This window comes from Hesperophylax consimilis, chromosome 23, assembly GCF_061612785.1.
Source record: "Hesperophylax consimilis isolate HC1 chromosome 23, BYU_Hcon_1.0, whole genome shotgun sequence".
NCBI classification, from domain to species: Eukaryota; Metazoa; Arthropoda; class Insecta; order Trichoptera; family Limnephilidae; genus Hesperophylax; species Hesperophylax consimilis.
The window spans coordinates 23576256-23720434 of NC_142858.1; the positions used below are offsets into that span (position 1 = coordinate 23576256).

The 144179-nt window shown below is 33.6% G+C and overlaps 1 protein-coding gene across 1 annotated transcript; it reads left to right on the forward strand.

The window, feature by feature from the left end:
- The first annotated feature begins 40220 nt into the window (after positions 1–40220).
- scrt (scratch) lies at positions 40221–87743 on the forward strand. Its single transcript, XM_089645706.1, has 2 exons — positions 40221–40524; positions 77090–87743. Exons 1-2 carry the CDS (start codon positions 40347–40349, stop codon positions 78181–78183), a joined length of 1272 nt encoding a protein of 423 aa, XP_089501832.1. The 5' UTR covers positions 40221–40346; the 3' UTR covers positions 78184–87743.
- The last annotated feature ends 56436 nt before the right edge of the window (positions 87744–144179 follow it).

Consider the following 144179-nt stretch of genomic DNA (forward strand, 5'->3'; position numbering starts at 1 on the left):
GGTGTGGGGTCAGAGGGGGAAATCTAGGTCTGCGAGCCATTCTAGGGCCTCAGACTTCGACATGTGAACCTCATCAATTCCGCCGGGGAATGGATGGAGCGGGCATTCGTTGACCACACGTTCGGTGGTCTGCACCGCACCACATTCACACATTGCCGACTTTTTAAGCCCCCATCTGAGCATTATGTGGGCACAACGGCTATGGGAGCACCTTAACGTATTGATGACGGAACATGTTTTGCGAGGCAATCAGAACCCAGGCTGTCTCACAGTGGGGTCCTGTATAAGGTGGGCATTTCCAACGTTAGCCGTTTGACGCTCAAGTTTTCACCTACATGGAAAAACGTTGAGCAGGATACATTGAAAGAATTACAGATGAATAAATGACACCAAAATTCAACACCCACAAGTGGGTGATCCAGTGGAAGCGACCCAAAGCCAGCTCAAGAAAGAGGTGGAAGAGGTTTGGATCCAATATAACGGCTGAGTAATTAAAGCCCTGCTGACCGCCTTATCTTTTTGCCAGCCACCTTATGCTTCACCACTTTAAATTAGGTTATGTATTATCGAAGTGAAACTATAATAACAACAAAGGGTGGATTCTTATTAGCAACATCTAAGGCTGTAAATAGTGCATCGGTCGCATGCGGTAATATGAAGGTGTATTAAATGAAGAGTTGTAGTGCCACGCGATTCGTTCGAGGACCATCGGTCCAGTTTGTCACCGCCACTTCGTCGGTCGACCGACAGTACGCGTGTCACACAAAAGACATACAAAAGAGTCCATAGAAGCAACCAACGTTGAGTGATTTCATTCATATTATTTGGAAAATCCTACTGCCCTACTGGTTGCTTTTGCAATTGCAAAAATTTTACAAGTTCATGTGACACATTATGGATGTGAATAAAATGGACTGTGTTGAAATTATTTTAAATTTATCGAATTTAAATTAAATATTAAGAGATTAAATAAAATAAAGTATAGCATGATTTTTGAACTAGTTGCTCTCGTATGTATATGAATTTCAATGTTAATCTGGGCTATGTAAACAACCATTTACAATTGTGATCATAAAATATTCTTGTTACACAGGTCTAGGTGTTGATTGCATGGAATTGCAACATTAAATAGACTTCAGCCAGAGGAGACCACTTGAAAAATGGGCCCAATATCTACCTGGGATAAAGTCCCTTATCAATGTCGAGAAGCCTTCCATACAGGTCTTTTATATATTTTTTTAATTTTGGTATAGATCACACTTCTAGAGATTGTGTGTCCAGTTCAGCCAGTCTAGTTCCTTCCCGCTGCTGCGAGGCTTTGTGGGGTCATGCAAGGCTCAAGATGATACAACCCCTGGCAAAAAAACTGCCTACGTCACACGGACTTCCTTGCACGGTGGTAGGGGATGACTTTACACTTTTCTCTGTGTTGTATTTATTAACTATGAAGACCCTCGGAGTTTATTTTTATGCGATATTACACGAGTACCTATCAACTGCCCAGTGTCAGTGGAACTGCGGTATCCAGAATGAAAGATACCCTCAGTATTACTTTGAAGAATTGAAACGTCGCTTGAAATGGCTTTGACCGTGTTTGTTGACCCGGTGTGAACAGCCATGTACTTCCTTCCCTTCCTCTTCCCCATGTTCTTACCCTCCCCACTACCTTCTGTCTCAAATAATATACTAATTGAAGTATCCCTAGTCTCAATGTCTTCAGTTAGACAGTCGGAAGCAGTTGGGGTTTTTGTGCGATATTGACATCGACAAAAGCATTTTGTAATTTGTTGTTTTTAGATAATTTCTATGCAGTTCCTTTCAATTTTTATGGTTTTATAAGAATGTTGCGGTTCTTTTAAAATAATAATGACATCGTTTTTTAAATAGATAATCGATAAAATAATAAAATAGATTTATTTATATTTATTTTTAAAAAAGAAAGACAAACATTCCCTGGTTACAAATAACCTGACAATATTTGAAAATCTCCTACTATCGCCAAAGTAAGCGGAACATGTTGCTTGTGTTGTGATGGACGACTTCAAGCCAGTCGAGGAATTGAACACATTACGCTTGGGTGGGACATAATCCCAATGTCAACTCAACCACCAACCGATCTGCTATATATATATATAGATATAGATAAACGTGTCGATTTGTAAGCCTGACTCAAAAGGCCTCTTAAGTACCTCCTTTTTCAACGGATCAGCCTCAAAATTTAAATGTTTTTTTTGTTTAAATTATATAGGAATTATTTAATTTCGTACGGAAAATTGTATTAAAACAGGTACAAACACTACCTATTTATTTTTTCAAGTTATGTACGTGTATGACCTCATAATATATTCGTGATAGTGGGTATCATCAGGTATGAATATTTAATATTTATTTCTGTGTAAGAGGCTAAATAAATATAAATTAATCATTATATCAAAACGAGTAGTTTTAAAATTTGGTTTAAAATCAATAAACTTCTATTTCAGGCATTACCATAACTGTCCGCAGTAAAGTGGTACGCAAACTTTAAACTGTCATTATTTTCATGGCTTTGGGATTTTAAAAGTATTTTATAATATATGTTTGTTTGTTTGTAAATTTGTTTGTTTAACCAATCATAGTTCTGGAAAGGCCACTCATGTAGCTTATGACCTAGTTAATGTGTTTACAAATCCTCGACAGTTCGATAAGGCGGTTTGTTTGCTGGTAGTAATGTTCGTAGTTGGGAAATCGACGTTCTCCATTTATCACCGAATTTCAGGCGGAAATCTATACGTCACCCGCTATCCGTTATCTACGTGGCTGCCATACGTCTGCCAGTCAGCCAATTAACATGCAAACAAATCGTGCACATAACGCACACTTGAGAGATGTTTAATTCATGATCCGGCGGAATAATTCCGTGAGTAATGTAGATTCCGAGATAACGCTCCGGCCCGAACACCGTGTGGCTTATTTTATTCTCGGGCAGAGCAACACGTGGCGTTTGTTTAGTGCGATTCAATAAAAAGGGTCGGCATTCGCACCTGGACCGGGCACGTACCGCCCCAATGTCCCCCAAACTCGGGCGTATATTCCGTATTATTAAAATCTCACGTGCTTGCCGGAATTTCCCCGCGCGCAAAGTGAAAAGAAAATAATCCGGCAAAAGGCGGCGCACAGTGTAATATTTTCAGAATTTAGTGGAACTTTATTAATAACTGATACAGTAAATATTTTTTTCAAAATCATCTGAGATATTACAAATTGACCAGATTCGCATGACAAAATTAATATGTTTCTAAGAAAACTACTGTAGCTGTTAACAAACTGGCGTTGAAGTCGCGCTACTTGCGTTGGCAAGAGGGATTCTAAAATTTTACGGTAAATATCCACTAGAGTTGTTCAGTGTAATCGTTGTATATTTTCTAGCACTAGTTGTGTAGTGGTATTAAAATCTTTAGTATTGCAATTTAAAAATAAATACTAAGCACACTGAAATATACAACATCAAAAATATCCTTGATTTTTTTTTGTTTACCTTCCATTTAATATTTGAAAAATGAATTAATTTTTTCTTACTGTTTTTGGCATTATATTTTATATCATATGCAAAATATAATACAAACTTAATTAATATTAATTAAAGATGCCGTTTTGTGTGCCTGTTTGCTATTAATTCCAAATTAGACTTTTACTTATTTTGGTAGGTATCAAAATATTGAGGTGAGCTGCATCGCGTCTTATTTTCGTAATTATTATTATATTTTCAAATTTATTATCTATGCGTGTTACCGAAATTGTACTTGGTGTGAGCTTAGAAAAATGATACAAAATAAAATAAAAATAAGATGAAAAGACAAATATAAAACAGGCTTATTTAATTTGTTTTACTGTTTTGTGAAATTAAAGGAACCACTTCAACATGTAAAAAAATAATTTAAATTAACCTAACCCAAAGAAACAAAATAAAAGTGGCGTTTGTTTGATGTAATAATAAAGTTCCGCTAAATTCCCAAAATATCACACAGTGCGGCGGCCGGGCAACCTCCGGGCGGAACCCACCCTACACACCGATAGTAGCGGCCGTTGGACGTGTTCGCCGCTTATTTATGAAAAGTTTCTCTTGTCAGCTGCATTATTAACGAATTACCGGCTGAAAAGTTTCCAAAGATGTTTTATTCTGACTTTAGTTTTGAACTATCTTTTTTAGAGAATACTTTTTCGCTGTTAATACTCGTGTCGGGCAGGAACGTGGAGATTGGAATGTAAATGTCCGTGCGATCTTGAACTGCACGTCCGTGGTTATTAGATTATGCTAATTTCATTTTCAAGATAATGTTAGCTGGAACTGCTATTAGAATAACGTACCTACCTGCCTGCGCCATTGCATTGTAGTACCAGGGAGGTGGTCAAATCTAATGCATGTTAATTTAGGGAAGGTGCAACCAACGCTGTCGCGAACCTTTGAACGAAACGGGATTTAAAATCTCAACCGAAACAAACATTATCAGAGGAATTCAAAATATTTTAATTCCTTAATTCATCTATAGATTGATAATAATTATTCCCTCGTCGTGTTACGACACATCGATTACCATCAAGCAGTAGAATGAAATAATTTCATAACATATCACAAACATTTTCATAAATAAAATACAGGAATTCCACGGATAAACCCCCAGAGAACACGCTCACTAATAAATATTATATAAATATTTGCTGATTTGTGACAGTAATTAAACTCGGCTGATTAATGTATATTTATTTTTATATGGTACCACTTCATACACGTTATAAGGAGAATACCGCCCAACACCCCTCCTCCACCCCCTTACCGAATTCCACCCCCCGTCCGCTCGGCAGGTAGCCCAGCGCTAACAGGGGTAATAAATTATTTAATTAAAAATCAACATTTTTACATTCTGTTAAAAGTGTTATTATAATAATTGTTACTGATAATTAAAAACCTGTTGCATTAATTAGAGTGTTATAATTACCCACCTGGGACTAAACATACTTTTCTAGTTAAAATAATAGGTAATGTTTTTTTCATAAATCCGTATTTTCGCTTTACGGTAAATACGGGAAAGAATTGGTACTGTACATAAATATACTAATACATTAGTTCTATAATTGCAAAATCACTTTATGGCGTCATTTTAATTTAAATAAAATTAATAACTTTGTAAACACCACTTTTTAATCAAAAAGGAATTGAAATTTTTCAACACCAGTGATTTTTTCGTCAGGATAAAAAAGTGGTGCTTACAAAATTATTTATTTTTTTCATATTAGTACAGCATTTTTAAAATTTAGATTCAATTAATTGCAAGTTTAGATACATAAATAGCGGAAAATGCACTGCTCTAATACGTGATAAGTAGTTAAATATTTTTTTCTATATGATGTATCGAACAAACATTTTAAAATAGGTCTAATTTGATGAATAATGGCTTCGAGAGCCGGTGAAACTACGGTAGTAGATGAAGATGTAGAAAAATTGGAAAGCATCTGGCTTTTCAGATGTGATCACCAAATATAACTTTTGCAACATTTAACAAGTATTGTGGTTCACATTAGTTTATGGCAACATCTATACAAGTAGGCGCTACAAACTAGCGCAATACCTTTGCACAATGATGTGATCTCTTTAACTACACGCTGCCGTACGTAAACCCTTCCAGGTGATAGGAGAGAGGCTGCTCCAGATAGCTCTCACTTCAGAAAATAGTTGCAAACTTGGATGACAATTGGCTGACGAAATGCCCATCTCATATTGGTAATGTGACCCCCGTGAAAGACAGTCTTGTTTTCACATAATTCTTTTTTTTTATTTGTGTAAGCGCGAGCCAGTGAAATTACGGCATCCCCAATTGGGGTATGTTGAGAGGCTGAAGGTGGAGGGAAGAGGAAGGAGACGGAGAAAAAGAAGGTGGGGAAGTACCTGGCTATTCAGATCTGGTAACAAAACACGGCCAAATCCATTTCAAGCAACGTTTCAATTCTGAATGTTGGTTTTACACCAAGGAGATACTCAGAGTATCTTCCACTACCTCGCAAACAAAGGTCCTCCATTAATAATAAAAAGTTGCTCCTACAGCTGTTGTGCCCACATGAATCTTAAGCTATATAATCACGCTCGTTCAAGCTCGATTGTTTTAAGCTCATCATAAACATGTTTCGACGTCTGTACCTTCTAAACTTTTTTGTTCGATATCGAGCAAATGGATCGATGCGACAAAGATTCAAGGGCCGTATTTCTTGCTCGATTTTCGACAGAAATTACAAAACCTACGCCTAAATGAATTATATATATTTTTTTAAATTTACGAGTAAGAAAATAAAGTTTATTTTACAATAATACTTCTCTTTTTATTAATGGTAGGATTTGAAAAAAAAACACACACAAACAAAAAAGTTTGTCATTAACGTTGAGCCTATCTGCTGGGTTTCAACTCGATCGGATGTCGGAAAGTGGGTTAATTTCCACTTTCAAATTCCACTTCATTCATTCATTCAATCAAGAAAACAAAAGTTAAATTCATATTTGTAGACTAACTTCACCGGGCAATATTTTTACAATAACTTACCTTCTAATTTGTAAGACTAACTTGGATAGTGGATTATGATTTAAGATTTTCCCGGCCAAAAGTATTTTTGTTATTTGTTTTTGGGGTGTTATGCCGTGTTGCGCTAACTCCTTCTTTATGAAACGTTTTGGACAGCATTGCAGTGTCCATCATCAGGGCAGATGTGTTATTTTCTTGGTATCCGGTAATTGACGGATACACCAGAGCTAAACGAAGAAAACAACTATAAAAATAAAAAAATATACTTTAATGTCAGCTCAGAGGGTTGGAGCTGGCCACACGGTATCACATCCTCATACATAAGCTCATATTTCACAAAAACCTCAAATAACACATTTGCCCTGATGATGGACACTGCAATGCTGTCCGAAACGTTGGCTAAAGAAGGAGTTAGCGCAACACGTCATAACACCCCAAAAACAAATAACTTAAATGGATAGTGGATGTATCGTTCTCACGTTGAGTGATTTTCGAGACTCCCTTCCAGTTACGAATGTGAATAGGTACCGTCGGCCGTGCAACATATGAAATTTATTGCTATAATTTTGAAATTGGGTCTGTTACTAACGTTGCTAACTTCATGTCCAGTTTAAGCATTTGCCTGTAATTAGTCGTTATCCACTAAAAGTGTAAATTTAATCATTAGATTGGTTTGTTGTTACATTTTCCATATTTATTCGCACCGCTTGGAATATCTCCAATATTTGGTCACATAAATTTATTGATAAATATAAGATTACCAAAAGGACAATTCAGAGCAAGGTTAATGGAAGATTTGGAAGAAGAAGACATACTTCATGGCTTTGTAATCTATCTAACTATCTTCTTTAACGGACTATTTACCGATTTATTTTCATGCCGTTTTCCATATGGAAAGTATATTTCATTAATTGAAATTGTCTTAATGTGGCCTAATCATAGTTTGAAAATGGCCTTGAATGCCAAAACAGCTGTCAAAATAATACAAAAAATAATAAGACTATTAAATTTTATTTATTTTGAATTTAAAAAATATGTATACATTCTTACAATTTTAGATAGATAGTTGCCATTAGAGAAGAGATGATATTTCGGGAAGCTACAAACTATTCAAAAATTTTAAACATAACCATAGATCACATGAAAGCATCTGCAATTTGCTTTTGCCATTGCCGTCAGCAAATCAACAAACAGGAAATTTACGAAACCGAACAGAAATATTGTACACTTATTGTGATTATTTTTGGGCGTGTTATGCTGTGTTGTCTTCATCATATAGCCAACGTTTCGGAAAGCGTATCATTGGGATAGATATACTGAAACGTTGTTTATTATTGTTCTATCTGTATTTACCCCTTTACATACGGAGGAAGTGTACTTAGTACACAACTGCATCAAGGCAAAATAAATCAAAATAATTCTTTTTGTCATGATATTCTCAAATCATATCAGTTATATTATACACGTTTACAATCAGTAATAAATACGTGTTTTAGTTTTTATTTATTTATTTATATATAATTTGTACATTTATTTATAACAATTACAGGTAATAAAGCCTAAGACGTTATAATTGTACCATTTATGCAGTGTATATGCAATGCCAAAAATCTCGCAAATGCGCTATAGGACACAAAAAATAAATCTAATTTTTTATCTACCGCATTCAAAAAGCAGGTAGCTCTCCCCACAGGTGAGTTCATTAATAAATTAGTGCGGCTTGCTCTACTATATATAAGATTGTGATGACGTCCTCCTCCTCCTCCTGTCCTCCTATCATTATTTAACGTATAAAACAAAGAAAACCTACCACATTTCCACATAATATGGTCATTTAAAACAATGACATACGACATGTATGTCAAATAATGTCCGCCATCTTAAAATGTTTGAAAATCGGCAATTAAATAGAACATGTTCTTTTTTCATCCCGATTCTATATAAAATGAAACTGGAATAAAAAGCGTCGTGTAAAACGCCCATAAATGACTGGTACGTATACATTTAAGTAGAGTTGTAAAGGTTGCTAATGAAAGTCAACCTCCGATAAGACGAGGCACCAGAATAATTAAATTTATATTAGGTGATTAATATATTCATTGAATGGAAACATTTACCAGCTATTTTTATAATTATTTCGAGAAAAATGTCTAAAAGCATATAATTTGCCTTTATAAAGGTTCATTGGTACAGTGGTTCCACACTGGGTCTCTGAAACGGTAGGCAATTTCTTATCTTCAACACTAAACTCAGCTAGAATCCCTCCCAACGTTACGATGCGACACAGTGTGTGCAAAAACATCTCAAGCCAGGCCAGGTCACCTAGTCAAGTTGACCTATTAACTTATAAACGATATCCTGAAGTTGGCACAAGCGGGAAACCGAAATTTTCGAGTAAATTGGAATTTATTTTACTTTAAAAAAAAAAAGGGGGTTGATATCAGCTGTTCATGTCTTTTAAAATGCAGATCATTTCTCCGCCACCACAAAGAAAGCTTATGGCGCAGACTACGGCAATCAAATAATACATCCATCTATGGTTGCCTGGATTAAGTCCCCTCTGATGGCCTTCTGGAGACGGGAGATGGTCAAATATCTTCCATAAAAGGCTGCTTGAATACTTTTTGTGTTTAACATTTTTCACTTCTTTTGCGCATTTAAAAAATATATATTATTTTTCCTTTGGTTTCCTATTTTTTTGTTTAATTTTGTGTCTATTAATTTATTTTTATTATTATTATTTTTTTATTTTTTTATTTATATATATATTTTTTTTGATATACATATATATATTTCACTAGTTATAAGATAAAATATATCATGATATGATTAATATTTATTATTTTTCAATGTTCTCCCATAATAAGCAATTACTTGTGTGTATGGGATGAATAATGTATTTTTATTATGTCTAATTTATTTTTCTCGTTATTTGTCTGAATTTGTTATTTTAAATTTCAAATGTATTGCATTGCACTACCCCTGCATACATTCTGACATACACTCGTATTATTACTATTTTAAAATACATCGAAGCCTGTGAACAAAAGTAATGAAAAAATATAAGAAATCGAAATTTTTAAAAACGAAAAACTCGGTTATTTATGTGTTTAGATTTACAAATTTCCTGCTGGTACCACTAGTTTCCGGACACCGTTTATATGATCCCCATGTAAGTATATGTATTTTTATTTATACAAATAATTATACATTTTTGGTACCTTTTTTCAGTAAATTATATTGGAGAATGTTAAAGAAGTGAAAATGCCGATTTGAATCAGCGTCCTGGCCTGGCTGGAGGCGGTGTACTGGACCGTATCAGCCCTAACTCTGGCCGCCCGCTTTTCCCACCGGGAACGTGAAAACCTTTCGTTGGACCATTCTTCACATGGATCGGCCAGTTTGGCAACTTGTGGGGAATGTGTGCATGGGCATTTTGGAAATGTAGAGGCAATTACATTAATTTTTAACTCTGTTTTAGTTGGGCAGCGATGCATCAACGCATTTCGTTATTATTATTATAAGTTTCATTTTAGTTGTAGATAAATGAAGCTATTTTGTTATTTCTGGAACGATTTGCTTTTGATGCCCAAGCCACGAAAGGTTCGTATTCCTAGTAACATATACCTACAGGAGAAGATTATTATACTGATAGTCAACTTTCAACAAAGAATTGCAGGAGAAGAATAATAATTCAAACTTCTCATTAAACTTTTTATAGTTGACATTTTGTTTGTATCTGACAGTTGATTATTTTTACGAAACGTAAAGTGAAGTTAGAACCACGCATAACTAAAGTTTTTTTTAATTTTTTTAATTTAATTAAATGAATAGTTGAAATTGATAAGAAAACATATTGCAAGGAAAAGTTTGCTACCTAGAAAATACCACGAAAGGATTATTGATATATTTTCTAGGTTATCTTTATTCCATTTCCCCAAATGCACACACTGGAATGATCGGTGAATAAAAGCATTTCGTAACGACCAAAATCCGATAATAATAATTATTATTGGAATATATTTGTTAAAAGTGTATTTTCTACGGTTTACTGACTTGGTATTTCTATATAAAATTCTAACTGATTTAGTTGATAGTCAGGTATTGCTAGAATTGATAATCTTCCGGATTCCACAACGTAATACGTTCCCCTAACTTAAATCCTGACTTCTGTCAGGATTTATTTCAGTGCATAAATTCTGGGACTAACTACCATATGTAATCCTCTTTGCCCAGAATACTAATGGAGGCAAACAGTTATACCAAGTCAGTATCTTTAAACAAACATAAAATGTTGTTAATGAAGCAATTCAGTTATGTACAATAAATAATGTATATTTTTTAATTAATAAATAAATGAACATATTTGTTAAAAGTGTATTTTCCACGGATAACTGAACATTATCCTAATATTGTTTTGTGGACTTGGGTTATTTTACATTCAATGTTTAATTTGTGCGGATTATTTGCCAAATGATTTGCAAACACTGTTCAAACATTATTATTTATTTAACCAAAACAATGATTGATCACGAACATCCAACATTTTGCACACGAGCCGTAAAGAGATATATAACTTATGCAAATATAAAGCAACAAATTTCGACGAAGCGTTCAATAAAATATTAGAATACGAAGAGTTACATTGTAAAGACTTCCCTTTTCGTAAAACAATTTTAAACACTGCTCTAAGCGGAAAGTAAATTGGATAGGTTACCTAACATGGAATTTATTTATTAAACAGTTAAATTAATTACTTTTTAATGTAAATATTTCATTGATTGTCTATAATACAAACAACATAGTACAAAGTAAGAATGATGTGTACCTACCTACAGAAAATGTTTTATGTAATAACAATATTTTCGAATTTCGTGGACACCTCATCAGGAAAACATGTGCTGAGGTGGTCACGTGTTTTTGGTATGGTAGGTATTGTTGATTGGATCATATTATTTTGAAAAGGTGTTATTGAAAGCAATTCTCTACCTTTTGTTTTTATTCAGACCGAAGCATTTTGTTAAATATTACGTCATGATGGTTTGGAGGTGTATTATATTTACGAAAACAATGTTTGTCAATGTTGGACATATATTATTGTCTGGATTGCTTATTGCAAACTTTTCCAATTTTTTTTTGTAGTCCGTAAACCTGTAGTTACCCGGCAAGAATTTAGCATAACATTAATATAAATATTAATTAAAATTATATTTTGATATTATAAAATGAAGGCCTCAGCACGGGCAAGCCACCCAGTGAGGCCTACATTCCTGGAAAACTTGAATTGTAAAAAATATTGAACCTAATAAATAAATAAAATAATAATATTTAACATATGGGTAATGTATATTAAAATGAATTTGAATTAAATATACATTAGAATACACGAGCTGTCAATTTTCGACCAGATAAAAACTACGTCATTAATAAAAATGAAACGATACACACTTCAATAACGCATTGAAATTATTAAAATTCACTTGAGTGAATCATCTTGAGTGATGAGGCCCATTTCCACCACGGTGGCTTCGTCAAAAAGCAAAATTATCGCATCTGGGGCTCGGAAAACCCAAGAGTCATTGTTGAAAAGCCTCTTTATCCTCAACGTGTGACTGTTTGGTGCGGTTTCGTACATAGTATCAATATTGCTATTTGCATAAATATTTACACGAGTAGTTAAACCTACTGTTCATATCAAGATATTTAGTTTATTCAAAAGATCATAATTCCAAACCAAACATAACCAAAATATAATAAGCAAAATTAAATATTTTAAACGTTCTTCAAGAATTATCCAAAAATACATACACTTACATATAAATGTGTGTTTTCATGTTTTAATATATGTCTGTGAAAAAAAAAATTAATTTCTACTACAACACATAAATACTTGTCACACTTAATCACAAACACGTTAACACCTCAGCACAGGTTCTCCTAGTGAGGTGTTCACGTAACATACAATATCACCCACACACAGTTTTACCTATATCAACCTATGTTCTTTATTTTTTATACATTTTTTCTGTACTTTTTTCTCTGTACTACAATATAAACAACTGTAATCATTTATAAAATGTGTATTCGAGAATAGACATAAATAAATAAATATTTAAAAAAAATCAAAATGGATCATTTTTAAATGTACGACAAAATGAGACAGTTTGTCCATCGCACGCGATGTGTTTGTATTCCCGTTGAATGTATTACTTCAGTTTCAAAATGCGTACCAAATACCTACATAAAATGTGCACCGGTCGGCCGGCTATCCGGTTTCGCTCCGCGGCGTGTTCGGAAATAATTTATTATTTTTAATGTCGAAATCTGGTGGCAGCAACACCCATACAGTGCGCCCCCGGCCAGGTGCGACTCGCGATCACACAAGTGGTGTATCACAAACAAAGGGGAAGCACTTTTAGTTGCTTACATACACACTCAAAAATACACCCTACAGTTCGCACACACTAATATGCGTGAATATTATACTCACGCGCGGCATATTTTATACATTGTGTCGGTATACGTACGTGTATGCACGTTCTTTTTTACATTCATGGTTAAGTTCGTAACTACGTTCGTAGTGACATGCCACCTTGTGCGTAAGTACCTACTTACCTACGCGTACCAATTTGAGGACGGTATTTCGAAGGTTGCTTTTGAATATATTTTTTAAATATTTTTACCCTGTTACTAATAAATGCCATTTAAATTTTACACAACTACTGACGAGCAACCATTATAATTAGATTAATGGTTGTTTATCAGTTTCAGACCAATAAATGTCCACAGATTGTCGACACAGTGTATAAAAACAATATTTAGGGATTAAAAATAGTTATTTTTGATATACATCACTGTACATCTATATTTATTTACGCCCTAATGGGCTTTTACAAAAGTACTTAACAAGTAATACAGTTGTGTTACATAGTTTACAATAAATTATGATTTTTGATTAAATTAAGGTAAATTCAAATTAATTATGTGGATTACGGAAAGCTAAACATGTATTAAGGAACATATAAATATAAAAACTAAAGTGTATTCAGAACGGAGTTGTGAATTCATACATCTCAGTAAAATGATTAAAAAGATTTCGTTTTATAACTAATACGGAATCTTTAAACATGTCTACAATATTGCCAAATGTATTGTCAAAATGATGTAAACATTTATATGTGATATATTACGTAACTGCTAATAGTATGATAGGTCGGCTAACACAAACACGCAAACATGATAAACAAGTAAAGTTTTTATCATCATTAATATCGATGATTAGTCAATATCTTAGTCTGAAATAAATTAGTGGAACATAGTTATTTGTATGTTTTAAATTTAAAAACAAATTGCTCTTAATTATTTTGTTGAGTTGCCATTTAAAAAAAATAGATACTAGATGAGTCTACCAAACTGACATTTAAAAAAGGGCGCCGGTAATACAACCGTATATCAAATTAAGCAGGGTCCGGAACACGCGCCATGGTAACCCCACTTTAAAGCATGGGTAAGTTGGAGGGGTATATTTTTTAATGCACATTATTCAATCTTTTGTCCCGGAGAAATTACAATGTGTGGAAGCGTTTCGGAATTTTCTGATTTTAAATTATCACTCGATTCTGGCAAAATGTGGGCATTTTTATTACGGCCCGCCACATTTTTATCTAACGGCTCTTTAATGAATGTGACTTACAGCGACCCTCTACTTTTGTTTCAAAGTCGGTCCGCGCGCTCATTGGACCTATTAATTTTAACTCTCTGCAAAGTCGCATTAAAACCCTTGGACACAAATACACTTTTTTTTAACGTACCTCTAATTACCAATATGTGGTGCTTTTTTAAAACACACATCATAAGAGACAAAGTGTTTAGATTTCTGGAAATAATGATGTAGATACAACTGAATAGTGCTTAACGTATTTAAAAATGCTTAGTACTTGCTTGAATTATTTAAAAAAATGCTTTTTGTGTTGTGCTTTTTTTTAACTAATTTCGTTTCTTTGATTTTTTTTTAATTTTTAGGGCTCAAAAGGTTCTATTAGGTTTTTATTAGCAAGGAAAAAAATCATCACTGAAACAATTGTCTCATTTTAAAATATATTGATTTACAGTGTAACAAGCATAATATAAAGATAACATAAAAATAATAATGTCTTCCAGTCCAAGCAAAACCGCCGAAACGTGATCTGTCATTGTATCTACGGTATTTGTCGGTGAAATAAGGATTGCAAACTAGCAGAAAAAATAGACGCCTAATAGGGGAGAATCCTTTAGAAGCGATACGAGTTATTTGTCTCACAAAATTATTATATAATAATTTTTTCTTCATGTTCCTGAGGAAGAATGTTCGTATTGAAAGGGTTAACTCTATCGATAGCCCATTCCTCTTGCTTTGAAGATTTAAAGAGAGGTTCTAGCACAGCACAGTAAGATGATTGTTACTATTGAGTGAATTTTTCTAAAAATTAGATATATTGAATCACTTTTTGAATAATATTAAAACCTTTTTTGTATTCCTGACTTCCTAAAATCAAGAATTTTTTTCTGTAAATGGATGATTAATCTGTCGTACAAAATAAAACTAAATACAAAAACGCTAATAAGGAAAAATATATTGGTAAGCCATATAAAAACCCCAACACCCTCACAACAAACTTTCAGCAAAGTCACAAAAATTTTACACAATCAAGGAATTTCAATATTTTCTCCCGATAATAATGCTTAGAAAAAAAATGTAAGTAAATAAATTAAAGTAAACAGTTGGGCAAAAAACAAAATTACTAAGGGACATCTTGTACAGTCTGTAAATAACATAAAATAACCTAAATGATATTCAGTAAATTTATTGAACAAATAATTTACTTTGTTGCTTGTATAAACATGTAATATAAATTCATTCATTTTCTTGAAACCACTTGTTTTAATGATTATTGCTCTGCCGGTATCGGAAGGGACCTCCCTTCATCAAGAGAATATTAAAACTATCGAATTTTAAATCAGTTATATCGTTTTTTTTATTTTTTATTGGGGTGTTATGCCGTGTTTCGCTAACTCAAACGTTGGCTAAAGAAGGAGCATCAAGTAACAAAAATACTTTTAGCAGTGTATATCCTTAATCATTTTCAGTTATATCGTGCATATCATTATGCACAAACCTCCATAACTTTCCCAAACCTTTCCATATATAAATATATATTTTTTACATTGACCCTTAAATTAATTATTGAGGAAAATAGTTTTAGTCAGGGCTAATTTCTATGTCATCTTTGGGGATGCTGTGAGGACTTTTTTTTTTTTTGAGAAAATACTATAGTCGAGGACTAGAAAGCTGGAGGTGTATTTGCGGTACGCTTCAGAGTGGAAGATACTTTCAGTATCGCCCTGGTGTGAGACCACCATTCAGTATCGAAACGTTGCTTGAAATGGCTTTAGCTGTATTTGGTGACGAGATCTGAATATCCAGGTACTTCCCCACAACTTTCAGCCTAACAACATACCCCGATTGGGGATGCCATAGTTTCACTGATTTTTGTCGGTTGGGAGTAGTTGGGACTCTTGTGCGGGTTTCACATTTAAAACAAAATCAGATTTGAGAGCTGCCCACGAAAAGGGAAACTCATCAGTACACTTATTGATTTTCATCGGTGTGGAAGTAATTGAGGTGTTTTTTACAAACAATATATATAAATATACTATTTATAAACTAAACTACTAATAGTACAAATCATCCATGTATTTATATTTTTTATTTTTTTTATTTTGTACAATATTTTTTACATTATAAGTTTTCCAGTAATGTAGGCCTCACTGGGTGGCTTGCCCGTGCTGAGGCCTTCATTTTATAACATGAAAATATAATCTACATAATACATTTAAAGAGAAAATAATACATTTAAAATTAAAAATACATAATATTATATTTAAAATTAAAAAATAATAACATTGAAAATAATCTTGTGTGTTTGTGAGTGACGTGTGTTTATATTGGTTTTGTGTGTTACGTGTAGGTTTTATTTTTATTTTAAATTATGACATTTTAGTAATATTGTCTTTTTTGATTTTAATCCATTTTGTAATTTTGTGTGTGAATTTATTTTTATTTTCCTCAATTTTAATTTCAAGTTTTACACTGTTGAAAGCTTTTATAGCATGGTATTGGTAGTGTCTTTGTCCAAAGCTTGAATTTATTGTCGGAGTTTTTAAGTTTTTTTTGTACGCTTGTCTAACTGGTCTGCTAGTGTTATTTTGTGTGTGTTGAAAATTATTATTGTTATTGTTACATTATGCATTCTACCCTTATTTAACTCCCAAAAAAACCGATAGCACGATTGATTTAAACAATTTGATGCGCTTTTCCAGTAAAGAAACATGGCAGCAAAAGTTTGGCGTAGCCTTCCTTGTTACTCGCTCCGGCTACAAGTTGCGAAGTTCGCTCTTGTTCGCAACAAAGTATTGACACAAGTCATGTTCCGCAGTGGCACGCCAGTAACAGCAGTGGCACGAGAGAAACAAAGCTCTGGCGCTCGATGAAAACGTCAGTTATGGGCGTTCTGCAAGATAATTTTTTTCATACCTGTCTTCGAATAAACTTACTGACGTAAACATCTAAATAACTCCAACATACATTATTCAAGTTACCTTAATATTAAATCAAGTCCTGCCATAGGTAACCCCAAGATTGGTGACATAGCAGGGGTACCCGGGTTCACGAGGTGAGGTTTGTCTAGGTCTTTGCGGCGGATACGTTTGTCCACCTACTGCGTGGCGGGCCGGATCGGGAGAAACTGGTTAAGGGAGATCATTTGAATTATCCTGAAGGAATCTCTCGACCCATCATCTTATCGTTTTGCACGGCAACAGGAGGAATGGATCTGTATGTTCGTCACTCCTGGACACATTTTCCCCAAAATCCTACCTTTCAAAAACTTCATCTCCCAAAAAAGACCCTCCATACAGCATCCTCAAAGATGACACAGGCCCAAAATAACTTCCTTTGTGGAGCTAATTTACAAATATATGTGTTTAGATTCTTTCAACTTTCCGAAATCGGATAATTTTGCTGATTTAAGAATAGACTACCCCATAATTTGTCATATTCTTATTATAACCATGTTCTGAAGGTTCCATCAGAACTGTTAGTACCGCGCAAAGTTTCGAAAGTCCAAACATGATCCCCCCCCTCCTTCTCCCCTACCGCAGGCGCATTATTATTTAATATCAGCAACAGGATAAAATCACGGAACAAGGGGCCACTGCGGCGGATTGCTAGACCTTCCGTCCGTCAAGTTACCTAGGGATAAATGGACAGATGTACTCCTAACAAAGGGACATTTGTTGCACCCAGATGGATTTAATAACCCACCCCATGTATTTGAATTAAATATAACGCTCCTGCTGAATCGAAGCTATAAAAAATATTGTATTTCAGCTATGATTTATTATCATCCGCCAACAAAGTGCCAATGTTATTTTTTTATTGTTTGGGATTCATCGTGTTTATTACATAGAACAATAAAAGTGACGCGCGTTTGAAAATGGCGTTAACAGTTGTTTGGGATTCATCGTGTTTATTCCATAGAACAATAAAAGTTACGCGCGTTTAAAGATGGCGTTTAGAGTTATTTGGGATTCATCGTTTTAATTCTATAGAACAACAAAAATGGCGCTCGTTTAAGGATGGCGTTTATAGTTCTATTTTATATGGATGCTTGATTAAAATAGGTCGATAAAATTTATATTATTTTAAAATAATAATAAATTATAATTTTTATAATAAGTAATAATAAATATAAAAAAATTAAAAATTTATTTATAAAAATGCAAAAATCAATCATTTTAAATACAAGTAGGATAACGAAAGATTTTTTAAATATTTATGTAGAAGGATCAGTAGGATTTATAGGCCCTGTTAGAAGTTCTACCGAGTCGAACCCTCTGATATGAAAATATCTGGAGTCGGTGAATTATTTTCCCATTTGATCTCTGGTGAGTTGACGTGTTGTTCTTGTATTGTTTTGTATTTATTTTGCTTATTTAATGCAATTGCATAATGTGGATTGACTAGATGATCATTTGTGGAAAAGTGTGTTTAAGGGTTTAGTTTTTCCTATGGGCAAGATTTAACCCGGACATAAAATCGGAAAATAAGTGAATATTTCATAGGTGTATATTTGAGAATTGATTTTATTTTTTTAGAATGTTTCATCAAATGTCCAACGTTAAGTGCTATAAGTACCATATTCCTGTCAAATCTACTAGACTCTAGACCAACACTATTCATACCTACTCGTAGGTCTTTGAACAGTAGATTTAACAGCTCGCAACCGTCGCAACGCTCATGCGCTCTGACGGAATAAAAATGAACTATCAAACACGGCTACCATCTTAACAAAATTGACCTTGCTTACTTTTCTATTTCTTCATAAACCTTCTGGCATCTACAAGAACCCAAAATACTTCTCTTAATATTGTCTCAAATTTGACACATTTGAACGCAGAAAAGAAGTTAGAAAATAACAAATGCTGGAACGGTTAAATCATGGATATGATGCTAAGTGTCTGTGTATGTGCCCTTAAATAAAATATTTAATAAATATATTATTTTAAGAAGTTTAATAGCTGATGTAAGCGTAATGAGTAAGATTAAGAAAGGGACGCTTAGATGGTTCAGGCGAGAAGAGCAAATAAACGGAGAAACGAGTGTAGGAAGAATATATAATGCAAATTCGAATATATGAAGAAATCAGGGGTGCTCGAGCAAGAAATGGCATGATCAAGTGAAACAGATACTCAAGTCAGACCATGGCAAGAGTCAGAATAAGAGAAGAGTATGCATGAATGTGAACGAGGTAAAGAGTGTGTGCCAAGACAGAGTTGTTTGACGGTCCGTCCTCTCTGCCTACCCCTTCGAGGAAACGGCGTGATGTTAGTAATTTCTTATAGAACTTAATTTGTAAAACTCCACTTTAACTGTAAGGTTTTCTTTTACGTATTTAATAATATAACTGCGGAATTAAAAAAAAAAACAGTTTAGTGGAAACATTTTAAAACTGTGATAATGTCTTAACTTTCTAATGATAAACCACATTCGGAAATGCCTTCAGAAGGCGAAACAGCTATCACGCGTAGTAATAATTACACATCAGAACTTGTTTACAAAAAAAAATACACTGAATAATAATACAGATATTATAAAAAAAATAAAAATAAGAATTTTTCATTTTCTTTATTTAGAGTCTAATCTGATTTACGTTATTCTGGTTATTTAATCTGGTTACTTGTGACTTTAAATAATATATTCGCTTGGAACCAACAAGTTGATGTCTTTCCGTATATCTACAAGGGTTATTAAAATACTCGGGTCTATCACACAAAATATATTTGAAAAATTCACTGCGTCAGATGTAAGCAATAAATAACTGTATAAGGATTCATATAGAGGCATGCGTCGAGCCAGACGGTTAAAAAACACTGCAATCACCGATAAAATAGCAATTCGATAGAGCGTTTTTATTTTTGCACGCGGATTTTTTAATGGACTGCGGTTCAAAGAGCAAGGTATGACGAATGGAGGATGTTGTTTTTTGAAAATGAATGTTATGCGATTGGTGCACGGCTTTAGGTTGAATCCGCTATTCATACAACCAGTTCTGTCAAAATATTATTTGATACATGATATTACGTACAAGCACCCAATTAACCCTTCATCTCACTGGCATATTGACCGCTTTATTTCTTTAAGACGAAGAAATTTATTTCAAATAAATTAGTTATTTCTGAACGTATCATATAGCTAAAAACTGTTTTTAAAAAGGGTTAAAATAAGCTTACAATTTTTATTATTGGCAAAAAATAATTATTTAAAAAAAAATAATTACATTTAGGTAATTTTCAAGTTTTGTTATTACTTCAGTTCTGTCAAGTAACTGGTCTATAGTGATATAATAACAAAAGTTGAATAGGACTTTCACGGAACCCGAAAATGAACGTTGAAATTTTATGAATTGTTCAAATTCTATGAAACAACTAATCCTTATGTTTTGGTTTTCTAACACTGTTTATTTCATAACAAATTATTATAAGCAATAATTAGTCGCTTGGAATATCCATACAAATTGAAAATATCTCCCGAGTAAAAATAAATTGAACCCGCGCTTTCTGATGTACGGTCAGGTGCTCTGAGACCACTGAACTACGTCGGCTTGTTTCCAACACGCCAAATAATTCAATATGTACTAGTATTTCAATCAACAATTACTGCTTACTATATATTTTCACCTGTAAACAACCAACCTTATTTTTACGTGCACACAACAAATTTCATATTTTTATCTTTGACCATAACAATTTCTAGGAGACGATATGAGGTGTTATACACCCGTTTGTTCCAAAAATCGTCAAATTATCTAATATGTTAATGAGTTTTTCACAATGTATGGTGTGAGCGAGAAAATAGAATAATAAAAATAGGTTAACATAGGTAAGGTGAGTATGAAATATGAATTTCTTTGTCGAGATGAAAATAAAACAAATTCACAAAATAATAAAAATGGTACCTACTGTGTGGCTACCACGTAATTCAAACCCGAATAAATAAAAAAATATCTGCTAATAAAAAACAAACTTTGCATGATAAATGAGAAATCAACCCGTAAAAGATATGTCTTTTAAATTTAAAAAGTTTAAAAAATGGTTTTGGCTGAGTATTGAACCGTTCTATCCAGAAACTAGCGTCGACAACAGTACGAACCTCGCCATATGCCGATCGGGTAGGAATGACATTTATTTCGTTAATTAACTGCTGTAATGTCATTCGATTTTAGATAAATGAGAGTCCGCGTATTGTGTAAGTGATTGCCACTAAATGTTGTTAGAATGCTTTTCAATGACTACGAGTCTATTTGCCGAATTTCAGCTCGATCGGATGTCGAGAAATGGGTTAATTTCTGCTTCCAAGATTTGAATTCATTCACACATTCCCGAAAACAGAGCGAAATTCAAATAGGTACGTATATTAAAATAAAATATGAATGAGGTTGTCTCCTACAATTAAATTTCGGTTCCATGATAACTCAACACAGTGACAATTCAACACACATTTTATCATTTCATTTCTTTTTTTTTAACCTTCCCTAACCTAACACACATAATCCAGTTAATAAAGTTTTTGTTTCATCGCTTTCCATGACTGTATATAACTTTTTAAAGATGTGATGAATTATCATTGTGATGATTTATCAGGTTACCGAAATTTCATGTTTTTTACAAATGCGTTATATTAATTGGAGCACGCAGAGGGTAAAACCTTTTTGATTTTTTAAATAAGTAATCGTAGATTTACATAAGCCGTCAACGTATTGACATTTGCAGCTGGCCGAAACGCTTGTGTTATTACGGTACATACGGCGGCATGCAGAACCAACATACGAATTATGAATAGCTCTGATCAATCGTGTTCAGTGTGATGTCACGAGACACAAATACATACAGGATTTTCCAATAAGAGGTGTTATTTTGATATTCAATCGTAAAAGATCAATGATTTCGTTGCTTGTGTGGCACGTAACGCCGTTTTGTTGAAAGTAAACGTTTTCCAGATCAATACCATCCAATTCCGGCCATAAAAAATCATTAATCATCTCTCGGCAATCTATTCAACGTAACTGTTGCTCCAGCCTCGTTTTCGAAAAAGTAAGGTCAAATGACACCGCCGGACCATAAACTGAACCAAACAGTCACACGTTGAGGATAAAGAGGCTTTTCAACAATAATTTTTGGGTTTTTTGAGCCCTAGATGCGACAATTTTGCTTGTTGACGAAGCCACCGAAGTGGAAATGGGCCTCATCACTCAAGATGATTTGCATTTGATTCACTCAAGTGAATTTTAATAATTTAAATGCGTTGTAGAAGCATGTATCGTTCTATTTTTATTAAAAACGTAGTTTTTACTTGTCAAATGTCAAAAAATGACAGTTTCAAAAGTAACATCTACCGAAATAGCAGGCTATTCAAAATAACACCTCTTATTGGAAAACCCTGTACATTTTACACCCATGGGTTTTTAAATACTCTTCAAAACCCATACCGTTATTTTTGGAGATATCGTAAAATAAATTACTCATTAAATATAATAATCTTTTCTTTGGGAGGCGGGTTTGGTTACCGCCGCTCGGGGAATTATTTATTTGGATAACCAACATCTCTGCCATAGGTCAACCCAAGTGGTTCGCTATGTTTAATGATTTAGCAGGGGTGCCCGGGTTCATTGTAAAAATTATGTTCAGGATGCGCCAGATCGGGAGAGGCTGGTTTGAGGAGACCCTTTGAACCCTCCAACTGATTTCTTAACCCATCGCCTTGCTCCACAGTGGGAGGGATATATTCATATGTACCTCGCTCCTGGACACACTGATACCTATATTTCTACCCACTCTACCTTATAGATTCCTAGAACTGATTTTCCTTGCTTTCTTTAAGAAGGATCCTCCACACAGTATCCCAGAAAATGACATAGACCCTGAGAGATATAATTTTTTCAGGGCCTCCTGTGATGAGTTAATGACATATAAAAAAATAAAATAAAATAAAAAAATTGGAAGTTGTCTTCATTATTTATTTTTATTTATTTATTTAATACATGTTACATTATTTTGAAATTTACATTAAGTAGATATAATGAATCACCATACTAGGCGGCTGCCTGTGTCATGGTGACCAATTGAGTGTAATTACTTTGTATGAAATATGAAATCTAGTGTAAACATATGAAATTAGTAACTATAGATGAAGCTAAAATTTTGCAAAAATTGTAATAAAAAGTAGAAGATAGAAATTAGAAAGGAGAAAGAAGTAAATTAGCATTAGATTGTAAAAATGTACATAATTATATATATATTACTATGCCCATTCTGAAAAGAGGAGACAGGACGATGTTCGAAACCCATATAGGAATAACAATTTCTAATACAACAATTTGTTTTTGTGCAAAATCGCTTCAAGGGCGCTGTACAAATATATGTTACATTTCTACAATTACCTATTTTATTACTAACTATAGGCTAGTCAAATTATTATCAATTTATTGTATTGCATCCACCGGTTCGTCGATAACCAGTACAAAGCCATATGTACAATGCATTTGATTGATTAACGTGATGCTAGAATGTACCTTATTTATTATTCTTATTTATTTATATTTTATACAGGCAGATAATATACAGTACCATATTTAACTGGTAGTTCACTTGAGAATAAAACTGTTTATTGTTTGTCAGAGAAATCTAGATAAGTTCGAACGCACAGGACATAATTAGAAAATTTGACATAATTGGACAAACACTTGAAAAGGCCAATGAATATTGTATTATTAAAATTAATTTTGTGATTATTCCAGATTCCAGTTCCTACTCAAATTGATTTCCCCTTTTTTCTTCTTTTCCTAAAAGTCTTACCTTAGAAGGACACGATTTTAAAAAATTAGTAGCCAATTTTCGCCGTAATTGAAAGTGCATGTTATTTTGCATCTCGTATTTATAATCTAGTGAAAAGTCCAGTAAAATAGTCCATATATCAATTGTTGTGTATTGAATGTAAACAGAATTTGTTTTGTGAAAAACCAACATTGATGGTGCTTATAAGGTGTTCACCTATTAACTATTAGTTACCCACGGAATCTTCAACCAGCCTCATCACCAGGTAAAGGTTTCCTGCCCTTTTTGTACATTCCTCTGATAATAACACGATCGATAGATATTTTCTTTTTTTCTAATACACTCCATTTAAAATATCAATCTTCGGTACTAAACAAACATAATATGACTGTCCACCACCAGCTCATTGCTTTCGAAAATAGATATAAAAAAATGCTCCACAGTTTAGATTCAAACTGATTTTACCTAGTGTTGTCCTTGATTTTACCGAAAGAAAATCTGTGCAAATTTCACCGTGCTGTCAAAGTTTACAGTTCAAGAGTTTTTTTTTTACTTCAAAAGCAAACATAGATATCCTGCTTTATCTTAAAGATTATACCATACGACCGTACTGACGGCGTCGCCGTTGAGCGCAGTGATCATTGATCAAAAGTGCCGTATAAGTTCTTACACCAATATGAATGTATGCAATCTATCAGCACAAGCAGCGCGGCGTGGGTACTAATAACAATCTTCGACTCAACAAACACCGACGTAAGCGGAGACTTTCCCTACTGACTCAACTAAACCCGCTCTATGTTACCACACTCGGGGTAGCGGGGCGGAGAGGCGTGCGGATGGCAGAGGAGTAAGGGGGTGGGGGATCTAGTCTGGAATGGCAATCAACTTAAGTATAATAATATAATACGATGTTTGATTACACATGCAGTAATAACTGCCGAAGCCAGCGAGGAGTGGTGCCGAAGCTGCGGCTCGTATTAGATCCAGGGATTTAATATTAACTGAGAGAAGTTCCCATTCATGTTTATTTCATGAATTCCCCGTTCGTATTATGTAGCAATTTAAACTACATTTCGCTGTAATGTTTCAAATTGTTTTGTAATAATTTATTCACGGTTATAGAATTCAACCAAAAGCAGTGGAGGCTGGCGACAAATGTTCATGTTTCATAAATGAAACACTTATTTAAAAAAAAGCTTTCTATTACGTAGCTCCAAATAATTCAATTTATGCGTTAATTTAAAAAAAGGCTTATACAAAAGTTATTTTTTTTAACTATATACTCTACAGCACAAACAAATCACCAGCTATCACAGCATTTACAATCTACATGCACAGTTTTAAAATTTAATTTAATTTTTAATGTTTATTGTAAACTGAGTATGACTAAGTTTGTAACTCACGTAGGTTTATGTTTACGATATAGTTATAATAAATATGAACGCCAGAAGAAAAATATACCGTAAGCATAATTTTGGACCTTACTGTGCCTGTGTTCTAAGCGCTGGCTTAAAACCAACAATTTCGACGACTCCCATGGTAAAGCTAAAAAAAACCCAAAACGAACACCAGAACTTTTTTTTAAATATCCAAATAGTTTCTCACCTCATTTTGTCTCCGAAATTCGTGTCAACAAAATAATTCCAAAGAACAACAAATTCTTCAAATACCAAAAAAAAATTGTAATAATCCCATGAAAGATTTATCCGTCAAACATTCAAAAAGCATTCTGGCTTCATGACATCGCACTGTCAAAATGACAATTTTAAATTTGACTGGGGAGATCGAGACAAGAACCGAATACTCGGAAATGCTTTTCGCAACCAGATGCCAGTCGTTGTTGCATCGATCTGAATATTGTATTTCTGCTCATGCACAGTGCACACACCACTGTTAGTTTGTAATAATTAATAGTTTGATACCTAGTAACGTACCATATACCAAAACAATTGTAACAATGCTTTATTTAAACAAAAAAAAGATGAATACCGCTCCTAAGTCCGTACTGCTCCCTTCCGTCTAGAGGCAGAGAAACGACGGCATCCCCAACTGGGGTATATTGTGATGCTGAAGGTAGAGGGTAAGGGAAGGTGTTGGGGAAGTAGAAGGTGGAGAAGAAACTGGCTATTAAAAAAAAAAATATATATATATTATATTTCATGTATATGTATATATATATGAAAGGGATTTACCCTTCGACCAAAGAGGCCAATAAGTATTTATTTTGTGAAAGATAGTAAAAGATGTGTGGTAATATTAATTTTCGTATGCTTTGTCGTTTGCTTGAATTATAATAGGCGGATAGGAAAGTGATTGGAACGGGAAGCAGGAAGCAGAGCGTTTTAAATGGAACAAATAATATGTATTTTCAACAACCTAATTTTATAACTCCAATCCTTTTGATTATTTATATTTTTAAATATATCCATTTGGATTTCAATTTCATTTTCGTGAATGAGCGGCAAATCTTGGAAGAGAAAATTAATTCACTTTCCGTCATGAAACTAGGCAGATAGGCTTGTTGCCGATGAAAATTAATTTGGTGGCATTAACCCACATTCCGACATCCGAGCAGAAACTGTACAGATAGGCTTGTTGTCGATGACAATGCATTTGGTAACATTAACCCACATTCCGACATCTGAGAAGAAACTGGGCAGATAGGCTTGTTGTCGATGACAATGCATTTGGTGGCATTAACACACATTCCGACATCCGAGCAGAAACTGGGCAGATAGGCTTGTTGTCGATGACAATGCATTTGGTGGCATTAACCCACATTCCGACATCCGAGCAGAAACTGGGTAGATAGGCTTGTTGTCGATGACAATGCATTTGGTGGCATTAACCCAGATTCCGACATCCGAGCAGAAACTGGGTAGATAGTAGATAGGCTTGTTGTCGATGACAATGCATTTGGTAGCATTAACCCACATTCCGACATCCGAGCAGAAACTGGGCAGATAGGCTTGTTGTCGATGAGAATTCATTTAGTGGTATTAATCCACTTTGCGACATCCGAACAAAAACTGGGCAGATAGGCTTGTTGTCGGTGAAATGATTGCGTATCTAGCGCGTGCCGTTCGACGCACTTTTTCACTATAGTAAAAATAGTTTTTTACGGATTGGTGTTTTCATTTTGATTTCTGTTGGTTGTTAGTACATAACATCATATCTGTCCTTAATTTTTATTTTTTTATGTTTTTAATCCAGCAGATCTCGGGGGATGGTGCGTAACCAATCTACCATATTACATGAGCTATATATACACAACTATTGCATATAAAATAAAAATAATAAAAAAATACATAAAATGTAGATACCTAATGAAATAATAAAATAAAATAAAATACCTAATAAAATAACTTATATCATTGATGTCGCTATTCCAAATTCCTGTAATATTCAAGAATCTGTTAGTGAAAAAATAAGAAAATACACAGATTTAGGAAATGAAATAAAAAGAATTTGGCATTCTCAGACTATAAAAATATTACCATTCGTTATTTCGGCTACTGGCATTATACCTAGCTCTCTAATTAAAAATTTAGGTGTATTAGATCTATCAAAAAAATTATATATAAAGATGCAAAAGTCGGTCATTTTGAATACATGTAGGATAACAAAAGATTTTTTTAAATATTTATGTTGAGGGATCAGTAGGATTTATAGGCCCTGTTAGAAGTTCTACCGAGCCGAACCCTCTGATATGAAAATATCTGGAGACGGTGAATTATTTTCCCATTTGATCTCTGGTGATTTGACGTGTTGTTCTTGTATTGTTTTGTATTTATTTTGCTTATATAATGCACTTACATAATGTTGATTGACTAGATGATCATTTGTGGAAAAGTGAGTGGAAGGGTTAAGTTTTTCCTTTGGGGAAGATTTAACCCGGACAACTAAATCGGAATTTAAAAAAAAAAAAAAAAAAAAAAACATATAATAAAACATCATATAAATAAGTAAATTTTAAAATAAAATTAAAGCTTAAGCATTGTTTGTCAGGGAGGTCGCCGCATCATCTGCATCCATCGCTCATTTAGTGGAGATTTGAACCACTCGGATGCAGCCACGACAATGACGTTGGTTAACTTCTGTATCCTGCCCCAGAAGCTGGCTAGTCGGTGGCGAAGTAAAGCAGGGAATGAGTGATCCCTCCTTCTGTGAACATCGTGGAGGCACTTCAGATCCTGGTAATTGCATATGTTGCCCGTATTAACTGTTATAGCACACAATCAGCTTGTCCCATTGCGCCGCTGGGTATTGTGTCCACAGCTCATAAGTGTAGAGAGCAGAGTAGTATGTCTTAAAGAGTAATTTTCTAACATTGTCGCTACAGTGGTAAAACCGCCTTGTAAGCATTCCGACCCACAAACGTTCAACGTCTTATATATATTCTGCAAGGATATGTCCCAGGTATTCAACCGGTGAGACCACAAGCTGTCTCCGAAATCTCCTACTATTGGGTATGAAAATGACTATTACTGACTTTTTAGAATTGTACACATTGCATAGTTTGTGTAACTACATTTTTAATGCATAAAACTTTTCGTGCTTACCTATTAAAAATGCATTATTAGGGACACCCACAAATTTTAAGTTAGTTATTAACTGAAGGAAATATGGTTTATTTTATAGATAAAATATTATTAAGAGTTATCCTATTTATTGCAGATGCCGACTAAGAGCAGGAAGCGTTACAGTTACGAGTAGAAACCACATGTCTAATTCGTTGATCGGGTTTATGAATAATTAATAAAATATTCATTTTTAAAGCTCAGGAATTTTTTCCGTTAATTCTTTGTTTTTAAATAAATTAATGTATTTTTACTTGTGCATGTTTTTAAAGCATCTGTAATTTGATATTGACATTTATTAAGTTGGTTTTTATTTATTATTGCACAATTGCCTAATATAGATGCATCTTACTTACTTTTCGCTTCCATTGTATTAATTTATAAAAAGCTGCTTATATGAATATCTTTTGTTATACATATTTTATTTATTTCATGTAATTTTTTTTTTAAATAATAATAACTAATAATCATCGCTCATTGTAATATTGTTGTCTATGTCCATACCGTCTATGTTGTCTATGCCGGTGCCCTCACCCAAATTCTAAACTATTGATGCAACAAAAATATGAAGTGTTTATATTATAATATGAGTGTAGGTATACACATACCTAAGTATTTAAATTAACTATTGAAATGACTGCCTTAACACGGGCCGCCGCTAGCCTAGTGAGGCAGATTATGAGAATCCTTAACTTTGTTTATTGTTATATTTAATAACAATATTGCATATTTCAATCCACTGTCTCGAATGTGTCGTCTGTACAATACAGTTGAATGCGACCTTATAGATATATTCGCAAACAGTCTCTCATATTTAAAAAAAAAAAAAAAACAAATTAACAATCTGCTACCATGATATGTTATGGAGAACAGTTAAAAGATATAATTGCTTTATTATTTTCTTTACTTTTTTTCCTTATCCTTTCTCTGTACATTTACTCTATTTTATATTTCATATTCATGTTTTATATTTCTTTTTAATTTTTATTATTTATGTTCTTTTTTCTTTCACTACTAGCATCTCTGCCTAATATCAACTAAACCTTGTTTACGTATGCTGTGAACATTTTTAATTGGAGTGTTAATATCTGTGCACATTCCCACGCAAATAATATAAATGTAATAATTGTTAACACTCTGTAAATGTTTCAAACAATAAATAAATAAATAATGTATTCAATCTATTTACATGTTTATAGTTGCCGATTTATTAAATAACGGTATTATTATTATTAATATACGTACTTTATTTTATATGTGAAAGCGCACAAGAGTCTCAACTACTCCCAAGAGTGAGACTATGGCATCCAGAGTTGGGGTATTTTGTGAGGCTGAAGGTAGTGGGGAGGGGAGTAGATGGGGTAAAAGGAGAATGAGAAATATCTTGCTATTCTTATTTGGTCACCAAACATGGCTAGAGTCATTTCAAGCAACGTTTCAATCCTGAATGGTGATCTTTAACCAGGTCGATACTAAGAGTATCTTCCAATCTGGAACGTGACATAAATATGCTGTATATTATTTCAAATGATTTAATCTTGGAATAACATTTTTTTCTGTATCCTTTGTAAAGAGTTGAGTGTTTTTTCAAAACGGGTAAAATTGATTTAGTATGTATTTGCAACAGTTATTTATTTGATAGATTTTTTTCTCTTTTACTATTATTTTTGGTTTTTCCTAAATTTATCGGTTCCTTCATTAGATGCACCATAAAATTCAATGAAGTATACCAATTTAATGTAGTATGATATTTAGACTAGTCGTATGTGAAAAGCCTCCCGCCAAAGCGAAAAGGCCCGATGCGGAATTCCGGTTGAAATATCTCCCTTGCTTATTTTGAATTCCCCAAAAAACTGAATTTCTCGATAACTTTCTGCTCTTTTCATTTCCCGAGATTTCTTAAAAAATGTTATTGAAATGCTAAGGAAGATGTTTTATTTTCATTTGCTAGGAAATCTTACAAGTTCGCTCATCCATAAACACAAAATTTATTTCATAAAAGCCTCGACAAGCGTATTTTTTATTTGATAAAAAGCTTATTAATTTAAAACATATTGATAGAACAAACCACTAACGTAAAGCGTAATTGACAAGAAAATTCATAAATACTACATTATTGGTTGTTTAATTTTTTCCTAATAGTCGGAGTAGTCCACTCCAGCTTGTACAACATAAGCTATTTTGAGTACATATTAGGTATGTAAAATGTTATCACTCAAGTGGAGTGGGTAGTGTAATTACCTACCTAGCGGAGGCACTTGCTTACTTTTTACGTTGTACCCAGTATCTCAAAACTAGTGGTACAAGCATGAATCTGGTCTATACATATAGATGAGTGTCTGTTGCAGGCGGGCGGTATGGATTTGATTTTTAGACTATTCTAAGCTTTATTCCAAGATTGATGAAATTTTTGCACACTTGAACTTTTACACAAATGAATTCTGCGAATGATTTATAAAACAATATGTGTAATAATAATAATAATATTTGACAATTTGTATAGCGCCGCTTTTGTGAGATATCACCTCAGGGGTGCTTTACAGTTAATGCAGGTATTACAAAAAATATAAATATTCACAAAATAAAGTGAAGTTAAGTTAATTAAAATGAAGAACAAGAACAAGTGACATGAAGATAGAAGATGGAGACTCTGCAGCAAGAACCCTAGGTGGTGAAGAAACTGGACTAGCTGCTGCAGCGAGAGAGTGCACCAACAGTGCCATCACGAGGTTTGTCATACGTCCAGATATGTGCCTGCTGCTAATAAAGCGCCGACATAATATCTTCACACAGATAACAGACCTTGGCAGCACCGCTGTGACGTTCGGCGAGTCCATCATATCTAGTCTCCATTAATAATAATATTTGGACGATTTATACAGCGCTTCTCTTGTGCAAAATCAGCTCATCTCTCCTATTACAGTCTATTTTAGTCTCTTCTAGTCATTTCTTAGCTATTCAAGCCACTTACTGCATCTTCTCACCCCTTTCCTGGCTCTAATACCTAAATAAAATTAAAATCCAACAAAGAAATTAAAAATTACAATTTCTTCTATTGTGTCGTGGTCCAACGATTTCATAACTCTGTCTCAGACTTAACGCAGGCCGTAAACAAAATCTTGAACCAAAATCAAAGTGAAGTGTATGTGTGTCATCTGAAACAAAAAACAAAAACAGCTAGTGTTTCATAAAATAATAAATGTGAAACATGTCGATTATATTAATTAAATAGTGGTGGGGATATACATAGTAATTTATTTTCTTAAAACTTTTGAAGAAGTTATAATATATTATTTGTCTGCGTATAATCATTAAGTTAATAATCTTTAGCTGTTGGTATGTAAAAGGTGCAGATTTTCAAATTCGGGTGTGAATATTTGTGCATTGAATATAGCCATTTTATTACCAATTGAATAAATGAGCTTACCAAATTCTTGGAAACAATGGTTTATTTTTAGCGTTTCACAGCGTTTCAGCCATTATGGATTACACAGTGCCAGTGACTGCTAATAAGCTTATAACACTATTATGCGAATATATTTTACTTACTTCACACAGCTCGATCCGTTTATTAGTCCAGATAAATTCAATTATTAATATCGCTTCGTTAAATTGCATCGTATCGACAACATCAATCTTGTTTGCATTACACCGTGGATATTGAACTGCCGAAGTTCCGAAACCGATGAGAGCGCAGTCCGGGGGCAGGGGATATGACAAACAGCCGTCCCGTGAAGCGGCCAACAATATTATGGAATTAAACTTGTCGCCTAGGCCGCGACGCACAGTGGTACAACAAGTAAGAACAACTGTACTTTTGCTACACAATTTCGCGTCTTATAAATGACAATTTTTGTCTGATGTGTTGTAGAGTAGCTGCTTACCTACTTGCATTGCACTTTTACGGTACACCCTCAATGGACCCCGCTAGAACTCCTTCTTCCTCACTCCATTCCCTTAAGACTTATAATATACTCCAATAAAAGGGGATTCCATGGTTCCATTAGCACCTGATAGCAGAAAGCAGTTGAATCTCTTAAAAACACGAAAGAAAACCACTGCTCCCGGTGTACTTAACAAAAGCGGAAAACAGTGTTTCTAACCACTGCAGTGATTTTTTGGCACATTTTGCCGTTTCGCAAATAACGCCTGTCTTAATGTGCTACATTAAAAGCCACTATACACACATAAGTTTTTTTTTTTTTTTTAAAGAAAGAAACATTCGCTGTTTACAAATAACCTGACAATATTTGAAAACCTCCTACTACCACCATATTAAGCTGAAAATGTTGCTTGTGTTGTGATGGAGGACTTAGCCAGCCGAGGAATTGAACACACTACGCCACCGACCGGTCAAAAATGTTTCAATATTTTGAGGAATGGTAATTTACATACTTATGACACCAATCACTACAAAATAAGTTCTCATATTAATTTCTAAGGCCAAGGAGTCGCATAAATGTCTTACTTTCTTGATTATGTAGTTTTCAGATACACAATGGCGAATACAAGTATACAATGCATTAATAATCTACCACCAGTAAATAAATTACTTATTACTGCTAGTTTATTTTGTTTCGTGAATACGTCTTCGTAAATAAATTAAAACATCTAGTTGAAAATGAAAACAAACCAGTAACCCAGTAAAATATTACATGTTAATAAATTAAAATTGTTACAAGGGACTTATAAATAAGTCATAAACTATACTGTAAGAATGATTTGTATACAAGTCTTAAACTACACTATAGGACCTGTTCATATATAAGTCACATATTCAAAGCATAGGACCAATTTATAAATAAATCCTAAGCTATACTGTTGTAACCATTTTTACGACTTGTTTATAAATCCCTTATGCTGATACAGCCTAAAGTACAGTAAAAATACCCATTTATTCCCACACCACCGTTAATATTTTAGGATTTTTTAGTCCGTCTTGTCACTTCATACTTGTGCCTAAACATGTAATACGTCAATAATAAAACTTTTCACAAAGTAAACGATATTTTTATAATAATTCGGACCACTGTGCACCGGCCGTGGCGCATGCCGTATGGTGTTGCTCCCATCCCCTTTGCCCGATCTTGCAGCGCGCCGCCCGCTCTGTGATTGCATAACTTCGGCTTTACTAACTGACATACATTTCCCAACAATATTAATAACATTGTTCCCGCGAAACTGGACCGCGCTTCACTAGATAAATAATCATTGGATAAAATCAAATAAAGGCATGCAAAAATGTTAAAATACAATTTACTTTCCTTAAAAGTAAAACCTATGCCTTAATGGACGTCAATTACTACTGTCCTATGAGACTACCTGAGGGTTCGTTAGGGTGGGTCTGGAAGATGCTGAAGTGAATTTAAAAAATTTTCGGAGGAAACGTCCTTCGTTTTTTCAAAAATTCATATATCCTATCGTTAACCCATAATTTACATAAAGGTAGTACGAATTTGATTCGTTAACTAAAATTATCCCAGCTCAAAGAGGTTCGAAATGATCTAAAATGTAGAATATCATACGGTAAAACACCAGAATTTTTTTTTTGAATGAACTACACATACTTCTACATCTACTGCTCAGATTTGAGAGTAAAAAGTAAAATTTCGAAGCTAATCATTTTCGTCTTCTTCTAGTGTCCTCATTGCAGTAGAAAACTGCATGTTTCGAAATGTGAAAACTGCAAAAAAATCCCGTTTGCCCAGATTAAGACGTTCCCAATTGGGATAGAAAACGTGTTGTGAGACTAAAGCGAGGTGAAGGAAAAAGAAGAGAAACGTTGAAAACTGTATTGCTATTCGTGTCTGGTGAAATGTACGTTGCTAAATAGTTATTAAATAATAACATTAGTAAGATTTTTCAGAATTGTTAACGAGCACCACAATGTCCCTAGAATAAGTCAATCTCCCAGTGTGCGCCGGGTTTTGAACCGGCTACCTCCAGATCTGGTGCCGAGGATCTTAACTACTCTGCAACCGAGGTCCAGATTATAAATTAACATAAAAATTTTGAATCAACACGGGGAATAGTATATATATATTGATAAGCGAACGCTAGAAAGACAACAGATGCAATGTACAGATATGAATAATTCCAACAAGTTGGCGTAGTTCAATTCGGAGCAGTCGAAATTATGTTTCCGGTCGGTAGTTGAATGTATCTACCGCACAGTCGCTTTGTGTTTCCCACCCTATTATATCAATAAGTTATAAGTAGATGGTTGAACCAGCCTTGAAGTGGTTGTACGGGTTAAACCTTTTACCTAGTTACAGTGTTACACCCCAATGTAAAAATGGATTTTAATTTTTTTTACGTGTGATATTTGATCAATAGAAGAATAATAACTATTATAGTGATTGATTTTTGCTGTTGCCGTGTTGCGCTTCCTCCTTCTTTAACCTGCGTTTTGGACATAGTAACAGTTTTCCATCATCAGGGCAGACATGTAGATCTTTTTTTTTAATATCTTGTGTTCTGAGTAGTCACGAAGTGACCAATCATTTTTTATTTTTATTTATTTATTTTTTTATTTATTTATTTGGAAAACCAACAGTTATAATTATTACAAGGTATGGTGTAGTAAGTGTAAATTATTTAACCAATAATAGGTTTTTACTTAGGTATTTTAATTATTTAGTGAATATATATATAATATTTACGTAAGAAAAAAAGTTACATTAGCCTATAGGGATGGGATGGCGGAAGGGAGGGGTATAGGATGGATCTAGTCTGTGTAATGTGTAGCATGTACGTAAGTGTGTTAATAAAAAATAATAATGATAATATAATTATTTATTGATTTTAGGTTTGAAATTGTGGGGTGCTGAGTTAAATAAGTCTAATTCACTGTATGAAGTATTAAAATTGTATGAAGCACGGTGAATAAAAGCATTTTGTTTTGAGTTCGTGTTACATTGAGGGATGTTTGATGTGTGATTTTGTCTTGTTTGTCTGATGGGTACTCTTAATTGAATTCTTTCTAGTAATTCCGGGCAATCTACCACAGAGGTGGCAATTTTTTGTAAAAATTGTACGTCTGCGGAGTTTCTACGACTTTTCAGTGACGAAATCCTGAAAAACGCTGCTGACGAGGATGATCAGATGAGGACGATAGGCCCGAAAATCAAGGTATCGTAGAAAATTTAAATATACTGTTTTTTAACAGATATAACGGCATCATTTGCGCCTTACAATTTCCGTCATTTGGGTTTTTTAAATATTGCCTGGTTATTATAGACTTGGAGGTCTTATATTTATGTGTAGAGAGAAATTTGTTTTTTAAAAGACTAAAATGGTATTTTATTTTTATTTTATTTTGAAAATGGCACGTTAAATATATACAATATAATCGTGTTGCAAGCGTTAATCTTCTTAGACTTAATTATTATGAAATTAATGTGGTGTTCCGATAAACCAAGAGATAAAATGATGGTTAAAGAAGGAAGAAGTGTTAACCGTAGTAGAAGTAGTAATAAATAATGCTAAAGCCATTTCGAGAAACGTTTCTGTTCTGAATGTTGGCATTACACCGGTGCGATACTGAAAGTATTTACCAACTCCTGTTCTAATAGAAAACCGTTTTACAGGCGAACCCCAACATAGTCCAAATAATTTTTCAACTGAAAAAACTCTTTATTTAAAATAGTACTCAAATGAAATATCATTTTTTATAGTTGGTTGGATAAAACTATTAAAAAAAATCTTTAAAATCCATCGGATTAAAAAAAGATTAAATCTTTTCTCTTCCAACGATTCAAATCTCTGCTGGGATTGTTATGCTATTTGCTGGCCGTTCAATTTGCAATTCCTATGCTAAATTTCCACTCTGCGGTACAAATTTGTAATGGGACTTTATACTGAAGAGTGTTTTCATCTATACTGCGGTATTCAGAATAGGCTGGTAAAGTTTTTATTGTTCCAATAATTGCTCTTGCCATTCCCCGGTTATCCCATACAGTCTCGAGTGTTCGTGGACAATAATACTATTCGCTGCTTAATAAAGGCATTGAATAGAAATAATGTTTGAGGTTTATGATTAAATAAGTGATTTTTCACAAACGAAAATGATATTAAAGCATCTAATTTTGTAATTTTTTCGATGATTTTTGTATCAATTCCCAAAGAAAATTTTTTATTAGATGTAATTAAAACTGTGAAAAGGCAGATATTCGTAATCTTGGGATAACCCCTGACCGTAAACTACATGTACAACAAATCACGAATTAAGCTGCTAAAATGTTAGGTTTCATCAATAGAAACAAAACTTTTTAAAGGCATCAATACTATTGCAACATTATTTTGCCTACGTACGTTTTCACCTGGAGTTTGCATCAATTGTTAGGTCTTCATTTTATAAATAAAACGTTGAAAAAATTAACAAGAAAAAAAAACAAATTGTTTGAATTTTTATGTGAAATACCACACAAGCGTCCCCAGGCAACCCCAGTTGGGGGTATGTTGTGAGGCTTAAGGTATTGGGGAGGGGAAGGAGATAAGGAAAAGGAAGGTAGAATAGATTTTCAAAAATAATTAAAATGTTGAAGAAACTACATTGGCTGAATAGTGAAATAGAAGCTGACCTTGGACGCAATGAAATCAAACGTACTAATTTCGGTTCCATGTTCATGATTGTGACTCTGGTTCAATGAAAGTGTAATTTTAAAAATCGATTGGAACTAATTTTGTCAAGGATTTAGACAACCGACAAAGTACTTGCCTATAGTATATTTTTTGACAGAAAAAAATTATTGTCATTTTAAATTGGAACTTACATATCAAGATTACAGACCATTCTGTGATTTTTCTTGGGTTTACGCTAGTTTATAGATAAAATAATAAATAACATGTAACAAAAATACCATTCTAACAAAATTATATGCAACAAGATATGAAAGAAGGACGTGCATTGAAATTAAATGACAAAATCAAATTTAAACATAAAAGACAAGGCATAAACAAACATAAAGGACAAGGCATAATCAAACATAAGGGACAAGGCATGAACAAATATAAATGACAAGGCATAAACAAACATTAAGGACAAGGCATAATCAAACATAAAGGACAAGGCATAAACTAACATCAAGGACAAACTTGTAAAGTAACTTGAAGAAGCAATTTACCTGAATATGTATGTTAATAAAAGTTTCTTCAAATTTACAGAAGTATTTTTAGTTAATCGTTAGATTGCGTTAAAACAATAAAGCTTAATGTGAAACGCGTTAAGGCCCGTCTGTATTCAACAGTTCTACGCGTTGAAGATAAATTATAGAAGTTAATATTCAAGTCTGGAACTCCTATACCGACGTGTACTTTCAAACACCTTTGTTCCAGTTTGGGACCTGCGTAGAGTGCCTAGTACCCAGTACCTAGTAGTACCTATCTATTGTATCCACAATGAAAGCAATAGTATAATTAATGTTCTCCATAGCTTGGGGCAATGTACGACGCGACGGCTTACTATCTGAGCTTTTATAATTAAAATCAAAGTGATATAATAAGTATTCGTTCACCTTTAGACAAATTTCAAGTATTTATGCCATCCAGCTTTACTGTAATTTTTTTTTAAAATATTTATATTTTATTATTGAAGAATAAGATAATCAACAAGACACAGAAAATTTTAATAAAAGGTAACGATGTCAACTGGGAATCGAAAAACATATTTAACCACTCGATCTTGCAAATAACTTTTAATTGAGAATAACTCGTGATTAGGGAGGGATTCATTTTGGGAATAATACCATACATATAAACTTTTAAATTATGAACATATGTGTATAGAATAACAGATGTTTATACGCTAGATATCGCTAAAATAAATAAAATATTTATCATTTTTGTTATTTGTTTTTGGGGTGTTATGCCGTGTTGCGCTAACTCCTTCTTCAGCCAACGTTTCGGACAGCATTGCAGTGTCCATCAACAGGGCAGATGTGTTATTTGACACACCTGCTCTGATGATGTACACTGCAATGCTGTCCGAAACGTTGGCTAAAGAAGGAGTTAGCACAACACGGCATAACACCCCAAAAACAACATACTTTTGGCCGTGAAAATCTAAAATCATATTTAAAATATTTATCAGTTTTTTTTTTTATTTCCTTGTATACAGATATTTTTACATTGATTTTTTTATACGATAGTATATCAAACAACCAAATTAGTCTAAGGTAAAGTATACTTTAAGTTTATTCTTAAAATTTTCATAGTTTTTTTCATCTGGTATTTCTTTAGGGAATTTGTTAAAACAGTTAGTTTGTGTATGATGTTGTGCCGTAGTTATATTGAATTTAGGAATTATTATTTATCCCGGTGTCCCTCAGTCTGGTGATCAAATCTATTGAAGTAATACATATTTTTGATAGATTCTGTTAAATCTTAAAACTTAAAATTCTTGGAAAAATTCACGAGTCGAGTAATCTAAGGTTTTTTTTAGTCTTCTTGAGTCTTCTTTGGAATACTTCCAGTGGGGCTAAGTTAGTTCTATATGCCGTGATCTTTTAATTTGTTTGTAACTTGTTCTGCTTAGATTTATTAGTATTATCTTCTTCTTTAATGATACATTACACTGGTGTGTATAATCATGGGTATAGTCATTAAAAGAGTTACAAAAAAAATATTTTTAATTTTATTTAAATTTTATTTTATTTAACCAACAGTTACAATATTTTATAAGGTGTGGTAAAACAAGTACATATATTGAACCAATATTTGGAAGAAAATTCTAATCAAATCCTTGTGCTGTTCAAATTAGCTCTTCCTTTCCTAAACATAAAAGAAAAAATGTATATTATCAAAACAAATACAACAATTAATAAGGGCACTTCCAATTTTGTCTTTAAATTTGTGTTTAAATTTCTCTAAAAAAATATATACAGTGTTTATATCTAGTTATTCCAAGTATTATCGTCCTCTATATTATGTGCGGGTACATAAAATGTGGGGTGATTTTTCTTAAAAAAATGGCGCTCTACAAATCTTTTAATAAAATAATTCTAAGTTTCAATTAAAAGGTTTTACTGATGTTTCTTACGTGTTAGTGAATCTAAAATAGATGAGAGTTACAATAGGGAATTGAAGTCAGTTTAGAGTTAAGTAAATCGAATTTAAAAATATACGTTATTTATATATTGATGTTCACAAAAACGTACGTACTTTAGTCAATTGAATGGATAGTTCCCGCTTAGTAAGAATTGCCTCGGTATGATAATATGAAAGTTTCCAAAGGGTTATAATATTTGAAAAGTTCAATCTATATTATCATATTAGAATTGTAGAAAGTTTATAAAGTAAAAGAATATTGTCAAAGTTTCGGGCATGATTGGAAGCGAGTTGGTGTGGGTTTGTGTGGTTGGTGAGTTGATAGTAGCTGATGAGCGTTGACGTCACGTGGAACGCGCTATATACGCGAGTAGCTACTCGCGAGGTGTAATTTCATTAAGGGAATCAAAGTAAAGCACGGCAAGGGAAAACAATTTGTATAAGGAATGCAACAATTTAAGTAGAATCAATCGATGTGTGTGGTGCCACTGTGTGTGCGAGCGGGTGGGGGAGGGGGCGTGCTCGGGGCGGGGCGAGCTGCGCGCGCCGCTCCCCTCCACTCACGCGGGTATATAAAGCTCGACCGGGGGGAAGTAGGCTCAAAGCCGCATAGGGGTTGCGCCGGTAACGTTTAATTTTCCGACCGTATCACTCTCGGGGGGGCCGCTCTCTTAATCTCTCGCTCTATTTTCTCTCTACGGTGTGTTTAGTTTCCCGATGCGTTGAGTCCACCCGCCGCGCCATGCCGCGCTGCCTGATGGCCAAGAAGTGGAAGGCCTATCCGTGGCCGGAGAGGGTCGAGGACGAAGAGGAGATCGACGTGGTGGGGGTGGAGGTGGCCGTGGGGGGCGCGGGGCGCGCGCGCTGGGGGCCCGCCAGCCCCGCGGCTGCCGACCCGCCCCCTTCCATCCTCTACAACGGTGAGTACTGACTCTGACAAACTCTTCATACATCCATCAGGTGCTACAAACAAACCGCCACGCTGCTCTTGCTTCCCATCTTCTGTCAACATGCCTCAATCAACACCTCGCCATGCGGCCTCACTTACTCACTCACTCACCTTACATAAAACCTAATTTATTTTGCTACTTCTGATAAGCATACACTTTAGTGGCAATCGTCATTTAATCAAAAATCGTATTACTGCCCATACCTGTTCATGTCACAAGATATAAATAATAATCAATGCCAAAAGTGACATAAAATAATCAGTGCTAAATAATCACGTTATTAAAATTTTTGTGATATTTTTGATCATTAAAACTGACCGAAAATCAATATAAAAGTTTAAATAAGATTGATCGCACATCATTAGTGTCCGAATCAATTTCAAATAAAATTTGCCTAGTTACCTAGAATAATGTGATTTCTGCTTTCCAGCTTTCTAATATTGAGTCAGTGTCACGAATTATGTACATATTATTGAATATTAACTTTGACTCCTGGCTGCCGAAAATACTTAAATCTGTTGCGAGTTGGCAACAGTTGCTCCTCAACTAGTTGATCATAAAGCCACTGGTTGATGATGTTTCATGGACAAATATACCAAATCACCCAACCCCCCTCATTAATCAAGCTTTACTTATTTATTTTCACTATCAGTGTTCTCATATTCTGCTTAAAAATACGATCGTTTTATATATAATTTAAAAAATCTCACAAATATTCAAATTCAAATACACAATAGTGTTTTTTTTTTAATTTCAGAATACAAACTTTATTCTATTTCGTAATATATTTTTTATTCAAATTTAAAAAAATGTATTTATTACGAAATACCTAATTGCTAATTTAAGTAAGATTTCATAAACTAAAAAAATAATATTATAACCTTATCGGAGTTCGAAAATAAACTCAACCAATTTATCTCATTTTTCGAAAAAAATATTTGTTTTTTTTTTTAACTTGTTACATAACTACCAACAATTTTAGTAATCAAACTATTTGTGTAAACGCAAACTATATAACATTTTAAAATTAAACTTTAATAAAGTTCCAGTATATTTTTAATTGTTACTGGTTTTCGTAATTATATAATATTTCTATAACAAACTCAAATACACGTATTCTGTGTCTGTTTATTTATTCCCATATTTAAAATGAAAGACTGAAATCAAACAGAAGACGATATATTGCATTCGAAATTCCTCATCTAGTCCGATACTGGCGAGATAAAGCCGGATTTCGCATTCCGAAAGATGAACGATTAGATACAATTTCTGAATAGGTACCGAAACTGGGTTTCCGACACGAAATACAGAAATTGGTAAAGTGCCAAAAATGTGCGGGAAATACGGCTGAAATATCGGGGGATGCTATCTGCGACGCATGGGCTGGTTACTGGCGGCGGCCAGGGGAAGCCAGCAGCTGCAATGCGGCGGTGCAACCAACCTACATGATGTACAACCTAATGATACCAAGCCACTAAGTAAATTATACGTGGGGGATATGTATGGATCGCTTTTATCGTGTCCATAAACGCGCACCAAATAATCTTTATTTCCCTCGCTCGAAAACTATTAGCGCGATCGGCCGCTGAATAATAAAGCGTCCATCGCGAATTTAAAATTTAAATCCTGTCAATAATTGATAGGCTTACAGAGCTTTTGTTCCGGTGCAGCAGATTACGCAATAAAATTATTTCCATACGGTTACCAATTAAATCGCGATTAACGGGATAATCGTGTGCCGCATTGATTAAATTTTGAAATGGAGTTGGCAAAATTTTGCATTGTCAGCTCTTATTGGAGTGCTAAAACGATCAGAAAATTAGGACTTCATTTTAAAGCACAATAAACCGAGTACATTCTTATATATTCTATCTACGTACAACCAATTCAACTTTTAAATCTAAAAACTAACTTAAAAATGTTCGAATTTTTATAAATATATACATATACGAGTAGATTCTACTTGTCCAATGTCCATGAATAAGTAATAATGTTGAATAGCTTACCGTTTAATGGCTTGTGATAACTCAATAACTGTTTTAACGCATAACACTGATAATTGAGACCTACACATAGTAATACAGTTTTGCAGTCATTTCCTGACATAGCAAACGATTTAGTCCTGTTTTTAACAAAAACGAACTTAACAATACCATAATGTCAATAACTTTACATGGTACCTACTGATATCAATACATGAACTTTTGAGAACTTAAGAAAAATTTTCAATACAAAATGATGATATCCAAAATCACTGCAAACTTAAGGAATCTCGTAAGAAATGCGATGTGTGCGTTTTTCGTGATCCAAAAGTACAAATATGGTTGGACAAAAATTTCTAAGCCGAATTTTTTTTCATTATAATTATGAAATTATCATTTAGATCAATGGCGAGACAGAGCGCCTGATAAATGGGCTAGACTCAAAAAATATTAAGGGGCGGCAACATTGGTTTTCATTCAAATCGACATGGAAGGCATTCCTGGTGAGAGTATTATCTATCCAGTGATAAATTGATTCCCGAGGACCCAACAAGCAACAGTTTACTTGTTGTTGGACGCTATTTCAAAAAGGCAACATCAACATTGACTGCTTCCGAATCATCGGATAATATTGAAGGCACCCAGATTATAATCAAATTTATTAAAAGTCCTGATGTATATTTTGTAACGACGTGCTTCAAAATAAGGCCGAGCATCATCAGGCGGGCTGGAGCGACCCATTCACGGCGAACAGTGATCATATCATCCAATCCGATAACTCTAGTACGGATACAAAAGCCATTTGTAAGTTAACAAGGTTTATCCAGCGCTTAGGCAGGGTAGAGCTCGTTTTAGCACAGAATTATCATCCCGACCCACGGCCCATTACTCCCTCGTTATAATCATGGATTTATACAAACACTGGCGCTGCTTTGCGTTAGAATGTACCTGCGAATTAAAACATTTCCACCAACTGTGGCACTAACCGGCGAAGTGGGTGCTCCTTGGATATTCCGATTGAGAAAACAAAACAAAAACAATTTGTTTCGATAATTTCTAATCAGCTTTATCTTTCGCTGAAATATGATTGCTTTCCAAAAATACAACAATGTTTTAATAAAAAGTTAACTATCGTATTTTATTGATACATCCGATAAAAAGCAACTCATACGTTACTCCAACGTCTATTTTGTGTTTGTATTTTGGTTTGATCTACCCAGTAACTGGAATTAACAACTTTACCAACCTCCACCGAAATTTAGTTTGTAGATGAATGTCATTTGATTTCAGAGAAATGCGTATATGTCTGCGTGTGTGCTAAAGTTAATCTGCCGAAAGTACGATCGGATGTTGACAAATGAATTAAATTCAATTTTTTCATCCCCGCAAACAAAGGTGAAATTAAAATAGATGCATTTTAAAAATGTATCCACCAAGCATCTAAGTATTCAACTTGGACACAGTTTGACAATGGCCTTAAACGCCAAAACAGCTGTCACAGTATTAAAAACGAAAATACTTACACAACTTAATAATGACGTTATTTTAATAATATTAAATTAATTAAGTGGATTTCTACGAATTAAAAAAGTTTACTAGTTGCCAATAATTGGATAAACTTCACTGCAGGCAACAAACACAAATATTTACGTGTGTCTATGTATTTTAGTAATTTTACTTTAACCTTTAAATTGACTTGTTGTTTTACTATGCGGCTTTTTCCGACTATCATCACACTTTTATTGAAGAATTGAAAAATATTTAATAAAAAATATTGCTATCATACATAAAAATAGCAGCCAATAAAAATATGCGTCAAGAAAATGAAGATAACGTTGGTAGTTTTTAGTCGAAGTATGATACAGTTTAATGCGACCGAAGGGAATAGGATCTAATTTGCTCAGTAGTTAAAGTACAGCCCCTGCAAAGGGCTTGGGTTCAATTCGTAGATGCGACCGTATCATTTTCTGTTTCAAATTTTCGTTTAATCAATGATTAAAAATTATCGCGATTATGCTTTATAGCTCATTATAGCTTGATGGAAAATTCTTAATTTAATCGGAAGCCTTTGAATCTTAATTGACCACATTTCACTTTTAGTACAAACTAGTCAAATATTCCGATTAAATAATATTCCCTTCTCTCTTTTCGGTCCGGAAAACGGCAAAAGCCATTCTTTATTATTTTTTTTCTTTTTTGCCATCAAACGGGAATACTAACTTGATATTCATCAGATTGAAATAGAAGCATGATGGCTCCGTGGCTTCGTCTGGCGGACGGAGTTTGGTCGAGAAGCGGATATTTTTTTATTACATTTTGGATGCATTTCCATCTGGAGTGAACGAAAAACCGTAAAAAATTATCATGTTTTTAAATTGGAAACCTTTTTTACAGATAAATTAATAAATTACATAAACGTCTCTTAAAACCGAGTAGTTAATTTTGGTAAGGTTTAAAAAAATGTTTGCGTTCTCTCCTTAATTGAACTAAAAACTAAATTTGATAATTTTAGAATCCTTTATTCAGTCTGCAGAATTGAAGAAACAGTGTTAAAACCCTGCATTTCTGAATTCTACCGACATAATATTTATGAAGGTTTTTACATGTATACAATTTTTAAGGAAAACTGATCAGAAGTTCAATAATGAGTGTATACTACAGAGTATACTAGGCCGAGTACGTACAATATAAACAGGTACAATACAAGTTATCGTTGAGTTACTTAAGGTACTATGAAAGTAGTAGCGGAACAATATTTAGTAACATTGTTGATGTTAGTAAAATATACATAAAATGTTTATTGTTAAGTATGTTAGTATTTAGCAAACATACTTTCCTTGTACATGTTAAGTACTTAAGCTATTAAAAAAACAAATATGTTATTTTTTTAGATAATTTTTAATGAAATGCAAATTTTAATAAAAGTTTTACATGAAATGTTTTCTTCATAAAAATTGGACAGTATGCTCGACAAATATTATTTTTTTTCTGTTATTTAATATGGCATGTGGTACGAAAAATTCAGATTGCTTCTTTGAATTCAACTTAACTCAGATGTCAAGAGATTTTTGCCCTATTGCGCACAATAATTATAATTGTTTTCTTAATTTTTTTATTAATGCAGTCCCTCTATCATTTGTATTTACATATGTACTTTTCAAATTTTAAATTCCATCTTCAGTAATCGTGTTCTTTTTCTGTTTGAACGCTTGTAACGGAGCCTTGGCAATTGGTTCAGAGATATTTGCACTTCGATTGAGAACTGTTCTAACTGTCTAAAATTGCTTGAAATGACTTTGGCTTTGTTCAGCATTTAGACCTAATGAGCCAAATATCTCTTCCCGTCTCACCGTTATTAATCGTCCTGCCAAACAACTCGATTTCGGTTCCAATTTCTCTTTTTCCAACTCTGTTAAAATTTTGCTCAAACAATAAAGTTACGTCTAGAATCAGCTTTAAAAGTAATTGATATTCTTAATCAAATACTTAATACATAATAAAAGTAATATCTCTTTCATATTCAGGGCCGATAAAACGGCATCTATTAATATACTATTTTTACAGTTTCATACAAAAGAATAACAAAATTACTATTTTTATGCAAAGCACAAAGGATAGCAAAATTATTATAAGCAACATTTATTAGCTTGAAACACAATTATACATTTTTTTAATATCATAAATGCCGCCGACGGAAATTGAATATATATTTGTGTTTTAGGCTTAGCAAAATTGCTTAAAATAATTTGTTAACAATATTAGTTATTACAAGTAATTTAATTATATGCTTAACATTACCTGCCTCACTTGTTGTAAACCTGTCTTGAGTGAGGTGACAGGAATTTTGAATAAAAAAAATATTTCAGTGCAAATGTTGTTGACAACAATTGTTGTTGTGTTAACATTAAATGTGTGAAGGAGAATAAGAATTAATAAAGAAGTACGTGTATATGAAAAGCAATAATCCTGGCACCGAGGACTTGTCAACAAATTGCATTCTTACGGACTTCCCGCATCCCTGTGTACGTGGATTGCTGACTTTTTAAGGGATAGGTCGATTCAGGCGGTTGCTGACGGTTTCACCTCTTCCTCGCACTCCATAAATGCTGGCGTCACACAGGGATCGGTTCTGTCTCCGACTTTGTTTTTGTTGCACATCAATGACCTTTTGACATGTGCACCGATTCATTGTTACGCGGATGACAGTACAGTTCATGATAGCTTTTTGTTTGAAAAGCCCCCAAAGGGCACACAAACTCCAACGGCTCGGAGGGCTTTGAAGCAGAGAATGGACGGTTATCTCGAGAGTATTTCCTCCTGGGGTAAAAATAATCTCGTCGAATTTAATGTTTCAAAGACCCAATCCTGTCTGATTACGTCTAAAAGGGATCCAAATGATAATCTAGTCTCCTTCAACGGAAGCAATCTTCCGAACAGGCCTTCCATTGATATGCTTGGTGTAACTATAAGTGACCAGCTCAGGTACGGGGGCTCCATCGAAGCCAGAGTAAAGTTGGCCTCTTAGAAGCTGGGCGTACTGTACAGGGCCCGCAGATACTTTAATAGTACACAACTGCTCACCCTGTACAAATCGCAAGTGCGCCCTACTGTCGAATTTGGCAGCCATCTCTGGTCTGGAGCCCCAAAATACCTGAAAAAAACCCTTGACTCTGTGCAGAAACGGGCGGTCCGTTTGATAGATTCCCCAATCTTAACAAACGGACTGCAATCTTTAGAGCACAGGCGTCAGGTAGGTATGCTGTCCTTGTTCTATCGGTATTACAATGGAAGATGCTCTGAGGAACTAGCGTCATTGATCCCTTCGGCACCGGTGCGTAGTCGGGATACACGCCAAACGCGCGCCCAACATTTGTACACAGTTGACACTTGTCACATGAGAACGGGTCGCTTCTACGATTCGTTCTTAAGTTCAACAGCTCGGCTGTGGAACGAACTGCCGGCCTCTGTGTTTCCTCCCTCCTACAATATGGGACTCTTCAAGACCCATGTTTACTCCTTCCTCTCCACAAAAAGACCCTCCACACAGCATCCCCAAAGATGACATAGGCCCTGAGGGAAATTATTTTCTTCAGGGCCTCCTGTGTGGAGTAAATATAAAAAAAAAAAATAACATTATGGTTAAAGGGACTATTCGATATAAATAAATAAAATGAAATAAAGTGAAAATGCAAGACAATATTTCAACGAGTTCTTTTTAATTTTAATTTCTCTCTTAAGGGTGTCCGTTAATTTTTTAAATAATAATAATAATAATAATATTTGGCTAATTTATATAGCGCCGTTTTCGTGAGAAATCACCTCAAGGGCGCTGTACAAATATATTTCTTAAATAGTTAATACTAGAACTACTGACTTAGGTATCTCTAAGACTTATATCTAGTGACTTACGACTAAGGCCTATAACTACTATCTTAACGACATATATACGAGTATTTACATATTTAGCAATTTACAACTAAAATTAATATTAACAATCTAATCTTACTAACGCCAGAAGATGTATATGTTAAATGAATGAAATTAATGAATAAAATCAATCGTCAATCTTAAACGCATTTAGATGATTCATCTGCCAACAATTAAACCGATTGACTTGTTATGTTCCCGCTGATATTGTCCATTGTCCATTGGTAGGCAAGTCAATAGAAAAATTGAATGAACGGAATCGCTAGATAATGTAACAATTGCAATATAAAAAAAATGAAAAAAAAGAATAGAAAGACAGATTTATGGAAATGAGTATCTGAAAAAGTGAGTTTTTAGTTTGGATATATTATAATGAATATATTATACTAAGGAACACATCACACAACAATAACAAAAGATCAAACAGCACGGAACCCAACCTAAAACAAATGAATGTATTAATTGTTGGCAGAACGTGCAATAGTAGATATCTACATAAATACGTACACATCGTGGAACTTCCATGGTATACATACATGAACCCCGGCCTAGCCAGACAGTGTATGGGTAACCCCCGACGCTAGGGAACGCGACTCACACAATAGGGGGGGAGATAGAAGAGGGGTGAGCGCGATGAGAAACCTGGGATTCAAATCTATTCATTGAATGTGAAAAGATAACGCTGCGATACTTGGCTATTACAACGAAACTAGACTGCGTGGGTCTCCCCACATAACCTTCTGCCAACAGGCGCAGTCGATGTACTGACCCACGGTCCACAGTCCACAGCCTACTCACTATGCATTGATTTGGATCGGGTATGAATGACATCGCATCTGATTCGATTGTTTTTGTTCATTTCGTCGGAATGAGTTTTCAAACCACATTATTTCCGTTAGGTGGCTTCAATATTGATCGTTTTTCTGTGTCCACAATCCGGATGAAACTATCGGCAGGGTTTGAATGCAAATGCAAATAAATTTGCTTCCTCTCTAACCCTTTACAAACTCAATCTTCTTGTGTTCCTTCCCGTTCCAAACGTACTTCCCAAACAGTTTTTAAGCTAAAAAGATATTATTTTTTAGATGATCCCTATGCATCTGCGGAGTTGAAAAAGTAAGTATATAAAATTCCAGCGATTAAAAAAAATCTTTAAGGCTGGCCGCATACATACGTTTTCCGTATTCGATTTCCGAATTCGTTTTCCGTATTCGGACATCCGAATGCACGGAATCAGTAGAAAATACATTAACTGCCGCACACGTTCGTTTTAGTTCCGAACGGAACAAATTCCTTACGCACGTTCCGAATGCGAGCCGGCGCGTTCGGAGAAACCGAATGAAAAAAACCTAATGACGTCATGGGGAACGCAGCTCTTGCATACATTTTGTGTGTGCCGACGCAAACGTTCGGAGATTTTCGTTCAGTAATTCAGTGTTTCCAACGGATCTTGACCTAATATCGCCGTTTCTCATACATAAGGTAGCGTAAAGTAGCCGAATTGCTATTAGGTGGGACATGTTTAAAATTGATGTTTTTGAAGTAGCTTAATTGGCGACCAGTCGCCTTTTAGATTCGCAACACTGGTTCTGACGTTTATACATTCCGAATGAAGAAAAACAAACGTTTGCGCTAGTCTCACGGAATTCCGAATACGGAAAACGAATTCGGAAATCGAATACGGAAAACGTATGTATGCGGCCAGCTTAAGTGTGCTACGAAAATCATAAAAAAGACACACGGTTTTGTTACTTAACGTGTTATAATTATGAAAAATTCACTGTTGTTAATTAAATGCTACTTAAAAAAATAAAAATACCTTTACTATTATTTGAATAAGTCTTAAAACTAGGCAATTATTCTTTCTAAATTCGTTGTTATTATGTTATTGGTAACATTTAACCTGATTATGGCCAGCCACAAATGAACTATTTTTTACGACTGTGCAGATAAAAACACATAAGTAATGTATGGTACCTGCTTGTAGCAGATTCCAACAAAAAATATCATTAAACGGAGACTGGTTTGGACTTAGTTTGTACATACATTATACACCCCACCATGAAAATGAATCAGCTCAATGACTTTCTATCATAGACGTAACATAATCGTAAGTAAAATAAGCCCCTCTCTATCTTGCATAGACATTTGGTAGATATTTTTTTCCACGAACCTAAATTACTCAATAACAATATTAAAAGTGTCATCAATGTGATTATTTTCCTCTCAACTTCCACTTTCTTTTTCCCCTAAAATCTTTTTCAGATCAGTTTCAGATGAACTCGTAGTTGCAACAAGTCTGTGACGAATCGACCGCATTGTTTAGGTTGATACGTGGGTACTATATCGATACCACGGGTATTGAAGTCCACCTAGTCTTTGGTATTATGTTACCTCACTCCATAATTTTGTATCTTGGTTCTTTACTAATATTATGTGCATTTTGTAGTGTAACTTATGGAACGCTAATAAATTAGGATTTCTAACTGCCAAAAAACGAATAACGTCAAGCGATTCAAGTGTTCTTCCTCACAGCCTACCAATTATTAGTATTAAAATCAAAAAGTATTATGCATTAAAACAAACAACAACGTAGTTTTTGTTAACAAAACCTTCTTTTAAAGCTATATTTTACATAACATAACAGAGTTTAACGAAAACTTAAATGTGTCAAACAACTTTTGAAGTAATAAATCAAACCACGAAATTCTACGAAACGTCTCCAATTATTGTTACCTCCAGCCCCGAGTGCTGCACACAATGCAACGCTGACAAAAGGTCATTGTTGAACTCAACAGGATTACCTGAATCTGCTCATCCCCGTGAAGTGATGGTCAAAATTGTGTAAACCCTTCTGCAGGTCGCTTTATTCCAAATACGTCTCTCAAAAGCCCTGCTCTTTGTTTTTGAATTGTAATTCTATTGAAATATCATACAATATCAAAGTTTTTTGTTTGTTATATAATTGTAAAATTTGTCTGATTCTTTAGGATTATTGGAAATTTTCCAGAGTTCTTATACCTACTCGTAGACAGTAGCTGTAGGTATCATATATTTAGAATGGAAGGTTGCGTTACAGGAAATTCAATTACGACTGTATGTAAATTTAATGTCGTAAAATAAAGGAAAGCACTTTTCTTGAAACAGTCAATCAGAAGAATGAATAAATTCGTTTAAAAAGTCGGGAAATCCAAATGTGAAGAACGAAGGTCGCGCTATTAAACACATCCACTTTATCTGAGTTAGCTTTTGTATTATGGCGTATAATAATAATATAAGGCCTTCGCTTTCCTCGAAATCCTTCTCAAATGGAGCGGGGCTGATTTGGGGACATCCAATTGCTTCTTTTTATAGGCCAGGCTGTAACTCCGCCGGATACGTTCGCCTAGAAATAAAAACTCGGGGTAATGATTAAACCACTTGATTCTCCCTTCTCCAATCTCTTAATTGTATGGAATAAAGACGTTGCTTTCATTCAGTGAAATTAGAAAACACACTTTCTCCATAATTGGATCTAAGTCATCTTCTACGCTTTATATTGGCAATTATTAAAAGATTGCCAGCAACAGACCAGAATACTAAAATCTAATATTGCCGAGGAAAGAATCGACAAATCATTATGCTAAAAGCCTAATACGGCTTACAACTGAAGTGGCCCGCTAGCCCAGTAGCGCTTACCCTTACCCTTAGCCTTAGCCTTAGATCGCAGCGCTGTATTTATATAGTATCGTTAAGTTTATCAAGATTATTATGGCGCACCTTCACTCCGCTGGCAGATAAGTAATAACATTTGACTGAGCCCGCTAATGCCCCGGTAGATAATTTCACTAGAAGCAAGTCATATTAGAACTTCTATCGAAGTGAATGGATTATACACAATATAATCATATTACTGGTGTATTGATTCTGTACACAATGTTAAAATATATTCTAGAATAGTAGAAAACATTGTAGTTGTATTGAAGAACTGAAGTAATAAAAATACAATATTGTGAGAGACTCGTAGGTATATTTTTTATCTATTCTGATGAGAAAATCAGAGACAAAGAACCGCAGCATGAATGAAAATACTTTCCAATAATTCCGCGAGTAAAAATCTTTTCTCCCGTTAGTTTCATGCTTTATTTTTCAAATTGATGTATTCCCCGCTTGTTTATTCCGATGTTTTCTTATTCATTTTTCATGAAACGTTATCGTTTGCCAACTTTTACCTTACTTCTGCATCAGCTCTCCGAAATAATGAGGCTGAAGCGACTAGATTGTGTTTTAAGTGTTGGCTGAAGAAGATTTCGGCCCGGAAAGTAAACGCGACCCTGATTAATTTCGGTGAAAATAATAATACTTTACTCAAGACTTCATTACTCTTTAATTACAAGACTTGAATGTTATTCTTTTCATCGTCAGTTTTCAATAGCCTAATAATTGTTTCTTTATAATATTGTCTTAAGAGAAAAGTTTCGCTTATGAAATAATGTTTATTTAGGCGAATTTATATTTGGCGTGGAGCAAGTTATTATTGCGCTAATGGCACAAAGTACAAAGCATCATTTAATTTGACGGAGAACTCCGGCGATGTCCGTTTCTCGCAGGTTTGGTACAATTAATGTCACGTTAGTTAGAATCATTGTCCATCAGCTTGCAGCGAGTTGCAAGGGGGGCTTTTGTCAACTTCGGTAAACGTCGCAAGCAATTACAATTATTTCAAACAACTTATTATTCGTTAAGTATTGGATTAAACCTTATATGGGGTAAAAAAAAAAGATTTTATGTTGAGTGCATTTTTAACATTATAAGATTGCGAATATTTATATAGGTAACAGACATTACAATTATGATTCTATTTCAAAATCAATAAAAAATGCATCAATATTGCCAGCCTCTGTCTAATCCTTTTAAATACATTTTACTATATATTAGTGATTGTAAAAATGTGTAATTTTATTTGTTTAATGGCCTAGAATATATTTTTTTCACAAGCATGCTTCAATTTCAATATTGGAAGTGTCCCAAAAAACAGGTTGCTTAATTTAAAAAAAAAAACAAAACTTTGCATCAAATTTAGAAACCACTTTCTAAAAATCCCATTCTAGAGAATTTTTAAAATAGGCTGTTTTGATAGGCCTGCCATTGCGGGCAAGGGGTAAATACTTTGATCTCTGATGTTTACTCACAATTTGCGTATCACCTTTGAGTAATGTGGGTTGAGAATTGTTGATAAACTCTGAACCAACCAGAAATAAATACGGTCCCTAGATCTTTAAATTGCGGGTGATTCCAAAAAAGCCTCGAACAAGATTTTATTGCCTTTTCTAGGATAGATAGGTGAATTGATTTCAAGTATGTATTGACGCTATTAGTAATAATACCTGATGTGGTGCCACACAGTGGGCTGAAAATCGCCTTTCATAGACATAGAGACTTGAATTTTCAAGGGTATTTTTTTTGGCTAGAAATGGATTCTGCTGATCATTACTATGCTATAAAATTTCGTACGAAGCAATTGCATGTATAAATGAAGAAGTTATCATTTTTTTAAGAAAAATTTGTATGGCACTGACATTAAAAATGAGGCTATCTCTGGAATCATAAGGTTGGCCATTCTATCCTTACACAAAGATATACTGCTATTTATTTGTATTTTTTGACATACTTCGTATTGTGGCGCAACTTGTGATTTTATTTTAAAAAATCCTCAAAGTTGAAAAAAACACTTTTTAATGTTGATGATTCATTTTAATGCTTAAATGATTTACATATGAGTATGCTTTGTCTAGTTTACAATATTTTATTAACATTGCAAACCTAAAAGCATTTAAGCATTAAAATGAATCATCAACATTAAAAAGTGTTTTTTCAACTTTGAGGATTTTTAAAAATAAAATCACAAGTTGCACCACAATACGAAGTATGTCAAAAAATACAAATAAATAGCAGTATATCTTTGTGTAAGGATAGAATGGCCAACCTTATGATTCCAGAGATAGCCTCATTTTTAATGTCAGTGCCATACAAATTTTTCTTAAAAAAATGATAACTTCTTCATTTGTACATGCAATTGCTTCGTACGAAATTTTATAGCATAGTAATGATCAGCAGAATCCATTTCTAGCCAAAAAAATACCCTTGAAAATTCAAGTCTCTATGTCTATGAAAGGCGATTTTCAGCCCACTGTGTGCTGGAGACTTGAAAAATACCATCTTTACTATAAAGTAAATATTTGACTTCGGCAACCCAAACCTTTCTATCCGGAATTTCTAGATAAATGAAAATTTTCTCTTCTTAGCTCGAAACGTCATTTGAGAACTACAAGTTATGCAAGACACCATCTCTTAATTCCAGAATTTTCAATTCTTCAATATAAAAATGGATGTCGAAAAACCAGTAATTATTTTAATCTCAGACGAAAGGGGTAATAAATCGATTGTTACATTGTGACGAATTCTGAATTGACTACAAGTCGATTAAAATGATTTGCTTTTCAAAAAGGTCAGCTACAAAAGAAGAGGTAAACAAGTCGTGTTTTGTGGGTTTTCTCTTATTTCTTAATTTAATCAATCTTTTTCATTTTTTCGAATTTATACTATCTTAAATAGAATTTACACTATCTTGAACAGAATTTATACTATCTTGATTGGAATTTACTATAGAACAAATGTTCTAGCACAACATAGTATGATAAGAGGAATACTATAGGAATGCTATTGAATGATTTTTTTAAATAGTGAACATATTATTTTAATTACTTTTTAAACAACCCACAAAACTTTTTTGTATATATCTATCTGTCAAAAAAGTAATCTTGAACTGTAGGTAACCGGGTAAACAATCTGTCGTGCAAAAATAATTATAGTCTTCACGGCATGCCTGGCAAATGTAAAACTACGAGATTGATTTAATAAACGAGTGTATATATTTATGTTAAAAAAAACATTTTTTTTACTATTTTTAAAAAATTAACAATTTAAAAAAATTATAGTTTATCAAATTAAAAGTTCATCATCATAAAGAATTGATCCATTGCCAATGTTAGTGAGAAAGAAGCAAATAAGTAGTAAATATACATGTAAGAGCGTCGTCCCGTCTTGCCACGCTTGCTACGCTAGGTTTGATTTTACCTGAAACTAATCTAAAATAAATGTACTAAATACATCGATAGGATAATATGTTTGTTGCATCTGAAATTGTCGCGTTACCCTCTGCGGTAGTTATAACACGGCCGCAGTGGTCACTGTTCCTCCGCGTAGCCACTCGCACTGGAGCGCGGCAGTAGGTACTCTATACCCTTCACCCCGCAGTACCTATCTAGGTACCTACCCCTATACCCACCCGGTGCTTTCCCGTTGTTTGTGACTCGGTTATCGCCGAAAGATAGTCCGCACAATTATTGCGTGGCGACCTCAAATTGACCGAGGCGAGGTAGTTGAGCGCGCATTCCGCCGACATGCGACAGTGGAATTATTATTGTTATGCTGCTATATTCCACTGCTCGACATACACCGAAGAGATGAAACTGATAAAAATGTCGGTACACACGAAATATTACTTTGAAATCGATATCGAAAAGATATCTTGGAAAGAAAAATCAATTTCACTGGCTTGTATAATGGCGTGTCATCGGAAATGCTCGAATCATCCGTTGGCACTGGTGTAATTGGATATCATTTCAGCCATTATTCCAATGCAGTGGCGAAAGTTTTTTTAACAGGAACTCCTTAGAAAGGTTTAATAATGAAAGTAATACAAATGTCTCAAAGTTGTTGGAATCTGTTACAATGAAATCTGTCATAATGTAATCTGGTAGTATAGTCTAATTTGAACAAAAAGCGTTTTAATAGTGATATTAATAAGAATAAACACTATTTCAAACATGAGTTAACCTCAATTTTCAACATTTTAGTTCAGAAAATGGTTTGAAAATTGTTTTTTTCTATCGCAAGCCGCCAATCCGAAAAAAAAAAGATATTTCTTATGTTATTCTGTTAATTGTACACGTAAAGGAAAATAATCTGACATAAGTAGCGGTTATTAACAAACCAAGGTTTCTCCTTACCTCAATTAAATTTGTGTTACTATTTTAATTTTGTTTCTCAACACCTTTTAAAATTATTCCCTCACACTCCAATAACCATATTTATGAACAATAAAAAAAAACATTTAAATCCTTAAAACAATATATTTTAAACCGTATCACGTATCTATCATATCAATGTTGAATTCAATTTTCTTTCAAAATATTGTAGAACAAATTTTATAAGTATTTTTGTTCAATGACCTCAGCGGTAACATAACACTACCGCAGTTATTATCACGCGGCCTTCGCAATACCACCTAACTGTCCGGCTAACTGCCAATCCAAATAATGAAATTCAGAATAAATGCAAGTGTAATGAGTAAGATTAGGAAAAGGACACTTTGATAATTTAAATATGTAAAACGAAATAACGGTGATAAAAGCGCCAGGAGTCCATAAAGACGCTAATTGTCGAATAAATCTTGTGACGAAGACTCGAAATGACCAAATAGAACAAGAACTTGATTCGAGTCATATGTTATATAAAGTATAAGAGTAAAAATTACAGCAAAGTTTTAACTAGACGATGTATGAATGTGAATGAAGCAGGGAACGTGCGTCAAAATAGATTTAATGTGTGATACTGAACTTTGAGTTAACCCCTAGAAATGCGTTGTAATGTTGATTTGAAAGGAAACTATTGTAATTCCTAGGCTGTAGGCCTTGTTTAACTACTTGCAATTAAATTATAGCCCAGGATGGGATTTCTTTATTTGAATAAGTAGAATTAATCTAATACAAAAATGCTCTGTTCAAAATTAAAGGACAAAATGAGTAAGCACCTCACTGATCAACACTACAAGAACAAAACCTCTAATCAACGTATTTATCATCCTAAAATTAAATAGACCCTTTTTTGGCAAGAAAAATCATAAATTCCATTCTAAAAAATTAGACTATTTCCTTCCAAATGAAATTAAAAATACCATGAAGATAAATTTTAACAATACTAATCAAAGTTTCGATTCTGAATGATGGTCTTACACCAGGGCGATACTGATAGTGTCTTCCGCTCTGGAACGTGCCGCAAAACATACTATATATTATTTTAAAATGAGTAATTTGTCTAACCTTCCCAGTTGAACAATCAAACATTCATTATTCAAAATTGTTGTCAAATGACCGTTTAGCGCCATTTGTATTTTTTTCTCCATTTGAAAGGTTTTTGTAAATAGCCTATTCTAAGCCCGTTTCAGCTTTTGCACAAATTTTGTGACAAAAGAGGATAACTATTATGTGGTCAGCTTAGTCAGCAATTAACCTTTTAAATCATGATTTCAAAAAATGATGTTGAATTAGCCACTTGATGACAATGTTACGTCATATTATATTATTGTATATATGTATAAACTATTATACTATGCAGCCTTAACAGCCTTTAATAACAGAGAAAATAACATAAAAATATCAGCAAGTCGACCTTACACACGGATACGGCTATAACACACTTATATCCTACCAATCCGAAGAAAAGACAAGATGGTTAGTTAGTTTTTTTAATGCGGTGTACTGCTCAAGGTGGCAGCACATCGCAGTAATATTTTACGGATTCCTCACACAAAGCCGAAAGATCAATTTACTTATTTTTATTTGATACTTGATCAGAAATGCTTGTGAGGAAAACACCTAAGAAAATCTTTGTTAGTTAGTTAGTTAGTTGGGGTCAGGTGCTAAGGTAACTAATTAACTAACTAACTAACCATCACGCCGTTTCCCCGCAGGGGTAGGCAGAAACAACAAACAACTCGGTCTTGGTACATCTTGGTATCTTGTCTCATTCACATTCATACATCGTCTCATAGATACTTTTCTATTATTCTGACTCTTGACATGGCCCGACTCGAGTATCTGATTCACTTGATCGTGCCATGTCTTCCTCGGGCGTCCCCGGCTTCTGCTACCATTCGCATTTGCATCATATATCCTCCTTACACTCCTATCTTCGCTCATTCGCTCTACATGCCCAAATCATCTAAGCGTCCCTTTCTTAATCTTACTCATTACGCTTACACCAGCCTTGCACTCTTTGCGGATCTCCACATTCCTCACACGATCATACATGGTTTTACCACACATACGCATCAGGGATCTCATTTCAACAGCATTCAATCTACTTTTATCCTTTCTCTGCCAGTTCCATTCATCACTTCAGGTACCAGAACTCCATTGTGGACTGCTAACTTCGCTTCTTTGGACAATTTTTTGTAAGCGCCAACTGCGTTCAGTCCTCCATTAATGGAGTTCCCTGCGTAAAACGTATGATTAAAACATTCTATGTATATAATTACAATTCACTCATTTTTTAACATTAAAATATATATAGTTCTTTACCCCTAATCTTCATTTCCTTTTGCAAAGAATGCACACGATTTAAGGCGATGCACTACGTCGTGTAATATGTTAAATTGAGCCGCTATCACTAACACCCTTATGTATATGGCGATAAGGTTTAAATTCCCGCTTAACACCATCCGCCTATTTTGATTTATGCAAGAAAAAAACATGGCCAAAAAGTGCCTTTTATTTTATTTTGTGGATGTTCAGGCATAAATATTAAAAAAAATTTCGATCATTTTATAAATAAATTAATTTTCTGAAAATGTGTTCGTAAGTAGGAGATTTTGAACTTTAAAGCAGTTTTCATAGGCCTTTACATTATTTTTTTTCTGGGCTTATAAAAAAGACTTATCTAAAAAATACTCGATTATTTCAAAGGCCAAGATGTATTCTACTCGCAGTATTTAATTAAAGCATCTGAAACATTTCTAACCGACCAAATTTTCAAACCAAAAACACATGATTTTGCATTACTACGTATGGCATCGCCTTAACAAAAGGTAAGAAGGGTGATATACATTTAACGTATTTAAATTACTAAATACATATTCATAATAAATAGTAAAAAAATGTCGCGGGACTCGATGGAACTTTTTTCAAAACTCTAGCTTAAATAAACATGTAATAGTGTTTTTTAACAAAAAATAGTGTTTTATAAAATTGCGAATTAAAGTACTTACTTGATGCTTAACTTTTTAATTTTTGAAATAAGACGAGCGTAGCTACCCCATCAATGAATCAGACTCAACTAAGCAATATTCGTTTAGAACTTAATAAACTTTGAGCACATGTGCTGACTATTAGTTTGCGTTCCCCAAAAAAATGCGGTTCATTTTGAACTAGTTTATAAAGAACGTTTCAAATGTATTTATGTTTACTTTGAAGACAGTGCTTTTACGTATTTTTGGCGTCGTAGTATTTTTGCCGTCGTTGTGGATTCGTGCAACGAGGCGGCCTGGCCGAGCCGAGGAGTGGGCGCGATCGCAACTTACGAGGCAGCAATAATTTAATTTTGCTGAGTGGATTATGTATCTACTTACTTTCCTATGTTATATCGCAGCATCTTCAGACGTTTATTAATGCGAATTTTTGAAATTAAGCAATATCATCGAAATAGAAACACAGACAAAATTATTATTTTCCATCTTTTGAGCAAACAGTCATGTGTTATTTCCCTATTAACAACTATCTGTTGAAAATCTTCAAAACTTACACAACTTGCTAATTTAAAATTTTTCCAAAAAAAATGTATTTGAATAGGTACTAATTCACTAAAGCCAAGTAATCCAAAACTATATCGAAAAATTGATAGCATGTAAGTGTTGTAAATGTTTTAATTAAACACCGCGAGTAGAACACGTTTTGCCCTTTACTAATATCGAAAATATTTTCTTTTTATAAGTGGAGAAAAATCATCAGACATGTAAAAAATTCTTTGGAGTGCAAAGTCTTCTATTTACGTAAAGATTGGCAAATTAAGTTCTTTAGATTTTGATTGTTTAGTATTGTAACTTACCATTTTTCCCATCATATACTATCCACTTCCATCCTTAACAACAGCCTTACTTACACCTGAAAAGAAGAAGATAATTTGTTGCATTGTAAATTGTCGCAAGTACAACATTCGAGTTCGTGTCGTGTAGCAAGTAGTGTATTATTCACATGCTTTGTGCTCGGTTTGCAAATATCAAAATCATATTAAAGATTATCTCGTTTCGGAGGAAATTTCACCCCGTGAACAGTGCAAGTTCGTCGACAGCCCTATTGCCGGGATTCTGGGGAATTCAAGGTAGGTTGTTCCTTCATTCCACTTTTCCCGTGATTTTTCAAAACTAATTGAATGAGTTTTACATAGTCGTTTTATTGTGGATTTGATTTACATTTCATTTACGTGTAATATAACACGTTGCAATGATCATAAGACAGTTTATATTTTTGCCTGAAGTGCTCAAATTAAAATAAAACATGTGTTTTACGATGTATTTTTTGCGTAAAACAAATCACGCGACTGGCGTTAAGAAAGAATTTTTACATTGTCGTCATCTGCATAAGGAGTTTATGATTTTACCTGATTAATAATATTACAAGTCGAGGTGTATCGCCTTAAATATTATATAAATTTTATATTATATCACGATTTGACCGGACACAAATCAAAAAAATTACGGACCTCGTAAATATAGTCTGCTCGCCTATGTAATCATTGTTTTCTGTGTAATAAATTTATCTTAATATTAACCTTGCCAGGAGCTTAAACTGTGTGACCGTGAAAATTTAATCAAATCACCGGCGTAGCTTTCAGCTAATGAAATGTTAGCTCCTCGCTTGGACAAAACTCACTTCGCGTCAAAGTTGACGCACACCTGTTCAACTATCTCCCCTATTATGGTGACAAGCGTAAACCACGTCAAACGGTATACCCGAGGGAAGGAAGCTAGCCAGTCCATTCAAGTAACCGCGCGGGCTGCTATATCTGTTCATTATTCCAGCCCGCCAATCAAGCCGGTAAACAAATTTGTCCTGATTGATATGTGCAGTCACCATTTTGCCATCAAAGCTTGATTGATGCAACTAAAGTAGACGATACCTTTGTAGCGTGCAGTAGAGACCGAGCAGTTCGGCCCCGATGAGGGACGCTCCAAAGGACTAATTAAACCCTCAATAGCCAGTCTAGACAATACGTCGAACCTGATTCAGTCGAACCTGATTCAGTCGAACTTCGTCTGAATCCCAACGGGCCTAAATACGGCACTGGATATACGGATTGTAAGAATGTTCACTTTGTTTTTATGAACTTTAACTACAATAATCTCAATTCATTCAATTATCATATTTTTTATGGCCTGCGTGGTTGAGAGGTTACTAGGACATTTTAATGGACTAGTTTTGTATTTTTTCACCATTTAAAAAAATATTTGCGCCACGTTCTAGCACTACTAATAAAAATATAAATCTCCGTGGACACTCAAAAAAATTTACAAAAACGCCCTTTGCATCTAATCCTAGAAAACACTTCCTTGCAAATAGAGTAGTGGATGCTTGGAACAAACTTCCATGTCATGTCATCGATGCAACAAATATAAATAAATTCAAAGCTCTATTGGATTCACATTTGGAGAGAAGAAAGGACTTAATTCAAACTTAAAACAACTCAATTACTGTCAAACTTGTTGTGAAATCAGATATGAGCGCATCAGCAAAATGCTGCCTGCTCATTACATAATAATAATAATAATAATAATAATACGCCCCGGTGAAAGATCACCATTTTTAATTTAAATGATGCTTGAAATGCTTTTAACCGTGTTTGGTGAATAGATATGAATAGCCAGGTACTTCTCCATCTTCCTCATCTCCCATATCCTTCTAATCCTCATTAAGGATGCCATTGTCACTGGCCGACAATTATACATTGTCACTGGTCGACAATGGCCGCGTAAGGGACTCTTACGCGGTATTCTATGTGTGTAATATATTATGTATGTGATTAAGTCAGTTTAAATCGATATGTTATTGCAGAGCAATGTAATAAATAGTAATTAATTTAACAACGCGAACAAATTCCCTGAGACCGCTCGCAAAGTGCTCTAAAAGTAATTTGAATACATTGTTTTGAATTCCCTGTCAGTAAGTGTGGTTCCAGGAAGGGTAAGAGAAGAGTAAGAAGTCTAGTTAGGTCGGGGCCATATCGGCCACTTACCGCTGGCCTATAACTCACACCTCACGATCCAATCTGAGGATTTACACCACGCCTTAGTAAAGAATTACCCAAACCACCCGACCCTCATACCGCCGGTACATATTTAGGATATATTCTGTCTTCCTTTGTATTTACACGGGCGGAGGTGAGAAAGTGTGCTTTAATGTGCTTGAAGTTGTAAATTTCCCAGAGTTGCTTTTGTCTGCACTCGGAGTGGCGATTAACTTAACAGCCCGTGCAAACTGCTTCTCCACTACCCAAAACCAGAGGTTAACTATAGCCGACTCATAATAACTTCATTTTAATAAGCAGGGAGCGCAAACAACTTTTTGGTTATAATATGAATGAGAAAATGATGTTTCATAGAACTAGTGGCTTTGTGTTCAAACTAACAAACTAACCGTTTTTAGAAACTTGGTTAAATAATAAAATAGTAAAAAAAAAAATCATTGTCATTTTTCATGAGTTGTGAGTAGTGTTTAAAATCATTATTTATTTATTTATTACTACTTGAGAATGCAGTTAGCACATAATTGCCATCTGATCGCTAATAAACACCACCCGACAATTAAAGGAGCCGCCGTTACCTTTAAACGCACGCGGCGGCCGGGAGCACACCGCACCCCGCGGGCACACCTGAGAGACGCCCTGAGACGTGCTGCTTATAATGAAAATACCCCGCCGTTTAATTAGCAGTGAGCAAAATAAACAACAATGCTGATTATATCTCATTCTACGTACCCCCCACCTACTCCCCCCCCCCCCCCCTTTCCACCCGAAAACACAGCAATCTATCCCCCTCGCACGGCGCCGCAGTCAGCGTGCGAGAACGATACGAACAGAGTCAGATACTACGGAGTAACAGATTTTCCGCACGGAATAAAAGTTGCCTTTTCTTTTTGCCATCCAAAAACGAGAAACAACGCTGAATTTACGACGGCGTTTCGCTTCAACATTTATTCGAATTAAATGCGACCGCGTTTAATTGTCCTGTTTCCTTTTATCTAACGTCGGTGATGCTAGCGACATTCCCGAGGCGACAAAGTGTCACAATAAGCATACGAGTGTACAACATTTATTTTTTAATATAACGTCGTTAAACCCTTTTCTCCAAAAACTAACTAAACATTAGGGATTAAATCGTAGCTATTTCGTTACACGAATGGGTAGTACACTACTAAAATGTTCTTATAAGCAACCCACCGGAAAACTTGTTGAGCATGTCGCCTTTTTTAATGCACAATATATTCATCTAAAGTATTCAAAAACACGTCATTTATTTAAATACTCTTTATTTGAGTATTTAAGGCTGTCACTGTTATCACGTAAAATGTAAATATGTAAAAAAGAGAATTTTCCAATATATGTAACACTGCCAAACAAAATCTTTACATCGTATTCACAAAGTGAAACCTTCCAACTCGAATGAAGTTTTAGCATTTGATCAATTCTCGGCAGCTTTCATAGAAAATAGATAGGTATATATTAGCAGTAGGCTGAAAAGTTTATTCAGATGTTGCCTCCTAACTTATAAACAGCACCAATATATTTCAAGCAAAACACCAAAGCTTCTACATAAATACTATTCCATAGGTTTTCTAGTGCAGTGCTTCTCAAACTAGGAGCAGAGGTCTCCTATCAAATTAAAATACAAGATCCATAATATTGGTTTTCTATTGGTTGAAAGAAAACGAGCATCTAACTAAAAAAAATCAACACAAAAACTATTAATTTTTACTCCAATGCATTTAATTTTAAAGGCTTTTAAACTTTCTTTTTGTTTGACTCAGGATTGAACATTTCTACCAAAAAACTAGAGTCAACAACTCTACCAACGTCGCCAAATTCCGATCGGGTAGGACCGACATCCATTTCGTTTCATTAACTAACTAACTAACCATCATGCTGTTTCCGCAGGGGTAGGCAGAGAGGACGGACCGCCAAACAACTCGGTCTTGGCACACACTTCTTGCCTCATTCACATTCATACATCGTCTCATACTTACTCTTCTATTATTCTGACTCTTGACATGGCTCGACTCGAGTATCTGATTCACTTGATCGTGCCATGTCTTCCTCGTATAAATATAATATAATAATTGCAATAAAATAACTTTGTTTTTAATATCACTTTATGGTATAAATTTTCAATACATAAAAACAACAGGTTTGGTTTTAATATGTTTTATATAACCTGATGAAGATTCTGTGTAAATCAAAACCGGTTCGTTTTATATATTGAAAATAGATATATTTTTTTATGTGACACCTCACAAGAGCGTCTCTGCCTGTGCAGTGTACAGACAGGGGAACTATGTCACCACCCGGTTGGGCGGCGTTGTGAGGCGGAATAAGGTAGGGGCTGTAGGAAGGGATTTGTTAATGCGGGCCTTGAAGAGGCTCGGATTATAGGAGGGACGAAAAACAGATGCCGGTAGCTCGTTCCACATACGAGCCGACTTACACAAAAACGAGTCGTAAAAACGGCCCGTTCTCATGAAGCCAACGTCAACCGTGAACGGGTGTTCAGTTCGTGTCCGTCGAGTTTCGCGCACGTGCACCGGTGCATCAGGAATCAATGCTGCTAGCTCCTCGGAGCAGGCTCCATTGAAATACCTGTAGAACAGACACAGCATGCCTACATTGCGTCTATGCATTAGAGAAGGCAATCGGTCAGTTAACAATGGATTGTCAATCAGACGGATCGCTCTCCTTTGCACAAATAAATTTTTAATACAACAAAGAGGTATTAAAAACCAAGTTTTTTTATTGCAATTATTATAATTATGTACATCCACAAAGTGTTGGCTATGTGTAAAAATTAAATATTATATAATTTACCACAACACTTTAAGTCTTATTTTTCAAGTTCTTGAGTGTTTTACTCTTAAATTTTAATTTGAGAGTACCCAGAAACCACCAGCCTAGAGAAATATGACATCTTCCATTGCCGGCTCAACGTATATCTTTCTCCCACTCGACGCTAACGATTACACTCGTACATTTTTTTGGTAATCCCGTGAAAAATTATTTCAGCTCTTTTCTGTTTAGACATCGCACATTTATCTCGGAAATTTCTTAGCATATGATTCCTTTGATAAATAGGAGACGTCATATGCTACATTTCTCCTTTCTGGCAGAGGTAGATCAGGAAATGGGGTTTAAGTACCCAATGGAACATATTAGAATTTTAAAAAATCCAACATCGTTCGATTAATGCTTATGCACTTTTGAAAAATAACTGAATTTAATTATTATTTAATTTACTGAAGACAAAATGAATGGATTCAATTATTAAGGTTAAGTTAAATCGTTTTATTTTTAATGAACATCGTTGCAATTTTCGTAATGAAAGTAAATTTATTAGACCCAAATAAATATTAAAAAAATGTTAGCTTTGTCCTTTCAATTGATTCAATGTTTACTACACGGAGATAAATGAGTACGGCATTTTTTTTTTATCAAGATACTGTTAAAAATGTGACTAAATGACCATTTCATTGAAATATATTAGTCATTCAGAATATATCTGAATACGTGTTACGAAAAAATACGATGTTCCGACTTCCTCATAACATATTCGTGTTTTACTGATTTTTTATTTTATTTTTTTTTATAGTGAATACCTCACAAGAGTCCCAACTGCTCCCGTCTGGAGCCAGTGAGACTATGGCATCCCCAATTGGGGGATGTTGTGAGGCTGAAGGTAAGTGGGGAAGGGAAAGAGGAAGGTGGGGAAGTACCTGGCTATTCAGATCTAGTCACTAAACACGGCTAAAGCCATTTGGAGCAACGTTTCAATTCTGAATGGTGGTCTTACACCAGGGCGATACTGGTAGTATCTTCCACTCTGGAACGTGCCGCAAATATACTATATATTATTTTAATTAATTAATTGTGAAATAACACAAATTAATCAAATAAAATTTATTTGCGCACGCCGGGTTCGAACCCGCGACCTTCGGAATGGCAGTCCAATGCGTTACCACTGGACTATGCCGGCCGTCAAATATTCTGCTATGAAATTTGTCTAATCATTCGTGAAAGGCCTCCAGTCCCGTTTTTAACAGAAAAACGAATGATTTGACCAGATTTTTAATAAATTAACATAATTTTATATAATAATGTTGTTTCCAACTAACGGGTTTTCCAATAAGAGATGTTATTTTGATATTCAATCGTAAAAAATCAATGGTTTTGTTGCTTGTGTAGCACGTAGCACCGTTTTGTTGGAAGCAAACGTTTTCCAGGTCAATACCATCTAATTTCGGCCAGAAAAAATCAATAATCATCTTTCGATAGCGCAATCCATTCACCGTAACTGTTTCTCCAGCCTCATTTTCAAAAAAGTAAGGTCCAATTACTCCGCCGGACCATAAACCGCACCAAACAGTCATACGTTGAGGATAGAGAGGCTTTTCAACAATAACTCTTGGGTTTTCCAAACCCCAGATGCGACAATTTTGCTTGTTGACGAAGCCACCGAGGTGTAAATGGGCCTCATCACTCAAGGTGATTTGTATTTGATTTACTCAAGTGAATTTTCATAATTTCAATGCATTGTCAAAGCGTGTATCGTTCCATTTTTATTAATGGCGTAGTTTTTACTTATCAAATTTTAAAAAACGACTGCTTCAAAAGTAACTTCTACCGAAATAGCGAGCTATTCAAAATAACACCTCTTATTGGAAAACCCTGTATGTAGCCTAGTAATTGGCAAAATGGGATAATGTTGCTTCTACGATTGACTTGTGTAATCTTTTATACTAGTTAAAAGTTACACTCGATTGATTGATGACGGCCTCCGCGGTTGAGTAGTTATGACCTTTGGCTACGAATCCGGAGATTTTTTTATTTATTTATTTTATTTCACAATTTCTTTATTACAAATAATATACGAGGTGAATTTACATGACGGTAAAAATAAAAAAAATAAAACAATTATTTTTTTTTCGAAATTTAATACAATATATAGATACTAAAATTGAATGGTTCCCTTAGAAAAATAATATTCTAAACAGAATAATATTTTTTATAGAAATAAAGAACGGAATCCATGAAAATTATGTTTTAAATTTTAGATTGTAAGTATGTGTTAAAAAAAAAATATTTGAAAAAAAAGCAAAGTTAGGTTGGGTTAGGTTATTTGGACGAGTATAATTATAGTAGGTGTAATTTTATCCAAGTGTAATTCCGTCCTGTATAATTCAGGCCGTGTAAATAGTGGTAGGTGAAATGAACTTCGCCAGGAACACCCTCCCGTAGATGGCACCTTGATCATGTGAAGCAATAATACCCGTAAGCAAGAAATCAGCATCCATTAATCTATGTTGTGATCTATTATCCAAATAAGTAATGTAATGGATGGAAGTGTTTTAAAATAGGGGTAGATACAAACATTTGTACGCGAACCTCTTTTCCGAACCTCGTTTTATTAAGCGAAGTTGCCAGTTGAAAATGAATTGCCATTTAAAACCTTTGAAATGATCGCAGTACCATCATTTTTTATCTTCTATTAAGACTATATAAACAGTAAGTATCTACATTATTATTTAATGTTTAGGAATAATAAAGCAAAACAAAATTAAAGTATCGAATCGTAGATAGGTACCTGAAACCTCGTGGTTTACGATTAGGGAATAATAAACAAAAAATAAATTTTGTATCAATTTGTAAGAATAAAATTATGAATTTATGGTGAAATTGGCAAAACGCTACACTTTTCTGTCTTATACTATACTACATTTTTTAGTAAATTACACTTTTCAGTCTTACAGTGTACTGTACTTGTCTTTACACTATCTACAAACAACTCATGATTTTACATCAGGGATTAATAAAGAAAAATAAATTCGTGTAGGAAGGTCCCATTAAATAATTTGCACGCATAACTTTGTGAACTTTTACTTGGGATATATACAATACATACATAGCTCACCTAGCGAAGTCCTATTTTAACTCGAACGTTTTACATTTTGTCTGTCTTGTAAATTTGTTTGTACGTTCCGTTTCCGTTTCAAGATGGTGCATGATTTAATTTTTCAGTAAAGCTATGTTTTTCAAATGTGAAATGCGTTTATTTGAACTGTCTTATTAGCATTATTTCAATATTATGGTTCACAAAGAACGTTTAAAAAAAATTGTCATGAAATAGTGAGAGTTTAGATAATTTGTAAAATACCTTATTTAATTTTTTTTTTAAATTTCATAGAAAATATGGTTTTAGTATTAAGTAGGTAGGTATTACATTAATAAAAAAAAAAATAAAAAAAAAAAAATTGGTTTAAAAATAAAATAAAATTTAAAACACACTTTTTGAATGCGAATTCTAATGCTACTGTTAACTGTAGTAAAAGTAATTCAATTAATAAGTCGTTTGAGTGCAACGGGCAAATGCTGGTTATATGTTCATTTTCAAATAACGATTTATAGAAAGGCTTTTAAATAAATAAGTAAAAGTTTGCGCATCCCTGCCGAAGACCATTTAAAGAGCTCAGAGCCGGAGCGTGCCGACTGCTGGCTACGGTAGATCTACGCGATGTTTGCCGTCCCACAGGTTTATGACGTCATAGCCGGGCGGCGGAACACGTTACCTGTTGATAACCACAGCTATCAGATTACGGATTTAGCACTTCAAACATCCAAACTATGTGTAAGATCCTCGGTGGATTACTTCACCCGCATCGGCTCAGACGACTCCAATAGCTTCTTAATAAAGGCGATAAGTGACGTGTTCCTGAAAGCGAATCACTTTTGATTCACTAATCCGCACAACCTATACTTACGCTTTGATATATAGACAAAATGTATTTGTCTAAGGTCAGAAACAGAATGGGAAAACTTTGAGTTTCATTTAAAAAAAATACTTTTTCAGAAAACTTAAAACGGATTATTTAAGGCGATGCACTACGCAGTAATTTAAAATCATGTGTTTTTGGTTTGAAAATTTGGTCGCCTAGAAATGTTTCAGATGCTTTAATTAAATACTGCGAGTAGAATTTATCCTTGTCTTTGAAATAATCGAATATTTTTTAGATAAGATCTTTTATAAGCCTAGAAAAAAATAATGTATAGGGCCTATAAAAACTGCTTTAAAGTTCAAAATCTCCTACTTACGAACCCATTTTCGGTTATGGTTTTATTGTATAATGTGGAAAATTAATTTATTTATAAAATTATCGAAAAAAAATCAAATATTTGTGCCTGAACATCCACAAAATAAAATAAAAGGTACTTTTTGGCCATGTTTTTTTCTTACATAAATCAAAACTGGTGGATGGTGTGAAGCGGGAATTTAAGACTTATCGCCATCTACGTAAGGTGTGTTATTGATAGCGGCTCGATTAAAAATATTACACGACGTAGTGCATCTCCTTAATAGAATTTGAACAAATTTCAAAGTTAAGAATCAAGTTCTGTTATTATTTCACCATGGGCCGGTTGTTTGACAACGCTTGGATAGTAACAGAACTTTAATGGGACTTTTAAAGAACTTTGAAATTTGATGAATTGTTCAAATACTGTGAATCATCGGGTCCATACGTTTACAATAACAAATGCAAACTAGCGAACCACTCTTTACTCGAAGGTGATTTTTATACAAGTTAGTTCTGACCTAAAAGAATATCTGATTGAACAACTCCAAAACAGTTGTAAGGCTGAAGCTAGTGGGGAGTGGAATAAATGGTTAAGTAAAGAGGGGAGTAGTATTAGAATATTCAGATCTAGCCATCAAACAATGTAAGCCTTTTCAAGGAATGATTCAATACTGACTGTTGGCTTTTCACAGGGCTGATACTGAAAGTGTCTTCCATTCTGGAACGTACCACAAATAAAAGTTCATTTATTTTAAAATGAACACTAATTAACCAACTAACTAATCATCCCACCGTTTCCCCGCGGGGGTAGGCAGAGAGGACGGACTGCTAAACAACTCGGTCTTGGCACACACTTCTTGGCTCATTCACATTCATACATCGTCTCATCCATACTCTTCTATTGTTTGGACTCTTAACATGGTCCGACTCGAGTATCTGATTCATTTTATTGTGCCATGTCTTCCTCGGACGTCCCCGACTTATCATACCCGACATCATATATCCTCCTTACACTCCTTTCTTCGCTCATTCGCTCTACATCCCCAAACTTTCTTAATCTTACTCATTACGCTTACATCAGCCCTGCACTCTTTGTGCAAATGAACACATTGTGAAATATACACACACGTAGGTACCTACATGAATAAACCACTTACATATGTACCTACTTTTTATTAAAAGTAGAACTATATTTAATAACATGTCAGAAAATTTTGTTGGTTTTTTTAATTAAAAAAAAAAAGTTGTTTGTAGTTTCACTTTTCTTGGATAATAAATATGTTAGAAGCTATGTCAGTAAATTCATATCACTTTATTCTATTGAATACGTTACATCAATGATTTGATATCGTTACTTGCGTTTATTATTTTTTTACTGCCCACTTGTTGATGAGATATAATACAAGTGCGTACACTTTAACCGATATTTCCATTCACAGTGGCATTGATGCGAATCTCAAAATCAATGTAGAGTTTTAACGTGACGATGTTTTAGTTTACTGTTATTAATATTCACTTCATACAGATTATCTTTTGCAACATTATTACATTGTCATATTTAAAGGAGAGTGTAACAAGCGGGCAGCCACGTGGCGGGCTGCATGAATTCGATATTTATACAAATCTACATTTTCATTCCGAGTCTGATGAAAATTCGCACACTTGACCTTCAAAACAACAGGAAGGGGACTTAAGCCAGTGTATGACGCGACTGAATATTCTTCTGTCTTTTTCTTGAAAGATTAAATGATTATATACTTGATTTGACCACTAGATACATCAATTTTGTCTTTCTGTAAGAGATATACTTCAGTGTAACTCTATTTTAATTTGAAAGCTGTATTCATTATTAGGTCTTAAATTATAGTTACAAATATAACGTAGGTAGAGAAAGAGAGAATAGGTTATTACTTCCTTGTTTTCTGTTAAAAATATCTTTAGTTTGTTTTCTTTCTTCTTCAAAAATTTAAAGTGGTAGCTTAAGTTTTCCATACTCATTAGTATCTCAGATAAATTGACTCCCGTTATGTGGTATATGTTTGTTCGAGGTTCTAAAATAGAGGTTCTAAAGTATCATCTTCATATATAGTAGGTCTTTAAAAAAAACAAGTTCCACAAAACCAAGCTGCGTATTGGTTTATTTTTTATCTGTGTATTTTTTACTGTGGTAATTTCTCTGAATATTGCCGTTCTCTGTAACATTTATACTGTTTAACTTGATGGTTTTTCCCTTTTTATACAGGCGTAGAGAGAAAAAGAGACGTTTTCATGTTATTAATTTGTTTTTTTAAGTAATTTTACTTCACTTCGCGGCATAACATTTTTAATTTTGTAACAAGAAATATGGATGGAACTTATTTTTGTGCAAGGTGAGCTTGGCCAGTGGAAACAGGGAGGTGGCAGGAGAGGCAAAGTGGCGAGTGACGTGGATTTTGTGTGTTTGAAACCGGATTTTGATATTAACATCGACAAAGTTTAAAAGGAGTGTATTATTTCTACCTAGTAATGTGTAGAGGAGTTTCAAACGAGTTTGTCAATCCTCCCATTGACGGCGTGATCTTCTGCGTTCGTTTTCTACCAAATTATGAAAATGGCTGCCATGCTCGGTGCGGTAGTAGCCATTGTTTGGTGCGCGATCGGAGTTGAAAACAAGCCCTGAAAAATATGCCGAGAGCCACGCTATCATTATCACGCTCATATGTACGCAGTTGGCTGAAAAAGATCGGAAACTGATTGCCGCTTGATTCCCGGACACGATTAGATAGAGGCCCAAACGTCAAGGGATGGACCTGGTTACCTTCAATCTAGAAGAACACGCGTTTGTAAATTCATAAAATAATTCAAAAAATAAATATATTGATACATGTTTGAAGCATTTCTTCTTATTTTATACTTTGATTAGTCGAGAAGATGAAATTCTCGCATCTCGGAATAAAAATAGTATCGACTTTATCCACGAATCCTGTGTTTAATTTTAATTGTATTTATCACACATAAAACGTTGAGTGACATTTTTTCTACGTCACAAGAATATAAATGACAATTCAAATTAAAGGTCTTACTTATTAGGTTATTCTAAGACACTATCTAGATTACCTTTAGTTAGGGTAGAATCTTGCAATCATATATAAAGATAGAAGCCAAAATATACACTAAGAAATTGAAAAATAGTGGCTCTCAGACCAAGTATGATATAGTTAAAAAATATCGTGAGTTGATTTGCTCAGAGATTAGAGCACTTCCGGCAAGGAAAAAGTCTCGAGTTTAATTCTGTGATGCAATAAAGCCACAGTTTTCATTAAATACTTAATGCATTAATTCTGCCACAGATGCTCTTTTTTATACAGATATACAAAGAAGGGTACATGTGGCAGGCTGACTGGCTTGTTTTTATACAAATTATTTTAATTTGTCCATTCAAAACATTAACTTTAATTCTCGATGAAGAGAATGATAAGAGACTGATATGAGAGAAAAATTATTACTGTTTACATCTGTTATTGAAAACTCTTTGTTAAGCCAGGGAAACGCCGGGGACATCCGCTAGTTTATAAATATTTCTGATCACAATGCGCTATGTTCAGTATTTCAATATCAATTGCCAATGTGCGAATATTTTTGATTTGCTCTACTACCAATTTCCAAATACCTCTCAAATTGTCATATTTTTACTCTGTCGATTTAAGCAAATATTTTGGATGAAATAGTTCAACTAAGTTGAACTAGTTATTAATATGAATCGTCAGTCAAATATCCAATTTCAAATTCGTGATGTTTTTGTGTCTGTCATGACAAGCCCTTAAATACAAGCCAGATTGTTTGAACATTTACAACATTGAAACATTATCGAGTCAAGCATAATTTGGGGGTAATAGTTGATTTTGATACATATTTAATAACGCTTTAATCCATTAAGTGCCTTTCAATTGGAATTCGGAAAAGGGGATGTTTTTATTTGAAACGGACCGTTTGATAATTCAATCTGGAATTAAAATCGGCCGTTGAAATTGGCATTGCAAGAAGGGGTACAATTCGGGTTAGGCAATGTTGTTTTTGTTAAGTATTTGTCAAACCCAACTCCAGAATTCAATTAAACAATACAAGGGAGATTTTGTATTGTATTCTAAAACGCGGAGTTTAAACTGCTCTCTCCATTGCTCGGGAGGAGGAGCATTGATTGTAATTTAAAGTTTTTTTTTTAAATTTTACTAAATAACCTATTCCAGCTAAATTTTTTATTTTATTAATAAACTACTTCAAATGTACCCGGCGTTGCTTGGGGTTGAAAATTATTTTGAGAAAACTTTTGAGGTGTTGAATTCTAGAATAAAGTTCTTATAATATATGGAATAAATAGTTAATTTCCTTCAGAGTCTTCGTTATCTTTGGGGATACTGTAAACTGGGTCTTTTTGAGGAGAAAAAGGAGTGAACATGCATCTTGAAGAAACCCATGTTAAAGGAGGAGACACAGTGGTCGGCAGTTCAGCAGCCGAATTGTTTAACAGTTGTGACAAATGTGTCAACTTTGTACAAATTTGTCCTACATGCATCGATGTCAAAGGGTGTGCATGTTTGGATCAATGACGCGAATAGATAATACTATGAAACTATATTTTGGTTAAATAAATGAATGAATGTTGTGAAACTCAAGATAATATGACGCAGCGAGATGTTAATATTTGCTTTTCCCTTTATACTTCATAAGATAAGACTTATTTAAACAAAAACTTTGAGAACAAATTGAATGAAACAAAATATTAATAAATAATTGAGCTTTTAGAAGTGAACAGATTTGAATTTTTATACCAAACGTCAAATAAACATCGTGCCTTGAACTACCCCGAAAAACCTCAAAATAGTCTTATCGAAGCAATGGGTTACCATTTGGGAATCTAAACCAAATCACACAATAATAATTTACAAATATTTATTCTCATTGAATCGTGGACAAACTCCATTCCAAATAATGAAAGCCATTTTATAATTTTCGTTCTTAAAAATTATTGCCTTTCCCGAAATTTCAATACCATTAAGGAGCGGAAGAAAACAGAATTGATTACAGGTTTCTGTTGAGTTGTTTTCGAATACGTGATTAGAATAGAGACTACGATATTCCTCCGTTCGGCGGCCATCAATCTTGGAAGACGACAGTCGTTTAAAGGAAAGTTCCATTTCGAGGGAAATGTAAGCGATTGGTGTCTTACTTTTTCTTTTCTTCAATAAATTTAAAAGTTTTGCGTAAACAACCGTTGTTTTAATGAAAATGAAACATGTATTTAAATGAGTATTTGATAATGTTTTAAAGAGGTCTAAAAGAAAATGCTAAATTCTATGAGAATACTTACTGGTTTTAGAACATCATAAACTAAAATTATAATTTTTATGAAATCTATAAACATTTTTCAAAGATGAGTTTGAAGACTTTTTAAACTACGCAGCCGTCGCTTTGTTTAGAAATTTGAAAGGATAATCAATTCGAGTATTACATAAATGTCTGGAACAGGTAACAAGAAAGATCGTAAATATCTAAATAGACATCTTTAAAAAAAACCTAGTCCAACAAAGAATATAAAAAAATGATAATTATAGAATTTCAATAAGAGATCAACAAATAGTCTTTTCTTAAAATTTCATTCTTACGAGCTAGTTCATAATCAACGCTTGAAAGAAAGTCGAAAGACAAGCGGTGAATAGACTTATTATACTTTATCCACTTTATTTTTTTCAGTAAGTGGTGTTGTTTGGTTATGCGGATGTTAAAAAAATTCTTTGTGAATACAAAGGGGAAAAGAGTTACATTAGCCCTTGAGGATGGGAAAGTGGGAGAAGATGGGTATGGATGTAGTTTTTAATATGTATTGTGTGAATATTATTTATTGATGGCTTGAAAATGTGACATGCTGTGTTAAATTATTCGAATTCACTGTATGAAGTGTTGAAAATGTATGAAGCGCGGTAAATGAATGTGTTTTGTTTTGAGATAGTGTTTTATTTAGAGATGTTTAATGTGTGGTTTTGTCTGATAGACAATCTTAGTTAAATTATTTGAAGTAGTTTCGGGAACTCTATCACAGAGGTGGTAATTTAGAAAAATAGTATTTCTGTGAAATTTCCAGTGACGAAATCCTGAAAAGCGCGGCTAACTCAAATGAGGAAAATAGCCCCGACAATCAAGGTATCGTAGAAAAGGATATTGCACTTTCTCCATACTTTCTAAGTGTGATATGTACATGAGATTCCAGACATGAGGGGCGTATTCCAAAGAACTATACGCAAATTACAGCATTTTTATAAATTACAATAAAAATTCTTCTCAGTTTTAATATTCTCCTGACAAAGGAAGGGTGCTTCCAAAACCGGTAGAGTAAAATTAAAATTAAAGTGGTCAAAAACAAATTTATATATTTTATTGTAAATTATGACGAGCCACAAAGTAAATGCTTATTACAATTTTTTTATATAAATTTACTTTTTTTTAAACCTTTGCCGGTTCTGAGTATAAAGCCAAGTACTTTGGAAGCTTTTTTACCTTTGGAAGGCAGTCAAAAGTAATTTCGGGTCTGACACTACTCCCAAATACTTAGCTTACGTCATTTTATCAGAATTAAACCGTTAAGGGCATTTATTAAAAGAAATGGGGTTTTTATTTCGAATGAAACTGATGGCGTTACATATTTAAACATTTGTTTGAAGGTTGTAATCACATATTCACTTCTTCAAAAAGTAATCCGTTTTGAAGCGATAAAAGTTGTCTTTGAACCTGCATCGGTCTGTCTTCTGCACTGAGGAAAGATCCGATTTGATCCCGTGGCCGTTGAACAGCCATTTGACACGCTCTTTGACATTAGTACTTTCTACGAACTTTTTCACCGCCACGGATTTCAGATGTACCTTCTGCTGTTATTTTTTCATTGAGTATCAAGAGTTAACTAATATTTTCTTGTTGCGATTGCATATAATGTCAGTTAGTGAGTATTCTCAAACACATTATTTTTAGTGATGTACCTTGCTTTGATTTTTTCTTTTTATTTACTCTAATGAAAAATGTGTAATGACTAACACGTAGGTACATACTCTTATTAAATGCACATCATCAAAAATACTAATTTCAGTTGCGTGTCTTTCTGTGCAATTCTGGTTTTATGTACTTGGATGTTCTTTGAATTTAAGGGTCATTTTCAAAATTGAAACTGATTGTGTGAAGAATTCGGACCAGCGATAAAGTACCAACCAATAATATTATTATTTCAACTGAAAGGTATTTTAATTGTCTTCTTCAAAATCGGAACTGATTTATGAATAATTCAGACCATCCCGTAATTATTTACACTTCCGCCCTTGTATATGTATAATTAGAATTGAACTAAAAAGCTACATAAATTTTCCACTTGCGGTCGGAGTCACTACATTAAGAAAATCAATTTTTTCACGACAATCAAAATGTATTGTAAACTTACTTAAGTACGTTTGAAACGTTTTCTTATTTGGAAAAATAATATATTATTAAGGGATAAATGTCAATAGCAAAGTATAAGTTGTTTACGAAAACTAAGTGAATGGGTGAAGAAATGAAGAAGGTCACAGCAGTAAGAAAATGAATTTCCCTAGCTTCTCATTCTACTTCACTCTCACTTGAAGTAGTGTCTATAGGGGTTCCCCCCCCCTCCTTCCACCCCATCCACAACCCAAGCGCCACCAACAATTCTCCCAATTTTATGCTGCAGATTGTGTTGGGCCGGAGTTTCCCTCGTGTCGTTTCAACTTATTTTTATTTTTTTATTTCCTCATGTTTTTATTTACGTCTCTTTTTCGTTATCGTTGATGTTATAAAGAAACTACATACAGTACATACCTAACTAGTCTGAACATCATAAAAACTTGTATTTCCGACTCTCGTTTAAAATATTTTCGTTTTCAGGATATGGCGGCGAAATATCATCGATGCACTTCACGGCCTATCTACCCCGCGCCGAGGGAGAGGAGGTATCTAGCACCGCCTCTTCTCCCAGTAGCCAGCCGTCCTACGCCACTCTGCAACCTCCATCTGAGACGTCTGAAGTAAGAGCATTCCATCCTCCTCCACCCCCACCACCAAGTAGGAAGTCTCTCGCCATGTGCTTCACCAGCACGGGGGCTGCCCTCTCTCTGCCACCCAAGAAGAAAGACATCTACCGGCCCTACTCTCTGGACGATAGACCTCAGAGAGCCATGGAGTTCCGAATACCAGCAGAAGAAGACTTACACGCCGCGCACGCTATCCTGGACCTCAGCCAGAGTACCGCTTTCTTGCCTATCCCACCTCTTCCTCCACCCATTCCTCAGCCTACTGTCATCCAAGAACTCATCATCGATGACCGGTTGCAAGACTCGCCAGAACCAGAAATTTACGAAGACGAAAAATCAGAGTCCAGAGACATTCGAACCGGTAAAACTGTCGCCTATACGTACGAAGCCTTTTTTGTGAGCGACGGTAGATCAAAAAGAAAAAACGTTGCTTCCGTCACGGGCGCAACAATTGACAAGACGTTAGTTGCACCCGATAGTAAGACCAAGTATACCTGCAGCGAGTGCGGCAAGCAGTACGCCACTTCCAGCAACCTGTCACGGCACAAACAGACGCACCGCAGCCTAGACTCGATGGCAGCCAAGAAGTGCATGACGTGCGGCAAGGCGTACGTGTCCATGCCGGCGCTGGCCATGCACGTTCTGACGCACAAGCTGTCGCACGCTTGCGGCGTGTGCGGCAAGCAGTTCTCCCGGCCCTGGTTGCTGCAGGGCCACCTGCGCTCACACACGGGCGAGAAGCCCTACGGCTGCGCGCACTGCGGGAAAGCCTTCGCGGACCGCTCCAACCTGCGCGCGCACATGCAGACGCACTCGGCCGACAAGAACTTCGAGTGCGCGCGCTGCCACAAGTCCTTCGCCCTCAAGAGCTACCTCAACAAGCACCTAGAGTCTGCTTGCTTCCGAGAGGGGGAGCAAGAAGAGTCCGTCCAGGAAGACGCGGCTTGAATCTAATGTTTCTACAACTCCTATTGCCTCTGCCTCTCGTGTTTCTTGTGCGGCCATCCCGAGACCTGATCTCACTTCGACCCCTTAGGGCACCTGTATAATATATCCTTCGTACTTACTTCATCTTAAACTAACTTTGCTCTCTAATGATTGTTCTTTCTTTGCGTGGGTTGTATATTTTAGAGATAGTGTTAAAGTAAATCGCGAAACGTCCAACTCCCAATGAGGGAACTAGTTTTAGTATCTATTTTGAATAGACCGTAATTAAGACAAATATTTGAAAAAATGATAGATTTATAGATTTAGAAAAACACACAATTATCCCAACATTTGGTTGCCAATACATCGACGAAAAATCATCCATCCCCTCCATTCATTTTTGTCTTTGTAAAAAAATATTATGAACCCAAAATTTCATGTCTCCTCTCTTAAATTTGTTCTCGCTTTACATATTTTAATTTTTGCACTAAATCTTAGTGTAATAGCATAGGATAGGTTTTCCAAAAAAATTGGCAGAGTTGAATCTAGCGTGTCTTTGTTTTAATTCAAAAATTAATCAAAATAATAAATAATTACTCAAACTTTATTAAAACCCCAAAAAAATTAGGATCTACACAGAATTACACATCCAACATTTGGAAGAACACACACTGAAGTAACGCCATTCTGTCACGCGCTAGATGAAATTCAGCCAAACTTTGAAGGATGTAGTCATTTTATAATCTAGTCTCTTTCTCAATTTGGTTTGTCTTTTCTATAAACAAAGACAGTTAATTTCTTCAAAGGGTTCTACAACGAACTTGAGCAACGGTTTACACACAACGAATAAAACTAATATATCTGTAAAAATTACGAACATAAGGGTAACTTATTAATTAACTATAATTAGGTATAGACAAAATAATTGTCTCAGCTGTGTAGGTCTAAATAAAAATGTATTTCACCTAGTCGAATATTCTAGTCCGAGAAACGGGAAATATGATTAGTGAAAGATAAAATAACTGTAAATAATAATGAGTCTGAAAATTATCTTTTGTAGGCCAATTTTACAAAATTAAAAATATTTTAGTCGCAGGAACTCTTTGGCGGTCTGTCGATGGCCAAACGAGTTCTGCGAAATCTCTGGTTATAAAAGCAATATTTGGTATACTTAAACAATAATGAGAAAGTTATTTGGAAGTGTTATGCGTAAACTAGAAGAAACACGGCCTTGAGAGCCGGCGGAAGGGGTTACCGGAGCAAGAACTGGTGGCCACCGCTCCAGAACATTCCCCTTTCGAATTAACACTTAACACATGTATTTGTCTGGGCAGTCCATAATTCTAGTCTACTTACATTCTTTAGGGTACCTGTTAGAGAATTCTCAAATTGTTTTAGTGGCTGTGATAGCGGGACCCCGACCCTGACGCCAGAGCTCTGTGGATCCCGCTCGTCAATACTTATATCTCTTTAGCAGGAACTCAAGCATGTGCAATTTCTAGTCTACTTACTTAAAGGTCACAGAGAATTCTCGCTTTCTTATAGTAGCCATGCTAATGGATCATCATATTCTAGAGAGTGCTCAGTGGTCACCGTCTGGTCATTCCATTATTATTCTAGTCTACTTTTCTACGGGTTTTAGAGAATAGCCCCTTTCTTTTAGTGGCCGTGGTAGGATTCCCTGCGAGTGAGAGCTCTGTGGCTACCGCTTGTTGACATTCCCCCTTCGCAGTGACACATTTATCCGTCTTGGCAGTCCATAATACTAGTATATTTACTCTAAGATCTTAGAAAAATTAAACTTTCTTTTCTTCGTGAAAAAAACGTATCGCTTAGCTACAGTGCGTATTTTTTACAATGTACCGTAATGTAAACCTATTTCCCTCCTCAGTTGTAACGTATTTTTCGAAAACAATATCAACGTATCAACTTGATTAGATTACTTATTACAAATTAGTGTAATTCTTGGTGCAGCGCTAATTTACTTACTGGCAACATATAGATCAATGGCGGGCAGGAAGGTCTTACAAAAACAGCCATAGGTACTTTACTGATTTAATTCTATCCTATTGTTGCGAGTCCCTATTTTTCCTTTGCATAACTTAAATCTTCTATGACTATTGAAGTCTCCCACGTTGGAAAATTTGAGCGATGAGACTGAAAATACAGATTCCATAGCAACATTAAGTGCTTGGCATGGAGAAGAAACTGAAATTGTTTTAATTTGACATATCTCGACTGATTCAATTTGAATATAACAAAGGTTGTTAAAATTTTACGGATAGAGAAAGGACAACACGAATAACGTTTTTATAGCTGTTCAACAAATTGTAAAAACAAATTGTATTTATTATTTTAGTGTGGGAAAATGTGTTTGTTTATCATTATTTTTTTTACAAGATATTTCGTAAAAAAAAAATAATTCAAATACAACTGAAAAGATTTGTAATTACAACCGATGCCTGTTGCATTAAATTTGATATAAACTGTATATATTTTACGCACATTTATCGTTATAATTTCGGACTCAAAAGACACGTCACAATTATATTATTTAAAAATAAAAATAATTAGGTTCAAATTATGAAATTCTTTAGTATTGTTCATGCCAGCTTTTTGGCTTTACCATTAGCTAGCCATTGTAAACAAAAAATAGCAAAGCCGTTTAATCTATTACAACTGACGATTAAAATGTGAATTAGTTATTATTGTTTACATCATGCCAGCTTTTTGGCTTTACCATTAGCTAGCCATTGTAAACAAAAAATAGCAAAGCCGTTTAATCTATTACAATTGACGATTAAAATGTGAATTAGTTATTATTGTTTACATCATGCCAGCTTTTTGGCTTTACCATTAGCTAGCCATTGTAAACAAAAAATAGCAAAGCCGTTTAATCTATTACAATTGACGATTAAAATGTGAATTAGTTATTATTGTTTACATCATGCCAGCTTTTTGGCTTTACCATTAGCTAGCCATTGTAAACAAAAAATAGCAAAGCCGTTTAATCTATTACAATTGACGATTAAAATGTGAATTAGTTATTATTGTTTACATCGATTGCGATAGGTATTTTTCATTCAGCTAGGTGTATTTATTTTTAATAAACAAATTTTAAAGAATTGTAAGTATATATTTAATAATTACTAATATCAATTATCCTGCTTATTTTTTATATAATTAAGTGTGATCATGTGTCCTGCTTAGATAATTGTAAGATTTATTTATTTGGCAACGAGTTATTTCGGCACTGTGTGGTTTGCATTTTTTAAATTATTATTTTGAATAACCAAAATTATTCCAAAGATGAGTGGTGAACTAGTCAAAAAAGAATAGAATTAAAGTAAATTTTACATTATATTATAATGAAACCATTATCTTTAACTTTACTTTATGAAATGTATTTAATTCAGTATTTAGTGTACATTATTTTAAAACAGCTTCGATGATGATCTCATGAAAACATAATTTATTCTAAATGAAGGTAGTTTTTATTAATTTACATAATGGGCTTTGATTATAATAATAGTAAGGTATATTTTTAATGAGAGCTGTTTTATTACAATTCATTGAATTTTGTATTATTAGGCATATTATTTTGATATTTTTTTTAATGTTTAAAAAAAATCTTATGAAAATAACTTTAGCAATTTAAGTAATGATTGTTTGATGTATTGTAGATAATTTGTCGGATAAATAACCGACTTGAAAACTCACACCAAAATGTTCCTTGGTTTCACTTGTTTATTGTAAAATCGTGCGAGGTCCCTGGAATGAAATATTAATGTTATATTTTTTTACGGTTACGTGTTTCGTTTTCCGCAAGACAAGCCTTTAGTGCAAGAAAGCGTAAGTTTAATGAAAATATTAACGAAGACTTTATATAAAATGTACAGATTCCTTTTAAATATGTATTTTTAATTAAATTTGCTATAAAACTCTTTATAAGAACAAAACACTACCCGCATTATGAATATTTGAGGGGAAATTCATAGAAATTATTTATTTTATATACCTAGCAACTAAATATTATAAGGTTGGCTTAGAACATTCTAGTAGCGTGAGTTCGTAAGGGATTTGTCTTAGGAATCGATTTGCAAGGAATTTGCACTCAAATACTATTTACTTTCGCGGGTCTGTAATTAATATTAGTGTCAGATTCCAAAGGAAGGCATTAAAATTGTCTTGGAATCAGTGAACGTACATAACCACCTACTTACTTTATTTGACGTATTCTAGACAAAACATCGGTGACAAGTGTAATATTAAACAGGTTCAGCTACAAACGTGCTCTAGTTCGGCGCTTGCCATGAGCGCAGAAACACAAGTTAAAGAGAGATTACAAACATATATATGTAATTACATCTCGGTCTTGATTGAATTAACTAAAAATGATATACTCCCGTATATCCATTTACAAAACGAACAAGATGGTTCGACTATGTGTAAATGTTTGTCACCCAAATAGTAGACACGGCAACACATTTTGCAGTAAATTCATACAGCCGAATTTCTGTTTTAACATTATGAACATAAACATTCTAATTATAGGATTACAACGGTATTTAAGTCTAGTAAACGAAAATATATTAGTCTGAAGTAGTCGTATCGTCCCTAGAGAGTAATATTGTACTTTACAAATAATAAACAACGCCTCACTTAATTCTTCCAAAACTTTTGATAGCAGGCCATGTGGAAAGACTTTGCGAATAAAATTATAAGAAATACTTAGAACTCACACAATGAACTCTATTAAACTCGAATGCTTTCCTGTTAAACTCGTTAGAAAATTAGCACCATCATTATATATTTACGCTCGGGCGTTTTACTTTGTGTGATTATTTCAAAAATGATTTCTCCTTCAGAAAATTATTTTATATTGTAAGTTTGTTTGTTAAATGAGAACGTTCGCGATCGAAGAATAGAGAAGGTAATGGAAGAAGTCGCGCCGCGCCGCTAGCGCTAGTATTTCAGTGGTTAGTTTGTGATTGCACTTCTTACATTGTTTGTAGGTGTCCATCTCAGTGCACGTGTGCCTTGCTTGATATGTTGTTGGATTCATTTTTGAAGTTGATAAAGTCATTGCGGTGACCTTGAGAGGGAACTGAAGTTATTTGCGAGTCATGCACATTATTGAAATATAATAGTTACCCGACCATTAAATATAGACATGTAGAGTACAACTAGACCATAACGCAGTATTAATATTAACAAGTAGACATTTTAGATGTCGGTTTTGTACATAAATTTACACATGATTAATAACTAAGATAGGGTTTTTGTGAAATTATATATGATTTTGTACATTTTCTGCGGCAGTAACTGGGTCGCGAAAGCTGAATTAATGCTTGATATTAACGAAACTACTCGTATTTCATCCAAACAACGAATGCAACCTACATACAATACGCTCGATGTCCCGATGTCCGGGTTAACCGCGTTGGACGGTTGACTTGTTCGAATGTGGGATTATAGACATTTATTATGATACATACATACAATGATTTTGCAAAGCAACGAAGTTAATGATTAGAAATAAATACATTTTAGATTAATATTTGATACCGTTTGAATTAAATTCATGTAAAAAATATGTGGATATTTTGAGGATTTTTAAAATAAAATGTATTCGATATGCTTGAACAGCAAATTTATTAATCCTCAAGCCTAAAATTTTATCATCGGCGTGTCAATTAAACACAGATTTTCGATAGATGCCTTTATATATTTTGAGATTTGCTGAATAGATAAAAATCTTATGAATTCAATGTTGATACATAAAAAAAGATAAGCAACTGCAGAAATGGTCGACTTTTACCCTGTGATCGATTGAAAACGAATCTTTTCTAGAATAAAATTATTATCTGAAGTTATTATGAAACACACGAATGTGATCCTTAAAAGCAATTCTGTATTATAATATATTTGTAATATTAATCTTACGACTTGGTCGCTTGCGAGAAGCACTTATGATCTTCGATCCCTGAAACCACGACAAAAGCAGAGCCGTTAAGGGGAGGCGAGGCGGGCGTTGCGAGGCGAGGCGAGGCGAGGCGAGGCGAGGCACGCCCGCCTGCTGCAGTCACCGCTCCGGCGAGTGGGTTGATTAATACTTCGTTATATGCGCGTTTCCGAGGTAAGTAGCGACTACGGGATAATGTCGGGTATTCGAGAAGCAATAATAATGTAGCGCCGCAAGCTCTGCTAAATACTGCTGGGCGAGCGGATATAGGTTTATTTACATTAAGGTAGGTAAACAATCTAAGTACCGTAAGATAACATAACAGATACTCTTTTACTACCCTCACTCCTCTGTACAAGCACTCCAACCAACCCCATTTATATATATTTGAAACCTAAAGACCATTGTAAATTACCCCGCCTCCGGAATATCCCATTAATATAATATAATGTGGGCACTACCGACATCCTGATACTTGATAGCGCGACTACATCAATTATTAAGGATAGTTATACAGTCGTACCGAGCAAACAGTACCTAACCATAATCACTCCTCCATTCACCGAGTGACTCGGAAGTCTGTTTTGCATCAAGAAGAAAGAGATAGTTTCAAATTTCACAAATAATATATATATATATATATATATGTAATATTGTATTGTGGTTAATAAGGTAAAGTAGTCGAAGCAATAAATTATGCATTAAAGAAATTATAAGCAATTTAGAAGCGCAATAATTTTTGGCGATATTAGGAAACAAAATTATTTACACATTTCGGAAGTAACTAAAGTATTGTGTCAAATGCTTTGAATTCGGTGATGGCTATTGAAATTTATAAGCAATCCCTACGGTGATTTTAGATCGGATGCAAAATTGTAGATAATAGAAAAGCAAGTGGAAATCTATATTATACTGTATGAAATTATTTAATGTGTACTCTATGGATGTTATTCATTACTGTTATACAAATATTATATGTGTGTACTTATTAGATGTAAACAGTTGTCGAACACGGAGCCTATTAAATAGGAACGCCATGGCTAAATTCAATTATTACACTGTACCATGGATTATATTCAAATTATTATGTATACTTTGTAAGATTGTAACCCGCACTTGTCTTAGTTTTACTGTAAGCCATGTTGTATTAAGGTACATTATTTTAATTGTTTTACATTACAAGGATCTGTTTTAAACTAACCGTTCAATTAATTTCCTTTCCCAACCGTTGTGTAACCAACGTGATATGTTGGAAATGGGGAAACTAAAAATGTTAAGTGTCAATTTTCCTAGTCAGTCAACTCAGCCACAGCGGTTATTGAGAAAAGATACACAAACACTTGAAACAACCGTTATTCATACGCAACATTAGTTATTTAAATCAAAGCATAGAAATTTAACTTTATGATGTATGTGTGATAGAAACATAGAGCTCGCAAGTTAAATTGTTAGATTTGAAGCGGTCACGATAGTCTTGCTTCAGTAACTCATAGTCATGATTAGTATCAGGGCTCTTTGGATTCATTAAACCATATACAAAATTTGTGAATTATTCAAATGAAACGATACTTTAAACAGTTAGAAGAGAGTCTTGAATATTCAGAGCGATAGTTGCACTAGATTAACTGAGTTTCAAGATTGTACCAATATTGCATTTATAAATAATTATTACTCATAGCATAGTCAAACCGATATTAATATGTGATTTTTTAACTTGTATAATGAATTTTTATTTCACTATTCAGGATCAGAATATTGTATTACCAACTGTAATTAATTATGGTGATTTATCTTTAATATTGTAACTACATTTCTCTTTAAGACTATTTAACTTCTTTACCTACAAGTATGTTGACCTAACATGTTTCCCTCCTCTTTCAGGCATTTTTGGAGTATAAGCTTATACATTTTCTCCATTCAATTAAGATATAAATTAAATTTGAATCCCTAAATAACTTTCAACGAAATTTAAAATAGTGAGACTTAATAAAAACTAATAAATTTTATACATTTTCTGAATATTTTCCAAATAAAATAAATCTTTTATGAAACCTGTTGATTTTGATCTTTAAAATCAGTTTCATGCAATAATATTTAGTTGCCGTCAGACGACAGCGCAGAGCTTATTTATGTAAACATTTCCACAATTTATTAAAAAAAACACAATACATGTCAGTTAACACGTTAATTTACACAGCAGTATTACAATACACAGACAGACAACAGAATATTAACTATGTAGGAAATGAATGAATTCTCCAGAAACTGCACAGCAAATCTTGAAAATGTCGGTTGTCATTAAACTTTAAAGCATAATCTAAAATTTATAAAGAAAAAACTTGATAATAAGAATAAGCATCTGATGACTATATCGAGCCTTGCCTGCAGCACTGAACAGCAAGCGATACATTGATTTGGAAGTTCATGCTCCTTCTTTGTTGTAAAATATAATATGTACAAAATTGTGCATGATTGCGATATTGCGACTTGATAAAATATATGAAACACTGCAGGTGTTAGCAAAGTAAATATCCAATTGACGTGGTTTAAATAAGCGGATCGGGCCGGGCGCATTCGAGCATCAAGTTTTGAAAAATAAGTGCATTTTCTGGAAATTTGTTCAATAGATATATAACGTTAACAGTACACGCTCTTGCGCTGGCCCTGCTTGGCTTTTTGTGGTGAAATCATTGGTTTAGTTAAACCAGAATACTATGGATTAGAATCACGTCAATGTGAAGTCAATTCACTTGGTATTTATTTGAAAACATCTGCCGTGTTGTGCGGCTGCCATTTATACATTATTCGTAGACACATTTGATTAAGCGTAGTTGATGCGATACATTTTATGTCCTGCTTTTAGATTTTGATTACATCTTTAGCTGTCTTTTTGGTAGTTGAAAAAATTTATCTAACAATGATTCTACTCTTATACAATATGCAATGAAAATTAAAAGATAACAAATTATTAGAAGCCATAATTTTTTTCTTCGTGTTTAATCATTTTTGGGTGCTCTTTAATTTTTTGCAATATTTTAAGTTGAAATATTGGAATAGTTAAATTGAAAAAAATATAGAATTGATATAAAAAGTTTTGAAAATGAGTGCCCACCTTACTTTGGCGATTTCTTGAAAGAAAACAGCTATGGCGAGCGAATTTATTATTATATTTCACGAGGAAATCCAAAATTACCGAGTATTTCTGGCAAATGATTTACTTAAGCTACGTTTGACTGCTACCGTGGACTCCTCAGACATGAAGTTATCAACCTCATCAATATATAAAATGGATTCCTGCTGTATTCTGACCAGCATTGCTTGTGCAAGTAAGAATTATTATTTATATTTATTTACAAAACAAAAACTTTAATACCTATCATGTCATTTGTTTTAAGTAAATAATGTATTTATGTTTGTCCTCAAGAATCGGCGTAATCTTAAAGATTTCACATAGATTTGAGGCATTTGTATACTTTTGAATAAAACTATATATATATGTTTGTTTCACAATCTGATTTTTATAACACTTTCAAAAAAATATTGATGCAATATTCTATGTAGCCTATTATGAGCAACATAATATAATACATAGTAAGTTTAGTTTTATATTTTCTATGTAGCCTATTATGAGCAACATAATATAATACATAGCAAGTTTTGTATTATATTTTCTATGTATTATATTATGAGCAACATAATATAATACATAGTACGTTTTGTATTATATTTTCTATGTAGCTTATTATGAGCAACATAATATAATACATAGTAAGTTTTGTATTATATTTTCGTAATAAATAGTGTAGAAACATACTTGACTTTCATTTTCCCTAAATAATCCTGTTTCCAAATTAAACTTACTTTTACCAAATAAGCAAGGACTGTTTTAAAAAGGAAATCGTCCTTGGTTTAAGCATGTATTATTTAAAACGTGAAAACGTGTAAAACGTTTTCATTTTTTGACAAGACAACAACCTATGACATCAGTCGTATATTGACCACCAAAGAGCGCACACTGAAATAAGCCAATCATGCTCTGCAAAGTAAAGTTAGCTAAAGTAAGCTGTCCATTGTGATCTGCGCAGAGTTCCTAAACGAATAGTAAACAAACTATCTAAATAGTGCAATGAAAAATTAAATTTTGAATACAAACCTGAACTTTTGTTTACCCAATTTGGGTAATGTAGTTAAGTTATTTAGACAATTAGAAAGAGGCGCGCCTTTGTAAAAAGGGCAAGCAGATTTTATTTTTGAGGACCAAATGGTGATATTACAATGCGAGTTACCTTTATACTATCAGATTCATTTATTGACAAATCACCAAAAGTGAGAAGGGCACAAAGGTTTCTTCCCCATTCTCTGATTGGCTCATCTATTAAATGGCTATGAATAAAACATTTCATATTACATATCTAAAAAGGATAAATATTGGAAAAAGGTGCTGTTGAATTTTCAAAAAACGTGTTTAATTTGCACGCACATATTTATTTTTTTTTTAAATTAACTTAACTAAATAATTTTATAAATGTGTAAACAATAACATTAAACAAAAAAATTTTAAATTTCACTTATGTCCTCAAAATATATAAAAACGAATGCGGAATAAGCAGAGTTCCAGAGATCAACATCAAACAAATCCTGGGCGGTATATCAGATACGCTATTTTATAAATTAAAGGTAAGATACTGTGTATTGGTTACTATGTTAAATAGATAAACAATTTATACTTTTTCACCATTTCACCAACCTTCAAGTGAAGAAACTTGGTTTAATTAATTTTGTTGCGTTAATGACGATGAATGGGTGGGTGCCCGCGGAACTACAATGTTCCAACTGACATTTTAGAGAAATGCTTATGTTTGTACGCGTGTGCGTGTATGTGGGTGATTGTCACCAAATGATGTTAATTGAATGCACTGTCGTCGACAACGAGTCTATCTGCAGAGTTTCAGTTCGATCGGATGTCGGGAAGTGGGTTAATTTCCATTTTGAAGATTTTCATTCACTCATTACCGAAAACAAAAGAGACATTCAAATCAATGTATTTAAAAATAGCTACCCTTTTCTCACTTTAAAACATTGGAGCAAAGATGAACACCGCGACGCTGTCGAAAACGTTGTCTAAAAAAGGAGGAAGTCCAACACGGCAAAATACTCCAAAAATACATCATGACAATATTTTTGGCCGTAATATCTCAAATCATACCCACTTTGTCTCAGTTTCATGCAAATTGCAGACAGAACCTTGTTCTCAACGGGCACGAAGTGTCAAGACGGAGCGAAGTTATGTGACGTTCCGTCAAACGCAACGGCAAAAACACGGTGTGCTAAGCACTTATCAATTGCTTTTACTCAGTTGGTATACGTGCAAACTATAATTGTATTCTCACCTACCAGTTTACGGGTATCGAAGTACAACCTATTCCCAGTACGGAAGTAAGCTAGGACAGGGGGTCACCATTACATTGGTTCAATGAAATTAAAATCGAAATATTTCACAAGATATATTATTGAATATGGGATTGGAATAAGGAAATTATGTAAGAGGAGACTTATACGTAATGAAACCACGTACGACGAAATAAGGATAAACAAAGAGTCGAAATAAAACTGTTTTAACCAGCGAATTTCAAAATCAAAAACATAACAAAACGAATATGATAAACTAATGTTGCCGAGATAAGTTTTTTGTGCATAGCACAAAAAATAACATATAATTATTAAACAATAATTATTAGCCTGAAACACCTATACAAATTGAAAAAATCTTCCGAAAAAAATACATGCCACCAACGGGGATTAAACCCGCAGATTTAAACCGGCGAAGCGCAATTGGTAGAGCACCTGACTGGCAATCAGAAGGATGAGGTTTCAATTCCCGTCTGAGGCATGTATTTTTTCTCGGAAGTTTTTTTTTTCAATTTATAAAGCTGGTCCAGGCTAATAATTATTGCTTAAAAATAATACGAAAACTTAAATATTTACACAATAGAGGAGGTCCACAATTTTTAAATAATAACCGATTGTGTCTGTGTGGTTGAATAGTGTATGTACAATATAATATTTATCTTAGGTTGGACTTACAAATTAAGTTGAAAGATTAAATAAAACACACATTAGGAATTGAATGAATATATTATCTTTAGCCACCAAAAACAATATTAAAATGAATACTTTTTTGGTTTCAACAGTAATCCTAGCGCAGTATCTTTGGGAGGGGATTCTACATGTATGACAGTACAACTAAAAAAGTAAAATAACTTTTTGTGGAAATTTTGAAATTGTAGTTTTCTTGTTAAAAAAATGAATTATTCGTACGGAAGAAAAACGTTTGTTTCTGCTGTGTATCTTTTTTATTTCTGCCATCATATAGATTCACCTTCCAAAGTTGGTCTACTCTACAGTCTCTAAACCCGGACACGTAGTATTTATTGAAAACAAGTTGCTTTACATTGTGCTTTATGAAGGTAGGCATCAAATGCATAATATATTATCTTTACTGAAAATTAACCGTGTTGGCTCTGAAATCACTAAGAATTTATAAAATGTTGTATCAAGATTGCTTTTGCAACAAAAATGAGGGAGTCATCGCATAAGTATGATAATAAAAATCACAATACATTAATCTTACTTATAAGTCACTAGCTATTAAACTTATTAAACAATAAGCAATCACAACATACACCCATTACGAAAAATTACTACATTTAGACATATTTCATGACTCCTTTCTAACATACAAAACTAACTTATAAAATTTCTTAGCATGACATATTTCAAAGATATTTTCACATCATTTTTCAAAACTTCTATGTATTAACAGTCAATTACAATTCGTGAGCTTATTATTATTTTTGTTTTCAATTCATTTATTATTATCTATCCATACACGTCCTTCCTTTTATAACAATCTCAGGCGAAATTACGTAATGATATTTTGTGGACATACGTAATAGGTACTACAACTAATTAATAAAGAAAAACATCTTACTGTATCTTATTGTACTGTGTATGTCTTAATAAATAAATAAATAAATAAACATATTAGTTATAAGCCACACGTCACGGAATACATTGAATGTATAAACTAAGTTGAAGCGCCCTTAAAGTAATTTTCTCACGAAAAAGGTGCTATAATAATAATCCAATCATTATGTAGCTTTCTATGCATACTTATTCTATTTTAGGGGTTATTATCTACGTACATTTAATCAATAAATATTAATAAAATAAATGTAAAAATTCTTTTCAATAGTCCGCTTAAAACACGAATATTTTGTCGTTAAAAGAATCATCGTAATTGCCCCGTGTGAGGGGTCTAGCGGTGACATTTTTGATTGAACACGTTGAGTCATTAATGACAGGAATAATGTTTGCCTATAGAACCCTTCATAACGAGCCGCTGGTTTATTGATATTATTGGCGCCCAGGCGGCTAATTGTAGGAAGGCTTTTGGGATTTGAACTTAAATGCCTATGTGTGCGTGTATATAAAACGAAAATTAAAATTACAAACTATACACGAAAACGCCATGATTTCTTCAATATATACAATACATATTTTACACGCAAATTTAAGATAGTTAAAAAAAAAACAAGTTTTTTTTAATACTTTTTAGTAATATTTGCTTGAGGAAAATAATTCCCTCGGGACTTATATCATATTTGGGATGCCGTGTGTACGACCTACGGGTCTATGTAAGGAAAGAAATAATAAGACTTAATAAAATAATAAAAATTTAATGGGTGGGTAGGGAGTGAAGGGTGTTTGAATCTATTTCTCCCACTGCATTGCAAGACAATCGGTCGAGATAGTCACGCTGGAAAGGTCAAAGGTCTGGTGTCTCCCGATTTGGCCCTCTGAGGACAGGACAAGAACTGGAAAAACCTACTCATGAACCCGGGCACCCCTGCTAAGTCACCAAAAGTGGGTGACCTATGGCAAAGGTGTTGATTATCAATGATTAGTCCCCGGAGCGGCGTTATCCAAACACACCTACTAAAACATTACAATAAAATAGATAGTAACTAGTTCAACTATTGCCAGTATATTCAATAGCTCCTTTTCAAACCAATCTTTATCGTCTGTAGGAGAATATTTAAACAAGCTCTGAACAGTAATAGTATTTAGATATGATAAAAATAAACTTAATAATTTAATGCACAACTTAGCTAAATTAAGTAAGTATGGTAGGTAATCGCATATCTGAGGATATTGTAATCGTTGGTATCGTTACATTCTGATATTAAATTAAGTCTGGGGATACTGTAATCATCGGTATCGTTACATTCTGATATCGGATAGTCTGGAAATATTGTAATCGTTAGATAGTTACATTCTGATATTGATACAAGTCTGGGGTGATAGTAACCGTTAGTGTGGGGATTTTGTAATCGTTGGTATGATATATATGTATGATATTGAATTATGTCAGTAGATAATGTAATCGTTTGTATCTTTACATTCTGATACTGAATGAAGTCAGTGGATGATATAGGTAATCGTTGGTATCTTTACGTTCTGATATTGAATAAGTCTGGGGATATTTTAATCACTGGCATTGTTTAATTCTGATATTGAATTAGGTCTGGAGATATTTAAGTCGTTAGTATCGTTACATTCTAATATCGATGCAAGTCTGGTGGGGGATAGTAACCGTTAGTATCGTTACATTCTGACATTGAAATACGACTGAGTAAATTGCAACGTTAGTATCGTTACATTCTGATATTGAAATACGTCTGGGGGTATTGAAATTTTTGGTAGAAGCCACAATATCAAAGAGTTATTTTTATTATTTTTGTAAAGGAAAATACAAAATATTTTTCTCCCTGTATTCTGATCGAATTCCAAATCATTTTATTTCAGTAGTGCTCAAAGAACCAATGGATGGATCCTTTCCATAGAGTACACCTCCACAAAGGTGAAACTGTGAAGGAGAAATTTGCATTGATTTTCTTTTGTGCGAATATACAGAGGTTTTATCTACATCTCCCCGTGTTACCTTGTTAACCGTACCATAGAACACTTGGTTACTACACGTGTGCCGGGAGACAAGTATCCTTGAATGCGCACAAAAGATAAGTCAGACGTCTCCGACTCCGCACTCTTTCTCTGCAGACTCTTTCTCTGCACTCTCTCTTTCTCCAAATTCTCTTACTCCCCACCCTTCTCTCTACACTCTCTTACACTCTTTGGTGTTGAAGAGCTCGAGCGGGGGCATCGCGCGGACCTCACCCGGCCGGAGACCACAAAGTAAAAATAAGTTTTAATTGGATGTTTGCCTGCGGAACGCTGTTGCTTCAAACGTCTTTTTCAATTCATGACGTACCAAGTTAAGCCTCAAGTATCTACCTTCAACAAACACCCAGACAATTTCCATACTGAAATGTTGTCTTTGGACAACTTTATAAAGTAAATTTTTATTTTTAAAAATTTTTGTCATGTCTATTTAAATATTCTAATGCGTTTTTTAGCGTCCTAATATTGTTTTCTCTTACGCATAGAGACAGGTCCCGTAAGTATTTGATTTATTTCTTTAAGTGATATATTATAATTCGAATATGATTTTAAGTCCCTATAAATGCTGATTAATTTCAATCCATTTATTTTTCTAAGTAAGTAAAAAAAAAAAAAAAAAACTGTTCTCCATAATGGTATTCTGTATTATTTGTAAAACATTTATGAACTACAGATATAATAACTATTTTATTTATATATGTACGTAAACTTTTAAATGTCACATAGTTAATGTAATAACACTAATAACAATGTATGTAAAAGCCCAATGGGCGTTTAAATAAATAAATAAATAACAATAATATTTATAATACATTATTCTTATATAAGACTATGCAATTAAAATGAAATTATTTTTACATAAGAATACAAATTTGAAAGTGAGTTCAATGAAGAGTGCACATAGATTATAACAATTTATTCTTATTCAAAAAAATTGAATAATTATTTTTATTAAAGGTAAACTTATGTTTTACAAGACAAGGTTTTTATGCAAAGCACAAAGGATAAAAATAGTAGCAATAATTACTAGCCTGAAACAAAAACATAAATTTAAAAAATCTTCCAAAAAAAAAAATGCCGCCGACGGGAATTGAGCCCGCACCTTATGATTACCGGTCAGGTGCACAGAACCACTGTGCTACGTGGGCTTATTTATAACCGCCAAATAATTCATTTTCAAGTTTTCGCACAGTTTAAAATTGGCTTTAATCGCCATAACAGCTGGCACAATAATGTATTTAAGAAAACTTTATCTACAAGCAGAACTTAATTAATAATAATATTACAATTTATGATTAAGCTTTTTAAACCAAATGGAATTTAAAAAAAATTCAATAAGTCTAAAATGGATGACACTAGTTCAGAGATTTCTCATCTTAAAAATAACAAAAAAAAAAAGTGAAAAATACTTTCATTATCGCTCTGGTGTAAGACCACAATTCAGAATTGAAACGTATCTTGAAATGGCTTTAGCCGTGTTTGGTGACCTGATCTTAATAGCCAGGTACTCCCCTACTTTCATATTTTCAATTTCCTTCCCCTCCCCACTACCTTCAGCCTGACAACATACTCATATATTCTCACTGGCTCCAAAGGTTGGGGAACATTTGGGACTCGTGTGCATTGTTCACATTAAATGTATATACAGGGTGTCCGGAAACTCGTAGTACAAGCGGGAAACTGGTGAATCTACATCACATTTGGAGTCGATTTTGTAGTATATATTTTTTTGATTTGAGCTTTCGTTATCGAGTAAATTTTTTTTTTTTTTAATCAAATTCTTATAAATTATTACTGAAGATCAAAGTACCCAACTAATTAAAACTATTTGAAAGTAAAACAAATGAAGAAACTCGGATTTGAAGCATTATTTTGAAATCACCCTTCATTTAACCCGGTGTAATCATAAAATATTTCTGCTCTGCAGGGTTAAAACATCTGTTGTTCAACCCTAAACACCAGAAAAAACTTTAACCCTAAAATAGCCGAAAAATATTTTTTTTTGGTTTTTTTTTTTTTTTTGTGAAAATGCTCAAAACAAAAAACTTTATGTTTTTTTGGGTTCCCAATGTGGTGTAGATTCTCCAGTTTCCCGCTTGTACTACGAGTTTCCGGACACCGTGTATATATTTATTTAATTTGTTTTAACTTCATTCTGAATTGAGTCTTTTTTAAATAATTCGAATTAAGAAAGAGATACATTTTTAAGAAATTTCAAATCAAATGAATAAACAGTTCAGATAATGAACTAGTAAGAGGAATTCAAAAAACAATATTATAAAATACTGAAAGAGTATCAAACTTACTCTAAAGCTATAAAATCTTTCAAAACTTCTGGAAAATATCCTAGTCAACATGCGCTGCCATTCCTTTGCGTTATTTTATTATTAAGCTGAAAACTTTCCTAGTTCTAACTGAGCGTCCTCGTTTCGGTAAGAACCAAACTGTCAAATAAAATAGCTGAGATCTGAATTCCATGATTATTTCAACCATCCAATTTATAAACTTAACTCATTACTTTTAGTAATCCTTTCGGTGGTTCATAATAATAATACATATATTATACGAGTATATTACACAGGTGTCCCAAAAGTCAACGTCATCCTTTGGAGGGCTGCAAGGCCAGCTCATGGCGGAGCAAATATCTTAACATGATTTTTAGTAAAAAGTCGTTAGTTTTCGATATATTTGATAAATCGACATCTTACATCAGTTTTCGAGTGTCATAGCTACGAAATTCAAATTATAAGATTTGATTTTTTATTACGCAACCCTGAATTGCCTTGCTTATTGATCACAGTCAAAAATAAAACCAACTCTGCCCATACCTTTGGATTTTTTTTTTGCCGTATTGTTAAGACTGTACAATTTCTATTTCGAATTAATACTAATAAAACATGTTTTTTAATGTCTGCGTAAGATCGAGCAACATAGATCTTTGGAGACTCACGCTTGGGCCTGATACGCCATGTGAATGTTTTTTACGGAAAAATGACAGCTTTTATTTGCTATCTATAATATGTGACGTAAAAAATGTTTTCGTTAGTAATATATATTCTTATGACCATTTTACTATTACATTAATAGAATTCAATATATTTAATATTAATTATGTTATTTTCGTAAGTTTTAATCAAATAATGTCATATTGTGAATATAGTTTTATGTTACCGGAAAAGAGAAGTAAAAAAATTATTAATTTATTGACTTTTACCACGTGAATTAAATAAAACTAAATGAAAGTAATGTGTTTTGATAAAATATATATGCCTTCGTACTAGTAAATACAAATGCGAAAAAAATCATCAACGCTTATTAAAATGTCTGATTAAATTGGTTGTCCTCTGGAAATTATTATTATGATTTTTTTTTAATTGTGTGAACGAGATAAAAGTTGATGAGATAATTTTCTTGCAAAATCGAACCCTTCAAATATCAGGAACCCAAATTCGTATGATGTTTGGGGACAAATTTGGTCTCCTGACATTTAAAGGGAAGCAATAAGAATGTGTGTTCTGAATTTCCAATACTCTGAAATTTTTCGACGTTTTGATCAAAAATGTTTGTGATGAGCGTTTTTTTTTCAATATTTTTCTTGTTTGAAATTAAATATATACTTTTTAATCATGAAAGTTTATTTCAAATACGAAATCTAAAAGATATATGTATCTCATTTCTAAAACGGTATTTGTTTTTAAGAAAAAAAAGAAAAATATTGAATATTAATCGTTTACTTTTAATGTTTATTTTAAATATATTTTTTTTATACATTCTTTGATACAGAAATTTACATCATTGAAATACATTTACATATCCACCCATTCCAACTGGAGCATTGTTTTACATGTTTTCAGTTGTACCTACGAACACAATTAAAAATGAACAAATATTCTAAATTCAAGAACGCGAAAGGCTTGGCGTTGGCACTATTTGCAGTCCCCACTCATAATACTTACCCTCTGCCGACGTGTTACAATTTGAAACACCAGAAAGGAAACACTCCCTCTGAATATTTGAATGATAATGTTTTCTTGTTTATAAATTCTGATAACTGCGTATTTGTTCGCCCAGGATGGCCCGTGCGCCGTAACTCTCCCTTAGTTTGGCATTTATGGCAACTCAGTCCTCGTTCACGACAAAATAAGATGAACGACAGTAAACGCTGTTAGGTAAACCAATTTTCTTGTTTTTTGAATTGTGACAACGGGCAGGCTGTTTTGTTCTTCAAATTATTCCGAAGGACGGTCGGTTTGGAATTAAGAGTGAAATTTACAGAGCATTCCCAGGACACGTTCCGACCAAAATTCGGGAGCATTATTTCGGGTAATTTGATTTTTTGGTGCTGGAGTTCATAGAATAATTTATAGAAAATACAAAAATAAACAGAAAGATTAACAGAGAAAAATACTGAAAACCAAGTAAATCATTTTTTTAATGTTTAACTTGCTAATTTTGTAATATATATACTTGTTTATTCCAGAGTGGTTTAAAAGTTATGACACTAAAATTAAAAACAAATCGAAGTGTTGCAGACATTTGGAGTCAGAATGGAAATTAATATTTTGAGTAATTAATTTATTCTTTCGCCGTTCTTACAAAAGTTGTTATGTAAATTACGTAGCATAATAGCTTTTCAAGCAGTTAGTTGATCGGGGTTTGATTTTCAGTCAGTAGTGATATTTTTTATATAGATTTTAATTTTTTATTGTTTTTAATTTTAATTTTAATGCTCTTTTGAATTTTATATCGCGTAATTTTCCGCCAGTTTGGACTAGTTACATAATATACAATTACTAAAAATATAATTAATTTAAAATGGTGTTAGAAATCATAAAAATAATGTGATGAACTTGCTGGTGAATGGATTTGTTTATAAATTCATTCCTTAATAATAATGAGTGCATTATCAATAAACAACAAATATTATCTTACGTTACATCTAAGACATGTTCCCTTTCACTATCCGTTCCATCTCCTCTCACATTCTTCTCTAATCCCAAGTCACGCCTCCACCCCCACTTCAACACTATGTATATTTTACCCTGAGGAAGGAACGGTTGTTCTGAAACCGAACGGCTTATATTAAAAAATATATATATAAATATACATTCCACAATATATATTGGTTCAAACGAAGTAACATTGTTTAATGTATTTATTTAGAATCACCACAATGTTATTGCGAAATCCAAAAGTTTATCGAATGACTTATCAAAACTTTACAATTCGTACTTTCCTTTTTACTAGTAGATGACATACCTGAACTACCAACAGTTGATGCGAGACAGCAGTAAAGGTCAATATTGCTCACAATATTATTACAATTAATAAAAATATTCAAAACTTGTTGTCGGAAAATTTATTTATTTTTAAATGTGTCATTATTGCAACAAGCAAGCGATATATTATTTAAATAAAATAAAATATCTGTTTGGATGGAATTTTCACCGGTTCATACTCCCTTTTCGCGAAATGTGAGCATTTTACTCACATTAACAACAATGTCTATACCGTTTTGTTGTTTACGTTGGATGTGTTCTCCTCGCCTGGGTTTAACTCCCACCCCCACCCCCACCCCACCCCACTCACCACAAGGAATTTATTGCCCTTGACATATATCTGAGCGTCGTGATCAGGCTGTACTTTCAGACTCCTAAGTCGGAATTGTAAACAGAACATAAATACTTAAGGCCTTACTTATAAACGTGTTTTAAATTTTAAACCTGATATACAACCATTAATCAAATCAAATCAAATCAAAAATTATTTATTGTAAAATAAAAATTACAAAAGGTGTAGCTTATGGGTAGACCCCATTTCTTCCAGCTAACCACATTTATTTAATTACAGTGTTTATATAATATTATTTGTTTTATTATAATAATTACAATGTTTATACAGATAAAATAACAATACACCAATGAAAAAATAAAAAAATACAAATATATATACCAATAAATGTAGGGTTAACATTTATTTATCCGTTGTGTAAAACTTAAAACACGTTTATTAGTAAGGGGTTATCATTTAACTGAGTTGGTACTTCAGTTTTCTTCTACCCATATTTCACGTGGTAACCAAAATTCAAATTCTAGTAGTCGTGTTAAGAATTAGGACGGGTTGTTTCGGAGAATTTGAACAATTCATCAAATTTCAACGTTCATTTTCGGGTTCTGTGAAAGTCCTATTCAAGTTATGTTATTTTATCATTGTAGGCTAATTGCTTGACAAAAGTGAAATAAAAACAGAACTTGAAAAAATATTTCACAGAACTTGTAAATGAACGTTGAAATTTGATGAATTGTTCAAATTCTCCGAAACAACCCGTCCTTAGTAAACCTCAAGTTTAAAGAAGGTATGTTTCTTATTCTCTCTAATTTGATAATTAAAAACCTAAATTGCCTCCAAAATGATCACATTAATTATTAGTAGGTTTTTGGAGCGATCGTTGGCTGAGTTGACATCGCCTGTGTTTAATTCTTCGGCTGGCTAAGTCTTCCATCACAGCACAAGCAATATTTTCTACTTACTGTGGTGGTAGTACTAGATTATCAAATTTTGTCAGTTTATTCGTAACCCGTGAGTGTTTCTCTTTCTAATCAAAAAATAAAAAAGATTACTTAAATACATACATACGAACGTAATTATTTATTTATTTACGATATTACTTTAAACAAATATAAATTAATTGCATTCCGTAGTGAATTTAACTTAATATAATAATAAAATAAATAATAATATATCTATTTCTAGCTGCACGAATGGTATTTGCAATTTAATATTCAAATATACATAATTACTACGAAAAAAGTTCAAATATACGATGTACTCGAAGCAACAACAAAAACGTACTACAAATACCGATAACACATACTACGTTTGGTCAACGAAACTTTAAATACTTTGCGACAAGACTCTACAACATTCTTCCAGACAGCATAAGACAATGTGATTCACAAAAAAATTTCAAAGATAATGTAAAAATTTGGATCAAAAATAAAAATAGGGCCTTCATCGGTGCATTCACCCAAATTCGAAGTTATTGAAGTCACCACATTATTGAGCAAATACATTTTAATACAAGTATGGGTATGTTCAAAGGCATTAAGAACTAAGACGAAAAATTCTGCCTCAACACAGGCTGGCCTAGTGAGGCGGAATTTGAGAAACCTCAACTGTACTTTTATTTTCTTTTTACCTTATTATGTTTGTATTTTTCTTTTAATTTTATAACCTTAAATATAAAAGTTACAAATCAATGTACACCATAATATGTATGTATAGTTGTAATGTGTAAACTTTCCTAAATAAAGATATCATTATTATTATTATAATATATCCATTTTAGCAGTAAAGCAAAAATTATCATAAATCTATGTAATAAAATAAGTAAAAAAAATACAAAGACGAGAGAAGATAGAAGTATTGATTCTTACCTGCTTGAGTAACTAACAATAGTCAAAATCAAAAGAAAATGTATGTTAAAAGGTAAATATTTACATTTAAAAGTAAGTTACAGATTACATAATATAATCATGTTGGCGAAACAAAATGTTAGAAATGTGTAATTTAAATTTTAGTACAAAAAAAAATAAAAATATCAACGGAACTGAATTTATTTCCAAGCATAATATGCAGTCTTTGGACTGGGGAAATAATAAAATAGTTAAATTAGATGAATAAACAAAGAACAACTGAGGAAGTCTCGTTTGACGATTTGGTACTCGGAACGGTAATTATTAGCTTAATTAAGACAGGTGCATCCATTCAGCCATATACGAGTATATATATATAAGTACCAAATCGCTCATGGTTCTTCTGCAAGATAAATCGGTTAAATCAAGTGATTAAATTAAATTAATTTGTTCAGTGGGTACTGATAGTATCAAATTTACAAACCTTATAATCTGTGTTGAACTACCCCAATTTTAATTTGATCTGTTTTATAGTTTGGGGACCAAATAGTGAAATTGTTTTTAAAATTACTTCTTACAGAGCCAATGAAGAGAATATTAAAATAATAGTGTCGTAAAATATTTTACTGTTCTTAAAATAAATCTCAAACATTTCATAGCCTTATTTGTTATTTTATTGATGTGTGGGACAACTGTAATTTTCATCAAATAAAGTACCTAGATCTTTGATATGGAACATCTTTTTAAGAGGAACATTATTATTGCTTTAATGACACATAATAGGAATTTAGTTTTAAGATAATAATGTAAATGAACATCTATAAATATTTAAAAAGAGTTCATTATAATTACACCATTCCTGGATATAGAAAACTATATATACTTTATGCAATTTTTTTAAATTTCAAATAAGGAATACGTACACATTTTTTCCAAAGAACTTCAATCTTTTTGTGACAATTATTTTCCCATTTTCTTTAGATAGGTAGGTAACATAATATTGAAAATAAAATACGAATGAAAAATCCAAAGATACGACGATTTCAAATTTGAAAAATAGTCTTTACTGAACCATCAAAACGGCTACCATCTTGAAATGGAAACGCAACGTAACAAAAAAATTAAAACATACCAAAGCAACAAGACTTGGCTAGTTCAGTCAATTAAATCTAGGTAAAGAAAATGCTGCAAAATCATGTCCAGGCTATAAAAATTCAAAGTAGTATTTTGTTAGTTCTACTAAAACCTGTCGATTGAAACTCTAGTGATTTGAATTTGAGGAAGGTTATGTTCTGAATTTGTTGGTCAACGCAAATATGCTCAGCTCAAAATGCCATTACCATCCCGAGCCGTGATCCGTTGAAGGTTACATTGAAAACAAAGGTTAGATATATCCATTCCATTTTAGAAAACTGGAAATTTTTCTTTTTGAAATATATTTTGAAGAATCCTAGGGGCAAGTTTTTAAGTAAACAATTTTTTTTGCGATTTTTGTTAAGTTTATCATTTCGTGTTGCATTTCATCCTTTTTTAGTTAACGTTTCATACAAGCGTTACAGTTTTCGTTACAGAGGTGAAGTGTATATTTATGTATTTATAAGTAACCCCTTGTTGCGCCAAAACCTCCTAGATCACTAGGCCGGGACACTCAAATCAAATCAGCCTCCTTACTTGTATGACAACCTCCAAAAAATGTATGTTTATAATTTTGTTTATTAACTAAAACATTTTAAGATGTTTTAATAAATAAAAATAAATTGAAAAAATAAATCAAATCGACTTTTTTTGTTAAAGTTAGGAGGCTGCTTTAAATGAGTGTCCCGGCCTTGTGATCTAGGAGGTTTTGGTTGCGCTCGTCAATTATCTAAGGGTCGATATTTCATTAAAATAAGTAGTTAAATTAATGTTGTTTTAAACAGTCCATAGCCGAAGTTCCGGGATGATCAAAATTATTTTCACAATTTTAATATTTCTGTCATTCTGGAAAATTAATAATAACATTTTCGAAATAAATTAACTGGGAATATGATGTATAATCACCTTCTATCGGAAAATACACACACGCTGTCCGGAAACTAGTAGTACAACCAGGAAATTGGCGAACATTTAACATATTAAGTAGTTGATTTTGTGAATAACTTTTTTTGATGTGAGCTTTTGTTTTCGAGATAGAATTTTAGGTGTAATTTTATTTAATTTGATTGTAATTTTATCAATATATTAAACTACATATCATTTACGTATATATGCACCTATCGTTTTGACTTTTTAACGACAGCTTAGTAGGTAGATAGGTACTTGTAGCGCTGCGGAAGTGGGTGGTGGATAGGGGGGAGGGGGTGTCGCAACCCCCCTTCAGCTTCACTGGCGCTAAATTCAATACTGTACGTGACGTTTTGGTAGTGAATTGTGGGAATGCACTTCACTGGAGCTTATTAGCTTCTTCAACTTACGTGTGACATAACGTGAGATTGCAGTGTCACTTCAAACATATTTTATGGTAGTTTTTTTTTTCCTTTTAAAAAACTCAAATTAAATACTATTATAATTCACCACCAAAAATTGGAGCATTATGGAGATCCTTAAAACTTCTCTGAGCTTTTTGCCTTTTGTTTGTTTTTTTTTTTAAATTTAAATTACTTTTTTCGGTCAAGATTTTGTGATTGCAACTCTGGTTTAATGAACTTGAATTTGTTTTGAATTTAAAGTGTCATTTTAAAATTGTAACTGACTGTGTCAACAATTCAGCGATAATTTAGCTTTCAACTTTCAGCATCGAAATGTGTGTTAATATGATATTACCCGTATTTATTGAGCAAATCTGAATATCCAGGCCTCACAATATACCCGAATTGAGAGTGTGACTTCAGACAGTCGGGATTTTTGGCAGTTGATCCCCTAAAAGATTATTTCTTCTTTACATCCTCATCAGTAAAGCAAGTATGCAGAGAGGATATACGATCGTGTAACAAAAGTATATATATATTTATCTGAAGGTGTATTTAGTAGAAATCTGCTATAAAATATTTTTTAATAAATAATGTCGTGTCCCCGAAGGAGTATGCAGTGAGGCTATTCGGCCGAATAACAAAATTTTGTTTTCAAAAAAGATTTTCAATTTAAAGTCAAACTTATTAAATACTAATAATTCACATAATGAATCATTCTGTTGGTTCGGATAATTTTTTGCTTAAGTTTCGATCTCAAAAACTTCTCTATGTAATTATCTACTTTTTGTACAAAAAATATAAAGGGAAATTCAAAATTGGTATTTTTCTATTGTTTATCAAAGCGAATATGTGAATTAAAATTTTAAAAATTCAATATTTAAAACTGGCTGTTTTCAATATGTCAGTTGCATGTACATCAATTTTAAAATGTTGCAATCGGGCAAATTTTTAAATTGATTTGAAATTAAAACTGCAAACATATCAACGAGCTTTATGAGAAATATTAATTACTAGTGCCTGTGAAATATAACGTTTATTAAAAGTTCAATTTTGAAAAAGACATTAAAAATATTTAATTTTTAAATAGTTAAAAATATATTTTCGTAATTTTTATTTTGGCTTTTTAATGATTATTATTTCACCTCGCTGTCGTAACAATCGGATTAACTTTAAAAATTATTTCTTATTTTTTTTTTTATTATATGAACAAGATAAGAGTGATGTTCAAGTTTTCTTACAAATTCCCCAAACCAAACGAATGTGAGATCGAAATATCGAGTTCTCTCAACTTATCTACGATTGGAGTAAAAAATTAAGAAAAAAAGTGGTTAGCCTTTTTCACAACATTTTTCATGTTTGATATTATATTTTATTATTTAAAAATAGTATACAGTATTGCATACATCTAGTTTCTAAAAGAGTATTTTTTATGGAAATTTAAAAAATAAGATGTGCATAGCCAATTTACGATACACAGAAAACATTGCAAACTCAACAAATGTGTTGAAAGTACTGAAGAGATGTGAAATAATAATAATGTATTTTTAACTATATTTCTGGTTTTACGAATGTATTATTATTAGTTTTACGAATAATACTTGTCCATATCATTCTATAATTGTATAATAATAATTCTTATTTTTTGTATTATGCTCCCACCATGAAACGGGCATTTGCCTAGTTTGGGGTATTTGAAAAATAAATAAATATGTTTGATTTAGCAATACCTTAAATATACCCAAATTCAATAACAAACGCTGAAATGTCGTTTAATAATTGCACATTTTAAATTGTTTTGGAATATTATTTGTCAATATAAGTAATGTAAAATAATAATGGATGATTTATTTTTATCGGAAATTTTTGCTTTTTTTAAATACCTACATTATTTTGAATTTCACTTCTGTTTTCGAAAGAGAATAAACAAATCATGGAAACAGAAATTATCGCCCTTCGCGATATCTGATCAAGCCGAAACTCAGCTGAGAGACTCGTTGTAGATTACAATGTATTCCATCAACTTTTGGTTGTAGTCGTGCTGACATTTTCGCATTTCTTGAAATCGGATGACAACCAAGAAATAAAAGTCAGTCTTACCCGATTGGCATTTGGCAAGATTGGTAGAGTTGTCGAATCCAGTTACTGGGTAGAAAAGTTTCATCCTCGTTAAAAAAAAAAACTTTGTTTTTACGGGTTGATTGTTTTGAGGATAAAAACATTTTGAAAATACCAAAATATAGATTATCTAAATTTACTTTGCTTTGCGCTGTTAAATACTTACGTAACATTATACAATTAAATGGAAAGTAATAGGTTTCAAGTTTTATACGCTAGAGGCCTGCATCAATATTTATTGCAAACGAACATGTTATCCGCACGAAATCGATGCGAGATTGTGTCCGGGAATTGTATTCCCACTTTGGGGACTATCGTCTTGTGGAGTAATTATATATTTTATTTTCTCCCATGCCAATAATTATTTATTCAATTTATATTATAAATATAAACAGCACGATAGGTTAGGTACAACGATAAAAATTTACAGTTTTTAAATATTTCAATGCGGGTACCTGTGAAATGTTTCCTTGAAATCACTCATATGTGTCATGTATATTTATTAATTGTTTTGTGAGTATGTGTTTGTGAATTGAACAGTTTATATCATTTACGATATTAGAGCTAATATTTTCATTAATAAATAAATATTGTATTTTGAGGTATTACTCATTAAGTTATTACAAAAATCAAAAATAAATATTCATATAATAAATATTCATATAATAAATATTTAAAAAAATCAATAGATGTCGCACATTCAAATTTAAAATAAAATATATTTATTCGAGACACTGTCTAGATTGCATTTAGTTTGAGTTGAATCTTGCGATCAAACATAAATATAGCAGCCAATAAAAATGTGCGGTGAAAGTTCTTATTCAAAGTATAATACAGTTAAATATGACCGAATGAGATAGGGTCCCATTAGCTCAGTTGGTAGAGCGGTGCCCCGGTAAGGTGAGGATCCTGGTTTCAAGTCCTAGATGTGACCGTATCTTTTTCTGAATTTTCTGTTTCAAAATTTCGTTTCGCTAATATTGTCTTCAATAATTAAATATTACAATTTGAAGTTTTACGATTAAAGTTATTAAAAAATAAAAAAATAATAAAAAAAAACAAATTTAGTGTTGAATTATTTCTGAACGAGTTTAGTTCCTTAATGAAAACGATAGTAAACGAATAAAATTTAAAAAATAACTCTTCTTAAATATACATTTTTTTTTCAAATTTGATCTAATAGACGGTTTTATTTTGATATTCGTTTATTGGAATACAGTGCCAGACCTGTTCAAATCAGATTGGTACACGAAATTTTATCCTTGGAAACTCCATGTACTCATTTGCGTAAGGGTGTGGAGAGGGGGTCGAGCGGTGGATCGGGGGGTTGGTAGGTGAACGAGCGAGGGGTGGTGCGACACGTCCCACTGCGAGGGGGTGAGGGGAGCTTTGTCAGGGTTGATTGGGGGCTGTTCTAAGGGGAGACTGTTCACGGTTTTTCTATTGTTGTTTTCTCAGGGAATTCTCGGCGCTAGAAGAAACACACAGAAACCGAATCATACAGTTATTCTCCCTTCGCATTGGACTTCCAAACGTCGGTTCAGTGTCTTACAAAGTGATTAGCCTGGCTCTTTATTACTCACAAATTTATTTAAAAAAATGTTTAAGCTTATTTATCAAATGCTTGGAAAAACTAAGCTATTAAATAAGGTGCACATACAGTACAATACATTCTTTATGTACCAACTATGTTACGGACATGAAGTCTAGTACGATAGACGTGGCGGTATTATAAAATATTATGAACAGTCCAAATTCTCTTTTTCATCGACTGTGTTAATTACAGTATCTTGACTATTTTTCCTCCATCCCAGATCGTTGTATAATTAATTTTATAAAAATTTTAAATTGAGACATAATCTGTTTGGATGGTCACTTAAAACTCCGGGACGATATCTAAATCTTTGAAATTAGTTCATTATGTTAATGCAACCATTTTAAATTTTTTTTTTTTTTAAATATCAATAAAATAGCATATTACTTACGAGTTTCTTTGTTAGAATGTGCAGTTTTATAATCATAGTAAATAATAAATAAAATGTATTTGAACTTAATATATTTCAAAAATATAAATAAACACTCAGTTATTCAAACTAAATTAGCTGGGTCGTAAGTTGCAAGGTCGCAACAATAACAATCTACTGACTTAATAAGTATTATAAATAAACAGTGTTGGCTTATCGGCCATTATCATAGGGTGACCATACTTATCAATCATAGATATATAATCCATGCCTCTGTCATATAATACAAGATAAAATCCATGCCTCTGTCATATACTACAAGATAAAATCCATGCCTCTGTCATATAATACAAGATAAAATCCATGCCTCTGTCATATAATACAAGATAAAATCCATGCCTCTGTCATATAATACAAGATATAATCCATGCCTTTGTCATATAATACAAAATATAATACAAGATATAATCCATGCCTCTGTCAAATAATACAAAATAAAATACGAGATATAATCCATGCTTTTGTCATAAAATACAAAATATAATACAAGATATAATACAAGATAAAATCCTTGCCTCTGTCATATAATACAAGATATAATCCATGCCTTTGTCATATAATACAAAATATAATACAAGATATAATCCATGCCTCTGTCAAATAATACAAAATAAAATACGAGATATAATCCATGCCTTTGTCATATAATACAAAATATAATACATGATATATTCCATGCCTCTGTCATATAATACTAATATTATGTGTTTTAAAATAATTGTTCAAGTGAACTTTGTGGTTTGACATATTATTATTAAATAAAAATAAAACACGTCATCAAAATTCAACTCCGAAAAATTAACAGTTACATTTTTAACCGTAAAGATTCTTCTACCAAGCTAAACCGATCGGTCTTAGTAAAATTTACAATAATTCGTGGTTTTTAAACAATTTTTATTTTTTTATTTGATAATAAAATATTAGTAATTCATATTACTATAATTTAAACACTACTGAACGTTTATTATTTGACACAAAATGTTAACCTTTTCAGCCCCAGTGTTAATTCAAATTAACATAAACTTTGTGATTTTTTTCACCGTAACGGTAGTGATTTAGAAAAGCCATGTTTTTGTTTTCTTATAGCTTGTAATCTTTTCTGTGGCGTCTATTTTTTCCGCTCTGTTGAAATCCTTATTCCGGCCACAACAACGATAAATATTTTTATATCTGCTGATTGTGAGTTTCATCGAATTTCTATCGTCATTGATTACTTCATTTAAGGTGAGATATCAATATTTTCTACTCGAATTACAAATATTTTAACGCACTAGGGTGTGTTCTATAATAATAACATCAGTTCAATTCACTGTTCACAGTCATTTTCCAGAATATTGTAAATGAATTTCAATGTTCAGTCAAATTAACAATGGTAGTGAGGGACATGTTTTCAACTAGTATGGCGAATTTTTAAAGATTTATTATCGTAGATTATTTCCTATAACCTATTTACCTTAAAGATTATCTCTACATTGTAAATGTGCATTTTTGACATGAAACAGTTATTTGAATTACTTTTGTGCTATGTTTATTTTACCTTAAAATAAAATACCAAAAATTTTCAAATAATTTTCTGAAGTATTATCAAGCATTACATATTTTATATATGTGGAAACAATAATGCGGGTGTGAAAGGGTTATTTATCTCCTTATCATATTTCATGTTTAAGGAGGAAAGAAGTCGGTATCATGGTTATTGTTTATCAGTATCAATAACATGTTTTAAAATAATATATGTAATAGTATAATATATAATATTCATTTGACGTCCGACATAACAAATTAAGAATATTTTTTCTAAACAGCATGAATAATATTACAGTGTTAGTCGTCCAAAACATATTTTAATTTAAAAACTGGGTGTACTTAGAGGGGTTAGGGGTAGGTGGGGGTTGATATTTTACCGACAGGGGTGAGCGAAGTCATCTGGCGCTCCACTTGGTCGATCCCTCGGGTATATCGCACCCTCGTCATATCGAACCTCGGCGCCTATTCCCTTCGGTTGATGGGAAACTAAAGTGTGGTCCGATACAAACATGTTTCCCATACATAACGAACGCTTTGGTATGGTAGCTGAAATCATAATATTCAATCTTAATATTATTGATAATTAATTTTAAAAAATAAATTTATAATATTATTTTTAAAATAATCCAGTATCAAACAGTTTGAATTAACTTTTGAACGTCGAAAAAGCTCACACTTAAAGCGTTACGGAAATGTTACTGGAGGGACGAGTGCATTCTGTTAGAGCACTTCGCTTCCATCAAATTGGAAGCGTATGGCGCAAATACCACCAATCCAAGAATACCATCATCACTGCCATGGCTGCTTGTATGGGGTTTCCCGGATGGCCCTCCCCGACAGGAGACGGGAAATGGTCAAATATCCTTCACAAACAACTTTTGTGTAATTAATGTTTTGTTCAATTCTTTTCTGTTTTTTTTTAAATTTATTTGTGCTGTTATTTTTTTTACCACGAATAAATGATGAAATGTTTTGCATTGCACTACCCCTGCATACTTTCTAAAATATATATTATAATTATAAAAATTGGTTTTATTCCGACTTTATGTCCGGGTCAAATCTTCCCCACAGGAAAAACTAAACCATTCCACACACTTTTATACAAATGATCATCTAGTCTATCCACATTATGCAAGTGCATTATATAAGCATAATAAATACAAAATAATACAAGAACAACACATCAACCCACCAGAGATCAAATGGGAAAATAATTCACCGACTCCAGATATCTTCATATCAGAGGGTTCGGTTCGGTAGAACTTCTAACTGGACCTATGAATCCTACTGATCCCTCAATATAAATATTTAAAAAATCCTGCATGAATTTAAAATGACTGATTTTTATATATAAATTCTTTGATAGATCTAATACGCCTAAATTTTGAATGAGAGATCTAGGTATAATGCCAGTAGCCATAATAATAATTAATAATTACAAAAATACTATTATATTTAAATAAATTTTTAACTGTTCATAATTTATTCTCAATTATTTTTTATCTATTTTATGTAACGTCATCTAATTAGTACTTTAAATACATTATTTGTGAAACTCCTTTACCAAACTCAAGGGTTAGTTCTCTTCACGGGCGTAGAAATATTTATATTACACTATTTTGTTATGCCATTATGTGTAAGAAAAATTCTATTAGTCTGAAGACGATTAATAAAAGTTTTAAATCGTTTTAAAGTGCTTTTGAGAAAACTGCGTTTTAAGTTTTAAAAGTTTAGAAAAAAAACATAGGTGTTGAGAAGTAAATGAAGTACAATTTTTTATAAAGTTATATTTATAAAACGTTATACGACATAACTATAAAAATATATCATTTAACTACGAAATTAACCACATCGACGCGTATTCAAGAACGATGATTTTCAATAACGATCACATTGACGCATATTCAATAACGATGATTGTCACTCATTCATTTGTGACACTTGGCATTCTAGTCATGTGTGCCTTTAAGGAAAAAATACTTTTCTCAATTGCACTTTAAATCATTACAATGGAATTCTACAAGAAGTGACAGAAGTAAAAATGGAAATTTTATTTTTGTAACGTAGATACAATCAATATATATAGACTCCAAGACTACCGGACTGATTTCCCTGAGAATTTCAAAGTTTTTTCTTGTTTGTGTCAAAAGTGTTTAGAAAGTAGTTTAGTAATTGTAAAAATGTCGTAAAAAAATTGTAGAGGAATTCTTTACGCATTATCTCTGTACGGGAATGAGACACGAAGTAGAATTAAAGTCGATATAATTGAGATTTTCTAATGTAACAGTATGGTATACAGTAGTGAATTGTAGAAAGGTCGGAAACGCCAGAAGAAGACCTAACTCTTACGTCTGCACTAGAATGAGATATGGAGTCAAAATATAGTGGATATAATGTGTTTTTTAATAGTAAAAATGTGGATTTCATGAAATTACACGAAGCGAATCTTAGAAAAGAAATTAATTAAATAATTATTATTTGTAAAATGAAGCGTATGTGATGAACGAAGAATAAATCAAAAACACCCGAGGTAGACATGGTACGATTGACATACAATAACTTCGATAATTCATATCCTTAAAACTTTACCACAACCATTCATTCTCCCGAGTCACCTAGTATTATATAAAACCATGTATAAAGTTTACAGTAAGTCGAGTGAAGTAAAAATCTGAGATGTTGTTTGAATCGTGCATGAACTGAGCTTCCCTAGTGAAGGGTACGGAAGTGATTAAGTTATTTCGGAATCACCCTGTAGGAGTCAGTCTCTAGGGTAGGATCCCCATTTAGGATCACCCGGCAACAAAAATTAATGAAAACTGTTGCTCCTTCTACTTTAGAAGGCTTCCCGTTACACATTAAACAGCGCCGTCCGGCGGGCTAGCCAAGTAACAAACTCGCTTCTAACACGGTGTGGAATCACATCACTGAAAACGCTGATTTATTTCCTGTCAGATTCACGAAAAAAAAAACAAAATAAAAACAACATAAAACAAAACCGGCGAAAGAGACGTATTCGTATGCAGATAGATAGTGACTACTCGCGCTGATTTATGTATTTATACGCTTTTTACGTACGCATACTCTTGAATGTACACAATACGCGTATGTATTTACACGTGAATGTAGGCCCTCTTATTTACCATGAGTTATGTGTTTTTTTTATTATTATTATACCAACGTTGATAGCTAGGAATCTGCATGTAAAGTAATAAGTAGACGATATAAAACGTAATAAAAATGCACTTTCTTGTATTATTGTGTATTATACAATACATATATAGCACAAACCTCTGAAAAATCTCGCGCTTTAATTATTTTCATTTTTTTATGGAAACTCTATCAATAGCTTGAAAGGCACTATGCTGACCATTACACCGCCAACTATTATAATGTTTTTTCATTGAACCTCTATCAACAGCTTGGAAGGCACTATGCTGACCATTACACCGCCAACTATTATCATTTTTTTTATTGAACCCTATCAACAGCTTGGAAGGCACTATGCTGACCATTACACCGCCAACTATTATCATTTTTTTTATTGAACCTCTATCAACAGCTTGGAAGGCACTATGCTGACCATTACACCGCCAACTATTATCATTTTTTTTATTGAACCCTATCAACAGCTTGGAAGGCACTATGCTGACCATTACACCGCCAACTATTATCATTTTTTTTATTGAACCTCTATCAACAGCTTGGAAGGCACTATGCTGACCATTACACCGCCAACTATTATCATTTTTTTTATTGAACCTCTATCAACAGCTTGGAAGGCACTATGCTGACCATTACACCGCCAACTATTATCATTTTTTTTATTGAACCTCTATCAACAGCTTGGAAGGCACTATGCTGACCATTACACCGCCAACTATTAACAACGACGACAAACTGAAAACATTTGATTTTAGTTATAAAACATGATATTAATGGAATTTTAATAATAACATAAAAGAAGTCACGCTGTGCTATCACAAAGAAATTTGCTAGCAGGTTCTACTTTTTTAATTTAATTTAATAACATTTAACCATTTTTTTGGTAAATTTAGTTAAAGTTAATTTCACGACAATGTATATCTGTAATGCACTGGTCTCTTCTTTTTCATGTTTTCACAACTCCTCCCCTGGATTATCATTTGGGTAAATTTTGTAGATATTTCAAATTCAAATACATACGAATTCAAATAAAACAACTGGGCGAGTGCTTTTTTAATTATCCCAGTTAGTGACAATGGCACCCATGGAGAAAAAAAATCAGTTTTAAAGCACTTCAAAGTTAGATGCCGCGGAAAAAAATGTAGGGCGTTTGTCCGAAAAAATCCATACATTTAACACGATTTTTTTTTAAAAAAACGACACTTTTTCCACATTTATAAATTTTGCTTAACAGGAACTTACATCAACACAACCGTATTGTAGCAGTACAAAATCAAAATTAAAGCGCAAACCTGTGAAAAATCACGGAATATTAAATTTACAATTTAAACGCCATTAATATAATTAGCCGTTTTAATATAAGTTATAAATTATAAAGAAAATGCAAGTTCTACAGTTCAATAAACTAAAGTTACAGACGGACACACAACCAAATTAGTATTTTTAATTTTTGTTTTTGAAATTTTTACACATCAGATCTGTAGTCATTTCCAGTTTCATAGTGAAATATTTTGCTTGTTTATGGAGGTATTTCGAGTTATTTCCCTTTGTAACTAAGGCACTCGCAATTGTTTTCTCCCATCTGTGCTTTATATAGTATATTATATAATCAAATTTGTGTGTACCTATATATCACAATATATGTAGTATGTGGTATTCATTACATTACGTTTACACGTATATATTTGTGCCATTAATGATACGATTTAACGTTCTTATTCAAAATACTTAACTCTAAATTCGACTGTTGTGAACTTCTGCAACTTATAAACATACACCTACAGTAACAACACGACAAAATACAATATTCTACAGCAGCACACATAAGCGTAACTACATTGCCCACTCTCTGATACAACGACTTCGCACCATGGGAAATCATTACTTAAGTGATGTTGACATATTCAATACCAACTTGGCAAGTTTTGTGGATCATTTAAAACATTTATTTCAACAATACTCCTAAACACATCATGTAAACATACAAATAGCTGTAATTTTCTGTTTTTGTTTCATGTGTTTGTATGACTTGTTGCACAGCTTTTATCAAATTTAATTTTATTCTTATTTTTTTATGTTTCAAAGTATCTGTCAAATTAAAATTATACTACCAACCATGTAAAAGCCCACTGGGCGTTAAATAAATAAATAAATAACAATATATTATGTATTATGTGGTATTCATTATATTACGTTTGTGTGTATGTATTTGTACCATGAATGGTACCTATATATCACAGTATATGAAGTATGTGGTATTCATTATATTACGTTTACATGTAATTATTTGTACCGTTAATGGAACCTATATATCACAATATATGTAGTATGTGGTATTCATTACATTACGTTGATATGTATGTATTTGTACCATGAATAGTACCTATATATCTCCCCCCGGCACAGCATGCAGGATCACTTGTTACATGGCCTCCAGGCGGGTGTATGTAGTGTTCCTACCCTATTATACACTGTATTGTACCTATGGAACTTGATGGGTGAACGATTGACGTGGGAATTGGATGATTTAAATAATTTATGACCAGAATCCGGTATGCGTAATGGAGGAGACTGAATATAGCACCCTTAATGATTCGGTGTTGCATTTAATGATATAAATTATCTCACAAGCTCATTCTGCGGATACCTCAACTAATGGGGTTGACACTAACGAATGGCTCGTAACCGTAAAGTTATCATTGGCTGATGTCCCGGCGAGAATAAATAACTGCCCATATAAATGCTCTACCTACGAGGTTAACAACCATTTTCAAAGCTATTTAATATATAGTTTTAAATAATTGCGTGGTATCTAATTAATGTAACTAGAAAAATCATTGAAATAATCAAACATTTATACGTATTCTCGGTGTTTTTTTTAAATAATTCTTCCAAAGTTACTCGTATGTATATTGTCATATTTGTACCTACATTTTTATTTGTGTTTTAAATAAGATCTCTTCTCAGATTTTATCAAAATTATGTACCGAACTTAACCCTAGATTGTTAGGTAATTGTTATTGCACATTAATAAATTACGTCAATTCGTGACGATTTTTTTTTATCCATAACATGACCTGTTTTGTTAAATAATATTTCATTTCGTTTTATTTTATGTAGTGAAATATAGAACGGTGAAGTTATAAATTAAGCCATATAATAACAAAAACGTATCTTTATTGAAAATTTCACTGCTAAATATATTTCTAAAATTGTTCAACATTATTGAGATATATTTCGTTTCTCTAAAAAACAAATTGTTTCGTTTAAAACTACCAAAACTGTTAAGGCGATGTACTACGTCGTGTAATATTTTAAATTGAGCCGCTATCAATAACAACCCTTACGTAGATGACGATAAGGTTTAAATTCCCGCTTAACACCATCCGCCTGTTTTGATTTATGCAAGAAAAAAACATGGCCAAAAAGTGCCTTTTATTTTATTTTGTGGATGTTCAGGCATAAATATGTATTTTTTTCTATCATTTTGTAAATAACTTAATTTTCCACATTATAAAATAAAATCATAACTGAAAATGGGTTCTTAAGTAGGAGATTTTGAACTTTAAAGCATAGGCCATTTTTCATAGGCCTTATACATTATTTTTTTCTGGGATTATAAAAAGACTTATCTAAAAAATACTCGATTATTTCAAAGGCCAAGATGTATTCTACTCGCAGTATTTAATTAAAGCATCTGAAACATTTCTAGGCGACCAAATTTTTAAACCAAAAACACATGATTTTGCATACTACGTATGGCATCGCCTTAAACTAGCCATTCGACAAGATAACGAGTAGTCAGTAAGTATCTCAAAAACAAAATAAACTTGCCGATTAAAGCAAGTGGAGTAAAATTATTTTATTTGAAGTAGTTGAAAACATTTAAGTAATTATGTTCGCAGAAATGATTGGAGTTGAGAGCCTCATTCTCGACGTACTCATTCCACTCGATCAACGAGTAGTTCGAGTTGAATGATTTTTAACGTTTGGTGTATGTAAGTGTGTACCTTCGACACTCAAGAATAAGAATGTCGACCAATGTACATACTTTCGACGGCGATTGCTGGCGGCCTGGATTTGAGAATCAATACACTGAAACCAATGCTTTTACAGGGAAGTGACGCGTGGATCATGTAAAAGAAGAATAAAGGTAAGCTGAATGTCAAAATATACAAAATATATTCATAAAACATTAAAGAGACTATAATATTTTGTCGGTTTTAGAGCATAGATTTAACGGTTTGATAAAGGGGTGAGAGAGAGTGAATAGAATAAGAAGTCGGGATGTCCCAGTATGACATGATACTCGAGTCAGGTCTTCGACAGAATAACGGAAGATTATAATAACACGATATATTAATATTAGAGAAGCTAGGAGTTTGTGCCAGTATATAATTATGTGGCGTTCATTGTTATCTGCCTACACCTGTAGCAAAATAGTGTCCATTAAATTTCATAAGCATAAACGCCTTGTAATTGGCTTCCTTTGCAGATCTATAACTGATTTCAAGTCCTTAATTATATAGAAACCCTTTTTTTTCACTAGTTAGAAGTCAAGTGGAATAAAATTCATAATTGTATACCATTATAATACATTAAATATGCCAGTTTGATGAAACAATTGCATCTAATAACGCTGTCTAACAGAAAAATTACGTCAGACCTGGTTCTGTTAAACAGAGTCATTAACAACTTAATTGTCAGTCCTACCATCGATGGCACTATTAAATTCAATGTGCCGAATAGGAACACAAGACAAAATGTAACATTCTTCTGCAACCAATAGTTTTCATGATCTAGGTAACAAGTTTGGGGGTATTATTGATAAATTTACTGACTCCATTTATAGAATCAAGCGTAATCTATAGCAGCACTTTGTCGAATCCTACAAATTATAGTAGCGTCGGTAATTCATTATAGTGGTCTTATATGAAGTGTTGTTCTACTTTCTATATTTTTTTACATACTTTACTAAAATTGTTTCGTATTCAGTTTAACGTTATTTTATGCTTTAAAACCTTAATGTATAATTTTCGATAGCTCATTATGTATATTCTGTTCTTAAAATCCAAGTAAAAGCCAGACTGAATAAAATAAGTAATCATAATATTGTATCAAGTTAAATAAAAAAAATGATTTTGCACAAGATTAAAAGGATGAAGTGGATTAACCCTCAGGATGCCGGGGATAAAATGCCATATACCCGCCGTACAACGACTAACATTATTTTCATAATAAGTTACTTTTTATTGACAAAATTATGTTTTTGTAAAATTTAACGTTTTACCAGATAATTTTTTTACACAATAACACAAAAAAATAGCTATCCTACATAGTTTCCTAAGGATAGCTACTTTTAGAGAAATGTTTTTTTCTCTCTAATGTTAAATATATAATTTCTTGAAGACATACGAAAATATTCTTAAGATTTATTATATTTTAGAGTTAAATAAGCGTTTTTACAATAAAAATAAGTCACGTAAATAAATGCTGTAAAATGTCTTCGAAAATAAGATTTATGATATTTGACATGGAATTTTGCGACGCACTTTTTCACTGTTAAATAAAAATATTTTCTTGTGACGAAATGACAAGCAAGAATAATATTGACAAGCGATTAACAAATAAATGATATTCTTGGAACAGTTTTAGTGATTCCAAATACCGTAATATTGAGGTGAAATACTAAAGCGACGGTTTTTTTGCAAAGTGTATTTTTAAATGATATTCAAAACCACAGAACATATTACAAATAATTTGTTATTAATAACAATTGATTCGTGAAGAAATATAATAGAAAGTTAAAATATAAATACATATTATATTGAAAGCGATTTGGATTCAACATCCTAACTCTTACCGATGAAATGGAAATTTTCGAAGGTTTATTCGGAGATATTCTATACCAGGGTCGGAAGTATGTAGGAAAATCAATCCCTCAGAAAAACAGACCACGTTTTTATGGTTTTCTTTTACGGCCTCCAAGTTTCGGGCATGATTTTTAGGGGTCTTATGCATAGAAAACTTTTGCGTTGAGAGAAAATAAAGAGGAAAAGTACGTCAAGTTAATTTTATTAGGCGGACTGTTTCAGTCTTTGTTTTTATGGAAAATCCATAAAGATAGTGACCCAAGTTATCAGCCCGGGTCCTTGGGGTGACAAACAGTCCTTTCAGTGATCATGTGATTGTATCTAGGCATGCGGGTTGCTACCTGACGCTATACATAATCAATATATTATTGAATGTGCGGTCATTTTTTTCTTTGTAATCGAATCGAGAAAAAGGACAAATTAGCAATTGTTGATTGCTGGATTCTCTAGAAGTACTTACGTAAATACAATTTCGTAACAGTGCCTTAAATGATTATGCAGGTATTTTTATTGTAAACTAACTACACCGATAAAAATGAGTATTGCTAACTTATTAAGAATCTTTTGCGTTTATTGAAGAAGTATTAAGAATATTTTCTAACTATTCGTAATTCGGTTAAAAAGGGATTGCAGGCCCTAACGATTGAATTTGTAGGTGTCCTAATCAACTTTTAGTAAAATACGAATGTATTATCACGATGTCGGAACGTGTTAGTAAAAATAGAAATTTCTCATTTCGACATTATAATATATTATCAAGGCAACCCATGTGCATGAACATGTGTTGAAATATGAGTAATTTACTAAAAAAATATCAGGAAAGGCCTGAAATCCTATTTTTAACTGGATTACGATTAATTTGAGGATTTTTTTTTGTATATGAGCAACACTTCTTCTTATTTATTATGGTGGGGGGTCAGAGGGGGACATCTGTGTCTGAGAGCCATTCTAGGGCCTCAGGCGTCAATATGTGAACCTCATCAATCCCGCCGGGGAATGAATGGAGCGGGCATTCGTTGACCACATGTTCGGTGGTCTGCACCGCACCACATTCACACATCGCCGACTCTTTAAGGCCCCATCTGTGCATCATGTGGGCACAGCGGCTATGGGAGCACTTTTACCTATTGATGGCGGACCAGGTTTTGCGATGCAATGAGAGCCCAGGCTGTCTGTCGGTGGAATCCTTTATGATATGGGTATTTCCCACTTTGGCCGTTTGCCACTCAAGTTTCCACCTATCTTCTGGGGTGAGAGGTAATCGGAGGAACCTCTCTCCTTCCGCCCAGAAGGGCTTTCGGGACTTCAAGCGGCAAGCCGGGTGGGAGACGACATCTTCGTGTAAAGGTATTGCGCTTTTTTGCAGCGCCTTCTTGTATTCCCTCAGTGTTGCAATTTCTCGCTTATGAGTAGTGTGCCAACTGCCACACGCAACGATTGTGTCCGCCGCGCTGTTCGCGATGCCGAAGCGGATACCAAATTAAGTGGGCCTCCAACCGAAGACCGATAGGTCCCCGGCCAAGTGGAATCGATAAATATCGGGGAACAATTAAAAATATTGTCCCTGAATATTTAGGGAACCTCTCGTTCAAAGGTGGATGAGCAACACTCAGTATTCTTCACGTGTTTTAACTAGACGCTTTATTAAATAATATATAGATTTACGAGTAGGTTACCCGACGCTTTTTAAATAATATGTAGATCAGCGAGTAGGTTACTTGACGCGTTATGAAATAATGTATAGATCTACGAGTAGGTTACCCGAAGCTCTATTAAATAATATGTAGATCAGCGAGAAGGTTACCTGACGCGTTATGAAATAATATATAGATTTACGAGTAGGTTACCTGACGCTTTTTAAATAATATGTAGATGAGCGAGTAGGTTACTTGACGCGTTATGAAATAAAGTATAGATCTACGAGTAGGTTACCCGAAGCTCTATTAAATAATATGTAGATCAGCGAGAAGGTTACCTGACGCGTTATGAAGTAATGTATAGATCTACGAGTAGGTTACCCGACGCGTTATTAAATAATATATAGATCTGCAAGTAGGTTACCCGACGCTTTAGTATATTATGATAAGCGTTGTAAAATATGTTTCTTAGTAATTGAATCAATAATTTAAAAAGTAATTTGAACATATTTATGTAAACTGTACACACAGATCCTACTATGTGCGACATTTATATATATATATTTATGTAATCAATATTCATCAAAATACAAATTAAAGTAGTAGTACTAAATAAATTCACTTTAACTCCTTCATTTTCCTGCACCCTTCAGCCTCACAAAAATATTCTAATTGTAGGTCCCATAGTCTTTACAGCTAAGAACAGTTGGAAACTCTCGTGCGGTATTCCTACAAAGAAGCCAAAATGGTACTAAATATTTTTAATAATTAAAATGTCTATTGTCATTTTATAAAAGTGTGAGTAATTAATTATGTATTTAAGATCCATGGTCACGATATAGTCAAAACTTTGTGCATACACGACACTAATAATAACGTGCCGGCGATGAATTCCGAGTCATGGTTAAAATCTTACCTAAGCTATTTCCATTTATTGCGGTTGATCGATACCGGTGCGTGTCACGCGAACCCAGGGACTATTATTGTAAACCATTTGTTATTCAAATACGTCGACACCCTTCGATAGTAGAACATTAACAGACAAATTAATGGGAAATAATACATAAGAACGCTACAAACAGGTCAGGTCGCGCTATCTGTTGTGGAATAATGATTATTCTTATCGGAAATAAATTACCCAGAAATTGTGTAAATCTAACTGGTGGTTTAGTTGAAGTCATTTTGAATAACTTTCAGTTAGAAAAAATAATGTTGATCCTTAATTGTATTTCGACTTTTCCAAGTTTTTATTATAGATATATAATATTACAGCTTTCATTTACATATATTCCGCGTAGTTAAATATATCTGCCACGGTTCAGTGGTGGTTAGAATTGTAATCTGTTATTTTATTTGGATTCAAATTTCGAAAAATTATTTTTTTTAAAACGAAGTCCGAATGGACAAAAAAAATAGTAGTCCAAATGAACAAAATAAAAATAAAGGTCCAAATGGACGAAATTTGAAACAAATTTGCAAGAAAGATTGCTTAAATAATTCTGCTTTCATGTAAGTTTGAGCAATATGGACTAAGGCATCCTCAATTGAGGATGTTGAAGGTAGGAGACTTGAATGAGACGTGGTAGAGGAAGGTGAAGATAAAGGTGAAGGTCGGAAAGTATGAATTTCCTAACATAGACTTAGTTCTCATAATTTAGAATTTCCACTTAGAAACGAATTTTTCAACTTACCATTCAATTTTTGGCGGAATGTTTTGTGGAAATATTCATTTTTTTAGGTACTCGTAATATACCTACAGGGTACCTGGGGGTATAGTTCACTTACTTCGGGAGATGATTCTGCACGGTGGTAGAATTTAAAAAAAGTTCAAAGTTTTTTAGAAATTCCGTTATATTTTTTACAGACGCAAAAATATTTTTCCATAAAAGAAATAGAATTTTTCACTTGAAAACTGGATATCTAAATAAATATGTATTTTATTTAAATTGATGCACTTCAACTCTCGACACTTGTGTAAATAATTAAAAAAATAAGAAAATCGATCCAAAATCCTCTACATTAAATTGAACCCCTGTCAGTTTCTATTGCATAATGTGGGTCTCCTAAAGACCAAGATTTACGATTTAAGATTAAAGATTTAGAAAATAAAAGATTTCTTTCAAAGCCTCTTCTGTGAGTAATTTATTCCTCGTAAATAGATAATATTATGTATTGATAATTATTTTAAAATTAATTAAAAAAAATATTTACAAAAATAACTACTCAATTCAATAAGTTTTAACGACTGGAAGCTAAAAATAACATTAACTTCATTCAAATCGATATACTTTCAAACGGATTTTATAAATTCACATTCTAACTTCGCTATAAAAAAGCAATCGTCTGTCAGAAAACAGTTTAAATACTAAAATGACGATTATCGAAAATCGTTCTCGTTCGGGCGGAGGGTGTAAAACGTTTAAAATGTTGTTTTATCGATAACATCAGTGGCGAGTCCTCCAAAAAATTATTTCCCATTGCCCTTTGTGTTAGCCTCCCCTCCCTCCCCTTCCTCCCCGGGAGTCGGGCAGATGTGACGTGTCATTTATTAATGATCAAACAATCAGGAAAAATAATCAATCCCCCTCACTAATAAGGGAACATTGAAAAGAGTTCTGTGGAGTAGTAGCTTGTGTTTAGCAGATGACAGGGAGCTCGGTTTGCGTGACCCAACACCCGTTCATTACTTCCCACACTTTTATTATTGGGAATAGGTATTTTTTAGAAGTGGCTAATATCGTAGAGCCGCCACTTCGCTATAGTAAGGTAAAATAATAATACATATCAATGCAAAACGAACTCTAAGCAGAATTCTTGCCTGAACAGAATATGCAATAATTACAATAACGTATTATCCAAGGTGGATATTTTCAGTTGCGAACTTACCAAATACAAGAGGTCCATAAAAGAATATTTTTCTGATGGTTTGTGAATGATGTTATGTCTTTATTGTTTATATTTCTTTAATGATTTGATTTATATCTACAACCTCTCTCCATGGCTATAAATGTATTGATAAATGTTTTGTTTTGTAAATTTTTCGTTTTATATAATCTTTTAGGTATTTGTATAAATTTTTGAATTCATATTCCTTTCTTACAAATTTAATTTACTTTTTCCTCATTATGCTGTCTCAGTAGAGGTAAAAACACAAGGAGGAAATCCATAATTGGTTTTATTTTGGCTACATTATACTTATTTACCATCTGAAATAAATGTAATTAAAATTAATAAATAAATATATTATTCTAGGATCTTGATCTTTAAGGTTTTGTATCTTCTCTAATTTTTCCACACAAGAGACCATAGAAACTAATTTTCGATAGGACCTATTCCATATTTGGGGATACTGTGTGGAGGGTCTTTTTTAACCGAACCGTTCTCATGTAACAATTTACACGTTTACAAATGCAGGGTGCGCGTTTAGCGTGTTTTCCGTCTATGCACCGGTTTCTAAGGGAATAATGACGCTCGTTACTCGGAAATACTAGTTGAAACCCGATTGTTAAGATTTGAAAATCTATCCTGCGCCCGTTACTGTGCAATCGCATACGCGATTTGTAGGGTCATTTTTATTATGTTACGTCTGTGAATTTCTTTTCGTGAATAATTTTGTTTAAAAAGTATTTTTTTAGCGAGTTATTTATTATTTTATGTATTAAAATCATCTGTTTCACTATCATCGAATTTAGTTTTTTTTACATTTTAGTTACTTGTCAGCAATTGTTTACTATTATTATATTTTGAATAAAGTTCATAAAAATCGAGTCAAAAGTTATATATGTATGCATAATTCATTTTTTAAGTATGAAATATTATGTTATATGTTGTTCAGAGAACCAGAGAACTGTATTACTGTGACAGTTTTGCAGAATTCAAACAATATGATAAAATGTATTTACTGCAGTAATCATGTTAGTTAAGTCTGGAATTTTTATTAGATATTTTTTTCAAGGATCTACATTTTAAAAATAGTACTTACCTCAAACACCCGATGTTTTACATAAGTCAGTGTAGTTTAGGAAGTGTGGTATATGTGCATATCTGCTATGTAGCGTAGGTACCTACGTACGTCCCACGATCCCACCACCGAGAGATCCGTTGTATCCTTTTTCTAAAACGCTTGGAAATGGAAAAGCTACACTGTAGCAATCGGTGGTTCCCATCCACCTGCCTGCGATAGATCCGTCACATCCTTTCTTTCTTTCTCTTGCGCTGTTTATGAGTATGAGGGAGAGGTTGTATCCAGTGGCGTTCTAGGTCTAGAGCTCTCTCCTTTCTCTCCATTGATATTTTCTTTCTCTTTTAGACCTGTTGTATCGAATTGGTAAGTGGCGTTCAACTCCACTGTTACAGTGCGCCATCCTTGATTAGTTTTTCTCTCACGTACAATAGTTATAGGTCCACCATTTTCCAGAAAAAAAGAGGGTGTCCAACATACCTCCATTTTACCCATCCATTTATCCATCGACCATCCTTTATATTGATTTTCTTGATGATACAAATAATATTCCGAAAATGTTTTATAGTCTGTAAAAAAAACTTACTAGGTAATTTATTGAATTAATTTATTCGCCATTTTAATAAAATTAGACCAAAACACGGTTATTCATATTTTTATTATTCTGTCATGAAGACATCACGGTTGTGTATAAAATCGTTAGACCAAAGAACGGTTATTCACATCTGTGTTATTCTGTTATGAAGACATCACGGTCGTGTATGAAAATATTAAACCAAAAGACGGTTATTTATATTTGTGTTATTCTGTCATAAAGACGTCACCGTTGTGTGCGAAACTAGTAGGTTAAATCCCATCAAATTTGAAAATATGAACTAAAATATTGTACATTTTTAAAACATACCATTATAAAGGTAGGTACACACCTAAATAACCGCAAGTTTTAGGGAAAGTAAAATATGTTAGTTTTTTTCTTAGAAATATATACAGGGTTTTCAAGATTTTCAAAGATCAATGGTTTGGTTGCTTGTGTGGCACGTAACGCCTTTTTTTGGAAGTAAACGTTTTTTAGATCAATAATATCCAATTCCGGCCATAAAAAATCATTAATCATCTCTCGATAGCGCAATCCATTCACCGTAACTGTTGCTCCAGCCTCATTTTCCAAAAAGTAAGGTCCAATGACTCCGCCGGACCACAAACTGCACCAAACAGTCATACGTTGAGGATAGAGAGGTTTTTTAACAATAATTCTTGTGTTTTCCGAGCCCCAGATGCGACAATTTTGCTTTTTGACGAAGCCACCGAGGTGTAAATGGGCTTCATCACTCAAGATGATTTGCATTTGATTCACTCAAGTGAATTTTAATAATTTCAATGCATTGTTGAAGCGTGTATCGTTCCATTTTCATTAATGGCGTAGTTTCTTCTTGTTAAATTTCAAAAACGACAGCTTCAAAAGTAACATCTACCTAAATAACGGGCTATTCAAAATAACACCTCTTATTGGAAAACCCCGTATTTTTAATCAAATTTATCATTTTAGAGAGTAGGTATCTATTCATTATTTTTTCATTGCTAATTTATTTTAGAATCCCTAAAAATTATTGATAATTCAGTTAAAACGAGATTGCAGGACTTAAACAAATTAATTAACAAGTTTCCCGATCGAGTTTTAGTATATTTCGAATATATTATCAAACTGTTGGAACACGTGTTAGAGAATTCAAAATTTACTTAAAATTATGAGGGTACCTCTTAATTCATTTTTTAAATGCCTGCAATCTGAAACAGAAAAAGATAGGTCACATCTAGGACTCGAACCCAGGACCCTTGCCTTGCCGGAGCACCGCTGTACCAACTGAGCTAATGGGACCCTATCTCCTTCGGTCATATTTAACTGTATCATACTTCGAATAAGAACTACCAACATTGTCTTCATTTTTCTCACCGCACATTTTTATTGGCAACTATCTTTATGTATGATCACAAGATTCAACCCCAACTATATGCAATCTAGACCGTGTCTTTAGATAAACAAATCTTATTTTCATTTTAATGCGCGACATCTATTGACTTTTCTGCAAGTCTAAGATGAATATTTATTTTTTGGAATAACTTAGTGAGTAAAACCTTAGTGATAATTATATATTTTTTTATTAATAAACAAAGTATTAAAGCGTAGTTTTTCGAAATTTTAAAAATAAACTGCTCAATACAATAATTCTCACATTGAGTATCAGTGCAGTGGCGTGCAGTAGTTATGAAGTATTAGTTGTTGGTTAAAATTGATAATAATATTTCTGTATACAGCGTCTTAGCTAATAATTAGTGAGGTATTTTACAAGAGGTACTCGTAGTTACTTGAATGTTCATATCGATGTTATTTTCAGTAAATCAAATTATCTTACATTCTGACTAACCTTTCCTTATATGAAGTGGGTATTTACTACACATTGCTTCTAATAACTTTAATAACTCTATAAATATAATAAATTCTGGGTTCAGATTTTAGGTATTCCTCCATTATACATTTATGCACTGAATTAAAAAATAATATTTTACATAGTTTTCAAATTGAATTAAAAATCAGAGATTTTTGTTAAAAATCGGAAACAAATACACCAATACAATCAACCGTGTGATATTCCGTTTTAGTTTACTACGCGGGAACATGAGAAATCCACACGTCCGCAGTTGTATTTTGATTTAGACCATCGATACCTACGACCGCAAAGCTGTGTATATGCCAGCCGCCAGCCAGTCGGACGCGGACCGTCGTTAGATGTGGACCCCTCGCACGTTTTTTTAGCATCTGCCGATGGTTTTTTCATATTTTCAACAATTAAATTATAATTACTAACACTTTTGATATAAAATAATATAAACATAAGCGATTAGATATGAATATTCATATTTTTCCGATATTAAATCGCTTATTTTGAGATATGTATTGACTACACAGCACCGGAACGCGTGGATTTTTTTAACACAGTAAGGAAAAGGTTAAAAAAAACTCCAACAAAAGATATTTAAAAATGACGACATAAACACAAAGCTTAAAAAACCGTCTAGTTTCTGTAGTGTAAAGAGGGTAGGTATCTTATTACTTTTTCGTTTAAAATGTTATTTAGCTAATTTTTAAATTACGCTTGCATTATTTTTTTTTATATGCGACAGGTGTGCCTATTGATAAATACAAACAATATATCTATCATTATGTTCCTTCATAAATAAATAGAGAGCTGGGCACGCAATGTGGGAACTTTTTAATCGGATGGGGTGTGTTTGGTTTATTGGCTCCCACATCTATTCGCTTTTAAATATCATTAGTGAATGTAATTCAATCCAAACTGGTAATCAAAGCTGAAAAATCGTTCTATGAATAATGAATTACAGATAACAAAGATGTTGGTATTTCATGAAGAACTAACAGATTTTCAACCAAACAGTTGAGGTAAGAATTGAAAAGATGATCATAATAATTTATTATGTACTTACTCCCATATGGATTTTTGCATATTTTATGATAAAATCTAGTGGTAGAGGAGTAATCATGGAGTAAACGTTAGCTCATACAAAGAGTAAGTTCTGATGAGACAATGAGTGATATATTTTTTTTAATAGCATAATTATTTATTTACTGAAGAGGTGTGTTATTATAACCTTCTTGTCTCTACATTTTATTAAGTTGAATACTCGTCTACTTCTTAGTATTACCAACTGCATGCAATGTAAACACAAGTGAGAATTTGACTTAAATGTTTTAAAATTTAATTTAAAAATAATTTAATTTGTTTCCAGCTACCGATTTCCTACTAGATTTTTTGTATGCTCTGTGATATTTTTTTATGCAATTGTTATGACTCACCATATCAAAATACAGGGTTTTCCAATGAAAGGTGTTATTTTGAATAGCCCGCTATTTCGGTAGATGTTACTTTTGAAGCTGTCATTTGTTGGCATTTGACAAGTAAAAACTACGTCATTATTAAAAATGGGACGATACACGCTTCAACAACGCATTGAAATTATTAAAATTCTTGAGTGATGAGGCCCATTTCCACCTCAGTGGCTTCGTCGACAAGCCAAATTGTCGCATCTGGGGCTCGTAAAACCCAAGAATTATTGTTGAAAAGCCTCTCTATCCTCAACGTGTGACTGTTTGGTGCGGTTTATGGTCCGGCGGAGTCATTGTACCTTACTTTTTCGAAAATGAGGCTGGAACAACAGTTACGGTGAATGGATAGCGCTATCGAGAGATGATTAATGATTTTTTATTGCCGTAATTGGATGGTATTGATTTGGACAACGTTTACTTTCAACAAGACGGCACTACGTGCTACACAAGCAACACAACTGTTCGCGCAATATATATGGGATTGTTAGGTATGCATCCACAGGCTTAAAGGACAAGTGTAATGTCAATACCAAATCCTGCAAATGTCCTACCTACCCTCTTACCCATCCCAAAATGTCACCATATTAAAAATATTGTTGCAACACATGTAAAATCTGACAAGTGGGGTCAGTTGCTTATCAGAGTTCGGAGTGATAATTAATATCAGACAGGGCGAATATACATATATTTTGTGAAGTGAAATCAACTAATACTCCTGGAGACGTGTGATAGTCATCAACGGGTGAGTCCATCTTTCCTGCATTCCAATCTGGGCTTATCTTGTGCTCCAGAAGCCCAGATTTATACCTTTGATTATTGCACTGTCCATCGGGTTTGTCGGATGCATATATCGTCCCATAACCTATCATTCGGAGTAGTTTGGGACTGGTCCTTTGGGCGTGTGGCATATCACACCACCTTTAAAATATATAGTGGAGTCGCAGCTTCGCGACACCATTTTTGGTTCTTTCGAGCCGGATTACCAACGGGGTATTTAAAATTAACATATTTAAAGTTATAAATAAATATTATTTCCTCTTTATACTTTGTTAATTTGTATGTACTAGGTTGCATTTGTAATTATTGTTGTGTTTAAATTCCTACATACAATTAATCATGGCGACTAGCGATAGTACTCAGGATATTAAAATCAAGTTACTAGAATCGAAGATTAATTTGATGCATAATCGTGTTAATGAATTATATGAGAAAGGGAAAAGTATTGCGGACAGGGAGACGAGAAGTTCGGAGGATTTTGTTAAACAAACGGTTAATATAGCTACATATTATGCACAATTTAATACGTTGTGTGATGAATTTCATACACTTCAGTTGAAAAAGGATTCAAATTACAATATGAATTTCGATTTATGGAGTAAATTCGAAAATAAGTACTGTTTTGTAGTTTCTATACGCGAAAGCATTATAGCAAAGCAAGATTCATCACGTGATCGACAGAAATTAAATAATTCACCATTAATTAAGCTCCCACCGATCGAGATGCCATCGTTCGATGGTAATCAAGAGAATTGGTCGATATTTTATGAAGCTTTTAAATTAAACATTCACTCAAATGAAAATTTGAATACGTCGCAGAAGATGCAATATCTGATAGGGAAACTCCAAGGAAAGGCGTTATCAGTTTTTGCGGGAATACTTCCGAACGAACAAAATTATTTTTTAATTTGGGAAGCTCTCGAAAAGAAATATCAGGACAAACGCGTGCTAGGTACCTTTTATCTGAACAATATTTTGAATTTAAAATTATTGGCACCTAGTAACCCAAATGAGTTAAATAATTTTATCGAAAGGTTTGCGTCTTCCATAGCTGCACTCAAGGAATTAGGTATTGATGACCTAACCGATTTTATAATATTACATGTTGCACTGAAAAAATTAGATATACAGTTGGTGCAAAATTTCGAAATGTCTATACGGGAGAAAGCTATACCTACATATACCGATTTAATAGAATACATTCGGTCGCATGTCAAAATCCTAGAACGAACTGGGCAAAATGATAATAAAGTTGTTAATAATAAAAACAAAGTTACGCATTCATTCGCTGTGGTCGAACAGAAGTCAAGTAATAATAATCGTAATAGGTGCCGGAAATGTAATCATTCTGATCATGTTGAATTGTTTAAATGTGAACAATTTAACGAATTAAGACCAAATGCTCGCTTTCAGTTTGTGAAATTAAATAATTTATGTGTAAACTGCTTAAGCGATAAACATAAAACTGTGAAATGTCCATCTAAATCGGATTGTAGAATTTGTAAAAAACGACATCACACCGCTCTGCATTTTGAGAGCACGGTGAATACTGAAAGTCAATCGAAAAACGAAGCCATTACATTAATAGCGCGTAATAATAAACATTATAATAATTTTTCTGCGGGTAATATAGCTACGAATGTACTACTGTCAACCGCGCAGTTATTTGCTTATGACAATAAAAATAATCAAGTAACCGTAAGGTGTTTAATTGATTGCGCCTCGCAACAAAATTTAATCAGTTTAAACACTTGTAATGAATTAAATCTTAAAATAATTCCTTTAAATAATTCAGTAGTTAAAAGTGTTGGTTCAGTAGAGACACCAATATTGGGACACGTTGCGTTAAAAATTAAATCCCGCGTTTCAGAAGATACTTATAAAATTAGTCTATTAGTTGTCGATAAAATAACTGATAAGCTTCCTACACAACATGTTGACACAAAGTCATGTGAGCATTTAGTGGGTTTAAACTTAGCGGATGAATCCTGGAACGTTCCATCCGATGTTGATATCTTATTAGGTGCACAGTTATTTCCATATATTCTGCTGGGGAATAAGGTTTTATCTAAACATAATACGAATGCACCACCGGCTATACAGACAGTATTCGGGTATATTGTAATGGGTGAAATACCTACGTGTACGCCGGAGGTTTCGTGGACGTTCGGCCCCATAACCAATGTAGATTTATATAATGCGTTATCCAAGTTTTGGACGATGGAAGACATGCCTATTAAGTCGTTGATGAGTGCTGAAGATGCAGAATGTGAGAAAATGTACCTCGAGTCAGTCCAACGGGATGAATCGGGAAGGTATATTGTATCTTTACCGTTTAAGATAGATCCTAATAATTTAGGAGATTCGCGGCGTGTCGCGCAGCGTCGATATGAATATTTAGAACGGAAATTTAATACGTCGCCAGAATTGCATTGCAGTTATAATGAAGTAGTTTCTGAATATCTGGAAAAGGGATATATGAGGGTTGAAGTTCCGTCTTCATCTAATATTGATGAGGGATATTTCATTCCTCATCACGCAGTAATTCGTAAAGATAAATCAACAACTAAAACTCGTGTTGTATTAGATGCAAGTACAAAGACCAGTTCAGGGTTGTCACTTAATGATACTTTGTATACAGGTCCAAATTTGCAATCTAATTTATTTACACTTTTAATTAAATTTCGCTTATTCGCTGTAGCATTAACCGCAGATGTTAAGCAAATGTATCTACGTATAATGGTAACGGAAAGCCATCGTAAATATCAAAAAATTCTTTATAGATTTCACGAAGATGAACAAATTGGAGTTTATCAATTTAATTCACTCGCGTTTGGTTTGAACTGTTCACCATTTCTAGCAATGCGAACTATACGGCAGCTAGCGAGCGATGAAAGAAATCGTTATCCGAAAGCGGCGGAAGTTGCAATTAATGATTTATATATGGACGATTTTGTATATTCTGTAAATACTATAAGTGAAGGCATCACTTTGGCTACAGATTTAATGGCGATGTTCAAGTGTGGAGGATTTGAATTAGTCAAATGGTCGAGTAATTCTCCTCATTTACTGGCCCAATTACCAGAGTCGCACCGCGCGACAATGGATTTTTCGGATAAATGTAGCATTTTAGGATTAAAATGGGATCCGATATCTGATTGTTTTCGATTTATGATATGTCCGACGGAGGAAAAAACTATATGTAAAAGATCAATTCTTTCCACAATAGCTCGTTTATTCGATGTATTAGGTTTGGTTGCTCCGGTAATTTTATATGCCAAATTACTTTTACAAGAGCTGTGGTTAGAGAAAGTAGGATGGGACGAGGAACTACCCCAAAGTATTGTTAATAGATATGTCAAATTCAAGGAAGAATTACCGATGCTTTCTAATTTAAATTTACCTCGATATTTGGGAGTAAAGGAGGACTGCACGATAAATATTATCGCCTTCGCAGATGCGAGTTTGAAAGCGTACGGTTGTGTAATATATCTTCATGTCACGGATAAGGGTGGCAACACTACAATGAATTTGATATGTTCTAAATCCAAGGTGGCCCCTCTGAAAACAGTGTCGCTCGCTCGATTGGAATTATGCGCTGCGCTTATTTTATCTAGACTCGTTAGATCTATTATAGATACTTATAGAAATCGCGTTTCGATAAACGATATATTTGCTTTTTCAGATTCAAAAATAGCACTTTCTTGGATTCACTCGTCCCCGCACCGGTGGCAAACTTTTGTAGCTAATCGAGTTAGTGAAATTCAGGAAAATTTACCCGCGAAACATTTTTATCACATAGATGGCGTTACCAATCCTAGTGATTGTTTATCACGAGGACTACTGCCTGCTCAGCTGGTCGATCATTCTCTTTGGTGGCACGGTCCGCCCTGGGCTGCGAACCCAGTATCCGAGTGGCCTGTCGAAAGATTTTCCCCCTCACGAGAGGAGGAGAATACTTTGGAATTGAAAAAATCGCATACATTTACGATAACGTCAATAGAGGAAAATTCTCCGATATATAATCTCGCTTTAAAAATTTCCTCATGGCCAAAACTGCTGAGAATTGTGGTATATATTTTACGATTTATGCGAAAGTTATCACGCTCAACAGTTATAAGTTCCACGGAATTAAACATTGCTGAAATGAATGTATTAAAAGCTTTACAGAATAGGTATTTTAGTGCCGATATACAATTGATACAGAGGGATAAATTATGCTCACCTTCAATCCGAAAACTAAACCCGTTCCTAGATCATAATGGCTTGTTACGTATAGGTGGTAGATTAACAAACGCGAATATACCTTTTGAAAACAAACATCCAGTACTTTTGCCAAGACAGGATCATATTGTCGATATAATTATAGACTTTCACCATCGTGTGAATTGTCATACTGGTGCACATCTCCTTATGTCAATAATTAGACAGCGTTATTGGATCTTATCGGGGAGAAATCTAATACGCAAAAGAGTACATGCTTGTAATTTCTGTTTTAAAACTGCACCTTCTAATATTATACCGCTAATGGCAGATTTACCTACAGCTAGAGTTCAGGAAGCAAAGGCATTTACACATACGGGTGTAGATTTTGCCGGACCAATAAATATAACCCTTTCTAGGCGTCGTGGGGTAAAAAGTCAAAAGGCATATATATGTCTATTTATTTGTTTAACAACGAAGGCTATACATATGGAAGTGGTATCAGATCTAAGCACGGACAATTTTTTAAACGCATTTAAGCGTTTTCTATCCAGACGCGGACCGGTTTCGTGTATGTACAGTGACAATGCGACAAATTTCATAGGCGCAAAGAATTGTCTGGATGACTTGTATAATTTTTTAGAGGCAAATTCAACTAAAGAAGTTCTTCGCAATGAATTTAACATTCGGAGAATTGAATGGAAGACGATTCCACCCCGCGCTCCTCACTTTGGAGGATTATGGGAGTCAAATATTAAATGCATTAAATCGCATCTGTATAGGGTTGTGGGTACTCAACTTTTATGTTATGAAGAGCTTCTCACAGTTCTGACACAAATAGAGGCTGTACTTAATTCACGGCCATTATGTTTATTAAGCAGTTCTCATTATCCAGAAGCTCTTACTCCGGCTCATTTTCTGATGTCTACCCCGATTCAGCATCTACCTGCTTATGATTTGACTAATGAACGCATTAGTCTACTGAAAAGGAAAGAGCTTTTGGACCACCTCGTTCAATCTTATTGGAAGAAGTGGCATATAGAGTATCTTCACTCTCTGCAGATGAGAAAAAAATGGAATAGTCCCGCGAATAACATTCTAGTAGGTACCATAGTATTGGTGCATCAAGAGGATGCGCCTCCACTTTATTGGCCGGTGGGCGTTGTTGAGGAGGTGTTCCCTGGTAAAGACGGAGTGGTTCGTGTCGCACGAGTAAGGACCCCTTCCGGGAACTTTAAACGACCAGTCGTAAAATTGTGTCCTTTGCCTACACAATAATTATTATTTCTTTATTTCATTATTTTATAAATTTTCGTTTTAACTTTGCAATATTAATAGCGTATTGATAAGAATATTTATATTTCATCTTTCGTTTTACATTTAACTTTTTACTTTATTTGAAAGTACTTAAAATTTCGGAAGGTACTTTCAACGCCGGGAGAATGTTCGCGCAATATATATGGGATTGTTAGGTATGCATCCACAGGCTTAAAGGACAAGTGTAATGTCAATACCAAATCCTGCAAATGTCCTACCTACCCTCTTACCCATCCCAAAATGTCACCATATTAAAAATATTGTTGCAACACATGTAAAATCTGACAAGTGGGGTCAGTTGCTTATCAGAGTTCGGAGTGATAATTAATATCAGACAGGGCGAATATACATATATTTTGTGAAGTGAAATCAACTAATACTCCTGGAGACGTGTGATAGTCATCAACGGGTGAGTCCATCTTTCCTGCATTCCAATCTGGGCTTATCTTGTGCTCCAGAAGCCCAGATTTATACCTTTGATTATTGCACTGTCCATCGGGTTTGTCGGATGCATATATCGTCCCATAACCTATCATTCGGAGTAGTTTGGGACTGGTCCTTTGGGCGTGTGGCATATCACACCACCTTTAAAATATATAGTGGAGTCGCAGCTTCGCGACACCAACAACCATTGATCTTTTACGATTGACTATCAAAATAACACCTCTCATTGGAAAACCCTGTATAATAATGGTTTAACAAATGACCAAAATTAAGTATTTCTCTGTATCTCTACCTAAATATTTACATGTTCCTTTACAACTTGCAAATGATTGGTAACATTTGTGGTAACTCAACTAACTTCACTTTGTGGCTTTTTTGCCATCAAGAGATATTTAATTCAAATTTCTTTAGAAAAATATTATTGTAACGAAACTACTTTCAACTTACCGGATCATTTGTATTATGACCTATGTAACTTTTAAATATTCATTTAAAAAAAGTCAGATGAGTCGTCACATACCTAGTAAGTAATGAATTTAGCACTCGGATCGAATTTCGGATGAGATCAAAAATTATATTGGAATAACTTAATGAGTAAAACCTGAAATTTTATTGTTTAGTCATTAAAGACAGTATAAATGACTCTCAAACGAAAAATGAGTAGTAGAAAAGGATTCAATTCTTCTAGGAATTGAACACAGGACCTCATTCTTCTCCTCCTACATCCTCTACACATTATTACCTCTACAATTTATACGTTTTAGTGCAACTCAATCGGGACAACCCAAGGAAATACTGAATATTACTATTCACATTTGTAATGAACCGAATACTTGTACTTGCAACAACCTAGAATCCGTGGATAGTTTAAAATATTTAGGAATCACCATAGACAAATATCTGAGATGGGAAGAACACATTAACTCAACTGCCTCAAAAGTCAGAAAACTTACCCACCTTTTTATGACCATCAGAATTATTCTCTCTGTAAAAGATATGAAATCAATATACTATTCCATGTTTAATTCTTTACTCGAATATGCATCCGTAGGTTGGGGTGGCTGTGCCAAAACAATATTAGACTCCCTGGTTAAAGCACAGAAATCACTACTAAGAGTCATCCTCAAAAAACCATTCAGGTACCCCAGTGATGCATTATTCACGGAAATAAAAGTTCTCGATGTTAGACAACTGTATATTAGAAAGATTATATTACTTGAACAAAAACAACATCAGCACTTCCCTTCCATCGACCACCTTCACGACACCCGAAATTCAAGGAATAATCCAATAGTCCCAATAAAAACCACGACGTCCCTTGGGCAACGGCAATTCTCGTACTTAGGACCTAAATTATTTAATATCATTCCTAATGCTCGGAAAACGAAAAGTACAAATGTTTTGGGCAAATTGGTCAACGACTGGCTCCTTGATTTAGGGAGGGTAAAAAGTGAAGAAATGTTGATCAATAGATAATCTCATTATAAAAAATATATATGTTCATTATTGTCAAAACACTGATACATAATTTTTTAAAGTCCAGACAATACAAAAATACATATTTATCACCTCTGAACACAATTGTCTATTCTGTATTAATCTATACTTTATTTATCAATGCTATCGATTATTTTCTAATCATCCAACTATATTATAAACTTATAAACTACCCTTCCCATTTTTTCTACCTTACAACTACTGTAGTGATCTGTCTTTTTATTACTATTATCTGGCTGTTATTTACTTTACCGGTTTTGTTTTATATTAAGTGGTAAATTATGATATGAACTAAACTTGTCAATTTGACTGGCCTAAAACAGGATCCATTCCTAGTTGTCTAGTCAAAGTTTCCGCATGTTTTATAGTATGATTTTTATGTGAAATAATTTTTTTTTATGCTTCCGATTTTGTTGTCCGGGTTAAATCTTCCCTATAGGAAAAACTAAACCCTTCCACTCACTTTTCCACAAATGATCAGCTAGTCAATCAACACTATGCAAGTGCATTATATAAGTAAAATAAATACAAAACAATACAAGAACAACAACACGTCAACTCACCAGAGATCAAATGGGAAAAAAAATTCACCGACTCCAGATATTTTCGTATCAGAGGGTTCGGCTCGGTAGAACTTCTAACATGGCCTATAAATCCTACTGATCCCTCAACATAAATATTTAAAAAATCTTTCGTTATCCTACATGTATTCAAAATGACCGACTTTTGCATCTTTATATATAAATTTTTTGATAGATCTAACAGATTTTTGAATATTATTATTATTATTATTAGAAAAAAATATTTTTTTAAATTGTACGAATCGGCATATTAAAATTAGTTCGTAGTCTTACAATAGTTATATTTACGAAGCTTTTAGTAATTTTATTAAGATACTGACAAATTGGAAGGCAGTTGTAAGCGTTTAGGTTTTTTGTGTCACATCTACTATTAGCTAATTGAGAGTGGAGAAGATATTCAACAGAGTAATTATTTCACGGTCATAAGCGTGTGGCAGCCGAAGGGTTGGTGGGAGTAATTATTGTAAGCGAGAGCAGAGTGTTTGAGGGAGCTTTCAACACAAAATATTCGCACGCGGCGCTGATATGAGACGTGCTAGAAGAGCTTTGTATAGAGAAAACTGAATGTGTTCACGAAAGTCGATTTTTTCATTTAGATTTTTTTTTAAATCACAAAAAATAAATTTTACAACAGCTTTTCTGCTGTTTTTGGAAAGCAAGTAGTTTAAGCTTGATTACTAAATACGAGATAACTTAATTCATTGAAGATTTATGAACGACGTATCAGACAAACGCGACAAACTGTTGGCTTTTAAATCTACTAGACTGGTACATGTTGTATATAGGTTTCGGCCTATAGGATGAGCCCGGATTTCTTCAAGTAACGGCCTCCATGGTTGAGTGGTTAGGCACGATTTATTGGATTAAAATAAAATACATAGTATGCCATCAGAATGGTAGATACTTTCAGTATCTCCCTGTCACAAGATCATCATTCAGAGACGAAAGCCAGCTTAAATGGCTATAACCGTGTTTAGTGACTCGAATTGATATTTTCCCAACTTCCTCTTCCCCACAACCTTCCCCCACCTACTATCTGCAGCCTCACAACATACCCCATTTGAAAATGTCGTAGTCTCACTGGCACCAGACGATTTCTCACATAAAAACGGTGAAAGAAGTGAAGGAAATGCGAAAGAGGAAAGTTGAGAATTTCCTGGCTTTTTAGATCTGTTCGCCAAACAACGTTTTGATTCTGATTGATGGGATTTAAATGGGGTGATACTGAAATTATCTACTACTTCGAGACGTGCCGCAAATATGTAACATATTATTTTAACTGTCCACCATTGGTCGTCCATTTTATATCAATGCCTCGCACTATTAAAGTGTTATTTGTACGAGCACTTCAGTGTTCGCTAATGTTCAATTAAGCCCGCGTCGTGACACCGTGTAGCCATTTCGGCTGTCCGACATTTCCAATTAACTTCTGACATATTATGCATTTCTATTAAATGATATCATGGCCCTGCCCGTCTCAAGTTACGGAAACGGGCCCGGACCCGGGACTGGTGAATGGGAACCTGGGGAAGGTCTGACTGGGGAAGCGGGAGCATGAGGAAGATTTGACTGGGGAAAGGGGGACAGGGAAATCGGACTGGGGAAGGGCTATTGTGAGGCCCACTTACTCGACATGTTACAGATGATAGTTTGTAATGATGTACCAACTTTGGCGTATTATTTATTGTGTTATGTGTAGTTTATGTCGTTATGTCAGTCACTTATTGTTTTAGCGGGGTAACGTAGCGCATCAAATAATAATAAACCTCTTGTATGTACATACATATATAATATATATAGATAATGTGGTAACTGGTAAATACCGCACAATATACCCAACTGGCACCCTCTAATGTGTTATGTTATGAAGCTTAAAGAAGTGTGGAAAGAAAATAAATGAGGAAAAGTTTGGGAAGTAATTTACTATTCGGATCACTAAACATAACAAAAGCAACATTTTCATACTGATTGGTGGTCTTTCACTAGGATACTTACGCTCTGGGAAATATTTTATCTGGACTGCATAGTATGTTCAACTTTATTTTATCTGGACTGCATAGTATTTTCAAACCGTATTGTATCTGGACTGCACAGTATGTTCAATTATATTTTATCTGGACTGTGTAGTATGTTCAACTATATTGTAACTGGACAGCATAGTATATTCAAATATATTTTATCTGGACCGCATAGTATGTTCTACCATATATATCTGGACTGCAAAGTATTTTCAACTATATTTTATCTGGACTGCATAGTATGTTCAACTATATTGTGCAGTTCAGTTGTTCAATATTGATTCAGAAGATGCGAAATTTTCCTGGCATTAGCTGTGTTTTGTATCTACATCTGCCAGGAAACCTGAACTATTGGGTGGGTGTTACGGGGCAGAATTCTCAAATTCCTGTTTCGGCGTGCGTAAACTAACCACATCCCTAAAACTTTATCCCGTTAACAACAGAGCCACGAAATACCCCGTTACAGCACTAACAGCACGGTTTGCAGCCCGCACTTCGATGACGGTTTATGACAGTTGTTGCGCACGTCGAAATAAGCTTGTTTGAATGTTGCCTAATGCAGTATTGTCCATTTCCGAATGGCTAACGGCGCGTTACCAAACATTGTAATAATAATAATAATTAAAGCGAATCGTCTGCGGTTATACGTGACGTGTAATAAAGCCGACAGAACGTGTTCACCGTGGGAATGACATTTGAGAGCCGGGAAGTATTGCAGAGCTGATAAAAAGAGGACCGAGCAATTGGGGGAGGGATACAACTCATTAATATCGACAGATTGTGGAGATGAATCGTAACTGTTATTGCAATAATTGTGAAAAACGTTTTTTTTTTTTTTTCACGCCTATTAAGGCTTTTACATACATATATATAAAAAATATTTACGAAATTATACACGAAAATAGTGCAGGAAACGACTTTTTAAAACAATTGCAGAAAAATAAATATAAAGTCAAAATATTACTGAACTTGATCTACACAGCATGCAGGCACAAAACATAAAAAATTTAAAATATTTTTTTCTTCTTCTAACACAGCAAACTTATTTTGTGGCACCATTTTAATTGAAATTAATAAAATACTTAGTTTTTACCACTTTTACAACAATAAAAGTGGTAAAAACTAATTTAATTAATTTCAATATTTTTTTCTGTTTCAGTTGACAAAATTATTATGTGTTAGTCAATTCAAATTAAATACCTTTATTAAAATATTCCACTACTTGATGAAAAAAACTTCAATAGGGTATGCTTATATATTGAAATTGATGTTCTAAATATATCAACAACATTGTAGTATTTGTTTCCTAGCTGTTGAATCCGTCGCATAGGAGTTATCTCAGTTTTATGTTGTTTTTTACTCATTTTGTGTTTTCACTGACCGCGCTTTTCGGATAAAATATTTTTTTTCCGAATTACCCAAACAAAGACTTTAAATTATTAAGATAATGACACTAAAATTCAAAGCAAAAGTTATAGAATACATTGAACTGATGTTACAAACAGACGGAATCGAAAACGAAATCAGTGTTTTTGAAAACATTCTCTAGTTTACTCAGAATATCGATATCCATTAAAAGTTGATAAGAAATAGAGTGTCCCTTTGCGGACAGTCGGTTCCAATAGCCCAGTCTGAGTATTGACATTGTGTGCTTTCACATCCAATTCAGCGCGAGACATCAATGGCTGGATACGTCTTTGTACGTACAAAGGGTGTTACTTGCCAACACGGACACACCGAAATGCTTGCATTCTTGTAAGAAATAACTTAAGCGTTAGCGAAAAAAATTATATGTATTTATTTATTTTTTCATGTTCTCCATAAAACGGTTATACACCAATGGAGAAGATTACAAGTGAAAAAGTTTACAGAGGCAGTTTTACTAGTTTGTGACATATGTTAAAAGATAGTTACTGAATTGTCTGTAGGTGACATTGAAAATGTCGATGGCTAATGCAGAATCGTTAAGCAGTTGAGTCGCTATGTTTATTGGCGCGTTCTGATAGGCAGAAGTCCTCGCTTTCGGATGTATATAAAACGAAAAAAACAGTGAAGTGACAATACGTTCGTGACGTATTATGTTCACTATACGTTTATGTAATTAGATATTTATGTTTTTTACAGTCTCAGGCTCTCAACTAGCAAGCTGGAGGTCTCGAGCTCAAATCCCGACGAGCACAAGTAATTTTGATTGAATTAATTCGTGTTTTTTCGTAAACAACTCATTGAAAATAATATACTTTTATTTGTTCAGCACGTTCCAGAAAGGAAGATACTCTCAGTATCGCCCTGATAGAAGACTACCATTCAGAATTGAAACGTTGCTTGAATTGAGTCAACCGCCTGTGGCTAGAGAGACCACGATATCCCCAATTCGAGTATGTTGTAAGGCACATATAGGTAGTGGGCAGGGGAAGGTGGAGAAGTACGTACGAGTAGCTATTCACATTTGGTCACTAAACACGGCCAAAACCATTTCAATTCTGAATGATGGTCTTACACCATGGTGATACTGTGAGTATCTTCCACTCTGGAACGTGACGCAAATAGACTATACACTTATACAGGAATTATTTTAAAACAAATCAATCAATAAAATTAACTTGCGCACGCAAGAATTGAAACCCGCGACCTTCGACTTTCTAGTCGGAAGTCTTACCCCTCCACCACGAAGGCATTTGGTTCTTCAATTTTATATATTCTTTTTACACTACTTTAAAATGTGTAATTACCTTTCTTTTTGGAAACAAAACTGGCCAAGTTTTACATTTCAGACACAGTATATCTCATCGTTAAGGGTGATTTACAAAAAATCGTAGTGTAAAACGTTTCTGGTAATTGCAGAATTTCTCCAGCCATGTGGACGAGCCGCCGATGCGGAAAACATGGCGAAGCAGTTCTTTGGAGAACGTAAATGAATTCAGAGAAGTGAATACTCAATGGTTAAATGCGTTGAAGTGCAAAATATTATGATTTCTGGTTTATCTTCGTAAGTTGAACGAAATGTCTCAACTCTGCAATTTGAGTAGTGCATCTTAAAATAATTTTAGCCGTACTACTAGATAAAAAAATCACTGTAATATTATTTATTTATTTATTCATATTCTCCATAAAACGGTTATGCACCACCATATTAGAGAAGATTAAAGTTTATTTATTTATTTAGAATTTACGGCACAAGTGCCATTTACATATATATAAAAGTAATTGATAGTCATAGTACAATATGAAAAGAAAATTAAATAAGATAACAAAAAAAAATAATTGACGTTAGTACAAAGTTATTAAAAGAAATAAAGAAGAAACAAACAAAAACAAGCACTGTTAAAATCTTCAGTGATCTCATTAATATAAGCACTGCTAAAATCTTCAGTTATCTCATTAATATAAGCACTGTTAAAATCTTCAGTGATCTCACTAATATAAGCAGTGTTAAAATCTTCAGTGATCTTATTTGTATAAGCACTGCCAAAATCTTCAGTAATCTCATTAATATAAGCACTGCTAAAATCTTCAGTGATCTCATTAATATAAATACAATAAATACTGTCTTTAATAATTAAATATTACAATTTGAGGTTTTACTCATTAAGTTATTCCAAAAAATAAAAATTATTATTATTAAATTCCCAAACTTTGACCGATCTTTAACAAACATGCAAAAATTTGCAGTCGATGACTTTTAGAATATATTACAATTATTTTGATCTGTGTGGTTAACTTTTATGGAAATACAAGGCTTAGTGTGGTTTACTTGTGACGTAAAAATAAATTAGGCTACGAACGGCGAACATAATTCATTTAGTACAAAATAATATTTTTGTGTTGCAAAAAAAATGCTGTGACCGTTATCCGCCGATAGATTGGGGTGTAATTGAGAACATTCCGTATCGGTGGTTCCACTGAGGCCGGCCATTACAAAGTTATAAGTTTTTTATAGAATCATTTTGACCTGACAAAAGCAAACTCGATTTTCCGGGGGTATTTTTTTAATGGCACTGCTTTTAAAATTCTGGTAGATCTTAGTATTTTTTCTCAACTTGTAGTAGTTATTTGCACTTTGTTAAAACCACGAGAATCCTCACTGCTTACACTCCCCATATTATACAATTTATTAAATTTAAAAAAAGTCCTCCACCACAACACAAGCAACATTTTCAGCTTACTGTGGTGGTAGTAGGAGATTTTCAAATATTGTCAGGTTATTCGTAACCCGGGAATGTTTGTCTTTCTTTTAAGAAAATAAAAATAAAAAATAATTAAAAGGTTATAATTATTATAAATATATCGTCTTTATTATCATATCATAGAGAAAAATGACAACTGCTGATAATTTATCTTAAAATTATGGGTGATTTCCGTTTAAATACAAGATTTCTGGCCTTACGAATGAATTTACAGGTTTCCTGATAAACTTTTAGTAAATTACGAATCATGTTGTCGGAATACGTCTTAAAATTATTTTACAATGTATTGATTTAAAATAATATAAAGTATACTTGCGGCGCGTTCCAGAGCGGAAGATACTCTCAGTATCACCCTGGTGTAAGATCACCGTTTAGAATTGAAAAGTTTTTTGAAATGGCTTAAGCCGTGTTTGGTGAACAGATCTGAATAGTCGGGTACTCCCCACCTTTCTTCTTCCCATCTACTTTCCCTCCCGACTACTTTCAGCCTCACAACATACCCTATTTGGGGATGATGGAGCTTTACTGGCTACAGACGGTTGGAAGCAGTTGAGACCCTTGTCCTGCATTCACATTAAAAATGAACACTAAATCAGTTTCAATATTGAAACTTTGAGTTCTTTTAATGTGAACAAGTTCACAAAGGAATACATTTTGTGAAAGAAGTCCTGTCCGAAGACAAACCTGGTGACTAAGGAATCTACGAGTGTGCTTTACAATAAATTCACTCGAGTTCAAGATAAAATCTCAGGGTGTTTGCCTCCTCAGCTTCTCACTGAAGTTTTACATATAAAAGCTAAATTATCAAATCAACTTTCTTATCATTTTAAATGCCTATAATAATCATAAAACTAACGATTGAAAAAGACATTGATACTTGTGGTATTTTTGGATTTAACTTTATCTATTATAAATAATGGTTTTTAATACATATCGCAAACTCACATACACTAACATAGTAACAGTCAAGCCTCCACCTCCACTTCAACACATAGTAATTTATTATATTTATTCACTCATTGTTTTGTAATGTTAAGTATATTTTGCCCCGAGGAAGAAACGGTTGTTCCGAAACCGATCAGCGCATATAAAAAGTATAGTGGCTCATACAAAGTAAAATTGTTTCATAATCGTTTGGTAAATGCATGCAAAAGGAGACATTACATACCCTTGAAGGCTCCCCCAATCTTTAAAGTTAATTTCGAAAAACAAGCACATTGATGGGAGGGGGTGGTGGGGTGGGGGAGGAAGCCCGTGGCAGTGCGCAGTGGCAGAGCCGGACCAACAATTTATGTATGTTCTTTATTCTTCAGCAGCGCGAGGCGGAAAATGGTGAGCGCTCAGGGGTAAGCGATTAACTTGCTTCCTTCTGCCCCCCGGATACTTTTAGGGGCCAAACTTCCAGAGATATTTTAATCACTATTTTTTTTATTAAAAATTAAAAGTGTGCAAAGTTTCTCGGAGACTTTATGGTAACCTATAATCACAGCGTTTATTAGAGTTGTAAAATATTTAAACATGCACAACCTTATTCTGCTTTTATGAAACTCATACCGTCGTACTCATAATAGATAATATGGAGGGATAAAAACGGGTTAGTAGAAAACGTTACTCATAAGAACACACATACGTACTGCGTATACCGGCCGTAATACGGCAGTACCTATTATTGGCTGACAGATTTATAAATCACCTGACTCCCGGGATTAGGGACGTATTTTGATCGTATTAAGACGGAGATCGCGGAATTAGCAATCTGGTCAAATCTCCCATTTGCGGCACTATCAGAGAAATTTTTTAAATCGAAATACTGATTTACCAAAGTAAACGGAACATATAATCGAATTGGCAAAATTTCGAAGCAATTCAAAACCGACCAAGTTGATGACTTTGCAAATGTCATCTGAAGAAACGTGAAGTTAGCAACTAAACGCGAATC

Excerpts from the sequence above, each read along its gene's own strand:
- scrt (XM_089645706.1), top strand. The coding sequence starts at position 40,347 with ATGCCGCGCTGCCTGATGGCCAAGAAGTGGAAGGCCTATCCGTGGCCG. Across the intron at positions 40,525-77,089 it reads CCCTTCCATCCTCTACAACG|GATATGGCGGCGAAATATCA; the intron begins GTGAGTACTGAC and ends TTTCGTTTTCAG.